At 35.7% G+C, this 132,985-nt stretch overlaps 13 protein-coding genes, 1 long non-coding RNA gene and 2 other non-coding genes across 25 annotated transcripts; 8 read left to right on the forward strand and 8 right to left on the reverse strand.

The window, feature by feature from the left end:
* The first annotated feature begins 3,242 nt into the window (after window positions 1-3,242).
* On the forward strand, window positions 3,243-6,232 carry LOC121238103. The gene is made up of 3 exons (XM_041134958.1): window positions 3,243-3,803; window positions 4,240-4,407; window positions 4,499-6,232. The coding sequence occupies exons 1-3, from the start codon at window positions 3,243-3,245 to the stop codon at window positions 6,230-6,232; spliced, it is 2,463 nt and encodes an 820-aa protein (XP_040990892.1).
* A 655-nt stretch (window positions 6,233-6,887) lies between these two features.
* Window positions 6,888-6,959, reverse strand: TRNAH-GUG. The gene has a single exon. It is a non-coding gene; the product is annotated as a tRNA-His (tRNA).
* Window positions 6,960-11,517: 4,558 nt separating this feature from the next.
* Window positions 11,518-18,511, forward strand: LOC121239758 (UDP-glucuronic acid decarboxylase 6-like). Of its 2 annotated transcripts, none has more exons than XM_041137069.1 (13): window positions 11,518-11,700; window positions 12,170-12,289; window positions 13,088-13,174; window positions 13,388-13,475; window positions 14,286-14,377; window positions 15,035-15,099; window positions 15,175-15,263; window positions 15,849-15,926; window positions 16,038-16,131; window positions 16,427-16,493; window positions 16,618-16,681; window positions 16,789-16,829; window positions 17,968-18,511. In XM_041137069.1, the coding sequence occupies exons 2-13, from the start codon at window positions 12,200-12,202 to the stop codon at window positions 18,151-18,153; spliced, it is 1,041 nt and encodes a 346-aa protein (XP_040993003.1). In that variant the 5' UTR covers window positions 11,518-11,700; window positions 12,170-12,199; the 3' UTR covers window positions 18,154-18,511. The 2 variants fall into 2 exon arrangements, with proteins under 2 accessions (XP_040993003.1, XP_040993004.1); XM_041137070.1 differs by lacking the exon at window positions 11,518-11,700 and adding an exon at window positions 11,807-12,009.
* Window positions 18,512-20,935: 2,424 nt separating this feature from the next.
* Window positions 20,936-23,335, reverse strand: LOC121239871. Of its 2 annotated transcripts, XM_041137224.1 has the most exons (3): window positions 23,048-23,309; window positions 22,907-22,949; window positions 20,936-21,105 (listed from the first exon to the last, which is right to left on the reverse strand). In XM_041137224.1, exons 1-3 carry the CDS (start codon window positions 23,253-23,255, stop codon window positions 21,102-21,104), a joined length of 255 nt encoding a protein of 84 aa, XP_040993158.1. In that variant the 5' UTR covers window positions 23,256-23,309; the 3' UTR covers window positions 20,936-21,101. The 2 variants fall into 2 exon arrangements, with proteins under 2 accessions (XP_040993158.1, XP_040993159.1); XM_041137225.1 differs by lacking the exon at window positions 20,936-21,105 and having other exon boundaries at window positions 22,903-22,949; window positions 23,048-23,335.
* Window positions 23,336-25,344: 2,009 nt separating this feature from the next.
* On the reverse strand, window positions 25,345-27,710 carry LOC121238421. 2 transcript variants are annotated; one of them, XR_005935124.1, is made up of 3 exons: window positions 27,516-27,710; window positions 25,726-26,056; window positions 25,345-25,625 (listed from the first exon to the last, which is right to left on the reverse strand). XR_005935124.1 is itself a non-coding variant. In XM_041135269.1 (3 exons), exons 2-3 carry the CDS (start codon window positions 26,029-26,031, stop codon window positions 25,477-25,479), a joined length of 459 nt encoding a protein of 152 aa, XP_040991203.1. In that variant the 5' UTR covers window positions 26,032-26,056; window positions 27,516-27,710; the 3' UTR covers window positions 25,345-25,476. The 2 variants fall into 2 exon arrangements, 1 of the variants encoding a protein (XP_040991203.1); XM_041135269.1 differs by having other exon boundaries at window positions 25,345-25,629.
* A 7,537-nt stretch (window positions 27,711-35,247) lies between these two features.
* On the forward strand, window positions 35,248-35,795 carry LOC121238866 (histone H4). The gene has a single exon (XM_041135931.1). The coding sequence runs from the start codon at window positions 35,334-35,336 to the stop codon at window positions 35,643-35,645; it is 312 nt and encodes a 103-aa protein (XP_040991865.1). The 5' UTR covers window positions 35,248-35,333; the 3' UTR covers window positions 35,646-35,795.
* A 2,373-nt stretch (window positions 35,796-38,168) lies between these two features.
* LOC121238865 (ACT domain-containing protein ACR9-like) lies at window positions 38,169-45,205 on the forward strand. Of its 3 annotated transcripts, none has more exons than XM_041135929.1 (6): window positions 38,169-38,653; window positions 39,550-39,768; window positions 39,859-39,964; window positions 41,835-42,186; window positions 44,169-44,420; window positions 44,781-45,205. In XM_041135929.1, the coding sequence occupies exons 1-6, from the start codon at window positions 38,500-38,502 to the stop codon at window positions 44,925-44,927; spliced, it is 1,230 nt and encodes a 409-aa protein (XP_040991863.1). In that variant the 5' UTR covers window positions 38,169-38,499; the 3' UTR covers window positions 44,928-45,205. The 3 variants fall into 3 exon arrangements, with proteins under 3 accessions (XP_040991863.1, XP_040991864.1, XP_040991862.1); XM_041135930.1 differs by having other exon boundaries at window positions 38,243-38,653; window positions 44,199-44,420; XM_041135928.1 differs by having other exon boundaries at window positions 38,246-38,653; window positions 44,136-44,420.
* A 1,510-nt stretch (window positions 45,206-46,715) lies between these two features.
* On the forward strand, window positions 46,716-60,116 carry LOC121239325. Of its 2 annotated transcripts, none has more exons than XM_041136546.1 (11): window positions 46,716-46,910; window positions 47,286-47,370; window positions 47,675-47,871; window positions 49,272-49,354; window positions 58,209-58,254; window positions 58,352-58,408; window positions 58,600-58,654; window positions 58,762-58,868; window positions 58,998-59,061; window positions 59,146-59,279; window positions 59,680-60,116. In XM_041136546.1, the coding sequence occupies exons 1-11, from the start codon at window positions 46,824-46,826 to the stop codon at window positions 59,818-59,820; spliced, it is 1,056 nt and encodes a 351-aa protein (XP_040992480.1). In that variant the 5' UTR covers window positions 46,716-46,823; the 3' UTR covers window positions 59,821-60,116. The 2 variants fall into 2 exon arrangements, with proteins under 2 accessions (XP_040992480.1, XP_040992481.1); XM_041136547.1 differs by having other exon boundaries at window positions 58,768-58,868.
* A 2,956-nt stretch (window positions 60,117-63,072) lies between these two features.
* LOC121239283 (THO complex subunit 4A-like) lies at window positions 63,073-66,983 on the reverse strand. The gene is made up of 5 exons (XM_041136493.1): window positions 66,694-66,983; window positions 66,384-66,512; window positions 65,061-65,129; window positions 64,795-64,976; window positions 63,073-63,579 (listed from the first exon to the last, which is right to left on the reverse strand). The coding sequence occupies exons 1-5, from the start codon at window positions 66,856-66,858 to the stop codon at window positions 63,399-63,401; spliced, it is 726 nt and encodes a 241-aa protein (XP_040992427.1). The 5' UTR covers window positions 66,859-66,983; the 3' UTR covers window positions 63,073-63,398.
* Window positions 66,984-67,043: 60 nt separating this feature from the next.
* Window positions 67,044-67,117, forward strand: TRNAV-AAC. Its single transcript has one exon. It is a non-coding gene; the product is annotated as a tRNA-Val (tRNA).
* A 1,430-nt stretch (window positions 67,118-68,547) lies between these two features.
* LOC121239734 lies at window positions 68,548-69,198 on the reverse strand. The gene has a single exon (XM_041137040.1). The coding sequence runs from the start codon at window positions 69,047-69,049 to the stop codon at window positions 68,699-68,701; it is 351 nt and encodes a 116-aa protein (XP_040992974.1). The 5' UTR covers window positions 69,050-69,198; the 3' UTR covers window positions 68,548-68,698.
* A 4,126-nt stretch (window positions 69,199-73,324) lies between these two features.
* LOC121239782 (histone H2B-like) lies at window positions 73,325-74,248 on the reverse strand. Its single transcript, XM_041137104.1, has one exon. The coding sequence runs from the start codon at window positions 73,948-73,950 to the stop codon at window positions 73,501-73,503; it is 450 nt and encodes a 149-aa protein (XP_040993038.1). The 5' UTR covers window positions 73,951-74,248; the 3' UTR covers window positions 73,325-73,500.
* A 15,909-nt stretch (window positions 74,249-90,157) lies between these two features.
* On the forward strand, window positions 90,158-91,312 carry LOC121239784 (probable histone H2A.4). The gene is made up of 2 exons (XM_041137107.1): window positions 90,158-90,493; window positions 90,901-91,312. Exons 1-2 carry the CDS (start codon window positions 90,296-90,298, stop codon window positions 91,138-91,140), a joined length of 438 nt encoding a protein of 145 aa, XP_040993041.1. The 5' UTR covers window positions 90,158-90,295; the 3' UTR covers window positions 91,141-91,312.
* A 4,802-nt stretch (window positions 91,313-96,114) lies between these two features.
* LOC121239786 (glycine-rich RNA-binding protein 2, mitochondrial-like) lies at window positions 96,115-99,173 on the forward strand. Of its 4 annotated transcripts, none has more exons than XR_005935363.1 (6): window positions 96,118-96,299; window positions 97,252-97,320; window positions 97,415-97,521; window positions 97,629-97,691; window positions 97,846-97,930; window positions 98,380-99,173. XR_005935363.1 is itself a non-coding variant. In XM_041137111.1 (6 exons), exons 2-5 carry the CDS (start codon window positions 96,959-96,961, stop codon window positions 97,674-97,676), a joined length of 264 nt encoding a protein of 87 aa, XP_040993045.1. In that variant the 5' UTR covers window positions 96,161-96,299; window positions 96,932-96,958; the 3' UTR covers window positions 97,677-97,691; window positions 97,846-99,173. The 4 variants fall into 4 exon arrangements, 3 of the variants coding, with proteins under 3 accessions (XP_040993044.1, XP_040993043.1, XP_040993045.1); XM_041137111.1 differs by adding an exon at window positions 96,932-96,997 and having other exon boundaries at window positions 96,161-96,299; window positions 97,251-97,320; window positions 97,846-99,173; XM_041137110.1 differs by having other exon boundaries at window positions 96,115-96,299; window positions 97,846-99,173.
* A 2,005-nt stretch (window positions 99,174-101,178) lies between these two features.
* Window positions 101,179-105,716, reverse strand: LOC121239785 (organelle RRM domain-containing protein 6, chloroplastic-like). The gene is made up of 4 exons (XM_041137108.1): window positions 105,590-105,716; window positions 105,423-105,491; window positions 105,203-105,309; window positions 101,179-101,636 (listed from the first exon to the last, which is right to left on the reverse strand). The coding sequence occupies exons 1-4, from the start codon at window positions 105,684-105,686 to the stop codon at window positions 101,568-101,570; spliced, it is 342 nt and encodes a 113-aa protein (XP_040993042.1). The 5' UTR covers window positions 105,687-105,716; the 3' UTR covers window positions 101,179-101,567.
* Window positions 105,717-116,233: 10,517 nt separating this feature from the next.
* Window positions 116,234-118,262, reverse strand: LOC121239787. The gene is made up of 3 exons (XR_005935364.1): window positions 117,992-118,262; window positions 117,815-117,876; window positions 116,234-116,886 (listed from the first exon to the last, which is right to left on the reverse strand). It is a non-coding gene; the product is annotated as an uncharacterized LOC121239787 (long non-coding RNA).
* Between the last annotated feature and the right edge of the window lie 14,723 nt (window positions 118,263-132,985).

Raw genomic sequence — 132,985 nt, forward strand, 5'->3', positions numbered from 1 at the left:
AAGTACTAAAGTACTGAAAGCGATATCATTGTTACTTCATTTTTACTGTGTTAAAAAAGTAACAATGTGATCCCAAGATGAAAGAAGATTATTTAGTATAGTTGTAACTTGCATTTTTTCAGTGAGATGATAACTAGCATCATGTAATTCTTTTGCAATTAATTCCATTTGAAGCACATGATCACCAATGTCATTATTCTCTTTCATGCAAGTCCGGTTATACTTATCCAATAATAATTGTATATAAGTATCTGACCTTAAACCATGTTGTACTTCAACTGCATCCATAATTTCTTTAGCAGTTTCATAGTCTTCAAATAGAGGAATAATGTGATCACTCATGCAATGCAAAATTAAAGTTTTTGTCCATGCATTGTGTTCTATCCATTTATCTTTATTTAAAACGCTGCTCCCACTTTCACTTTCATCATTTTCTACAATTTCTTCCCATGACTTTGGTGTTGTTAATGTATATAAGGTCTTTTCATGGGTTAGAATAAAAGTTATATGCCTTTTTCATGCCTGAAAATTTTTTTCATTCAGTTTTTCCATCCCTGAGAGATTAATACTTTTCTTCGGTGCCATAAATAATAAACCTTAAAAATTAATCAACAAGAAGAATGTAGAAATAATAAATGTGTACTATTTAAATACAATAGTTCAACTGTGAAAAAATTAAAACTATTACAAACTTAATAGTAATAATAACTGTTGGATTTAATCCAAGGTGGCAGTCTAGAAATTCTCCTATTATATTTTATATAAGCAGAATAATGAAAGTGACGCACCGATCGAATATATCCACAACCTTTCATTGATGTTTCACATTTTTCAAAGAATTTTTAGCAATAATTTCAACCAACAAGTGCTTTGTAATATTTTGGCTTGAAATTTAGAGCACAACAGCTTTTGAACGGGCCAAGTCGGGCTTAAAATGATCTCGAATTGCCCAATTGAGCAAATCTGTCACGAACCGGTTCAGGAAACCGAGTAAACCATTCAGCCAGTTCAAACCGGGTTCTGGAGAAAACCGGCGGTCGGCAGCTCGGTCAACGGCTTGACTCGGAGATCGACTTGCGGCTCGGCTTGAATGAGGCAAAACGGTGCCATTTGGAGATGACCGTTGTATCTCTTCAGTGTCGAAAACAACGTTGTCGTTTTTCTCCTTGGGCTGAACAACAATGTTGTTTAGTCCCTCCCGATTTTGAACTGAGTGATCGTTGGACAAAACGGTACTGTTTCGTCCTGGGTTGTCTTCAACCTTGCGTTGGGACGTTCCAAAAACAGTGAAGCTCGTGTCTTCACTTCCATTTGACCAGTTGGTGGCCAGCGACGAGGACTCCGACGTGTTCCCGAGGTCCACGAAGTCCGGCGGCGGTGAGGGGCTCCAGCGATAGGCCGAAACAGTGACAGTGTGTACAAATTGGCTATTTAATTCACTGTTTCTTTGTGTAAAATAATGCTAATAATTTCTTCAAAATAATAACAACTTACAAGATTTTAAAGATTTTCAGTGTACTCTAGACCCCCACCGTGATCTGAAAAAATTTCTCTCTCTGATTTTCAAGCAAGCGAAGATGATTATAATATACAAGTGTTGTTGTCAAACCAAGCACTTGTCTATTTATTGTCTTCACAATGCGCGAAAAAATTTCTTCTGTCTTGACCCTGGCTCTTGATACCACTCAAGAGAAATAAAGAACAAATGGAAGTGGAATTTTAACAAGATGGTGACACTCCCGTGAGGGTATTTGTCCCACAAGTTGGTAATGAACAAAGAGAATTAAGTGCTCTCATTTGTGCACCAATGACCCTTATTTATAGGCCATCATGCACCGGTTGGCAAAGGGCACATCCATTGGTTAACCAATGGTAACCCAAAGGTCACAACCTTAAGGAGTGACACATCTTATTGGAAAAATGGTACAACCATTGGTAAACCAATAGTAACCCAAAAGTCACAGCCTTAAGAAGTGACACAACATTTTGACTAAATCAAAAGGTTGTGTCTATTGACACTTCCTTAAATATCACCCCTCATGAGAACCATCACCATGTTAGAGGGTATCATTTTAGGGGTACAACGTTTGGTGATCACACCCCTTAAAATAACAAGTACTACTTGAACACTGATCTTGATCATCCTCGATTGTGAAACATACGTAATTAGCTATCTAGTGACGTGCTAGTTGATGAGTGGAAATCTACAGAATCCCCACTTTAAATTTGTTAATTGTTATCGATACCATGCGTGCATGTACAATACTTAATAGCTTTGTCGCTGAAAATGTTAGATCATCTTCGACAAATAATTTACACGGATTATAACGTGAATAAATGTTGTAGTATTCACTTTATATATGCATGCATCCATCTCTCTAGCTACTACTTGAGGTCCTTCATGCACGTCAGCTCGATCAAACAAGGAATTGAAAAAATATTTTTCTGCCTAGAATGTTAACTGAAAGCTAGCTGTGTGATAATCACCAAGTTATCTTATTTCTTTTCATGACCCCACTGGTTGTGCCGGTTTTGAAAATTGAAAAATTATTATCATCAGTCATTATTCACTATCCTGCACTCCACATCCTATGAAAAACACCCTCACACCCTATGAAAAAAAAAATTTATATGTGTAGTATAAAAGTTAGTCGTAACTGATGCATAGAATTCTTCTTAAAAATTAACCCTCCATCGAACTATACGCATTGCATGCTTTCTATTGTAGATCTTGATCAGTATATGCCTGTATGGTACGGCTGTTCTCCAAATATTGGTAGCAATTACACTAGTAAAGCCAAATCATTTTTGAGAAATTTATATTCAAATGGAGTAAAAAGATAAACATATCAATTAAAGAGTGGAGTATTGCTTGTATATTGATGTTTTTGAAAAAAAAAAGGGGAAGCTAAACAAAGAATATATACATACATATATATATATAATATGTAAATGAAAAAAGAAATGGGAAGTTAACGTCCTTACCAACATGATATATACTAGTTGCAAACCGAAAAAAAAAATACACGTACCAATACCATTCAACATGAGTGCGTCCCATTAGACTAGTTTTCAATCCAAGTACTGGTAATTAATTCCATTCCAATTGGTTTTCCCTCCTCTATAAAACCCCTAGTACCATAGCACTCAAAGTACCTAGCAATACATATGCACTCCTATCCTCTTTCTCAAACACACCAAATCCTACGTACAACTTAATTATAAGAGCATCTCTCCTCGCAATGCTTACCGTTCCCGACCAATATTTCATTAACAGAGCTCGAGCAGGGTGGCGTGCTTGCATTGCCTCAGCGTTCCGGACTGCTTTCGCCTGCATTATTGTGGGCTGCACCACCATGTACGGTCCTGCCTTCCTCCAACGCCAGATAGCCTTCCCAGCATTTTCCTATGTGACCGTAATCCTGATCATTAATACAACGTCTGATGCAACACTAGGCGATGCATTGCGTGGCTGCTGGCTCGCGCTCTTCGCCACGGTCCAGAGTGTTGGTCCGGCTATCTTGTGCTTGCGGGTGATAGAACCGGCCAGGTTCTCGAGCGTGACCACTGCTCTGGCGGTGGCGCTTGGCTCGTTTGTGGTGGCATTGCCCGAGTCCACTCACTTGGTAGCAAAGCGGATAGGATTGGGTCAGGTTGTGATTGTGTACGTAGTAGCTTTCATCAATGGCGCGCACACTGACCCCGTCATGCACCCTCTCCATGTGGCAGCAAGTACGGCTGTTGGAGTCTTGGCTTGTGTTCTTGCCTTGTTGCTTCCTTACCCACGGCTAGCCTATTCCGAGGTAATTAGCACCAATCTTAATAATATCATGATTAGGAATGAGGAATTACCATTCGAAGTCATTGATATATATATATATATGTGGTTAAAAATAAATAGAAATATTTTGTTCACAATAAGATGCCACAAGATAAAATTTATAAGATAACGTAGTTTGTTATAGTATATCAGATTGTAAAATTCTTTTTATTATAAAAAAAATCTAGTAAATCATATGATCCAGTCACATTAGTTTATAAACTTTATATATTTTGTAGAGATCCCTTTATGAATCTAACACTTCTCGTAAGTAAATATGTAAATAAAGGATCATAGACGTTCTTGATGATCATTTTACTTTAATTTGGCTGAATAGGCTACAGCTTGGAACGTCTATATAGAAGGTATATATACGCTTTATCTTAATTTTCATATATATATATATATGATATATGCAGGTGAAACAGAACAGCAAGCTACTCGCTGAGAAAGTTTCAGAGACGCTAAAGTTATTTGTGGGAGCATTCTGTGCGGAGGACAGCGCATCCGCGCTTGTATCGATCTCTCGAGCCAAGTCCTTGGCTGGAACAGGAACCGAACTTCTTTCAAGTATCAAAAGGCACCAAGTAGGCAACTTTAGCAGTGTTAATATGTCTTCTAATGTTATAAACATCCACTTGTACGTTGGCTAATTTTCTTCTATCTTCTTTGTAACAGGAAAGCATGCAGTGCGAGGGAGTTTCTGTAACAAAGCTTCAACACTGGCAGGCCTTAAAGGCAGGAGAGTGCAGATGGCAAGATATAATGACACCGTTTAGAGGGATGGAAATGGCTTTAACAAGAAACTCTTCATATCCAGCTAGAATAATGGATGGAGAGCTGAAAGATGGTTTGCTTCGATTTGAGGAGCTCTTGTGTCTTTTTATCAAAGAATCCAAGAGCTCTTTGCCTTGTGATCCACCTACTGTTCCCGAGTCCAATGCAGAAGATATAATGAAGTCCCTCCAAGCTGCCCTTCAAACCATTCCAACAGCCCACCAAGATTTACCCTCCTATTTCTTCTTATTTTGCATGAAACTCCTTCACTGCAATTTATTGGGCAAACCATCTGCTTCCAAACAAGGCAACACAGTTCAGAAAGATGAAAACTCTAGTACTGATGCATGTCACATGAATGGGATCTCCTTACATGGGGTCTGGAGCAATTTGCCCATGAAGGAAAGTTGGAATAGGCTAATGCCAGCATTCAAATGCTCACTTTCCCTGGGCCTTGCAGTCCTATTTGGGTTGCTCTATAACAAGGAAAATGGGTACTGGTCAGGACTCTCTGTAGCGATCGGTCTTGCATCAGCCAGGGAGGCAACATTCAAAGTTGCCAACGTTAAAGCTCAGGGGACTGTCTTGGGTAGCGTGTATGGAGTACTGGGTTGCTCACTTCTTGGAAAATTCTTGCCAATAATATTCTTGTCTCTTCTCCCTTGGTTCATTTTCACGAGCTTCCTACAGCGTAGCCGGATGTATGGCCAGGCCGGAGGAATTTCTGCAGTTATCGGGGCAGTAATCATCCTGGGCAGGAAGAATTTTGGTCCTCCAAGTCAATTTGCAATGGCAAGAATTACTGAAACCTTCATTGGATTGTCATGTTCAATAATGGTCGAACTACTCTTGCAGCCTACTAGAGCTTCAACCACAGCGAGAACTCAACTCTCTAAATGTCTTGGGACATTGCACGCCTGTATCGCCTCAGTAAGCCTTGGATGCAACATATCCGAATTGGAAGAGAACCAAAAGAGGCTTAAAATCCAAGTAAGTGAGCTTGGGAAGATCATTACGGAAGCTGATGTGGAACCCAATTTCTGGTTTTTACCTTTTCATAGTGCCTGCTACATTATGATATTCGAGTCTTTATCAAAAATGGGTGATATCCTGCTTTTTAGTGCTCATGCGGTGGAATTCCTTGAGCAAGCATCGCAAGGATCAGTTGCGGAATATTCCTGGAAAGAGCTTGTCAATAAGCTAGAAGATCATGTTGACCTTAAACTCTTCAAGGAAATGGTTTGCTCTTCAATAAAATGTTATGAACGACTCACTTCGATGAAATCCCTCACATTACTCGAAAAGGAGCTTGCTAAGAATTATAAGGTTTCTTGTGATCTCGAGTTGGGAAAATCAAGAAGAAATTATTACCCAAACATGATTATCATGGAATCAAGTTTAGATGAACATGTGATGGAGAAGAATATAATAATAGATTTATATCTCCAACATTCAAAAGAACTTCTGGACAAAATTCAGGTTGAAAGTAGTGATCACGACGATCTCAAGTACTACTCCCAAAGAGTTCTAAGCTTCACTGCCCTAGGATTTTGCATCAGCAGTTTAGTGAGAGAGTCCGCTGAGATAGGAAAGGAAATCAAAGAACTCGTTCAATGGGAAAATCCTTCTAGCTAGCTAGGCTACACATGGCTATGCAGGAAAATATCATGTAAGCTACATGCTTTATGCAAATCAACAGTGTAACAACTCCCATTAATATATGTACCATGACCCCTGCATGCAATGTTGCAGAAATTAAGGAACAACTAATTATTATAGGTGTCGTTTGGATTCGAAAAGTGTTTCATCTCATCTCATCTTATCATTACAATTTTTCTAAATGTCTATACAAAGTATATAATAAACAATTCAACTTATTCAAATTCTAAAATAATAATAATATTAAAAAATAATATTCTAACAATATTTTCTTCAACTTTCATTTTTTATCTAAAATCATTTCATCTCATCTCTGAATCTAAACCAGTACTATATGGTACAAGCTAATTACATTCGCTATTACATAATTGTAGATTTCAAGAAGGTAAAGCAAATCATGTAATGTACTATTGCACCTTCAAACTATTAAAAAAATTATAACATATTGAACGTTTCATTAAAATACAGACGTCAAGATAATGCTACGTAATTTATTTTCATTTATCTCAACGAGAAAAACCAAACATTCTAACACTAAACTTGAAAAACAATGGGCCCTATGCCGGAAGAAAAAAGATTGATAGGCCCAAAGCCCTCAAAACTGATATTATTTCAAATTTAAAAAGGTAAATGTGGCTGCTGGGATTCGAGCCCAGGTCTCCACGGCCACAACGTGGAATTCTTACCACTAAACTACAGCCACTGAGTGTTGATTAGACATTTTAATATTAGGCTATACCAAATTTCAATATTCCAACTCCTCATTATGAAATTATTATTTTTTTTAAATGTTTAAGTTGATAGAAAAATGTATATTATTATTTTTATTATATTTTAACACTTTTATTCAATGAGTAGGTCCAATATATAGAATATTTAATTAAATAGTATAGAGTGTAAAATCAAAATTCAAACTCAGGACTTTTACTTTGATGTTATGTAAAATCACTATTTATCTCAAAAGTTTAAGTTAATAAAAAAATATAAATTTAATTATTTGTAATATATTATTAATATTCTTAGATATTTTTCTAAGACTGTTCATTCGGATTTCGCCTCGGGAATCCAGATATACCCAGACCGAAATCCGGATTTCAAACCAAATTTTAAAAAATCTGGATTTCGGGTTCTGGATTAAACGGACCTTAACTTGAAAATCAAAATCCTCATATGGTTATTAGAACATGACCATACCAATTCGTATATAGCCAAAAGAATAACAGGAAGGTAAAAGGTATAATAGATCATGCAAATAAGCAGTATGTTCTCATGGTTATTCAAGTCTGCTCCAGATTAATCTGCCACGATAAATGGGTCTACTTCGCCAAGATCAGCAACTAGTGGTTCCAACTCTGATGTGTCCTCATCCTCTGCAGCGATGTAAGTAGGAAATGGAAGCATCGAAATGTCAGGTTTCTTGTAGAAAGCATCTTTTACAAACACAAAGTTCCCTTCGGCACCAGGGACCTGAAAAATATTGCAAACTTTACAAAATCCGATTGACAGACATGAATCCAGCATAAGAAAACATAGCCTATCACTCCAAAAATGGGTTGATCGCCAATCATAAGCACACAACATGCTGTTGCGGATGTGTGCTACCAAATTGAGCAATCCATCAAAGAGAATAAACCTCGGTTTTTAGTGGGAGGATGTATGATTGAGCTGAAGCTCATTGGTGCATCTGTGTGCAAGCATTGCTAAAGACCAGGTCAATCATCCTCCTTATCTATATAGATTTAATAACTGTCATCTGCTTCCCATCCATGCGCCCAGGCTAATATATCAAATAAGATAATATCAAATGATGTCTAAATATTATAGGAAACGACTTAAAGATTTATAAAGATAGAACATCAAGCTTTGTGAATTCTAATGTGTAAATCCGATATCCAAACTGGGTGTATCCGGATTTTGTAATTCGGATTCTGCTTCAGAATTGTTTCGGGTCGGAATCTGGAACTGGACCGGGCGGGGAAAAAAAAAAAAAAGAAGAGAGAGAGAGAGTCCGGATTAACGGTCCTACTTTTTCGTTTGTCATAAAAACGTAAAACAGGGAGGAGCTCAATCTATGATTTTTCAACAACCTAAAACTTGTGGCTCCCCACTAGTCATTTCCAAGGTTGTTGATATTCGTTCTTGCACATGAAACTCGTGTCGTCGTGCCTCATGTCACCATTCTACTGGACTCTTAGGTTTCAAGTTTTCTCATATCATTCCATCCACACCCATCACTAGTAATAATTGAAACAAAGTTATTAAGTTGGGATTAATAGAGTATAAGGCTTATGCAAACTAACAAGTCATACGAATTCACCAAATCAGTCAATTATAATCTCTCTTTCAGTTTCTTGGTTGCAACTTCCAAGTTCCAACTGCAATTTCATAGTCCACCATTTGAACCACGTGCAAGTTGTCGCTCTGGCCTCTTAATTTTACTTGATTAGAAAATGAAAAATGCTACGATTATAAAGAGGTCTCATAAATATAAATTTACAAATTGATATGATTTTATATGATGCATTGATTTACTTTATAATAAAAAATATTTTTAAAATCTAACGGACCCATCAACTTACATCAATTTATGAGTTTACCGTTGTGGATTCTCTTTGTGGCTAAATTATGTATTTTAATTCTTAAAGAATATGAATTCAATTTGTTAGGTCTATCGGTCATTTTTTATTCTTATCTCATCTAATCTTATCTCATCTCATTTCAACATGCAAACATCACTCAAATACAAATACTTTTTAATTTCAAATATTAACTTTTTCATCTAATCATTACCTAATTATTATAATTTTTCCAAACTTTCAAACAAAACACAAAAAATAATTCAACATTTTCAAATCACAAAAAGAACTAATGTTATAATAATATTTTAATTTTATAATATTTTTATTCAATTTTTACTCTCCCACTTCTTAAAATTCAATAAAATATCACTTATTAAAATTTAATAAAATATCTTAATTCAAACTATTTTACTACTATTTATAGATTATTTTATTATTATTTATAAATTTTTCATCTCATCTTATCATAACTAGGAATCTTGACATTGGTGATTAAAGAAACTTTTCCTTAATAATGATTTTTTTTTTGTTAAAAAAACCATCTATCTATCGGTAATATCGATAAAATTGGGTTGTTCTCACTTAAGTGATAAAAGACGAATAGTATTATATAAACTCTTAATTTTTCTCTATTAATTATAATTAGAATGGTCGAAACTAGGGTGTAACCGGCTCGGTTCGGTTTGATTTTGGACAAAATCTAGGACCGAACTGGTATGTATCGATTTTACATTTTTCAAAACCAATTACGCACCGGTTACCCTCCTAAACCAGTACTTCTGATTTTATCGATTTCTGGTCAGGTCCTGTCTGGTTTTCCAGTTTTTTTAAAATGAAATTTAGACTGTTTATCATTAAAAATCTGTTTATAAGAAAATAAAAAAATAAAAAACTGGTTTAATTGTTGAGCCTTCACAGTTTATTCAAATCCTCAACCCCAATTGATAAACATTAAACAGGACAGATGTTATTCAAGTAGAAAAATTACAAAACCCTATCAATTTAATTTCACAAACCCAATCACAAAACCCAATCAAAGTAAATTTTGGATTCAAAAAATCCTAATATCACAAATATTGTCTATCATAATTTCAAAGTAATTTCACAATCTCATTTACAAAACCCTAATATCACAAATAGAATAATAAGCACAATCACAAAAAATCCTAAATTTCGGATTCAAAAACCCTAATATCACAAAACCTAATCATAAAAGCCTAGTATGTACTTTAAAAATAAAATAAAAAATTACCATTGAGGGGGCACTAAGCAAACTCAGTAGAGAGACAAAGTGAGGTCGAGAGAGTTGAGACTCGAGAGAAGAGAGAGTGAGGGACAAGAGAGTTGAAAAATGAGAGAGTTGAGAGACAAGAGACTCGAGAGTGGGAAGGGGCGAGGCCGCAAGGCAGAGACTCAGACGAGAGAGTGAGCCGTGAGCGAACGAAAGAGAGAATGACGCAGAACGAGATAGGAAGGAAAATAAGACTTTAGGAATTAGGGTTTACTTATAGAGGAAACGGCGCCGTTTCCTATTGAGTTAATATTTTCAATGTGTTTTTTTATTTTAAATGGTAATTAAAACTTTTTTTGATGGTTTGTAAAATTGATTTAATATACTATAGTCTAATATATTAGACTATATAATAGTATTAATATTAGACTATTAGTATAGTTATATATTAGTATTAGTGATAGTGATTTAGTATAACTATAGTATATATTGAACTATTAGTATTAGTTAAATAGTTGTAGACTTATATATTAGTATAGCTATATAATATATTAGACTATATAATAGTATTAATATTAGACTATTAGTTTAGTTATATAAGTTATAAACTCTATATTAGTATTAGTTATAAACTTTTAGTGATTTAGTATAACTATATTAATTATAAGTATAACTATAGTCTATATTAGACTATTAGTATTAGTTATAAACTTATATATTAGTATAGTTATATATTAGTATTAGTTATAAATTTATATATTAGTATAGCTATATAAATTATTAGATTATATAATAGTATTAATATTAAACTATTATTATAGTTATATATTAGTATTAGTTATAAACTATATATTAGTATAGCTATATAATATATGATCAATTAAATTTTCATTTTTAAGATTAAACTTTTATTTTATAATAATATTATCTTATATATAATTATATTAATAGTATATGATCAGAAAAATTACAAATGTTCATATTTAAGATGAACATTTTATGTTAAAATTTATAAATTATAATATGAAATTATTTCATATATGATATATAATTATATATATTATATATAAAAATTCCACATATAATTATACATTATATATAAAACTTATATATATATAAAATATTTTGTATAATATTAATTTTGTATAAAACTTATATATAAAATATTTGTTTATATTTTTTTTTTATCAATCGGTCCGGTCCAGTCCGAAAAATCGTAAAACCGAAACCGGACTAGTTCTGACCAATTTTTACATTACAAGAATCGGTCTGGTCCAGTCTGATTTTTCGATTTAAATTTACGCCTTTAGTTGAAGCTCAATGACAGAATTTCTTCCTATTATTATTATTAATAATATAAATAATATTATTATTAGTACACCTGGCAGCACCCTAGATACGTAAAGCGTATAAAAAGTTAAAAACAACTCAAGCATGGAGAGGAGAATCACGTTGTGTCTTTTAGCTCAACAAGTTGAAAGGAACCTCCTTCCCCACTAACCAGTTGATACCAAGGCATATCTCCCAAAATTCCTTTAATCCTTGACCCTAATTATCCCTCTTTAATCCCCTCACTCTAATTTGCTAATCCCAAAGCCTTCCTGTAAAATCCCTCGATTATCTTCTCTGTTTAGGTAATTGACTTTGAAATTAATGCCGAAAATTGGAATTTTATTTTTTGGTTTTTCAGTTTGGTGGGATTTCTATTTATGTTATTGGTACAATGGTATCGAGTAGCTATCATACTTTTAAGGATTCCGTGAACTTGAAGCCTTTGGTTTGAATTTTTTTTAAGAAAAAATTAATTAATTCAGTATTTGATCGCGAAAGTTTCGATTTTTGAATTGGTTTTGTACTATAAATACCGGTCCCTGATCGTTGAGTGTTCGCGGATCGGAAGCGTGATTAGGGTTTGTGGTCCTCTTCTTTGAACCGACTATTAGGTCCGCGCCTCTGCATCTTTCGCTCATCTGATTCGGAATGATCTCGTTTAGTTTTGATAATTTTGTCCGAGCCTTTGTTTTGTCCCTTCATCTGTGAAAATTTTGAAAAATGTCGAGTATTTATTACTACCAAGTTTGATTGTCTGGGAAATTGTGGCAGGCATTGGGTTTTAGAGGAGATCTGAAAGAAATGGCAACGAACACTGCCAACGGTGAGCACCAAACAACAACCAAGCCACCTCCATTGCCGTCTCCACTGCGATTTTCCAAGTTTTTTCAGGTAAAAAATATTTTCATTTGTTTGAATAGCAGTTTTTGCGGTCCCGCAATTTCGTTATCATGGCTATTGATTATTATGCATGTCTTATGGCATTTATTATTATGTGATTACGATCCTGTATTTCTGCATCTGCGAGTGCTAGCTGCCTTTGTTTGTTGGCATTTATTAATTCCGACTTTTTTGTTGTCAACTACATCATACTATTTTTGTTCACTTATAACAACTGTGCATGATGCATTTGCTCTAACTAATAGTGATTTAATTTATTTTTCTTGCATCTTTGGGTTCTGTTTTCAGATTGCTTTTACCATTTTTTTGTACTATTGGATCTGCTGAAAAGCTTCATTACTATTGGATTTAGATATGTTTTCTTATTTTTCCGCTGCACACAGCATATTGTACAGATTAAGAAGGTCTATCGAATGGGTGCAGAATATGTACCAATACTTAGATCTTATGTTTGATCCCATCATGCATGCTCAAAATGAAACAAATCCTATAATTTCCAGGGGTTGTATGTTGAAACTCGTATAAAGGATTTCAAGGATCAGAGATCTTGTATTTTGAGAACAATACAGCTTTGCATCTATTAAAACTGACAGATCATGATTAATATGTAACTCTCTCTTTCAAATTATTAGATGGATTGTAAGATGCCCCTCTTTTATTTCAGTACATTGGAATAGAACATTTGTAATTGTGCTAATTTTCCAAAACTGCAATGCACTCTCTATTTTTGTTACAGTCATTTGGTTGATTGATTTACCATTCCATGATGACTTTCACCGTTAATGACAGTCAAATATGAGAATCTTGGTCACTGGAGGAGCTGGATTCATCGGCTCTCACTTAGTCGACAAATTGATGGAAAATGAAAAGAACGAGGTCTGCATTTTTTCTTATCATATATCGGCTCAGTTTTTGTGTTTATTCATGATTGAAAGATTTGATGTAAAAGGGATAGGTGCTCTTAGAATTAGCACCCTAGGTATGGAATATAGCCGTTCTACATATGCTGAGTCACTAATGCCAGCAAAATATATAGCTTCTGACTTCATGTGACCAGAATAAAACAATTTATATTCCATATATACTCAGGTAATTGTTGCTGATAACTACTTCACTGGATCAAAGGACAATCTTAAAAAATGGATTGGTCATCCGAGATTCGAGCTTATTCGTCATGGTATTTTCTCAACATTGATTTTTTAAGTGTTCATATTTCTAAGTCCTTGCATGAAAATGCCATTGTCTTAAACTTTTCCTTTGTTGTAGTAATTAGATCCAATGGAGCAATATATGCTGGGTTATGTTTGTTTAATGGTTTTAGTCTTTTAGACTTTCAGTTGCAATTAAAGTGCAATCGTTCCAGTGTACGCTTCTTCTTTAAAAGTGCTGTTTTTGTTAGGTTTGGCATCTCAGATCAAGCTTGTACATTGTGCCCTCCTTAATTGAAAATTCAGGATATGCTGAAATGAGGCATTGTTATGCCGTCAACAAGTTGACTAATATGCTTAGCATTTCTTTAACTTTTCATGCTGTGATTTTTCCATCACGTGCCTTTATTGTGAATGGATTGACAGAAAAAGATGCAATTCATAATAGAACGCTTGTAACCATTATCATTGCATGTTATAATTGATCATGCCAATACTACAGAAATCGGTTTCCACCTGAAATGGTTATCCCAGACAAGTTTTCGGGATTCTTTTTCTTTTTTTATCTTTTGACTCTATTTAGTTAGGTTTTATCAATTATATACTCCATGTGTACTTGGAAGCACCTTTTTGCTCATTTTTAAAATGATACTACTTATGAAGAAAAATGATTTTTTTGATAGGTAGAACATGGTAACGGATTGAACTTATCAAGAAAAATGATTGTCTTTGTTAAGTTTACAATGGACCACTTTTCTGTTCCCTGTTGTTTCTTTTGCAAATTTATAGGGTTAGTTTTGTTGAATATGAAATATACTGTGATTCTTTTTTTGTAATAGATGTTACCGAGCCATTGTTGATTGAGGTCGATCAGATTTACCATCTTGCATGCCCCGCATCTCCAATTTTCTACAAATACAATCCTGTGAAGGTGTGTATTACCTATGTTCGATTATTATATATATGAATGTGTTATATCAGCATTTTAGTAAGTATCTTCTCCTTTTCTTATTTATTGAACCTACTTACTTATCAAAGGCTTAATGTATATTAATCCTTCTTTTAATTTATTTGAATACTCTTTCATGTTTTTTTTGTCAACACCTGTCACCATCAGTTTAAAAGGGAAAAAAGGCCATCGGATTGAAATTCAGATCCCTGTTTAATAATTTGAGTACCATGAATGAAGGTGGGGGGATTTTGACCATCCTCAACAATCTAGATTGGCATATTGACTATCATGTATACCATCATTAACCATTCAGTTCCTTCCAAAGAGACAAATACCTTGCTGTTGTGGGGTCTATTCTGAATCTCATTTTTGTTAGTGCTGCATCAATGGGGCCAGAGTAATTTTTACACAAAAGACGCCACTAAAAATTGTATTCTTTCAACCAAGATTTTTCAGGAGACAGACAGCAGCAGTGGAGTGTAGACAAAGAAAACTGTTATTTTGTTGTACTCTCTTCTTAGATGTTTCACATTTGTTCATTTCAGACTTTCAACCAAAAAACTAAAAATCTTAAAATTTGAAGAACTGTGGATGTTGTCTAACCAACATTTTTTTTTTTTTTTTGTGCTTTAACAGACCATAAAGACAAACGTGATTGGCACCCTGAACATGCTAGGACTTGCCAAGCGAGTTGGTGCCAGGTTTGGGGACTTGAGGTTATATTTATTACTTTGACTGCTGTCATCAACTGTCAGTAATAATACACTGTTGAACAGGATTTTACTTACATCAACCTCAGAGGTATATGGAGATCCTCTTGTGCATCCCCAGCCAGAAAGCTACTGGGGAAATGTTAACCCAATTGGTAGGTATCCATCAAACTTAGCCTGTGATCCATTGCCTAATCTAATAAGATGATTATTGCTTGGCTGATTAAGATTTTATATCCAGTGGACATTTATTGTCACTGAAGAAAGTAGAAAGAATGCTCCATTGTCTTAGTACTCGCTAAATAGAATTGATTAATATACTCACACGTGTGTGTGTCCATGTATATGTAAATACATAGTCTGATATTTACCATTTGATTGGGGAGATTGGAGACACACTGAACTTATTTCTATTGCCTAATCTAATAAGATGATTATGGCTTGGCCGATTAAGATTTTAAATCCAGTGGAAATTTATTGTCACTGAAGAAAGTAGAAAGAATGCACCATTGTCTTGGTACTCACTAAATGGAATTGGTTAATATATGCACATGTGTGTGTGTGTGTCTATGTTTATGTAAATACGTAGTCTGATATTTACCATTTGATTGGAGAGATTAGGGACACTGAACTTATTTCCTTGATTAACAAGTTTCTATTCTTAACTTTTCTCAACTTTTTTCTGAATCTCATAAATTCATAATGACATCTCACCACCAAATGCATTTTCTGAATTGTAGGAGTTCGGAGCTGCTATGATGAGGGGAAGCGTGTAGCTGAGACCTTGATGTTTGATTATCACAGGCAGCATGGGATAGGTAAAAGTCCTCGTATAAGTAAAGCTTTTCCTCCTTTTCTTGCTAAATTAGAAGATTTTCCAATTATAATTTCTTTTGATGTATTTTATTTCACTTAATCTTTTACAACAGAAATTCGCATTGCTAGAATCTTCAACACATACGGGCCACGCATGAATATTGACGATGGGCGGGTGGTCAGCAATTTCATAGCCCAAGCAATTCGGTAAGTAGTGCTGTTTCATGGCTTTCTTCTTACCATGATAGTGACATCAGCTTGGTGTAGCATTGATACAGCTTACTGATCTCTTTTATGGAGGCCTTATAAAAGTCCAAAATGTGTTTGATGTGCCTTCTTGTCAACAAATATGGCAATTCCGAAAAGCTTTTTAGTTGTTACACTGCTTTCTATAACTTGGTTCATCGTACCTTGACTTGGTGGAATTGTTAAAATCTTTATTTCTTCACTCGTCTAGTTTTGTTTAGCCATTAACTTCAACTCCCTGTTTCATGCTTTGCAGTGATGAACCATTGACGGTCCAACTTCCAGGAACCCAAACTCGCAGTTTCTGTTATGTTTCTGACATGGTATGCAAGATGTATAATTTGCTTGAACTCTGCTTTGACTTATAGGGATCGGTTGAAAGGGCAATATTTTTGTTTAAAATGTTTCTCTATCCAAAAAGTATATATTTTTGCCTAAATGTTTCAGGTTGATGGCCTTATTCGTCTCATGGAAGGAGAGAACACTGGGCCAATCAACATTGGAAATCCAGGTGGTCTTACAAACTGTGGTTGTTGCATATGTAGAGACATTCAGGTCCCTAATGTTGTAGGTGATTATGTGCATATACTAACCTTGGTAGTTCTTGTACATCTTCAGATGAATTTACCATGCTTGAACTTGCCGAGACAGTAAAGGAGGTCAGTTTCTATTTGCCACTGGTTTTTTAACGCTATGTTACTCTGATATGTTATCGTTTAAGTTGGATTCTTTATTCAATATGATGCATTTGTTGAGACGTGACGTGGAAGTAGTTTGATGGCTGATTGTGTTGTGCAAGTTTTGGACTAGCAGAGTTTTTCCTCTCGAGTATGAAACTAAAAAGGGTTAAGGTCAAAGAAAGTACAGTCTGTCTGAATTTGTACTTGTGTGCAACATTAGCACTTAGGTGTAACCTATACTTTTAGCCTCATTTGTTTTTGCAAATGAGATGAGATGAATTGAAATGAAAGTTAAAAATTGAATAAAATATTATTAGAATATATTTTTTTAATATTATTTTTGTTTTGAGATTTGAAAAAGTTGAATTATTTATTTTATTTTGTTTGAGAATTTGGAAAAGTTGTAATGATCAGATGAGATGAGTTGAGAAGTTTTGTGAAAACAAATGAGGCCTAGAATATTGGTCAGCAGAGAGCTGATCAAAGAAGAAATTATTAAGGTTGCGTTTGGATGTTGAGATGAGTTGAGATGAGTTGAGTTTTTTATAAATAGTAGTGAGTTGAGATTGTTGAATGAGTTTGGTGGGGTCTACTTAAAATGAGTTTGTGTGTTTGGATGTTAAGAACTTAAGATGAGTTTAGATATATTTATGAAAAGTTATAAAATAATTGGGATCCACCACTGTTGACCTGACATTTTTGTTCCCCACGCGCTGTTCACGGAGATTCTATAAAAAAAATTTGTCCCCCGCACAAACCGAGAGAGAGATGGTAGCAAAAAGACCCAAAAAAAAAAAAAAAATCAGCTTTTGTCAGGAGAAATATTGTCTCACGCACAGAGATGTCAGGTTGGATCCATTCAACGGCAGAAATTTGAAAAGCTGTGGGCCCAACTTCTTTCATGTTTAAACTGCGTTAAGAAGAGATTCACTTGCGTTTGGATGTTGAATTCGGTCTAAAAATGAAGTGAACTGAACTGAGTTGTGCATCCAAACGAAGCCAAGTGCGTTGAACCAATTTTCATAGATTCGAAGATTGCTGTATGCAAAAATGCGATCAGGTGCCTCTGCAAAATTTAACGTATTTAAGCATTAATGCCGACCATATGCTTTTGCAGCTTATTAATCCTGAGGTAGAGATAAAGATGGTTGACAACACTCCTGATGATCCGCGACAAAGGAAACCTGACATAACAAAGGCTAAAGAATTGCTGGGGTGGGAGCCAAAAATCAAGTTGAGGGATGGCCTTCCCCTCATGGAGGAGGATTTCCGACACAGGCTTGGAGTGGCCAAAAAGAAATGAATCTGTTGGCTGAAATATAGAGAAAGGGGAGAGAACCTTTTGTCACAGGTTTTGCATCATACATGACAGTGCTTTAAGATGCATCATCCACGTTTCCTATCGGCTTTTTTTGTGCTGCCCTTTGTTCCTCTTTGCATTCTTGGTGTTCAGCATAGCAAATAAGTGCTGAATGAGTGTTGTCTTTTCCATACTATTTTTCTCCTTTTGGAAATTATGAATACTGAGTTTTCTCCTTTTGGAAATTCTGAATACTGAGAAACCATGGAAGTCCTTAAACATGGCATTGGCCACTCTTTTGTAGACAACAGAAGATTGTTCTTGGTTGAGTCAATTACACCATACTCCAATTTTGCCGCTACCACGAATAATGAAGGCATATGAGCTGTTGAATTCTGCTCCTAAAGTACTGTTTACCTTTGTGCTTGGTTAAGTTGGACTTGGATATTGTTGCCTTTAGCCCATTTACATAGGATGATGGTAAATAAGATGAGTTGAGAAATTTTTAAAATTTTTCAAAACTCTTCTTCTGTACATTATTTAAAAATATAACACTTTTTAATTTTAAGGTGTTGTTTGGATAATCAAATGAGATGATTTGTAAATATTAGTGAAATAGTTTATAAATAGCAGTGAAATAGTTCGAGTCAAAATATTTTATAGGGTTTAAAAAAAGAGTGCTACTAGGGTGCTGTCCAGCAGTGACCGCTGGGGTGCTCTCTAGGCAAAATTTCTTTTTTTATTATTTCCATTTTTCTTATTCATATTTTTTTAATATTTGTAAACACTTTTAAAAAATATAAAAAGAAAATCAATATACTAATAATCAATTCCTTAATCAGTAAGTAAAAAATAAATAAATAAATGCATGAGCGGTCAAAATAAGGTGACAAAATGGGGCAGCATATTAGCATTATTCTTTAGAAAATGAAAAAGAAAAAGTTGAATAAAAATATTATAAATTAAAATAATGTTAGAATATTATTTTTGTTTTGAGATTTGAAAAAGTTAAAATATTTTTTGTGCTTTATTTTATTATTACAACTTTTCTAAACTTCTAAATAAAACAAAAAAAATAGTTCATCTTTTTCAAATCTCAAAATAAAAATTATATTAAAAAATTATATTCTAACAATATTTTAAGTTTATAATATTTTTATTCAAATTTTTCTCTCATATTTTTCAAAATCTTATAAAACATCTTAACTCAAATCATTTTAGAGAACTTCCACAATAATAAGAAAAAAAAGTTAAAATTAAAGTATTCAAATGCCAAACTATATGGACAACTTTAAAACTTTAACCTTCATAGACAAAACCAGCACTATTAGGGCTCGTTTTACATTTGGAATATGATTTTGTGAACAGTAGTAAAATAATTTTTAAATAGTAATAAAATAATTTGAGTTAAAATATTTTATTAAATTTTAAAAAATAAGAGAAAATGTTGAATAAAAATATCATAATTTTTTTTTAAATATAATTTTTATTTTGAAATTTGAAAAAATTGTATTGATTTTTATAACTCATTTCGAGATTTGTAAAAATTAAATGAAAAAATTAAAGATTTTAAGATTTGTAAAATATTTTAAACTCCATTTGGATTGCAAGATGCCCTCTCTCATTTCATCTCATCTCATCTCAACATTCAACACTATAAATACAAATATTTTTCAATTTTCAAACCTTCAATTTATTTATTTAATCATTATCTAATTATTAAAACTTTCCCTATTAGCACGGAAGCCACGCTAGTACCAATGGATGTCGAGACATCGACTAAAAAACATTAAAAAAAAGAATAAAGTGGCATCATCCCTCCGAATTCCACCGAAGTACCAGAGTTCAAGCATTGTTGTCCCCAACTGCTTGCATAACACTTTGTCCCATATCTATCCCTCACCGCATCTCATCCCATACAAACACTATTTAAATACTTTAAATATAAATACTTTTTAATTTATTTTTCATACTTTTTCATCTAATCATTACAAATTTTTTAAACTTTCATATAAAATACAAAAAATAATTCAATTTTTTCAAATCTCTAAATAAAAAAATTATATTATAATAATATTTTAACTTTATAATATTTTTATTCAAACTTTTTTTCACATTTCTCAAAACCCAATAAAAATCTTAACTCAAACTATTTCACTATTATTTACAATCCATCTCATTATTATTCATAAATTTATTATCTCATATGACTATCAAAACGAGTCCTAAGAGACAACACTATATCTAAGTTTTCTTCTAATCCCAAGAAAACTAAAAGATGTAATTTTACATATCAAGAAAACAGTATGCATATTTGAACTTATTTATTTTTTTCCTAATTTATTCTTTTTATATTTTGCAATTAGCATCACTGCGAATTCTATCCTTTAACATCCACTAAAATTTTTTTTCCTAAAATTCTATCAGTTGGTGAAGAGAGAGAGGGGAGGAGGGAGAAAAAAGAAATAAAATAAGATTTAGAGAGTGAACAATACATCTTCAAATTTGTAGAGACACTATTCATAGCTGTGTAAATTTTTAGATATACAAAATCTAATGCAACCCAATTTAAGGTCATATTATACAAATATGTTCAAGCTAGATGTTGAGCTAGCCCATATAAAGAAAGAGCTAGGATGTTGAGGGCCTTGAGGCTCAAGCCACAAATAAATTGACATTACACACACACCCACCCAAATGAGACAACTGTGAATAGATTCTTTAATTGACCCCGACCAAAGGCCGAAGAGATCCAAACGAAATTGCTATCATAAATTAATAAATATTAAGCCATTCAAACATTTTCATTTTGATTTTAAAAAATAGTCAGTTCAAAAGTGTACAAAGGCACGCGACCAATCAACAGAAGTCGTCAATATTATTCATGTCAAAACAACAGCTGACGAGAAAATAAAGTCGAGTATCCCAGAACATCTCCTGGCATTCAGAAATCACCTACAAAATTTGAGTTGTGTTATTCACGACAGGGATTGTGAAATATTAACCTTCCAATGCCATTAAATTATTTTTCACACGCCATAAATAATTAATCCTATTTGAGCAATATAACTGGATCAAACACTTTCACAATAAACTCCCATGGAAAAAAAATAGATAAAACAGTGATAGACCAAAGCATATTTATCCCATATTACATATGCCACTAATCCAAGTCTTGCTTTATGCCACTCAGGGCTACTTATCTTAGATAGAGTCAAGAAACCATAGCACTGATCACAGCATTCGAAAAGCAATTAATAATGAGGGGAATTACGTTTTCACTGATAAACTACCATATGTTTTCAATCTGTACCAACTACTAAAAGTTTCAATTTGCACCATTTACTATTTTTTACGACTTATAAAAAAACTCTCTGTATTTTCCAATTTAGGCCCACAGTTTAGCTCTACTCACTATGATTGTGCACTTCGGATAAATTTTTGTTCATCTTACCAGTCAAATCTTAATTGAGGCTGCAAGTTGAAGAAGATAAGTAACTTAGGGTGCAAAGTGGAAAAAAGAAGTTATAACGTGCACCATATATTATCTATTTTTTACTTATAAAAAATTATCTATTCTTTCTAATTTACACTATCAGTTTAGATCAGACTGTTAAGACTGCGACGCATGGCCAATTTTTTGTTCATCTTAAAAGTTAAATCTTAACTGAGGGTCTCTACTGGATAACTTCAAGCCCTTCTACTGGGAAGTTAACAATTAACAAAGAAAAAAGAATGGGAAGTTAATAATTAAAGCTGGGAACTTAAGGGATAACACCAGACACTTATGAATTTGATGAGAACAAGTGGGGGGGGAAAAAAGGAGAAGAAGTAGCAAACAGATCCCTGAGAGCAGCCTCTTGATGCAAAGTTGCTCAAGGTGAGGTCCATATCTACAAGTTACTTTTCATGGAAGACACATCCAACTTTTTTTTTTTACAAGTAGAAAGACACATCCACCTACATCATGGATTGTGTCATAGGAAACCTCCCACTGAGATAATCACTCATGGGAACCTCCCACCAAGCTTCATATAACAGGTGCTAAAAGACCACCTAAGCTAACTTAAGTATCACAACCATACAAATATACAAGTATAAATAACTAAAGGATGTACCCTTAGCTGCCATTGTACCTCTCTTGTTAAAGGAAATAAGAGAGTTGACTAGGACTACTCAACAGCAGTATTAAAACCCGGGAAGTCCCAGAGCAGATGGCTCCAGGATAGTCAGTTAAATATGTTGTTGGCTCCTAAGAGACCCAAAAAATTGTAGTGGAACACGTCAACCACTTGAAGGTACTCGTGTTTGACAACAGAACTAAATACGCGCCAATGGCACAAAATACAGAGGGTCAAACTCATAAAAAACACAGGTGCTACCGATTTGTACGTAGCAAAAATAGCCTAGAATCATGTCAGCAAATCAAGACCACAGTAACGGTACAAGATCATTAGCTCTGGACAATTGCCCAAGTTCCCAGAGCAATTGTCTGGAGCCACCTACATCTTCCCATAAGCAGATTCCTAAGATACATCTTTTCATAAGCCTAACACTCACTAGTAAGCATTCTATAAAAAAAAACTAGTTCAGTCTATGTTTATAAAGATCTTTCATTTCCAATATGATAATCTAAGTTACTTTGTCCATGCGTGGCTCATTGAGATTAGGGTTTTCAGATTGTTGGACCAAACAGGAACAAAATAAACACGGGGATCGAAGATGAAAACCAGGGTTTGGGGATTGGAAAGGCTACCTCTTGTGCCTCTGAACGAAGGCAGAGTTCTTCGCGTCTTCCTCTGCGCATTATTAATGGACGGACGGAAAGCTTTGGTTAGATAATTAAAAATAAAATTAGGGATTTGGAATAGGAAACGAGAGACCGAAAGTGGATTACCCGAGAGACCGAGAGAGAACTTAGTGATGATGGTTCCCGTGGTGGCGAACCCCACCAGAAAAGGCCAGTTCCGATTCCACTCTCGCTTGAAGAACACCGGCCACGGATCGAACCTAGGCATTTTCTCTTCGTTTTTCCTTCTCCAAATTCTATTCTCTATCTCGTGGTTGGCTATGGTAATGGATTCCTTACTTCGCAGCGAGCCCATAGGCTACAAGTCGAAAAGCTCTTACAGCCACTTGAGACCGTTGGATTTGGCACATATGAAATCTAGCGGTCCGGGGCCGGAGGTTCCGACTTCGGAGTCGAGACAAATAAAACAAGGGAAGAATAGTTGTGATATAAAATAACGGGTCGGTCTTTTGGGCCTCAATTACAATTGGGTCAATGTAAATTGTCCCAATACTCGACTCAGATAAGAGTTTTATTATACAACCTAAACTCCCTATTGTTGAACACTAGTGCTACATACAACCGTCGGTTACAACCGTTAAGTAATCAGCAGATGTGGCATTATGCAACGTCATCCAATATTAAAAAATAAAAAAATAATAAAAAGACGAAACTGGAGGGAAGATTTCAAATTTTCATTTCACACAACTACCAATCTTGTTTGTGAAAAGGCTCATTTTCCTCACTGAATCAACCAATCTCATTTGCTCTCAAGTTCCGTTTCGTCACTACTACAGACGGTTTTCATTTCACACGTATAGAAAACTAAATCTACCAATCTCAAGCTCTGTTTCCTCACTGCTACAGAAAATCTTCGGGCAACTCTCTGCGTCGTCGTCGTCCCGCAGTGTTCGAAAGGTTTAACCCAAACTTTTGATTTTCTTTTTCTAGTTGATGACTTTGTTTGGTTGCCAAGAAAATGTGTAAACCTTTTTTTTTTCCTGTCATTGATTCTGGGTACTGAGTAATTCCTTGGGAGCAGAGGCTAGTGTTTTATTTATTTCTTTATTCCTTTCCTTTGGAATAAAATGGAAATCCATGTTGTCTAGCATCCGTGAACGTGAAGAACTGGTAGATCCGTGTTGTCTGGCATCTGTGTTTTTGTGACTTTGTATGAATGTGTGGGTGTGTGTGAAATTTCGAGAGAGATGGTTATAATGAATTGAACATATAATAGTACAATCATTGCTTGAAACCAAATGGGAAAATGGGGGATCATGTAAAATCCAAAACAAAGTGGATCCGGGTGCTCTGTTGAGAAACTCAACAACAATATTGGAACACAACATCTCAAGACTGGTAACAGAGATTTTCAAAACCCATATACTCTTGATTTTCCATCTTCTCAACCATATTCGCAATGCCCACCCCACTTGTGACATGCAATAGAAAAAATTATAGCACCTTAGTATGGACATATAAAAGAATAAGAAGCTGTAATGTCTTGCTATGTTACTTTTTTTTTTTTTTTTTTTTAAAAAAAGAAGAATAAGAAGTTGTAACTTCTATACATGCTTGAAATTTAATATGTGCAATTAGGCTGGTTTTGTTTAGAATTATGAAAATTTAATATGTGCAATTAGGCTTGTTGAGTTGCCGAGTTTGTGGTGGTTGCTTTTAGAATTTTGTTCTGCAAGTCAATCTCTCATTTGAGGCATCAAATAATTCATGTGTTGTTGAATTTCATATATAGATTTAGGGACTTTGTGGCACCCATGGCTGCATGGTTGCATAATTGATTGCTAGTCAATGGTTTGTTTTTGAAATTTAATAACATGGGTTGTTATACTGTTCTAGAATATATAGCTCTCATTCGGATTGTCAGCATGGGTTGTACGTTCACTAATATTTAAAATAGTTCAATAGTAATATAGATATCACATTAATATTTGAATATTATTTGCTACAGATTCAATTTGGGTTGAATGGATCACAATGAGATGCTTGCATAATGTTCTAAAGTCCAATGTGTATTGAATGTAATTCATGGAAACGCAAACAGAACACATTTTTGTTGTGTATTGGATGTATTGAATGTAGTGTTGGTATGGAAATATTCTGAATGTAGCATTGGTGTGGAAATATTCTAAATGTAGTATTGGCTTAAAGACCTTAAAGGTTTATTCTGAATGTGTGGAAATATTCTGAATCTTGAAACGCTCAAAGACCTTGCTCATGTTGTGGAAGGCAAATAATAATATGATGGGTAGTTTTATGCTTCAAGCAGCCATGATTCCTAGAGTTTCAAATTTTTGTTAGGCATTCCAAGAGTTCAACATGAGTCACATTGATTTTTGCACAGGTTCCTGATAATTGGTCCAAAAAGGAATATGAGTCACATTAATTTTTGCACATGTTCCTAATAATTTACAAAAAAAAAAAGGAACATGGGTCACATTGAATTTTGGACATGTTCCTGATAATTTACAAAAAAAGGAACATGAGTCACATTGATTTTTGTACATGTTTCTAATAATTTACAAAAAAAAAGAACATGACACAACAACTACAAAAGCCCAATACAGCCAGAGTAATGTGCGTGAACGCTTTATTTCAACTTGTTGGTCCAAAAGCACCATCTCTCTCTTCTCAATCTCATTCGCCCTCTTTTGAAGCAATTTATCATCTGTCTGCAAACAGAAAGATCAATAAAAATATTAGCTCATAAAAAGAGAGCAAATGCAAGAACTTAAAGCTCATAGTTGACATTGGTTATTAGACAATACCAAAATCTGGTTCAAGTCAAAAACTAGAGTAATGTGTCGCTTGGTAGCATCTTTTCCACTGTAGATCCTTTCCTTTTGGTTCATGTCAAATATTGGTGCAGAACCTTGCAAAGTAGCTTCCTTTCTACTGAAAGTTCTAGCCTTCTGGTTTAAGTCAAAGATTGGAGCAGGTTTCCGCAAGGTGGCTTCTGCTTTATTGTAAATCCTCTCCTTTCGGTTTAAAACAGGGGCTGGAACCGGGGGGTCATAATGCAGCTTCCTTTTTACTGTTATTCTTTCCTTTTGTAGCACCAGTATGTTGGACATCAAACTTCTGTGATAGCATTGAAAGCTGAAAAAGGAGTCCAATATAAATTTCAAAGTGCTTTATCCTGATCTAGAATGTTGCACTAGTGACCACTATTTCTTTTATTTAAAAAAAAATTAGGGAAAACTAAAAAAGAACCAAATACATGTCACTTTTTTGGTCACAGAAGAAAGACCTTATGTATTACATTGCCATCGAATTGATGTCTCTTTTAGAGGAAAGGAAGTGATGGTGATTTCATGCAATATTAATTGGTCCAGTTGCGATGCATGCAAATGCACCATATATGCCAACAAACATCATATATAGACCAACAAATACTGATACTAACTTATAAGTAATACTAACTTACATGCAAATGCTTGGCCTCATCGAAAACTTAGAGATCCCAAGACCCAATATTCATCATAGCTAGACCAAAATATTGTTAAAGCTACCATAAGTGTAGGCTTGTATATTAAGCAAGCATTGCCCACAACTATATATATATATATATATATATATATTAATATGATGATAAGAATCATGGGCTTCATGGTGCATAATATAATATAATACAATAAATAGGAAGGATAATTAATTGAGTCTGGATCGCTTGAATAACTAATGCATGTAATTGGTGGTTAACTTAAGATAGCTAGCAATTAGTAATTAAGATAGACAGCAGTATTCCTAATCATTTTCTTTTGGTGTTTTTTATTTATTTTTTTGGGGGAGGGGACATAGGCCTTGCTATTAACGAGAGCCATTTCAAAACCTCTAGTTAGGTTTGATGCAATGATGAAATTCAAAGAAACTGATACTAACTTACAAGTACTGATACTAACTTACATGCAAATGCTATTAATTGATAGCATATGCCTTGCTATGCTACATGATGAATTGCAAATGCTAACTTTTTTGGGGGGAGAGGACATAGGCCTTGCTACATGCAAATGCTATTAATTGCAAATGCTAACTTACAAGGAACTGATACTAACTTCAGAATGAAGAGTAAGATAGTTAGGTTTGATGCAATAATGAAATTCAAGGGAATAAAACATGATATTGATAAACGGGAACAGAAGAGTAAGACATAGTTCTATAAACTTTTCATCCACAGAACACAGTGATTGGTCTTGTTTTGTAAACTTCTACTGCATTCTGAAATTAACAATTCAACAGGATGCCCTTTTAATGTTTATTAATTGAGCTTAGCCGAAAATTCAATACATTCTAAAATTGATTGGTTTACTACAAATACATTCTGAGAAAACTAAAAATACACGAATCTGAAAATACCAGGATGAAAATATGAAGAAGCAAATCTCAAAGGAGATGGGTTCCTAGCAAATACCGACTTGAAAATATCAAATTAATGAAAAATACCAACAACATGAAAGTTTAAAGAGATGGGTTCCTACCACTTACAGAGATTACTGATTAGGGAGATGGGCATTAACAGAGAAGCAATTAGTAAGGGAGGGATGTCAATGGGTATTACCAGTTGCGAAAATTGAAATCGCTTTCGTCCCCTTCGTGTGTGTGCTTCCTTCCGTTTCGTGATGTTCTCCGTTGCTGGTTTCAGGAAGGGAGGGATGTCGATTGTATTAGGGTTAGGGAGAAGGGAACGCAACGAGAAGGGAGAAGGGAGAATTCGTTTCAGTCAAAACGGTGAGTTTTGACAAACTCTCCCACCTCCCTCATTTGCTTCGTTCAGTTCCAATTTCTCATAAATGAAACACACCGTTTCATTAAGATGAGTTGGCGTTTACCCACCGGTTACATGAGCCTGTTACGTTTAGCTTTTTTCTTTTCCCCCTACATCCCCCTCTTCCCAGCTTTCCCACCCCAGTTGTAAGTACGGCTTCGTCTCACGGCCAATAGTGTTGCTTCTCACCGCTCATCTTCCGAATGGCGCCATTTGTGGCCTCCGACAGTGGTCTGTTCCAGAAGGGTTTGTGTTTTTCTCTCTCTCTCTCCATTCTGTTTCCCTTCTCTGTTGTGGAAAGTGGTCTATGGTCTATATACTTTGTTGTGAAATTTTTCTGTTAAACTCAATGTGCCCAATATCAGTGCCCAAAAATTTGTAATATAAGTGGTGGTGATATTATCACACAACCAACGCCCAATATCAGTGGTGGTGATAAAATGCAAAACCGTAATATAAACAAAAAATTCATCTTAAAGTGCCCAATATCAATGGTGGTGATAAAATGCAAAATTGTAATACATTAGCTAGTTGATTATCTATCCAAATTAATGGTATCAATATGTAAACAATCGAAGCAAATTTGAAACATTTAGATGATATTTTAGTGGTCATTTTCACTTGTGTTGCACAGATGATAATTTAGATGTCATTTTGACTTGGTAAAGTAAATACATGCTTAAAAAAAATTAGATAAATAATGTATTTAATTATAATATGCAATTTGTATTAAAGTGAGATCCTTGATGCATATGAAAAATATTTTTTAATGAAAAATTGTCGAATAGGACTGATTATTTTGTTTGGGAAACTAAAATTTACAATTTTCGTGACAATATTAAAATTAAGGAAAACACTATAGATACAAAAGGATCCCACACACTGATAATATCAGTGTGCCACGTGTCTTTTTTTTCCCCATTTTTCCCCTTCTCCCCAACATCTATTTTTCTCTTTTTCTCATTTTTTCTTCCCTCTTCCCTTCTCCCCGTGCCTCTCCCCTCCTCTCCTTACCCTTACGAAGGCCTTTCTCCGCCACTACCGCCTCCCTCTTTGTTGATTATTGCAAAAAAGCCCCTTCCTCCGCCACTTTCTTCACTGTCAATCGACGATCATGACCCTTCCAGTGCTGCTGACGAGATTCTCTACCCAGTGCTGCCAACAAGATCCTCTACCTAATGCCACCACAGACATCTTTCTGGCATCAACCCAGTACCACCGTCGCCCACAACCCACTTTCTTCCCCCGCTGCCCATCCCTCTGTCTTCGACAATGCGAGGTATCTTTCTCTTGAATTAGGTGTGCTCAATTAGGTGCTCAGTTGGGGCTTTAGATTTCCACATTGAAATTAGGTGCTCAGTTGGTTGATTTGGTTTATTTGTGTATACAAAATGGAACTGGTTGCTAGATTGTGATTTTAGCATTCAGTTGGTTTGACTTCAGAATGTATTTCTTTCACCTGTGGATCACAAAAAAAAAAAAAATGGTTAGTGAAGTGTTAAAGGAAATGCTTGGACATGACAATGTATAAAACATTTATAGTTGCACAATTTTATGATACCTTATCTATATTGTTTATTTTTTAACTTTTTCTTTTATTATATTGTCTCCACTTTAGAGACTCACCGTTTGGATAGATGTCTACCCTTACTTTCAATACCAGCAGGATTACGAATCCCATGATTTTGTTCTTTTGTTTCACTTAGACCATCCTGGCACACAACTTACTCACTCATTGTACTGTTCTGACTCAACTCTACCTCCTTAAACTTGCGCATATGATCGTTACACAAATCAATAAACCATTGTGCAACTTGATTATTCTTGAGGTCTTCATAACTAATATGTATCATCGTGTACTTTCTTTTCAATTCCTTTCTCGCATGATTAAGAATATACTTGGATGGCAACTCCACGACTTTATTCCACATGGTGAGGACAATGAGTGCATGTCTACATAAAATTCCTCTGAACTCGAATAGTCTACAGGTGCACATCACTTCATATTCATCGTCATTAAAATATACCTAGTATTTCACCTCTTTTACAAAATCATCATAAATGCTCAAGCGGTCAACAACTTCATACGTTGATACTACGCCTTCATTTTTTTATGGAAGACAAACAATTCATAGTCCCCCTAAGATCTATTTGTACATTTTTGAACTTGGTACTCGAGTATAATTCTTGAAATTGCTTCTCAATTGCATGGACCGTAATGCAAAGGATCTTTCATTGGAATGAATCAAAATCAGTTATCTTCTCATTCTCGACCATCCTGGCCAAAGTATTATCATAGTCTCCAACAAACTTCTTCAATGGTGTGGTTGCATTTACATAGCTGTAAAAAAATGCATTCATACTCTTGCTACACTGGGTTATGGACATTCCGGCCCAAAATGTACATCTCACATATGCAGGTAACCATTGATATCGCTCATCATACAACTTACTCAACCAAGTACTGTCTGTTAAACCATTGCTCTGAACGATGTTGTGTCACATTTCTTCAAATTCTTGACAGCTCAAAAAGTCATATATACAATTTAATAAAGGGCCTTTAAAGTTGACATGTTGTGAATAAGATCCCAGTTTGTGAGGTAATTTGAATTAAATGTGCCATAAACAGAATCTGTGCTTGGCCCTCAGAAAAACTATTGTTATTGCTGCTTTCATTGCCCTATCTTGGTTGGTTATAATCGCATTAAGAGTCATTCCTAACATACACCTTGACCACGAGTCGAACAACCACACAAATGTACATGTATCCTCGTTTGATATAAGGCCACATCTAAAAAGTATCGATTGGTCGTGGTGGTTGACTCCTACAAAATGGGCAAATGACATTTTATATTTATTTGTCAAATACGTTGTGTCAAACGTTATGACATCTCCAAATGACTCATATGCTACCCTACTTCGGGCATTCGCCCAAAACACATTTCTCAACCTCTCTTCTTCATCTAGATCCATCGCATAGAAAAAAAACTATTATTTTTCTATTGTTGTCGTACCAAATACTTATGAAAGGGCTATGCATCTCCTTCTCCAAGCAACTCATTACAAACTTTTTTGATATGATTCATGCACTCTTTATCTCCAAAAGTGAGATTCTCATATATACCCATTTCAATAAGCATAATTTTGTAATTTTTAGCCGGGTGGATTCGACTTTATCCATCATTTCAATTATTTTTTCGACCAACTTGATTCAATGCACAAGTGAATCATCAACTATGACATTTAGTGCTGAAAGTGAAAAGAATGTTGGAGGTACACTTTTAACCCAATGAGTTAACATTCACTGTTTATAATAGAAATGATAATCTCAACCATACAATTTTCCTTTCAAAAACTTCATCTGATGTAAATATAGAGCCAGTTGCGGAGGGGATGAATGAAGTATCAGATGATGATGAACGAGTTGAGCCTCTAAAATCTAGTATGCAGTTTGTCACTAATAAAGAAGTTGTAGCCTATTACAAATGATATGTCAAACAAGAGGAGTTTGGTTTTATCACAAAAATGACGAAGAGAGAAGCAAATGAGAGTGCGAAGTATGTGATGATTGGTTGTGGACGCGGCGGCAAGTACTATCCTAGCCACAGTAATCTATCGAAGCCACGACCAACAAATAAAATGAATTGTAAGGTGAAAATAAATGCTCACTTGGTGAATAGGGTATGGGTGTTGACCATTATTGATCTGCTTCACAATTATAATACTGTCAATCCACAAAAGTCTAGATTTTTTAGGTATCACAAATGTTTAGATGAATACAGTTAGATGATGCTTGACTTGAATGACATAATAGGTATTTGGATGAATAGAAATTTCTAAGCACTAGTGACTAATGCAAGGGGTTTGAGAATTTAGAATTCCTAGAAAAATATTGTCGTAATTTTATTGGCAAAACTAGACACTTAAGGTTGGGTAAAAGAGGTGGTGAAACACTAAATTACTATTTTAAGAGAATGAGGGAAAATAATGATGACTTTGTGTCCGTCGTAAATGTGGATAATGAGTGCAAGGTAAGGAATGTGTTCTGATACGACGCACGAAGTTGAGCGATGTACGAGTATTTCGGAAATGTTATCACGTTCGATACGACATACCTAACAAATAGGTACGAGATGTCATTTGCTCCATTTGTTGGTCTCAACCGTCATGGACAATCCATATTGTTAAGGGCAAGCTTGATTTCAAGTGAGGACACAAGTTCTTTTGTGTGGTTGTTTGAAGCATGGTTGCTGTGAATGAATGGATGGACACCTAAATCCATCATAACATACCAATATAGGGCAATGAAGAGTGATATTGCCATTGTATTTCTAAATAGTAGTCATAGATATTGTCTATGACATATAATGAGGAAACTGTTCAAGAAATTGGGATCGCACTCGGAATTTAACACAGGATTGAAGACTTCCATTCATAGTGCACTCTATGATACACAGAGTTGCAAAGAATTTGAGGAGAAGCGAGGGCACCTACTTCATAAATAAAATCTTGCTGATAATGCATGGTTGCCAGGGTTGTATAATGAGAGGTCATTTTGGGTACCAATGTACTTGAAAAGTATATTTTGGACTGGTATGAGCACTACACAATAGTTTGTGCATTCCGGTACAACATTGAAATAATTTATTCATCAGTTTAAATATGCCCTGAGGAAGAAGGTGGAGGTGGAGACGACAACTGATTTCAATTCTTCCAATTAAACGATTTCATGCGCATCATCATGGCGCATTGAGAGGCAATTTCAAATAATGTACACGAATGCAAAGCTTAAAGAGGTCAAACAAGAGGGTTAGAGAATATTTTGTGTAATTATGCACTTTTCAACATGCAAGATTGCATTTCCACTTTCGATGTTTTTGAAAAAATATCCACATTCAATGATCATGTAAAAACCGTCAAGTACTTGGTTCATTATAACGAGGAGGAATTCGAAGTTAAATGTATGTGTGGGCTGTTTGAGATGAGTGAGATTATCTGTAGACATGCATTTAAATTTTTTCATATGAAGAACATTAAGGAGGTGATAGATAAATATGTCTTGAATCGATGGAGGAAAAACTTAAAGAGGAGATACATAGTTGTCAAGAGTAGCTATGATGACTTGCATGATAATGTGGATGCAGGATATGACCTTATGGTTAAAAGATGTTTGAAATTGGCGATGCACATATCCCAAGTGATGACCATGTCAATATATTCCTTCGCGTTTTGAATGACTTTGAGAGGGATTTTACATGATTACGGCTTGAGTCCGGTTTAACCATATATAAAATGTTAGAATTTAAATATAGGCCATTATGAATACTAAAGTATTAAACTATTAATATCATAAATATAATTATAATTAAATTGTTCTCTCTGCATAACAATTTTTGAAAATATTTAGTTCATAAATTTTTGGATAGAGTGGTATGCGTTCATTCCTAGATATCAAATAATTGTTTTCTTTTTCTTTTTCTTCTCTTTTTTTTTTTTGGTTGCTATGAAAGTGCTACTTGATGACCTTGTGTGCTATATATTTTAGTCAATGTGATAATTTTTAAAAAATAAAAGCCAGCCAATGAAACAAATAAGAAAAGAGTCCATAGCATTGTCAGGCTGGGGTGATGCCACTCATCATCTCACACTACACACTATATATATTTTAATTTTATTCCAGCTAAATTAATTAAGTTATTCTACTCATCATATATATACCACATACTTATTATGAGAAAAATGAGGAAAAAATTAAAAGATGTGTGGTGTGTTGCGTATGCCAAGTAAAATTATTCACAAGTAATGTGTTAACACACTACTTATTGTAGGATTCATTTAACTTAAAGATCAAACACTAATAATTTTTTAATAAGTTATTTTACTCTCAAATCGGTATCTAAAGCACACCATCCACGTCACTTAAATAATAAGATCTGATTTGTAATACTCAAATTCTAAAATTGATCTTTCAAATTAAATCATGTCATATAACCATTGTACAATGTGTGTTCTACATACCGACTTAATAATATAATTTTTCTTTTGAAAAGCTTTTACTTAGAATACTTTTATATCAGTGATGTGTTGTGTAAATAAAAAATAGAGCTTACTAATATAAATTTTCTGAAAACTAATATAAAATTTCAATAGCTATGATTTTATCTAGTAATTATGAAATCACAACTTGTCATTATATAAACAAATAAATGAAACTCATAGCTATTATGTTGACAAAGTGAACATATTTTTACGAACTTTTCAAAAGAAAAATAATTCTTAGTACTCAATAACACACGAAAATTTATTATATAAGTAAACAATTACAATCTATTTAAACACTTACAAATTTTTGTAATAGAAATAATAGAGGAAAACTATTTTTAAAATTTTGTGCCGGTATTGATTAGTTTATGAAGATCAACCCCCCTTCAACAGTTATGCGTTTTTTTATTTTATATTCCAAGTTATCAAAATTAACAACAGACATTATTACTAATCAGAATTTATAATGTACATATTATATTTGAGGTTTAGTTACGTTTAGATAATGAGGTATTTTCAAATATTCTGTGAATAATAGTATAAAAATAATAATAGAATATTGAATAGTAGTGAATAATAGGTAAAAAGTAATAATAAAATAATAAATAATAACGAAGTATTATGAGAATACAGTATCATACTAGGCCTTAATCATTATTTTTGAGAAGTTCTATATGTAACTAGTGAAATGATGTGAAAATATTGATGCTATAAGTTTTCACATTATTTACTGCAAAAAGATTTAATTTTTATATTTTTTTAGTGGCTATTATAGTCTTGCAAAGTTGCAATATCATAAATAATATTACTCTTTATTTATTTTTGCCAATATTAACCATTAATTTGAATTTTAAACGAAAATATTATTTGTTGACTTGAGGTATTACTATTCCTATATTTGGAAGTTTTGTAGCTCGGAGTGATTTTGGATTTGTTTGATTGAAAATTCATCTTATTTCATATCATAACTATAAATTTTTTAAATTTTTTCATAAAATATAGTAAATAATTTTATTTTTTTAAATTTTAAAGTAATAATAATATTACAAAATAATATTTTAATAATATTTTATTTTATTTTTAATTTTTATATAAAACTATTTTATTTATCTCATCTTATTACAGTATTTTAATTTTTAAGCGAAAAGACCAGCGCCAAATCATGTGCCCTAACTATAATTTCAAAATTTTGGAAGAACGATCGAAAATTTTGACGGCCTTTTGGCTCCGCTCCGCAAACCGCCAAAAGCAGACTAATTACCCGCTCACACGAAAAGCACAACCCGTGACACTCAACTCGCGACACTATCGTTCGTCGATTTATATCTTATCAACGGTTCAAATCATCTCTTTACAAGTCACGCAGATTGATAGTATCAACCGTCGATAGGCTTCAATATCCAACGATTCCCATTAATCCCCGCTCGAACTTCAAAAACGCCCAAACTGAAGACCCCCGCTATATAAATACCCCCAGATGCTCCGCCTTTCTTCATTCAATTGACTACCAAACTACCTGTGCGAGTTCAGTTTTCGTCCTGACTTCTTTTTCAACAACTTTCCGGGAAAATGTCGGGTCGTGGAAAGGGAGGTAAGGGCTTGGGTAAGGGAGGAGCGAAGAGGCATCGTAAGGTTCTCCGCGATAACATCCAGGGCATCACCAAGCCCGCGATTCGCCGTTTGGCTCGCAGGGGTGGTGTGAAGCGTATCAGTGGTCTGATCTACGAGGAGACCCGAGGGGTTCTCAAGATTTTCTTGGAGAATGTCATTCGCGATGCTGTGACGTACACTGAGCACGCTAGGAGGAAGACCGTGACAGCTATGGATGTGGTTTACGCCTTAAAGAGGCAGGGAAGGACCCTTTATGGGTTTGGTGGTTAGATTGTATACTTGGGGCTTTAAGATGGTTAGGTCTTAGTGGTGCTTGTAGATCTTGGCTATAGATCAGTTTCCATCGTTTTTTTGTGTTGTTTCCTGGTGTATGTGATTCGAACCTTAAATTGGAAGTATTTGTTTTCTGTTTTCTGGAAAGGTATTTATTTGGTTGTTGGCTCTTGGAAGTTATTGTTGTCAATCTGTTTTATATCTGGAAGCTGGGTAATTTAGGAGTCCGCAAACTTCAAGGTCTCCTTCAGGATTTTCTGATGTGGTAAAAACTCTATGTTATTCGTCGTGAATAATTTGTCTTTTCAATGGTGAGTGAGGTTTTCATGGGAGATCTCTCTTTATCTTGTTTTCTGTTTAGCCAATAGTGTTTAAAGTTTGCAAGTTTATCCTTCCCCATGAACTGTCACAAGATTGCTGCATTTTTGGTCCTCCAGATACCCTGCTTCTGGCGATGAGTTCTAATTGGTCTTTGTTGTTTTTAATTACCTTCCTTTACCTTGGAGATTTGTGCACGGATATTTGGAATTTCCTACGATTGTCGCCTATTCTTTGGCGGTGTCCGAAGTAGGGATGGAATTTTACACCGTTGATTTAATTGCTCTTATGGTTAACCAGCTTACATTTGAATTTTTTGTTCGGAGAATTATAAATCCACTGTATTTATTCTGTTAAAGAGGAGTTTTCATTTGATTTCTTCCTGCGCTGAGAAAAGCCGATGGCGTTTTGCTTTCGCGTTTCGTTCCTTGTTGCTAATTGTATATATTCTGGCTTGGGGTTTTAATTTCTTCTGTTTGTTTTCAGGATTTCCTTTTTGGGTCAGTTCGTTGTTCTCTGGACCCTAGACTTTGTATTGTGTTTTATGTGGTTACAGAGAACAAGCGAGTAATTTCGAACTGGATGATGTCCAAGAGGGGGTTTATACCCTCGAATAGCCTTTCGACAGGTAGCCATTAAAAAAAGATAAAAATAGAACCGGTTTAAGTAAATCCCATTTTCTCTCTCCTCAAGCCGCACCCTTCTGTCTCTCTCCATTCAAGCCATCGCAGCTTGAAACTCTCACGCCTATCGCATCCGTGCTCTCTCTCTCAAGCCGAACGACGTCTGCTTGGTTGTGAGAAGAGAAAAAGAAACAACAAATCATAACTTTGTGAAATGATTCGAACTACAGTAGAAGAGTTAAACGATAATTGGAAAACTGAGTAAAGGATCCATCAGATGGATGTGTTTGCCTCTTAGCAACTCTCAAGATCCCTGCTGCACGAGAAAGCATTAATCATCCTCAATCACCCAGAATGAGATATATAGGAAATGGGTTTGCAGAGACCAACCCAACAAACAAAACACAACATCAATCAATATATCATTTATGACTTTGGTCATGCTTCGACCTGAAATCACCCATTTGATCTACAAGATCTTGCAAATCCTCACCCCGGTTGGCTGGTTGTGCAACCAAATCCTCTATTTCTGCATCGATTTCTGATTGTTAATCCACCAAATCTTCTTCCTCTGCATTTCCAGCTATCAAATCTTCATTCAGTAGCTCCTCCCATATTGTCTCGGCCTATGGCTAGAGGGGAGAGAGAAACGGGAGAAATTGTATAGGATTATCTATGGTTGGTTCTATTCTAATCTTCTTAAAAATAGTGATGCGTCAAAAGGCAATTGGAGGGTATAAATATCCTCTTCATAGGGCTAGATGTTGAGTTGATCTATTTGTGAATAATAATAATAAAAATAGTAAATAATAATAAAAAATAAAAAAAATATTATTCATCATCTTCACATACTATATATTTTATTTATTTTTTTCTTATTAAATGTGTAATATATAGAATATAGATAATGAATATAAAAATTTAATCAGTTTAAAAAGTATAAAACTTAAAAGAATAAAAAATAAAAATAAAAATATATATAATGTATAGTATATAAAAATGATGTGAAGCTCAAATAATAATGAGATAATTTTAACATTTTATCAATGACCTTACTAACAAAAATATCCTTCCTCTTTTCTTAGGGTAAGTTTAGTTATCAAATTCATCTTAATTTATCGTTATAATTTTTTTAAATCTTAAAATAATAATAATATTAAAAAATAATATTATAATAATATTTTATCATTTCAACTCAATTAAAAAATTATCGATAGTCAATATCAATTAATTATTTATCTAGATATTTTATACATTCTACTGCAGCGCCGGTTTTTTTTTTTTGAAAAATTCATCCTCAGTTTTTGAATCAATAGTCAATGAGTAATGTTAGATACAAGTTCTAAATAGACAAGTTCTATACAAGTCTTTTATAAAACAATGAGTCTTATTAATAAATAATAATTTTTTTTACATTTTTTTAAAATAAAATTTATTTTTTTATAAAAATTTATATAAAATTTATCTATTTGAAACTTATATTAATCATTTCTCGTAATCAATATCTAGAGTCAGAATTAGTTATTATATGTTAAATTAGCCTCTATAAATACCGTCTTTTCTTTTTAAAAATTAGCAAAATTTTCGCTCAATGATTGCATCTCGAAGACACTGACGTGGATATTTCCACCGATTCTGACAACAACAACGAGAACATTCAACAAATTGCTTCACTGCCAGCCATTCGTCTCTCGCTCTCGAATAAAATAGAACAACCTCAGCCTATATATATATATATATATATAAAATAAAAAAACAGAACAACCTCAGCCATCGCCTCCACCACACCACACCCCCACCTTCACTCCGCATACACATCCACCGGAGACTGGACGTTCGTACACCGCGGGAGGCTTTAGCTCTGGCTTTACGATTCTGGCATTTACGGCAGTCATTCTTCGGTTGTCAGTATGGGAGTACCGAGCGACGACGTCGTTGTGATCGAGAAGGGAAATGGGAAGGGCGAGCCCTTCGTCATCACGATCAATTGCCCCGATAAAACCGGACTCGGATGCGATATTTGCAGAATAATCCTCGAATTCGGTCTCTACATAACTAAAGGAGGTACGGTATATACCATAGATTTAATCTTGATTATTATTTTGTTTTTTTATTTCTATGCAATAATGTCTTGAATATCCGACGCTTGACAGTTGACACTCAAATTCTTCGGAGTTAGTTTTTTTTTTTTATTATTATTATTGCTTTTAATTCATTGGCGAATCTTCGTGATTTCTTTGATTAATAATTTTTCTCTTAACTATTTCTGTTTCCTGGACCAGTAATTAACTCCAGTTTTTTTTTTTTTTGATAAGTAGTAATTAACTCCAGTTTTTCTCGTCTACTTTGTGAACAACCTCATTTATTTCTACCTACCACATTAATTTTCGCGGAGCGCTGACTTGTCTGATACTCTTAGGCATCGTTTGTTCGGATAACATCTTATCTCATATCATCATTATAATTTTTTCAACTTCTAATATAAAATAAAATAAACAATTCAACTTTTTCAAATTCTAAAATAAAAGTAATATTAAAAAATATATTCTAGCAATACTTTATTCAACTTCTTAACTTTAATCTCAACTCATCTCATCTCTGAAAACAAACAAACCCTTTAACCTTTTTATTTGATTCATCATCCGAATTTAAACGAAAACTTGTAATTTTGGTAGATTTTTGTTCGAGGTGGGTATAGAAAGTTGTTATCTATTCATTTATACATATTTTAGCTTATAACTGTTTAGAAATGTAATTATCTTTCCAGTTTCCTAAGTAATAAAAAAGAACTTTAGCTTTTGCCTTTGTTATGCAGTAACCTATAGGAAGATATTTGTAATGAATGTTGTGGTCGTTGAGTGAAAATTGTTGTAAATTTGATATGGTTATACCATGACTTTCAGTGAAATTCTTTTTCTGCCACACTATTTTGATTATCTTCCTCTACATTCTGGTTATAGATGTTTCCACTGATGGGAGGTGGTGCTACATTATATTATGGGTAGTTCCTCGTTCCAGCTCCCTCATCTTGCGATGGTCGAATATAAAAGACCGCCTCCAATCAATATGCCCATCATGTTTGGTGTCGTTTTACTTTGACCAACCATCTACACGCTCAATGTCCTCTGTGGTTTACCTATTGAAGTTTTTTTGTGTTGACCGGAATGGTCTGCTACATGGTACTAGCAATTCTCTCTAGTCCTTGTGTGTCCTTTGTTGCTTTATTTCTGTGTATTGTGGTTCTAATGCAGCTGTGAAAATCTCTTTAGATGTTACGCATATTCTCTGTGAGCTTGAGCTTAAAATTCAAAGAGTAAAAGTGATGACGACTCCAGATGGCAGAGTTCTTGACCTCTTCTTCATTACGGATAGCATGTGAGATTTTGTTTTGAAGTTTCTACTAAACTTTCTAACGCACTGAGCTTTTTGTTGATAAGTATTTTGACACACACAGATACTCCCCTGGTTAAGTAGTCATGCATTACAATAGGAACTTCCAATTCTCTGGAAAATATCATGTATATATATTGTATTTTCTTTTAAGTATATATATGTATATATTGTCAATTGATTCGATTGCTTTTGCAGCCTCATATAATTTCCTTGTTTTGGACCATTTAATAAGCGGTCCCCTTCTGGACATAGAAATAAATGTCATGTGATTTGTCATTTTCATTTGTCTTTTATATTATCACATCACTGACTTGCCTCACCTTGGATATTGTAGTTTTTTTTTTTGTGCTCACTTTTCTGATATGGTTCCCATATAACTAAAAATTGTTAATCAGGCACTCTTAGGGAAATGGTTGTGGAGGTATCACCAGGAAGGGGGTGCTTTTTGGAGGAATGTTGTTGACTCCAAATTTGGAAGTATTTGTTGTTGTGTTTTTTTTTTTTTTTTGGGGGGGGGGGGGGGGGGGATTTCAGATATGTGGTGGGTTGGGGATCTTGAATCTGATTTTTCCGTGATATTTGGTGTGGAGATGTTGCTCTAAAGATTGTTTTCCCTTCTCTTTTTAGGTTTGCATTGTATCAGGGTGCTTCTGTGGCAGACTATATGGACAACTCTAATGACTCTTTGTAGTGAAATGTGATGTTTATTAGAGCTGTTTGGGATTGGGAGATGGGAGATATCTCTGATTTTTCCAGCATGTTGTATGCCCTGAATATTGAGAGCTGGGGGGTGGGGGGAGATAGATTGCTTTGGATTCATCATGGGAATAGGAACTTTTCGGTCAGATCATTGTACAAGGTTACGTTGAACCAATCATCTAATGATTTTTGTTGGAAGTGCATTTGGAGAAGCAAAGTGCCCCTCAAGGTTGCTTTTTTTTGGTTGGTTGGCAGCTCATGGGAAAATTCTGACTGTAGATAATTTGAAAAAACGTGATATAGTTATAATGGATTGGTGCTTTATGTGCGAAAGGAATGGTGAATTGGTGGACCACTACCTTCTCCATTGTGAAGTGGTAAAAGTTCTATGGGATGAGATTTTTTATAGGCTTGGTATTGCTTGAGTGATGCCTAGGAGGGTGGTGGATCTATTGGCCTGTTGGAGAGGAATCCAGGGTAATCATCAAATTGAGGCTGTTTGGAAGGTGGTGCGGGTGCCATTATGTCTTATGTTGTGGTGTATATGAAATGAGAGGAACAATCGTTGTTTTGAAAATAGAGAATGTTCATTGGGAGGGATTAGAGATATTTTTTTCCCATACATCGTTACTTTGGGTATTGTCTACTGTATTGGATGAGATTAGTTTTCATGATTGCTGCTATTTCCAGCTCCTAGCTTGTAATTAGGTGTTTTCCATTTTTTACAACTAGGGCTCAGATCAGAATCCTGTTATGTCCATGGAAATTTCGATTGTTCTCGAAGGAATTCTGTTATTGAGCAACTGGAAATTGATAGATCAGATACATCAAAGAAACTAGGGCAGGGAGCAGAATTGACTGCACAAGATTACTTCCCTGACTTTGGTTGATTAAGTTTCTTAGTAATCATGAGATTCTTATTTATAAATGTTCCAGTCGGGCAGAGGAGCTATCTATTATGGTTAGAAAAAATCTATTTGCAAGCCTGTTTTTTCACACCACTGAAGTCGGTCCTACAATAATGAAAACGTATCGGCGTTTTAATTATTTTTTTAAACTATAATGGGCTCTCAACATTTGATGTGTTGACACACCAGACTTGTAAGCAAAGCTCTTATGGTCATTTTCTCATATCTGCCATAATTCTTTTCAGGGAGATTCTACACACAAAGACGCGACAAGATGAGACATTGGAACAATTGCATGCTGTCTTGGGTGAATCCTGTATCAGCAGTGAACTTCTGTTGGCAGGTCCCGAGTATGAATGCCATCAGGGGATTTCTTCTCTTTCTCCTGTAGTAGCCGAGGAGCTATTTAGATGCGAGTTATCAGATAAGGAAACCCGCTCTCAAGCTCTTAGTCCAGATATGGCAATATTGAAGAAGGCTAGTGTGACCATTGACAATTCATTGAGTCCAGTTCATACATTACTTCAAATACACTGCGCTGATCACAAGGGTCTATTATATGACATCATGAGAACTTTGAAAGACTGCAATATCCAGGTAGGGATTTCTAATCTTCACCATGAGTACTTTCACATTCAGCTTTTCTTAATTTGAATCTGTTTTGGGGTTTTATTGTCTTGGTCTCATATATTGTGGAATCCTAGCTGTCTTGTAATGGGGTTCTCCTCCCATGTTGTCACTTCTTCCAATTGACAGTATGGATTTTTCTGTACTCCAAGTTGAGTGATCGACAATTTGGGTTTGGGCCTAGTTTTCACTCAAAAGTTATTTTATCAATTTTAAAGTTGTTTGGAACAAAAAGTTAAGCTGCCTAGGAATAGGGGTCGGTTCAGTCCAGTCTGGTCTGCGGAGGGGTGGTTTGGACCGGACAGAAAATTTCGGTCCACCCTTTTTCCAGACCGAGACTGGACCTATTACCCCTATAGACTGAACCAGGCCATCAGCTATCTATCCGGTCGGTCCAATTCGGTCCGGGCTAGTGTAAAATGGGCCAAACATATAAAAAGCCCAAAATCACTTCTAATGTATATTTTCAGCCCATCTATACAAAAAAGCCCATAATGTTTACACTTTTGAATATAAACTATTTACCCCTATAAACATTTTTTATTCTATTTCTTTTCTTAACAAATAAATTAAATGATGAAAATTATATAAAATAATAAAATTAAAATTAAGTGACCTCTTTAATGTGGATTATCAAATTAAGTCATTAATAAAATTATTAATTACAATTATATTGATGGTGTTACTAACTTAGTACTCAATAGCCAATACTTAATAGTATGTGTATGAATTATGATTGTTAATGGAAATCTAAAGGGAGGGCATTGTGAAGACGGGAAACAAGGGGTTGGGGTCGGGCTTGGTGTATTTTGGGTTGTTTTTCACGGGCTTTTTGGGTCATTAGGGGCTTTCTAATATGGGTAAGGTGTTTTCTTGTATACATTTAGTGTACTTGGTTACTCCTATTGATATATATAATATTTTTACTTATAAAAAAATTATGATTGTTAATACATAATGACCTATATTAAAATTTTAATATTTCATATGTGGTTAATGAATAATTGTACATTGGATATTCATCAATGTAACTTAGGTATCTTACAAAAAATGTACCTAACTATTTTATTTTAGTGTAGATACTAGAGTATGTACCATTGCATATAAATATATAAGGTTTATCATGTATTCATAATTTCATATAATATATTAGTTAATATTTAATAGTATATTTAATGTTTTATATGGTCAATGATCATAGGTTAGATGAAAATTACGTAGTTAAGTTATACAACTCTTATATAAAAATGCTATATAAAAATAATTTAAAAATATATATATTTCGGTCGGTCTGGTCCAAGAAAACCACACTCTGGGATCAGACCGAAAACCGAAATTCTGGAAACTAGTGGATTGAAACCGACCACTAGTTTTATCAGTCCAGACCGGTTTTCTTGCACCCCTACCTACCATCTTAACTGGCTATTGCTTGATTGCTACCGTCCATTTTGCAAGATCATAGTTCTTGTACCTCGAAATAAGATCAGGTTACCTTGCTTGTTAATTAAGGTTAGCTACCATTCTAGTTATATGATGAGGCATTCATATAACACCTATAAACTACCATGGTTCCACACTTTTTCTTTCGAGTCAGCTGGCTGTCCCTCTATCTTATATATTCTTAGCCAAATAAACAATTATGTGCTAGTTCTGAAATTATATTTGATTTCTGAGAGGATGAGGTCCACTAGATGTTATCATGTTAGGGGACTTCTGTTGGGTTTCATTTCTTGCATCAATAAATATTAGTGGTAGATTAATCCCATTAATTGAAAGAGTTGAAATGTTGGGCTAGATTTATATCTTTCCTTTCTACGACCACCATATATGCATGCATGTCAATGTGTTCTGACAAGTATTAACATGTTTTTCTGCTTCCTTAAATCTGTGCTGTATTTGCGCTGTTTCTTATTATTTAGATAGCTTATGGTCGATTCTCACCAAATACAAAGGGCCATCGTGATTTGGACCTTTTTATTCAGCAAAATGATGGGAAAAAGATTGTGGATCCTGAGAAACAGAATGCATTGTGTTCTCATTTGAAAGAGGAAATGCTTCATCCATTGCGTGTCATTATTGCAAACCGAGGACCAGACACCGAATTGCTGGTTGCTAATCCAGTTGAGTTATCTGGAGAGGGAAGACCTCGAGTTTTCTATGATGTTACCCTTGCTCTAAAATTACTTGGGATCTGCATTTTCACGGTAAGAATACTTGCTATCACAATATGATTCAAAAAGCCATCAGCACACTGCAATTTCCATGATTTTCATCCTTAGGTGCTTAAATGGCACTGATCCGATGGATTGTGGTGCCAGATTGGAGTTTTGAGTTTTAAATCTCCATCAAGTAATGTGGCAATTGTCATTTGCGTCTTCCATGTATTGCTAATACCCTTCCCTTCTGTATATTGGTTTGAGATTGACTTTCCCCAACCTACGATAGGGTACTAGCTTTTTCACTCAATTAAGGCAGTGCGTATGGGATTTTTGTATCACTTCTCTATCATAAATTGCCAACTCAAATTTTGATATACTCGTAACACGTCCTGTCTTGGTTTATAGGCTGACATAGGAAGGCATTCAACATCAGGTCGTGAATGGGAGGTCTACAGATTTCTTTTGGATGAGAACTGCAAATTTCAGCTATCCAATATGATAGCTAGGAGTCAGATTGTAGACAGAGTTAGAAGAACATTGATGGGTTGGTGAGTATATTTTTTCCTTTTTACCAAGATTCTGAGTCGATCTCATCTTTGTGACCTCTCCCTCTCTCTCTCCCTCCCTCCCATGCATTTTGGATGAGAAGATCTATGACCCATATGAAGGATGCATTAATATTTCAATTTTTGTTTTTTCCCCATTCCCCGAGCATGTATGGTGCATCAGTTAGCGGTTATCTGATGCATAGAGCTTGTATTCCTTAATCCGCAAGTCAGACTGTATGTTGAGCACATTTCCTAATAATGGTGAATGCCTTTTATGCTTCATGGTCTAGGCTTGGTTAGCCATGCATTTTTCAGTAGTCAGATTGATCTTTCTTTCTTATACGAGGTACTGTTTGGCTTTAATGGGGTGTGGGTTTCAACCCATAATATGCAAAGTAAGGGTACATTTTGAAAAATGATAAGCACAACTTTTCATAATATTTTAGACAACAATGTTTTAAAAGGAGAGTTATTTTTGTAAACTACCTTATAAAAGTAATATCATTTTATCAAAATATCTATATTTTATAACATGTGTTGTGAAATATGTTGCGTAGGTATCACACAAAAATGCATCTTATAGAACGGGAAAGTGTTTTGTGTACCAGACTTGTCTTTAAAACATGCTTTTCTCAGCCGGTGCTACCTATATTTAGGTTTCGTTTAGATTCAGAGATGAGATGATTTGTGATAGTAATAAAATTTATGAGTTAAAATTTATAAATAGTAATGAGATTCTCTTAATCCAAACCGGTTTTTAGTGGTTCTGTCCTTTTCTGCCCTCTTATGGTTGGCTCACTTCCAAGGCTTTCACCCCTTTTTAATTAGACAAATTACAAACGTGCTGTGTTGAAGACGTTTTGGTTATAGATTTTGGAGGGAGGTTTACGTTATGTCATGCAGACGCGTAATAAATTCTTTAGCCGTGTCCGTGTTATTCGGGCCAACCATCAAAAGAAACATGTCCATGCTTTAAATGTTTCTTGTTTGAAATATCCTTTGCAATATCCCTTTAATCCAATTACAGTAGATCCACCCTTTTATAATTATGCTATGAGTATGATGTATTTGGTTTTTTTTTAATACTACTACTTATCTTGCCAAAAAAAAAAAAAAAAAATGTTTCTTGTCTGAAAAGTCTTAAGATGAATAAATGTGAATAAATGTGACAAAGATGTGACAACTTTAAATATTCTGTGATCCATGTTATTTCATTTTTACTCGTCTGATTAATACTACCAAACTAAATCAATCACATCTATTTACAATTATAACCCTTTTGGTCGTTATCAAGTGAATAATTAAATCGTTGTTTGAAAATAAAAGAAAAATTGTCCATTAGAGAAGGAAACAATGCAATCATGCCAACTAGCAGGATCTCTCTATCTCACCACCTAAACACAGGCCGTACAATGACGAGCACGTGTTCAGATATGTTATGCCACGGTGGGATCAGAGAGCAACAGTGACCTTTCTATCTATCCTTCTCTGGTGAAGTTATCACTTCTCCAATAATCATTATCCAAGCATCAGTGAGGTCGGCAAAAAATAAATCCTCCGTGGCAGTATTCCCCACCCACGAGCCTATCCAAAATCATCCACCACGTGTAAAAAATCCGAAATTCCCATCCACGTCACCCCCCAACCACCTACCACCACCACACCGCCAATTTCCGAAGCTCCACGCTTTTCCGTCCAAAACGCTGCGTTCCCTCTCCGCCACGCCACAACGAGGAAATTCGAATCCCCCTCATTTAAAGCGACTGGCCCCTCGGCATAATAGATACGCCATTATCAACTCAGGAGAATAACCGTTCATCGGTTGGTGTTGAGATCGTGTTTGGACCGGAATCGGGGGTTAGGGGTTTTTTATGGTTTGATTTTTTTTGGTCTTATCAGAATGCCACAACCTCAAGCCCCCGTAACGTCTCGGAGCTCCGCTTATCTTAGTGCTCTCACCTCAGAGATCGAGAAGAAGCTCCAACGGGTTGGTCCTCGTAGCTCTTGTTTTGAAATTCCGCTTATGATTTTCCGTTGGTTGCTGAGAAAATGTATGAAAGTAGAAAGGAAGTGGGAGTTTTGAACTAGGTTTTTTGTTTCTTTCGGAGCTGTCTTACCGTAATTGGATCATAATAAACGAATGCAGATGATTATACTTCTGCTTTAGATGATGAATTTGGCAATTTGCTTATAGTTGTTCTTCGTAGGGAAGCTTCTTTATTATGGACATACTTTCTATGAATGAATTAGTTTAGGTTAGTTTTCGGTATGCTTTTGCGGCAAGAAAATCGCATTAATGAAAGCGCAAATATTAACTATGTCTATTTGAAGAGTTAGTTCATCGGTGCTTAATCTGTGGCAGGCGCGAACTTCTCCTTCGCAGAGACCCAAGTTGTTGCAAGAGTTATTTGCTGACATTGCCTTAGAGGTTGATGACCGAGCGAAAGGTAAGTCAGCGTTGTCATATTATCTCTTTTTTGATGCAATGCTTTCTTAGACTAAGGAAAAAAAAAATTGAAAACCTAATCTGGCGACTCGAGTACAATTGCAAATCATGCTAATTGACCGTTGATATAAGATTAGAGATTGATTTCATTACAGTCTATGGCATGGCTTATGGAATATTGATCCATTACAACTAGCTTGAATCTTGTAATTTATTTCTAATTTATAGTGAATTGCGCCAACTGTAGGTGTTTTAAACAACTATTATGTGTGGTTCTCATTTTTATCAGCTGAAATTGAAAACAGATATAATTCTCACCAGAGAAGAAGATGTGATTTCTCCTGCAGAGGATGGTACTCATGGTCCGTTATGCTTTTTTGACGTTCTTGCGGATTATTATGTTCGGCTGCCTGAGATTGCAAAGCCCATCCTTGAATTAATTGTCCAGCTATGGAGCCAGTCTTTTGCATCCCATATTTTTACACTTTTGTTCCACAAATGGGTACGTTGGCAAATAGATAGATCGTGTCATATTCTTGTAAATATTAGTAACCTTGTCTGATACTTCCAAGTCCTACAGTTGACTGGGTAGCATTTTCAAAATTTGCACACAAATTAATTCTTACAATTCCCCTCTAGTCCAGTTTCTAGGGTAATTTCAAGGGATTATTTTTTGGGAAAAAAGGGAAGGAAAGAAAGGGAATACTGAAGGTTAGCTTTTGGCCAAAGTAGCAGATTAGAAAATGAACAAATAATTTTTTTTGGTATGAAGGGAGCTTTTATAGCTTCAGTTTTCATTTTATTGCAAAGGAGAAGGAGATCAATTATTAAGCTACAGAAAGAACATCTGCAGCTTACCCACTACACAAGAATCCAAGATGCTGACTCTTCTGGTGATGGATAACCACTTACAGGTTTATGATTTTAAACTTATTCTTGAAAAAGAAGATTAGAAGGGCCCAGTTTCTATGGACTTTTGTTCTGCAAAATTGATGAGCGATTGTTTCTTTTCATTGTTTATTTTATTTTAAAATCCGTAATATGTGCTTACGTTACTTATCTAAGTTATCTTATGTGACACCCTATATGATAAGGATAATGGTAGGTGGTGTATGAGATCCCACATTGCTTGGGAAGAAGAAGTTCTTGCTTTTTATAAGGTTACAATGGGGCTCCAATTGTATCATTGATTAATCCTTTTGGAGTATAGGCCATGTGGTTGGGCCTTCCATTGGGGCATTACAAATGGTATTAGAGTCTATCACAACCAGAAATGTGGGATTTGAGCCGTGCTACCTACGACAGACTGGCCCGGCGAGGACGTTGAGAATTTAAGGGGAGGCAGATTGTGATACCTTATATAATAAGGATAAGGGTAGGTGGTGTATGAGTTTATGAGATCTCACATTGCTTAGGAATGAGAAGTTCTTGCTCTTTATAAGGTTCTAATGAGGCTCCAATTGTATAATTGACTAGTCATTTTGGAATATATGCCATGTGGTTTGGGCTTTTCATTGAGGCGTCACATCTTACTGTTGTCTAGAGCTTGGATTTAGTTAATAAATTATGGTTTTTTTTTTTTTTTTGGGTGTGTTTTTCTTTTTTTCCTTTTTTTTTTTTTGGGGGGGGGGGGGGGTTCAAAGGTTTCAGTACTCTTATGAAACGCATTTTAAATGAATTTATCCGGTTACCTTTGAGTTCTTTTAGTGTCCTGGGGGTTGATGTATGTGCCCATGTAATTCAGCATGTATCGCCCCGTTGGAGCTTCTTTTGTGGTGTTATGTATGTATGGGCTCCAAAAAATCTGATTATTTCATTTATGGCTTGTGATGAATACTTATGTTCTCTTTACACTGTTGTTCCCATGATGTTAAGCTGTACATATTTGTCTTTCTTATGTAGTTGTTTGAAGTTCAACTCGACAATTCTGAAGTCCTCCTCCGCTACTCATCGGCTCTTGTTCAAGGTGCCACAAATATTTTCTGGTATGAACAATGGAAAATAATTTTTCTTTATAAGTAAGAGATAAATATTATTGATATGAATGAAATAGACATAGTCCATGTACACAGGAAGTATACAAAAGAACACCTAAATACATTCTAAGAGCGATAAATTAAAAAAAAGAAATTATGAACATTGTCCCTATTTAATACAATAGCAGAAAACCAAAGCATTAAAATGTGAAGAAAAAAATTCTTAAGCTCTGCCATTGTGTGTTTCTTTTCTTCAAAGTAGCGTGCATTCATTTCCGTCTAAATACACCACACGATGCACAAAGGAATCATCTTCCACACTGCTGCCACTTGATGACAGCCTTGCATCCCTCCAACAACCCAACAAATCCATCACCCTCAAAGGCAAAACCCAAGCAACATCAACCTTTTGAAAGATCTCATCCTACAACACCCTTGTTACCTCACAATGTAGTAAGAGATGATCCACAGATTCTCCATTCTTTTTACACATAACATCAATCTATCACTACACATCCTCTCTTCCTCAGATTGTCGGTGGTCAAGATCTTTCCAAGAGCGGTGTTCCATACAAAAAAGACTACTTTAGAAGGCACACGTGACTTCCAAATATTCTTCCAGGGGAATGGAGTATGATCTTGTGTTGTCAAAATGTTATAATACGTCTTAACTGTACATTTCTTGTGATTATTAGACCTCCACTTCAATCTATCACGATGTACCATAGGAGTCCCCGTGGAATATAGTAGGCTGAAAAAGTATGAAACAATACATAATTTCCAATCATGAAAATCCATATTAAAAAGAATATTTCACTGATGAGAACCATGAGAAAATAACCACATATCCGCCATCGAAGCCTCCCTATTAACTGCAATACAATAGAGAGCCGGAAAAACCCTTTCAAATGCGTGATCTCCACACCACACGTCCCGCCAAAAACTTATTTGAATTCCCTCTCCGGCTACAAAGCGAATTTTTTTTTCAAAGTATATGGCCACCCCTTCCTTATAAACTTCCACAAACCCATACCATACCCCCCCTCTCACTTTGTTGGAGCACCAACCACTCAAAGCAGTACCATATCTAGCGTTGATAATTTTCTTCCACAATGATCTCCCCTTCGAGTGATATCTCCATAGCTATTTCTCCAATAAAGCTTTATTAAAAGTTCTCAAGTTACACACTCGAAACTCCCCATACACAACTGGGGCACATACTGTCTTCCATCTAACCAAATGAAATTTCTTCTCCTTCCCCATGCCCCCCATAAGAACGCCTTAAAGAGTTTCTCAATCCTATTCACCACCCCTGCAAGTATAGGAAACAAAGATAAAAAATATGTGGGGAGGTTAGTGAGAGTACTCTTGATAAGAGTGAAGCGGCCCCCTTTCAATAAATACACTTGTTTCCAACCAGCCAACCTTTTTCTCTATCTTCCCCACCACTCCATCTCATATAGCTCTAGCCTTGAAAGTTGCTTCCAACGGAAGGCTAAGATATTTCATTGGTAAAGTGGACACCTCACAATCCAAGATGCTTGATAAACTGAGGATATTTGAGATCGCACCCACCGAAACCATCTCGAACTCGCCAAGATTCACTTTAAGCCCCGACACTGCTTCAAAGCAAAGTAACAGTGCTCGTAGAGTTTGGATCTGGCTATTATCCTCTTCACAAAAGACTAAAGTATTATCTGCAAAAAGAATGTGTGAGATGATAATAGGGCCACCAGAGCCATTGCCCACCTAAAAACCAAATAAAAAACCTCCACCAATAGTAGCCTGCACCATCTAACTTAAAGCCTCCATAACTATAACTAATAAAAGAGGAGATAGATGATCTCCCTAATGCAAATTTCAGGAACTATAAAAAAAAACCAGCAGGTGTACCGTTAACTAGAATTGAGAACCGGGTGGTTGAAATACAATGACGCGTCCAGAAAATCCACCTATCCCCAAAGCCACACCTCTCAAGCAGGTATAAGAGGATTTCTTAGTTCACATGATCTTGGGCCTTCTTCATATCAAGCTTGCAAAGAATACCTGAACCTCTCTTCCGTAGTTTATGGTCCAAGCACTCTTTTGCAATGAGCATCGAATTAAGAATTTCTCTCTCACAAATAAATGCGTTCTGGGGCTTGGAAATAATATGTTCCAACACAAGGTTTAGCCGGTTGGCAAAAACCTTTGAAATAATCTTGTATACGCCACTAACCAGGCTTATTGGGCGAAAGTCCTCAATAGTCGAAGCCCCATGTTTCTTGGGAATGAGAGCAATGAAAGTCGCATTAAGGGATTTTTTAAACTTTTGAAAAGAGTGGAATTCATTAAAGACCTGCATAACATCACCTTTCACAATGTCCCAACAAGTTTGAAAGAAACCCATTGAAAAATCATCCGGACCCGACGCTTTATCCTTAGCCATACCAGAGATGACCTTGTAGATCTCTTCAACAAAAGGTCTCTTCAAAACACTCACACTCTGAGAGTCAATTGCCTCAAAGGACAAGGCATCAAGCTTCAGTCTCCAAGAAGCCGATTCTGTGAGAAGAATCTCATAATAATGTACAATATGGTTTTCTAGCTTGGGAGGAGAAGATAGCACCTGAGAACTTGAATGTAGCAACTCAATAGCGTTGTTGCGCCGATGTGAATTAGCCACTTTGTGAAAGAACTTCGTACACTTATCACATTCTTTCAACCTAAGGGCCCTGGATTTTTGACGCCATAAAGTCTCCTCCGACGACAAAACCCTCTCCAAATTTGTCATAACCGTGCCCTTCCTGAATAACACCTCCTCTAGATATCTCCCAATAATTCCTTGCCCTCTAACTCCTGCAATTCCTCCAATAGTGTAGACTTTTGATTGTCAATGTGGCAAAAAACTTCCAAGTTCCACTTCTTTGAGTCTTGTTTCAGTGCCTTCAGCTTACTTGCAATAATAAAACTTGGAGTGCCAATAAATTGATACGATGACCACCAAGCACGCACCATCTCTACAAACCCATCCGCTGTTAGTCACATGTTTTCAAACTTAAAGTACCGGCGACCCTTGTGAATGCCCCCACAATCTAGTAGACTAGGAAAATGATCTAAGCTAACTCGAGCTAACCGTTTCTGACTTACTTCCAGATAGTGGGTTTCCCACGAATGAGAGACAAGGAATCTATCGAATTTCGACCAAACCCTACCGTTTGACCAAGTGTACTCGCCCCTTACCAGGGGGAGATTCGTAAGGTCCAGATAAAAAATGAACTCGGAGAACTCTTCCATGGCCATAGTATTCCGATAATGCTCTGATCGCTCGCTAGGAAAGCGAGTAATGTTAAAATCACCCCCTATACACCACAGCACATTCCATAAGGAGTATAGGCCCGCCAACTCCTCCCACAACCCTCTCCTATCCCTATCCACATTAGGACTATAGGAGCCTACAAATGCCCATTCCCATCCGTCAATAACGTTTTTGAATAAAGTTGCAACCGAGAAATCTCCAATACACTCCTCAATCGCCTCAACCACTCTTTTATCCCATATTAGTAACACTTCGCCTGAGGCTCCCAAAGAGGCCAAATAAGACCAACCCACATACGAGCTCCAAAAACTCCGCACCATTCTTCTATCAATGAATCGCAACTTTGTTTCTTGAAAACACACCACATTACCCTTCCAGATCTGCAATAATGATTTGATACGAAGGCATTTATTGCGATCATTGAGCTCCCGCACATTCCAAGATAAAATATTAGGCTTTATATGAACATAGATTGCCCCTCCCTTTCAATCTATCTCTTCCGCCACTCCCTTCCTTCACATCATAATTGATGGAACATGTTAGCCTTTTAAGTTCCTTATCTCGCTTTGTGGTTAACTTCGAACAGCTATCTTCAATTGCCATGAGAAGGGCTGCAAATTTTTCTTCGTAACCTCCAAAAGAAACCCCAATAACAGCTTGTAACTCCTCCATCTTCTTGAAAACCCAATTTGACGAACAACTCCCATATTTAGAACTGGGAGGGAGTGTACACAGAGGAGTTAGAACGACCCTCTCCCCACCAGCACAATCATTATCAAACAGAGCCAATTCCGAGCCACACACTAAATTTGGTTCACCTTTAGGTGCCACCAAAGTTTCAGAAAGTCTCAGTTTTTCGAAAGGGTTGCAATTCCCAAACTTATTCTTGTCAAAACCCCCCATCTCTAGGCTTGGAGTGCCTAATGGAGACCCCATAAACGAAAGGCCACGCTACGACGAGTCTGACTGCACAAGAGAAATAGCGGGGCCTTCGACCACCTTGCACGACTGAGTCTGTGCAAGCTCCAGCAACAACCCACACAACGGCGACGGGAAATCAACACTTGAAGGCCCATCCTTTACTGGCTCCTCTACCAACTCGCCATCCTCAATATCCTCCCATCAAAGTGACTGTACCGGCTCACCGTGGTGGTCAACGGCGATCAACGAATCTTTCTGTGCCGGTGTGGAGTCCAGCAAGTCGCTTATTGATGCTACAGGAGGATGACTCAAAGCCTAAACCAAAATATCGGCGGGCTCCTAGTTCGTTGCCCTCCCGACCTTCTTTGGGCCTAAAGCCTGGCCCAACCCAGCCTACACCACGTTACCCTTCCCTGCTCTAGAGCCCATCTCCCAGTCCAAGCCCAAGTTCGAATACCTCTGGTCCAAAACTGGAGGCCTTCCCCTCCCTTCATTAGAGCCCGAATCATGGCCCAGACCCGTCTGCATTACTTCCTTCCCCTTAACGCACCATTTAAGGCAGAGAATTTCTTCCAATAAAAACCTTACTTTTTCCTCCATATCAACTAACACCTGCATCATTTTTTCCTCATTTGGCCCCAACATCTCGCTGTCATCTCCCCTGCTCCTCTGGACAACCTCTGAGATGGACACGCCTGGCAACGCTGCATTTGCGGCTCGAGGCAGTGCCCTCTACGCTTGGAGCACCTCACTATACGACCATGGGCCGTCTATTGTCGACAATGGAGCACCTCCGTCGCCTCCATCCACCTTCGACTTGCCTGCCTGGGTAGGCCACAGAAGATCACGAGCCACTCTATTGCTCACACTCGAAACAGGGGAAGGAGAAGTGAGCTCCTTCAAGGTGTCTCTGGTTCCTCCACTCCTTCCCCTTCCTCCCTTCCAGCACCACTATCAGGCCTCTCCTCTTTTCGTGTCCAAACTCCGAAAGAGAGAAGAACTTGCCATTGTGATTGCAGCCCCTCTGCACCACTAGCACGTGGTTTCCTTTTCTACAAGTTCTAAGGAACTCACAAGAATCCAATGATGCTACACATTCCCTCACCATAGAACCTAACCACCCCAAAGCTTCATGATCTAAGGAAATGTATTTAACCACACAGTGACTACTCTATGCTATTCTCCACCACCTTTCGTTTTCCTTTCTGAACGCAAATAACTTCTGATCAATAAAAACCTCTCTGCGCAGCCCCATCGAGGCCAACCAACACCGCAACCCAAATTGAAATAACACGCTAATCTCCACAGGGAATTATTGCCATTAACAAACCACCACCAACGGAGCAAAAGTGTACGGAGAGAATATTTTAGGAGAGAGAAAAAAAAATGCTACATAACAATGGAAAATATAAGTCGATTATAAGTAGTTGATTGGTTATTATCAAGCTGGTTACAAATAACTTTTGGATTTGCACTCTGGTTTTTTTAACCTGTTAGTGCATTTTGTAGATCATGCTGGTGTTTTCAACCTGTTAGTGCATTTTGTAAATCATGCTTTGCCCGATTTGGATACATAGTTCAGATGAGATGAGATGAGATATTTTAAATAGTAGTGAGATTTTCTTAGTGAAGATGGAGATGAGATAGTTTTGACTTTTTGGGATTTGAAAAAGGTGGGGGTCTCATGGTATTTATAGAGTACCCTAAATCCTTGAGATTTTGCACTGTTCATGTACTGTCCATGCACTGTTGTACTGTTCATTTACTGTTTTACACTGTTCACTGTCTGTTTTACACTGTTTATTTAAGTGGATATTTTCAAAACTTAGAGATGAAATACAATGTTTGGATAGGCAAAACTCTGGGACCGTACAACCCAAATGAGATACAGATGAGATGCTTTGGTCATCCAAACCGGGCCTTAAGGAAACACATTTGAAATTTAGTTTTGCTATTTGACTTCTGAGGTTATGGAACAAAGAATATTTTGGTGTTCTCAATTGTTAAATTACTAGTTATCCAAACAGATTATGATATGGAAAGGGTGAGTTCAATCATTTAATCTGTAATATAACACCCCTCATGTATGGGTTAGACTTCATGTAATATGTGGATCCAACACGGTTCAATTTTTTTTATGAGTAATATAAAATTTATTGAAACTAGTAAATAGGCATAGTCCAAGTACACGGGAAATATACAAACAACAAAAACCTAATTACAAGTTAGGAACTAGAAAGTGATACAAGAAAATCATGTAAGCTGGCTCCATTAAAAACACTGGCAGAAGGCCAAAGAAATAAAGTATGGAAGAAGAAACTTTTAAGCTCATCCGGAGAACATTCCCTATCTTCAATGCTTCGAACATTACCTTTATGATACATGAAGGAATCATTCTCCATACATCCGCAGTATGGGAATTGCCTCAAATCCTTTGCCAACAAGCGAACAAATCTACCACCCTCTTAGGCATCACCCATGCAATTCCAGTCTTGTTAAAAATCTCCACCCATAACATCCTTGCCATCTTACGGTGAAGTAAAAGATGATCCACCTCATGGTGCAAACTTGAGACCATTGCTCTAATATCATTTAACCAATTGTCCCAAATGTTAATTTGATAGAAAGAGTTGAATTTAATTATTTAATTCATATCATAACAAAAATTATTTCAAATTATTTGTGTTTGTTTGCTCTCCTCTGTTTCTTCATTATGCAGGTATTACTTGTTCTATGACATCAACATCAATGTTTTGTCCATTAAAAATGTTTTGTTCTATGCACGTTAATAAAATCTTGCCAGTGACCCATAGTGTAGAGTGGAGTGTATTTACTTTCGTTATATGCTTGGGAAGACAGTGGGCTTAGCTTCACATCCAACTTCAGGCATTTTTATCAGTTGTGTTTCTGTATATCAAGAAGTCATGCTTTGTAGCGAAAACTTATATTTTGTACTGCAGTTCTGTTATCCTTGTTCATCTCTGACCTGTAACCCATGGTCTTGAACCCTCTCTCTGCTCTGAAAATATCCTTCAGAGCAAAAAAGGATAACAGTAAATTTACTTTAATACAAGTACCTCTATAGTCATTAACTTGTAGCACACTATCGTAAATGGTGTATAAGGTCATTCTCCAGTTAATTTGATTGTAGTCGAGATTTAGGATGGTTATAAATGGATGGATAAATCTTCTTGCAACCCCCCATGCAGAGGCCCCTGTGCACGCTGCAGCAATGGCATTCTGCTATGTGGGTGGTATTAAAAAAGTTGAAAAAAGCCTGCTGTCTCTTGCTTTTTTCCCCATCCTGATTCACACAAGACTTTTTGCGATTTCCCCAACCTAGTGACTCTGCTTCAAGAAACTGCCCAACTTTTTTTTTCCCTTTCCTCGTCCTCATGACCTGCTACAGCAATCTAAGAGTCATTTCTAAAGAGATGATCAAAATTAGTCGTATCTGCAGTGAATTTCAGATTCGTTCCAAACCAAATTGATAGGTCCCAGTCAGAGATTACAAACAAGAATATGTATTTTACTGAACCACCTCCCTCGGATGGAAGTCAAAAGATAGAAAAGAGATCATTCTCCACTTGGGGTGTGGAGGAACCCACGGTACAATTAGTTTGCAATTACTAGACAATTGACCAGTTTTCTAGACACCCAAATTACTTATACTACAACCCCACATAACTGCCGCACAACTGCTATACACCTATTTAATTGCCACGTATATACAGTCACACAGATGCTAATAGTTAATATAATAACTGCTATTCTACAAAATAACTGCTGTACACAATCTTAGACATGCAAATAACTGTCCCCCCATTACACAATAACTTCTATTCTCCACGTCCACACATATCCGGAAGCTTTGGGGTCTATCACAAATCTAAAGACAAACAGTTGTTTTCAGATTCTCAGTTTCGTCCCACAGAGCTGAAATTAGTCATATGTAATAGTAAGAAGCCACATGGTGAGACCTAGCAGTCTGCACTCATTTTCCTTTTGTTCTGATTTTCTCTTCTCCCTCGCCAAATCTTTAGACTTCAAGTTAAGCACAGATGGGTGTTACCCCAGATTCTCATAAATTCATCAAGGAAGTAGTGTCACCATTGAAGCCTGACAAAGTAAAACTACTTGCATGATAATAGAGAGAATGTATTCAAGCAAAAGAAAAAGATAATTTTAGACTGACAGTTTGGTGTGAAAGATGCTGTGGAAGTGAGCGAAAATGGTCAATCTTTGTCTGAAAAATGGAGAGGGGTGGCTGAATTGGTCTGAAAATGACGGCTTACTTCTTTTCTCTTAAATTTTTCTTTTTTAATTCAAACTTATTGCTGACGGCAGGGTGTGCCCGAGCTTGTACGCCCGGGGCCTGCATGTAGCAGAACTGTGAATGGATTTGGAGACTTTGTACATGGGCCCTAAAAGTTTATTATTAGTATTCTTATTATTATTGGTGTTATCAATGCTATTATGCTCGTCGCCATTGTTGATTCTTTTATTCTTCTCTTTTGGAGGTGACCATGTGACAATGTTCATCATAGTTGACAGTACTCTTTGCATATTTTTGACACTCCCCCTTTCAGATCAACAATAAGATTTAAACAACTTGTTGCAATAACCATTTTATGATTATTTACAGGATTGACATCCAAACCAATACTTGGCGCTTTCAATCCCTCTTTCGTGTAAGAGTCCTTCCAAGGATGAAATGTTACATTCTAACATCTATTGGATGAACAATGTGATGATTTTTTTTTTTCCTTTTTTCATCCTTGAATTCAGTATCTTCTTGAGGAAGTTGCACTGGAGCCCAAACGATTGAATAAAATTCCCGTGCAGGTCAGTCATCGATGCTGTCCTTTCTGATCTTACATGCTGATACTTAATCAAAAGATCGTCATGCTGATAATTTTTCATTTTCTGTCGGTGAGCTTTAATCAGACAAGATAAAATACAGATTGTGGAACCATTATCCTATCACTATCTGTAGCATGTGTTTCCTTAATGTTTGTCCATCCATCTTATCTCAGGCCCAGAGAGATCTGTGTCTTTTACTGTCAAGGTTCATAATTTTCTACAATTCAGGTAGGCTTTACCATGCAGGAAATTTATCTTTAACAAATCAGTGCATACTTCTTTATAACATTGCTTGATCTGTGCAGTTGACGAGCCTCTTTTTGTTTTTGGGTAAGTTACAGTTGACAAGCTTGAAAGCTTCTTAAAGCAATTTCCTGTTTTTCCAAATGCCCTCTTGGTTGGTGGTGCTGCAGACATCTTTGTTATTGAACTTACAGATCAGGTTAATCTGATAGATCATCTTTACTGCATATATCTCTCAAAAAATTTTAGAAAATAACTGTATATTAGAAAAAGAACTTCATGCTCATATCATCATTTTAATCTAGTGTTAGATTATTCTTTTTGTCAGCTTCAAAAGTTGAAGGTGGAACCAGTACTGCTCCATTACCTTTCACACATTGGGGTTCTCCAGGGTATTTTTTCAACCATCTACGAGATCCAAGATATTTTGCATTTGACATATTTTGGCAATTTTTATGATCAATTAATCTTTGCAGGCTTGGAACTAAGAATGACCACAAGTACAAGGTTCAAGACTTGTTTATATAGCTTCACATCGCCCGGTGGTCCAATGTATACTACAAGATCTGTTCGTCATGCTGCCTGGAATGCACTAGATTTGCTTTTTCCGGTGAGTTATATTTTTCCTAAATTAACTAGCCCAATGGTTCAGAAACTTCAAAATTGCAAAGCTATTAGTGAAAAAACTTGTATTTGCATAAAGCTCATGATGAGTTCCTTATAATTGTAAGTAAATCTTTTTTATCCACAATAATATACTGCTTAAAGATGATTTGACTTAATTAAAGAGCGTTAGCGGGTGGGAGGGGGGAGGAGGATTATAAATTACCAAGCAGAATCTATCTGTGTGGGTTGTCACTTCACATTTAGTAAGACTAATATATAGGAAAAAGGAATTTAGTCGCAAACTTGAAGATGTCAGTCAGCACATTTTATCGACCTTCCCCTATCATGCTTATATATTTTGTCTAAGGATTGTTCTGAAATAACATTTTAACATTGTGGTACAGGTTGGGCGCTACCCTCGGCATCTTATAAGCCTATTTTTTTCGACTGCTATATCCATGGTATTGGCCCTCTTCTTGTTGGAACTTTGTGATCTCTTGCATAAAGGCGATACTGTATTCTCTGTTAAGGATGATCTTTTCTAGTTGGGAGAAGGTGAAAAGGCCGAAAGAATAATACTTGGGACAGCCAGAGGCAGAGTCTCGTGTAAAGTCAAAAACTTAAGAATCACTTGAAAGTTTACAAATGTGTAGCACTTAGCATATCAAATTAGTTTGTGTATCATATGTGCCCGCTTTTGTTTTCCTCATTAACCTCTCACATTTTAATACCTCTCACATTTTAATTCATTGAGGGGTATTCAACTATTCAATCATACGGATGTTTCTTTTTGTATCTTCGTACCCGGATCCTATTGAAAGTTCGTAGTGTGTTTTTGGAACATCAGGGCTCATTCTTTTGCTTTGCTGTTTTGGAACATCACAAAGCATTTCTCTTTATTTATTATTTGAGTAAAGCTATAGAGCAGTCTACTGTAGCGCATCAGCCGTAGCCCACCTGAGCTGGCTTCTTTTTTTTTTTTTTTTTTTTTTTTCCTCTGTATGCTAGTTTTTTTTTCCTCTACACACCGAGTAGCTTACTGTACCACATCACCGAGCAGGTCTGTAGCACATCAACCGTTCTACACGTAAGGTGTGTTGCGGCTACAATCAACAGTAGGCTGATGTAAAGATTTATTCTTATTATTTTCTCCTTTTTCTCTGTTAAATGTTTTCTGACCGTGCCTTGGTAATAATTGCTCGGTAATGTAATACCTTTGATTGAACAAGCGAGAAATGAAACAATAGTGGAAGCAGGAAGTAATAATAATGGAGCACCTAAACCAGATTGTAATTCGTATTGTGGACCAATCATTTCTATAAAATCAATGTTGTTTTTCCTCATGGTTTGGCCAGGCTGTGAAAGGTTTAAGCATATCTAGATGTTATAAGAAACTCCATGAACGTTAGGTTGTGTTTATATGTCCATTACATGAATCGAGCGTGATATACTGATGGCATCTCACACTCGGAGCTGGTTATGGTGGTGATGGCAATAGGAGAGATGTCGTTTTGGTTGAAAATTAGGGCTGTATACGAAACCGGCAAACTGATCGGGACCAACCCAGACCGGCCTCTGGAACTCAGAACTGGCAGAAATCGACAATGAACCAGTCGACCGGCGGTGGAATTTTAACAAAATTGACGTCAGCCGATTCAGTCTCGATTTGAATCAGGAAAAAACTGATGAACCAGCCAACATCAACAACCCCTTCTGTTTTATATATGTGACATTCTAAAACGATATCGTTTCACTTAAATAAGCGAAACGGCACTGTTTTTCTTCTTGTATTTAAAAAAAACAACTAAATGAGAACGGCGCCGTTTCATCCTGAAGCTTATTCAAAAGAATGTGTCCTCTTCTCTTCTCATTCGAGCTGTCAGCCCTCATTTCATCCTCGATCTCTAGCTTCAACCTTGCGCAGCTCTCCTCTCCAGCGGCTACGGTAGCGGCCTAGCCTTCATGACGTACACGTCCCCCCAACAAATGACGCATTCCACTCCCACATACCCACTAGTCTTTTTAGTTTTCACTCCAAAACAATTTTTTTTAGGTCTAATGTAGTTAATAGTTTCACTCTAGAAAGTGGCATTATGATTTGTAGTTTGTGATATCCTATTTTGTCTAGTGTTATTTTATTTTTTTTCTTGATTCTGTTGTGGGATTGAATGGCTATTTCAGGATTGTTGGATATTTTTAAATTTGGTGGTGGGATTGCAAGAACTAATTTCCAACAAACTGCCAAACCAACTGTTAGTCGATTGGCGACCAAAACGGACGGTTTTACCTCTTACACGGCCGATTTTCGGCTGGTTTTCTTCTCTGAAATACCAATTTCAATCGGTTTCAATTTTTGTAAGAACCAAACCGGGGGGGTTGGTTTTTCACCCCTAATGAAATCATCATATCATGAAAATCTCTCTAGTTCGAAACATAAGCGATATTGCCATTTCTTCCTCACAGCAATATTGCCGTTACCCAACATGAAACGACACTCGAATAAGTTGAATTAAATACAAAGTGAGATGTTTTCACCTTGGTCCAACATGACAAAACAAACCAACAGGAACCTCATTTACCGAAAGAAAAACAAGGCACTCTTAAATCAGAAATCAGAATTGAACAGGATTTTCCATTCAAAAAAAAAAAAAAAAAAGAAGAATTGAACAAATTTGTCCAATAACTGAACTCAGTCAAACCGAAGAACCATTTACCATTTTTCAAATGTGGAACGCTGTCTAGTGACAGAACACAAGCAAGCAAACGTGGCACAAACTTTGCGAACTCATGGTGCAAATATAGCTGGCAATCCTAAAATTTCCGAGGTACCATATGATTCTAAACACAACTCTGCAGTAATTACATGGTCTCAAACATATTCTGCAGTAACTAGAAGGTACAGACGAAGCCGTGAGTATCAAGCATCAACAGCGAAGCAATAGACCTTGCTCACACGTGAGGCTGGAGCCATCAATTAATCCCTAAAGCAATTTCAAAAGCTGCAAGTCCCTGGGTTCACAGATGTCATTCCCTCTCATAAAACCAGCCATCAATTGGCCAACAGGAACAAGAAACTAGATTTGTACAATGCTCTAATATGCACAAATTGATCAGAGGCGATTGATTCCCTTCACCATCATGCCGCAAATTATTACTCTTTTTCAGATAAAGTAGAAACAGAAATGACTCTGAATCCCAAGTCAATTTGAACAGAGCTTATTACTTCAAAACTGTTTAATTCCCAGAGTTTGGCAAAGTTATCTTCAACGAAGAAGGCATATACAAAAACTCCTTGCACAGACAAAGAAGCCTTAATGATTCTGAACATCAGTGCTGTTCACTCATGCAATTCTTAAAAGTTCACCCAGGTTCCCTACATATGTCGAACCTGCTGCTTATGTATTGACACCCATGTCTCCCGCCAACACGGCATCAAGTTGAACAGAAGCAACTGGATTCCACATGATCCACTATGATAAATTAAAGATCCATACTAATAAACACGGGAACTAACACTTCACTGAGCCAAAATATAAAGGACACATAACTCTACCACACAAAAACCTCCACATCTAAATCAACTTCATCATATGAACATAGATAAAACTATAACAGTTATAAGAGAGCAGGGAAAATATAGAGATCTACCTCAATTTGAAGTCGGTTTTATGATGCAGTCACAGTTGCAGCTGTGGGTGATTTCAGCAAGGCTCAATTCTCCCACATTGCAGCCACAGTTTTCTTTGCATATGAAGTAACCAGAGAGAAAATAGCTCTCGCTTCCAAACTCCGATTCGTTGAATGAAGAAAAGGAAGGGACTAAATATGCTAACAAACCAAAAGTATCAGTTCAGATTACATTCTGACAGTTGTCTGTCAACCCAAATAATTTATATTAAGTCAAGGGAACAACTGACATTAAACGCCCACACTCCTTAGAACAAAGATCTAACAGTTCTCTCTATGGTAGTTTTTCCTCTTCTCTCTAAGCAGGATTTTGGTAGACAAACAAATAGAAGAGGTTGCATCACCAAACAGGAAATTTCCACAGAAGACTGTTCTTGTTTTGATAAGTATTTCCACAGAAGTGTAAAAACCAATCAATAAAACATGACAAACGCCTTCAATTATTCTGCTTTGCTTCCTCATGATACTTCTCCAAATCAGCATCAAGATCTTCTTGAGATACCTTTTCACCACGGCCTCTTCCCCGTCCACGTCCACGTCCACGACCCCTTCCAAAACCACGGCCACCTCCATCACCACTTGGCCGTCCAAGTGCTGCACCAGCCCTACCTTGCCCACTGCTCATTAACCAAATTCAACACATTAATCAGGGCAGCAATGTCATATCATTTCCATCAGCAGCACAACACATACTTCTGATAAGTTTAATTTTTTATTTTAGTAGCGCAACACATATACTAGCATCAGACATTCAACATTGTTTCAGGGTGGATTAACCATTATAAATAAAGTTAAAAAAGGGGGTGAGGGGAGATAACAACTTGTGAAGGCCACAGAAAATATTAATAACTAGTCGACTGTGGGAATAACTACAGTAGAATAGTTAAGAGGTGAGGAAGTAAATGGGTAAAGAACTAGTCAATAGTTACAGTAAAATAATCATTTTTCTTCATTGGAAAAGTAATACTAAAATGGTAGAAGAGTTAGCATTGGAATGTCAGACAAGTAATGAGAAATCAATAACCACTATCAAGATGAAAAGCCTTTATTTTCCTCCATTGGATTAATAATCACGAATGGAAAGAGAACTTTTGTCTTCAAACCCTTTCTTAATCTTAATGTCAAAAAATCGAGTGGGTTTATTGTGGTAATAAAGACAATACAATAGGTCTTTTTTGCATGTGACGGGTTAGGATATGTCAATAATATAAAATAAAGAAATGATGAGGTAGCTAAATAGAATACACAGAAGATGCTTAAAAATTAAGTGTAATAGATTGCTTTACAGTTTATGAACAACAGTTTAACATAATCACCTCTAAACTTCTTACATTTCCCATCAAGTTGGTACATAAGCAAAATGCACACTGTCACTACAAATACATTGTGCACACCAAAAACAGAATCAAAATCATGCATACATAAAAAATTAAGTGATACGACTGAAAAGTTAACTGTCATAATCATTCCTCAGCACTGTCAGCCGGATAGTCCTATTTTCAATCCAATTAACTGTGAGAACAATGCATCCTTTATGCAGAAAGAAAATTTAAGCTACAACAAACCACCATGGCTGGAACTCTAACTGAGAGTGCCTAATAGTTGTTTTTTCCTTCTAAGTAGGATGGAACGAAGGATAAGAAAGCATAATTGAAGTACTAGGGGAAATGCTAAAGACGTATAAAAAACAATAAATATCACAAACAAGCAGCTAGGCCACAATTATAGCAAACATGATAATCATGATACCAGATATACCATCCAAAGCATAACAAACAAGAGCACAAAATATGAGAACAAAAGTAGACAAATGTGTTTCAGATCGTGCATACCCTCTTGGGATCGCATTTGGAATTCCAAAAGTGCCATTAGTTGCTGGAGGTGCACCAGGTGTTGCAATGTTTGTTCCCACGATCTCTAACTTCATTGGTTTCCCGTCAAGCTGCACATTGTTGTATCTCTTGACAGCAGCAACAGCATCTGCTCGTCTGGAGAAGACTACTTCGGCTGTTCCCTAAGAAAAAGAGTTTTTCTAAACTACAGCAGGACGGAAAGAATTCATCAGAATGACATACTTATGCCAGACTTGACCAGATACCTTTGATCTCCCACTCCGGTCATAATGGATTGAATAACGTTTGAGGTCACCAACTTCGGCAAACAGTTCCTGCACATAATTGATTAAGATTAAAAACAGAATGTAATTCTGATAACCTCATATTTATACAGGGAAAAAATATAGCATTTATTATAAGAATGCATCTCCAGATTCTACAAAAACAGACATACAAGTACCACAAAGAATTAATATTCAGATGAGATCAAAATAATTTCATAGGTAGCCAAACAATACACAGAAAGTTGAAACATGAACTCAGAAAAAAAAAGATTAAAACAATCACAAAAAATTGCTCTTATATCAGGAAACATGAGTTTTTTAGGACGTCATACAAATAAAATTTGCATCCAGTCCACATCCTTGCAAGCAAAATTATGTTAGTAAAGGTATTGATCTCTAACATGTATAATGTGCAACAGAATGGGGCTTAAACAATCTAAACAAAAAAAATGAAGTTTCCAGCCAATCCTTCTAAAATATAACTGCATGGTCTAATGTAGTGTATTAAAGGAATGGTTGAAGCTTTGAAGATAGGGAACGTTCTCTGGATGAGCTTAGAAGTTTCTTTTTCCATACTTTATTTCTTTGGGCTTTCTGCCAGTGTTTTTAATCCAGCCAATCCTTCTAAATTACATGAACTTTTTGTATCACTTTCTAGCTCCTAAGTTATAACTAGGTGTTCTCGTATGTATACTTCCTGGGTACTTAGGCTATGCCTATTTACCTGTTTCAATAAAATTTCATATTACTTATAAAAAATTTATAAAAGCATGGGATACCCATCCCCATCCTCTCCCTATGTTTCCAAAAAAATAGACGGCATTACAAGTAAGCTTTCCAAAGAAACCAAACTTAGACTAAAACCTATGATTGTAGGCAATAATCACCATCCAATGAGAAAAATGTTAAACATTAGAACAGCGCCATCATCAAACTACAGTTAAGAATATACTATCAACTAGGTCTTTTTAAGGAAAAAAAAAAAAAAGTAAGATTATACTATCAACTATTAAGCACAGGATAAACAAAAGTCTCATGGAGCGAATCTCAAGTAACAAAGATACAAGTTGTTGGACCAAAAATTTCTTTGAAAAATAATAACAGATGGAGCAGATCGGATTTTATACAAGCCTTGCGACACTTTTGAAATTGGAAAAATGAAGCCCTATACTACAGGGAGGAAAAAAGCGTAATTTACCGATTTTCTAGACTAAACAAATCGAGGAGGCAAGGCTAAGAAAGATTCAAAATTAAAGCACATGCACGATAAATTTACCACCAAAAATAAATTAGAAAAAGTACCTTAATGTCTTCATTCGAAACACCGTAATCAAGATTGGATATGTATAGCTTGGTTCCGGTCTCAATAGCAGAGGCCCGCCCCAAATTCTCTTCCATATACAAATCGTGCTGCCATGTCGTCTCCGGCGCCTATTTTCACAACAACCAGACGGAACAACATTGAGAACGAGTCGAAACAAATAGGATAATTAAAAAATGATTATATTTTACGAAAAAGTGAAGGACTTACGAGAAAGCACTAACGAACGAAAGGGAGAGACGAAATTATAGAAAATAGAGATACAGAGAACAGATCGGAAACCTAAATCACCTTAGGGGGTGCATAAGGAGCCGTACGGTTCGCGGCGCGGTTGGGGAAGCGGCGAGCGGGTCCGGGTCCGGTACCGGAGGCTCGGTTACGGCTCCTGGCTCCGGATCCGGACTGCTTGTTGGTCTTGATGATGTCGTCGAGGGCCATGTCCAAAGCGGCCGACATTTTTGTAGAGAGAGATGCAGAAACCCTAACGAGCTAGAGAGAGAAGAGAGAAGGGGCCGATAGATTGGGGAGGAGGAGCTATGAGTCAAAGGACACAGAATCGAGACGACTCAAGAGGTTTGGTTTTACTACGATTAGGTTAACATTTTAAAGAAAGTAAATATTTGAGCAAACTCGAACAAGGTGGTGTCGTGGTGTAGTTGGTTATCACGTCAGTCTAACACACTGAAGGTCTCCGGTTCGAGCCCGGGCGACGCCATTCTATCCTTTTAATTTATTTTTTTTATTCACAACCGATGTGCCAACAAACAAGAGAAGAACTTTTATTGACCAGGCTCTGTTTAGATTGAGAAGTAATCTTAATTTATCTTATTTTATTTTATTATTATAATTTTTTTAAATTTTTACACAAATATAATAAACAATTTAATTCGAATCTGAGTGACGCCATTTTATCTTTTTAATTTCTATTTTTATTCACAACCAATGTGCCAACAAACAAGAGAAGTGCTACAGCCTTTTATTGACTAAGTCCCATTTAGATTGATAAATGATTTCAATTCATCTCATCTCATTATTATAATTTTTTTAAATTTTCACACAAAATATAATAAACAATTCAACTTTTAAATCTAAAAATAATAATAATATTAAAAAATAATATTTTATTTAACTTATCTCATCTCGTCTTTCAATTTAAACTGCTACTAACTTTTACTACTTCAATTTAATGACTTGGAATTGTAGTGTACATTTATTTATTTTTTCATTTTGGATTCATCGATACATTAAAGTAAATGGGGAATATAATAAGGGTAGGATCGATATATCCGAAGAAAAATTATCTTGCACTCGACACCATGCATTCAAAGGAAATCAAAAAGGACACAAATCGAAGGTTTGGGACTAATGTCCTATACATGAGACAAATCTTGAAAATTAAAGCCAAAAATTTCAACGATGTCGCATGAAAAACCACAACAGAATGTGAGATTGACATGAGCATCGATCTATTGGCGACAATCCACAGTAAAATTGCTTTTTCTAAACATTTTCTAAACAAAAAAAGGCTCATCATTTTCATATTAATCTCAATAAGACTTCGTTTGGTTCCTTAACTCCTCTCTACTCATCTCAACTCATCATTACAACTTTTTCAAATTTTAATACAAAATATAATAAACAATTCAACTTTTTCAAATCTCAAAATAATAATAATATTAAAAAATAATATTCTAATAATATTTTATCATCTCAACTCAACTTACTTCAACATCCAAACACAATCTTAAAGTGAGTTTTCATGTTTAGAGTGGCTTTAATTTCAGGGCACACTCTTGATTCCTCCCCTGCCCAATTGCTCCAAAACCACGATGTTCTGATCAGACAAACTTGGCTAGAATTTAGGGAAGAGATAACAAAAATTTGACAAACTCCACTCTTTCAAAAGTTTTTGTACGTAATGTTTATGTGCGAGTAATGATAGGGTCCAATGCAAACGTGTGTCCTGGCACAATACAAGATGAACAAAGATCTCTACATCTGGCTATGTCACATCCTCACAACAACATGACATATGCCGGATCCCTTGCCCTCAAACCAGACAATTGTTACGGCCTTATCCCTGAAATACACTTGCCATTTTCAACTCCCACAAAGCCTTATAACTGCAAAATTTTCTAAACATGCAGATCAGCTCGAATATATAGAAATAAAAATAACATGATGTTCCATGTCTTTTTTTTTTTTATTCCTCAGAAACGGGATATTAATAATGAATGAACAAGGACATCGATCCGTCTCTATGTAAGTCTCTTTCGTATCATTTTCATCAACCTCTCTAACTCTCCCACAAACCCAAAGACCGAACCATGCAGGCCGAACAAGCCACAACAAGAGCTGCAAACACTGTCGGAAGGAAAAAATCCAACTTGGACCTCCTAACCAAGTGAGCCGGAAAGCACATCACCTCCATCGGATTATCCAAAGGAATCCTCACGAACCCGTCCTCATGACACGATTTTGAGAACGAGGAAGACGGAGATATGGCCGACACAAAAGCGATCTCCGGCGCGAACGATGCCACGGCCACGGTTAACGTCAAGAGGACCGTCCACGTTGCCGCGCATAGCAGCAGCGGCCACCGCGACGTGACTTGGTGAAAGAGAGTGTGAAAGAAAACGAGAAGCATGATGATGGGGTTTTCGAATTAGGTGGCTTTATCTTGTGGAAACAGTATTGGGAGGAGAACGTGAAATGAACCAGTTTTTATGAATCTGGTTTTTGCAGTTTTTGTGGGACACAACAGAGAGATTTGAGAAGCATGGAAGCACGTTTATATAAGTAACTTCTAATGGAGAGAACTGAGATAGAATACGAGAATGCCCTTGTTATTTAAAATATATTAATGGAGAAATACTAGCACAATGATTTGGAACCAAGGACTTTAATAATTATAGAAACTCACGTTCTTCCATCTGGCTGGATTGACACGATACGAGGGACCAAAGATCAGAGAAAAATAAATGATGAGGATTTATAGTTTTAGGTGAAGGGTGATGCTTTGGTGGCTAATATGACGAGGTCTGTGGTCGACCTGATGATTGATCCACCAGGCTGCATGATATATACGTGACGAGTTCGGTAGAGGGGGGAAGTTTATTGTGAAGTCTTATTAATAGCATGGCTTTATTGTTTTTTTTTTCCTTTTTTCTTTTCTCAGCAATTTAATTAACATGGATAATGCAATTACAAGTAACGGTTTTTTCCCCTTTGTGAGAACACGAGTAAGACTATTACTACAAGCAGAGCTCTACACTAGGAAAATTTTCAGCCATTTGTAAGTAAAGAACAAACTGCACCACTTGTTGTTACAATGATTTATTAAAAGGCAGCCAGTTTAATATTGAAGAATTTTATGCATCAGTTACTATTCACTTTCTCACCTTATACTTATATGATGTGGGGTAATAAATAGTGACTGATAAGAAGAATTTTTCTATATGATAACTGAGTTTTGCGACAACGAATATGCCTATATATACATACAAATAAATAAACATTCTGTGAATTCCAAGTTCTTGAATTGATGGTCATCTTTATATTTGAAAAGAGCGTTACTCATTTCGGGAGAGAGAGAGAGAAGCTGAAGATTCACCGGAGCAGATTGTATTACTTCAAGAACCTCCTCCAAAAATAAGAAAAAAGTCATAAAATCGTGACTGCTGCCAATCCAATTTCATTGAAAACCAAACTTGAAAATTGTGTAATTCCATATATCGAGTACCTCACCAGAAGTTGTGTTACTCGTCCAATGATTCATGTACACCTACCACCGGGAAAAGACTGGTTGAAAGAGATGAATTGAGATGGTTTTAGATGAGTTGAATAAAATATTATAATATTATTATTGTTTTGAAATTTGAAAAGTTTAATTGTTTATTATATTTTATGTGAAAATTTAAGAAAATTATGATGATGAGATGAAATAAATTAATATGAATTGATGTGAGTTTCAAATCTAAACGAGACCTCATGAAACGAAGTGAAGTGTTCGTCCATATGATATCAAGAAGGAGCCTTTATAGACATTGTGAGGTCCATGATTCAATTTGGTAGATCTGGAATTCGATTCAAGAATGTCAAGGGAAGAAACTCGAGAGAGAGCCAAAGAGTGCACTCTTGCACGAAGATATTAAACTTCACCCAAAAAATAAAGAGAGATGCTAGGTACAGTCCCTGTAAGGAGGCCCGTGCACTCCATTGTTTGTCTTTTAGTCCATATCAGCATATGTCAATGACCAAACTGCTCAAAATAGTAAATGCCATACGATTTACCCAGAAACCGAATATGGAAAGGAGCCATTCAATTTCATTTTGCTGCTCACCCAACCCACGTGACCTCCTGTGCGTTGTACCGTTCGAAATCCGCATCGTCCTCAGTTCTTCCACCACCACCACCAGTAACGTAGACCCAACCTAGCCCAAATATGAATGTTCTCAACTGGCCAATGCTTAACATAGACCCAACTCAGCCCAAATCTAAATGTTCTCAAACGGCCAATGCTTAACATAGACTCCTGTATAGCATTCTACTCAGATATCTAGTTAATGAAATCTAAAAGAATTTAAGATAAAGTTTTAGAAAAAAAAAACCATTTTAAGAGAGAGGCAAGAGATAACCAAACTCAGGTATCTTTGTGTGGTATTTGAACCAAATTCCAGAGTGGATTTTGCTAAGTTTTCTTTGAGTATGAACTATGGAATTGACATCTCACTCACAGAAGCTAGTGGAAAATGCTCAAAGAGAAAAAAAATGCTCGAGTTAGTTCTTTGATTACCTTCATTTCCAAACATTAAAATTGAAAAATGCTTGTTTACAGGAAGAAGAATTCCGGAAGATATGTTGATCCAGAGCCAAAAAAGAATTACTGAAAAAACTGTAGTTGGTCGTTTTGCTCCAACAACATCAAAGAAATATTTCCGCAAAGTAAAACAATCAAAAATTCCTTTAAAAGTGAGAAGATAATTTCCACAACTAGTAATACAAATAGGATGGTTCCTTCAAAATCAGTGCTACTTAACAAATGCAAGCTTGAGAAGAGGATTTATACAAAATCTTCCAAAATCACTAATATTTCAAGATCATTTAAAGATTCACAATTTACATAGCACAACCACTTTTTAAAAACTGCAAATTGTGTTATATAACTCAAGGTTGGCAGATTTGATAGGGGCGAACAAAAGCTGAAAATCCAAAGAGGATTAGGGACCTTGCTACTCATCTTTATAATTAAAAAAATTCAGCCACATCATGAGAAATATCCATTACATTCTGTAAACCATTTGGGCTCGCAAGACATTCAGTAATTTTTACTATCTAACTGAAGACAACACACATATACACTTTGTAAACGACTATGGCCAGCACACATTTACACTCTGGCAGAGTTAGCGGCCACAAGGATCCGGACTCCATCTCATTGTAGTATGAGTTGTCTTCAAAATGCATCGGCTATCCAGAGGAAAACCACCATCGACCATCCAGAATGCATCGTCATCCTCAAGAGGAAAACTCAGTCTCGAGAGGAAAGGGGAGTTCAGTTGCTCAAGAGAAGGGGGGAAGGAAAGGATGAAAGGGGAAAGGGTTTCTGCGTGAGACGACGTCGTCTTTGCCTTAAATGAAAGGGTTCATTTCTGCCACGCTGGGGCTTGCTCTTGCAGACCTCTATTTGGGACAGTATCAAGAATTTCTCAAGAATAAAGGATAACCAAAGAATTAGTTCAGTAGGAAGAGAAGCAAAATCATAAAAAGTAAGGAAAAAGTATACGCAACAATCGAGAATTCAGACAACTATATCCATCAATCCTACTAGGCTTCCTTCAAAGAGAATGTATTTCATTACAGTTCTGCTAGGATACCAGATTTCGTTTCAGACCCACAAGATACAAATCATCCTAAATTGAAGTCCCAACAAGAAAAACATACCATAGTCCACAAAAATGCACATTTTAGGCCATATATCGGATTGAAAATAAAAAAACATACGTAAATTGCATCAAACTTTGTCACTAGAACTGAACACACACAGCCAGGAGCATCAAGCATATATTATGTCTATATTGCATAACACCGCAAACCCCCCTGATTTAAAGGAGGCTTGAATGAGTGCATTTGTCTTCACACCAATGGGGGAGCGTTGACTTCGATGTTCAATGAAGGAATCAAACTTCCAAGCATTGCAGATTCTTTTCTTCCATCCCCCTCCTATACCAGAAAGGAGGCTTAACCAAACCAACAAACCATTCATTAATAGTACAAAAAACATGCTTCATATCATATCATGTTCTTTGCTCCAAAGGCATGAGAGATGTAGAATCAATTAATAAAACAATATCGCATTGAACAATCTGAAATATGAACACCTAGGAACCCAAATTCGGTTGCATTCCATTAGTAGAATAAAACCTAATCCAACTACAATCAAAGACTTTCGCAAGCCAATTTAACGCCATTTTGGGATATTCGAATGATCATCAATTCATCATTCTTAGAAACCCCAACGCGAACATCGAAACATTGTTAGCCGAAAGATTACAAAATCCAAAATCAAACAAAAAGGTTTCACAACGACTAAAATCAAGAGAAGGGTATAGACAATAAATAACTCGTGCGACCTAACTACTTCGCGTGAAACAAACACATTACTGGGACAGCGTCCAACAAACAAGCAGATACGGATAAAGCTTATTAACACAGACGGGTTCAAACTCAAAAAACAGATGAAATAGCACCTGCTCAGTATCATTTTTCTCAAAAGATCTTTTACACATACATGAAGAAACAGAGAGTGAAGACCAATAGAACGTCAACGAATCTAACTTCTCTCTGAAATTACCCCAAAGAAGAGAACTTTTATCTTGGCATGAACTACAAAAAGCAAAACTAATGAAAGAAACAGATAAATTACGTCAAAAGATTTTCCATTCCATCTTAAAGCATATAGGTACTTACATTAAACGTGCATCTACTACTTCAAATCAAAAGACAAAATAAGGATACTGATATAGAGATAACACAAACCCTAACCCTAGTTTTCTTCCCCAATTTCTTCACAGACCCTAGGCCTGCAAGCGTACAATTTAAGAGCTGGTGAACTTGGTGACGGCCTTTGTCCCCTCGGAAACGGCGTGCTTAGCCAACTCACCAGGCAACACGAGGCGCACAGCGGTCTGGATTTCCCGGGAGGTGATGGTAGGCTTCTTGTTGTACCTCGCGAGCCGTGAAGCCTCCTGAGCGAGCTTCTCGAAGATGTCGTTGATGAAGCTGTTCATGATCCCCATGGCCTTGCTGGAGATCCCAATATCAGGGTGGACCTGCTTCAACACCTTGAAGATGTAGATCTTGTATGTCTCCACGCTCTTCTTGGTCCGCTTCTTCTTCTTGTCGCCAGCAACGGCTCCGCCTTCCTTCGGGAGCTTCTTTCCGGCCTTGGGCTTCTTCTCTGCAGGAGCCTTCTCCGCCACAGCGGATTTCTTCTCCTCGGCAGGCTTCTTCTCGGCTGGCTTCTTCTCGGCAGCTTTGGGGGCCATCGGACTTTTCTTTTTCTCGGGAAACAAACGCAAACAGAGATGCGAAAGGGAGAGAGGGTTCGAGTCAGTTTAGAATCTATAGATATATCCTTGAGATGGAAATGAAATGTAGTTGGTATTTCGTATTTATAAACATGTGAGGTCGGTTTTGATTGGAGAATGGGCGAAGCCACAGATCACTGACATGGCAGAATGTAGGATGTTGATCTGGAGGAGTTTTAAGTTTAAATCGACGGCAGAAATGAGATACTTGAGCCGGTCTTTGGTTTATTCCGACGAAATTTATTGGAGGAAAAGGAACGGTGGAGATAGATGATATTACATTGGATTAGACAAAATAATAATATAATATTATTTTTAATTTATTTTTTTTATATTATACAATTACATTTATAGTTAATTAATAATTTAATTTGATTGTTTTTCAACTTAAATATATTGTGGTTCAAAATTGAAAAATAATAATTTAACACTACGTTTAGATGTTGAATTGAGTTGAATTAAGATGATAAAATATTGTTAGAATATTATTTTTTAATATTATTATTATTTGAGTTTTGCTATATACAAACAAATTTGCGTAATTCATATTCTAAATTTAAATTAGTATTATTTTCAATAAAATCTATTTTTTGACCAATTATATTGAATGAGTGCGAGTATTAGTGCACAGAATTGCTTACAATTAGATTTTTTCTTATTATTTTGATATTTGAAAAAGTTGAATTATTTATTATATTTTATATTGGGATTTGAAAAAGTTGTAATGATGAGTTGAGATGAATTGAAATGAGTTAGAGATGAACTTAAATATACTGTAATTCAAAGTTGAAGATTTTAGTGTATACTGAATCCAATGCAATAATTTTAAACATAAATTCATCAAATTTTGAAAATGGCACTCGTTTGATGATTCAAATATCAATGCTCTAATCAAGCAACTAACGAAAAAGTTTAAAATCGATCAAAAGATAAAACAATCCATCATGAAAATAAAATATAGTTTGTTAATAAGTTGAGCACATCATCTATATCATTTAAATAATAAGATTTTATTTATAAGATTTAAAATTTATCTTTTAAATCAAATTATATTATATTAATACTGTATTTACACCTGAATTGACAAAAGAACATATTTCATTCATAATGAATAAGTCATATTCAAAGAATCTCCTTCCAAAGCACCAAAACCAGACAATAAATACCTAAATATAAGATCATTTGTAAACCCCTTAATGCAACCATAGGTTCTATATCGTCCACTTCAAGCTCACTTGTTTCCCTTTTACACGGAGCTAATAAAACTTCACATTTATTGCCTCTTTAAATGAGTCCAATTCCTGCAGTTCCTGATGGCAATCCTCCAAACATTTAGAACTAGATTATAGCTTGAAAAATAAAAAAAAATAAAAATATTTCAGAATTATAAGATATTTTTTACAACTCTTTTACAGCTCTATAATAAATTAATGATAATTTTATAAGATTAAAATTTATTTTTAATGAAATTGCATACTTGCATTGGGAAATAAATTATAAAATAATTATAAGAGAATTGTATGTATATGAATATTATCTGTATGGTTTACATCTCTACTCTTCCTTTCTTTTTGTTTTAAATGATGTCCACGTAAGCTAGATTGTAAACCAATTAGAAGAGTATCATTGTCCACATATATTTCCTGTTAAAGATGACTAGATTCTCTTTTGTCCATATTTAATGGTTGCAAGCTAATTAGGACGAAGGAGAGAGGGATTTTATTATGTATAAATTGAGGATGACAAACATTCAGATGAAGGGAATCCTTAACTCCAATTAGAATAAATTGTCTAACCTTTGTTTGTTTGGGACATTGGCAATGTTGTTGTAAATAATTTGAGACGTGCTACGTGCAGGGATCCAAACGCAGAGACATGACACGCGAAGTCCAAAACAAAGTTGCCATTCATAATCATGTTTTGGCCTTCATGTCCTGCTTCTATGTTTGGGTCCGTACTCCGTGTCCACAAGCATAAGAAAAATGATAAGTGTGCTAGCATTGGATTATGTATATGTATATACATTTATATATTTGTATAATATGACTTTAAAATATTGGACTGTACTAGATTATGTATATCTAAAAATTTGCATAGTTATAAACAGTATTTTTATAAATTTGAAAATCTGTCCACTCTCTAAATCTTATTTTATTAATTTTTTATTTCCTCCCCTCTCTCTCTTCACACCAACTGATAGAATTTTAGGAAAAAAATTCTAGTAGGTGCTAAATGATAAAATTTGCAATGGTGCTAATTGCAAATATAAAAAAAATTAGGAAAAAAATAATAATAATAAAATAATAATATGCATAATCCAATATGAGAGTTTTTCTTGATATGTAAAATCAATCTTTAAAATATGTGATTTTATATATGCATATAGAGAAATTAATGCTAGTACTCTTAGTAATTAATTTGGATGGGTTTAAAATATTAAAAATAATAATATTTTAATGAATATTTATACAAAAGTTGTGATGTTGGTGAGATTTAGATAGTTAGTTGAGATAAAAATTGAATAAAATATTGTTATAATATTATTTTTTTAAGATTATTATTGTTTTGAGATTTAAAAAAATTGAATTCTTTATTATATATTATGTGGAAATTTGATAAAATTATAATAATTAGATGAGATGAGTTGAGTTGAGAGCAACTCTGAATCCAAACGGAGTTGTAGTTGCCTACCTATAATATTATTTCTCAACAGTTTTCCGGTGGTTGAGATGGCCATAGTTGACATATAAAATTACTTCAAGCGTATCCATTAATTAAGTATGGTTAAAAAATGACCATACGATTAATAAGAATTTAAATCATAACAGTGTTGCTTGGAAAGGGAAGGCACGACAATGTTAGGTTTCGGCTAATTAACCCTAAATCAAACTATACGTAGTTTTCATAAGACAGTCATAATGTGACATGATACAATATCATTGATTAATAAATGATTCAATGAGGGTTAAATTACACACATTCAAGCTCCGTCTAGATTGAGAGTTGAGATGAAATGAATTGAGATAGTTTTAGATGAGTTGAATAAAATTTTGTTAAAATATTATTTTTTAATATTATTATTGTTTTGAGATTTAAAAAAGTTAAACTGTTTATTATATTTTTGTGAAAATTTAGAAGAGTTATAATGATGAGTTGAGATCATTTCTCAATCCAAACGGGATCTAGACCTTTGAAAAATCGTGACCATCAAGGTTATACCCTATTACACCATCACAAGAACAAACGAGGGAAAGTTTAAACTAGTTTCATATCTATTCAATAACAAGTTTAAATGAGTTACAAACCAACAATGCCAGCAATTTAGCTCTCATTTAGTTACACAAATGAAATGAGATGAGATAAGATGAAAATTAAAAGTTGTACGAAACATTGTTAAAATATAATTTTTTAATATAATTTTTATTTTAGAATTTGAAAATTTTGAATTATTTATTATATTTTGTATGAAAATTTAAAAAAATTGTAACGATTATATGAGATGAGATGAGATAATTTGTATTGTCAAACCATCCTTAAACATCATTGTATCGTAAATGACCTCCTACGAGCCTACAGAGGTGAAAAATCTATTCAGCATTTAGAGTCTCGAAACAAACCAGAAAGTGTTTTTTCTAATCCAAGATGATACACCTTAGCTTCTAGATATAACAACAAGAAGAAGACACTCATTGCTTCAGTTCCACACAAGAAAGAAACCATAAGATATTGATTGGAATCACTGTAAGGCAAAACTTGAACAACAAACCAATATCATAGCTCATTCAGCGAGTTATGATCTATATAGGTGTCGTTTAGATTCGAAGATGAGTTGAGATGGTTGTGAATAGTAGTGAGATTTGTGAGTTAAAGTTGATGAATAGTAATGAATAGTAGTGAAATGAGTTGAGATGAATTGAGATGAGTTGCGAATACAAACCGGGCCATAGTCTAATATACTCATGACTTAACACAATATGAATATAACCGGTGAACATAAGTTTTCATTCCTATTTTTCACAATCTTTTTATACAATTATAGTTTAAAATGAAAGTGATTTTGTAAAACAATGATATTTTCGCAAGTTATTTTATAAAAACATCTTTCATTTAAAATATGTTTATGAAAAGAGTTGTGTGTTTACCATTTTTTGCAATAAAATATGAAGAGGGTGTTGTATTTTAGTACTTTTTTTCATGTTGATGCATTTTTGTCATACTCATCTTCTTCAAACAAGTTAACAAAATCCAAATCTCCTTATTTTGAGATAAAAGAAAATAAGTATGATTAAATTGAGAATATAATATAAATAATTAAATTTATTTATTTCCATCAATTTATATTTTTAGAATAAGTAATAATTTTACAAGATGTTAAAGCTACGAGAAGAGTTAAATTTAATTTTTTATTTCATATTGTTAACATGAGTTACGATAGCATTTTGTCACTTGGGATTAGGACAACAAACAAATTAAGTTTGAGTGAGTAGTAAGCTTGAGCCTTGAGCTTTTTAGATAGTTATATTTTATGTTCAAATAGCATATGTGATATCTTGTATTGACTTAGATAATGTATGAGATTCCACATTATTTGAGAATGAAAAGTTCTTACTCTTTATAAATTTATAATAGTGACTAAAGCTTTTGAAATATAAGCCAAAATGTGATTTGGACCTCCTTTAAGGCATTACAATTTGTATTAGAGCCCGATCATGATATAATTATAGGACATGATTTTGAAGTATTAGGTTTTGATGTTTAATTATAATAAATAATAATGATTGTTTAGAGGAGTATTTTGACTCTTTAGAAATACGATCTTAAATTTTTGAAAAAGTCTATTTGCAACCGGCCAAGGAAACTGTGGGGGCACTGCGTCCCACATGGCTGGTTGCAAATAGATATTTTTCTTTACATTTTTATCTCTTGCATTTTCTTTGCTTTTTGTTCTAGTTTTTGTTTTTGATGAAGTGGTTTACGAAGATCAGGATATGTTATCTGAAATGGTGGTGAAATGTGTATACTACGGAGACAGTGTTTGACGGAAGCAAGCTTGGAATTGAGCCTTACTTCGTTGAGGTGTTGCCCAATGGAGATTCAGCTACCCACGACAACGACTACCGGCGTAAATTCAGCTACCCACGACGACGTCACTCTCTCAATTTGATCTAGGTGTTCATCTCCTTCTAAGTCTGTCCCCCATTAATAGAGGTAATGGAGGTAAACCTGGGTGTTGAACAGCAAGATGAAGGAGATGATGATAAACTTAGAAGGAGATGAAGTTACCTCCTGGTTGTTGAACAATAAGATGAAGGAGATGAATAAAGAATTATGTATTTCCCTTCATGTTTTTTATTAAGAATATATCGGTTGACCACATCAACCGGTTCCCCAGAAGTTACTCGTGCTAGTGGTATATAGAAGAAATGTAAATTTTCATTTAGTTGCTAGTTTCTATTAGATGATATTTTTCGTTATATTAAGGTTAGTCAGGGCATGTTTACAAAATATAAGAATAATTATTTATTATTTGTTGAGAGTTAAAGGGTGCCCCACTTTTCTCGTGTTGAATTTAAATCTAATGCAAAAGAAGGTTGTCGTTGAGGAATTGTTAAAGAGTTATGGAACAAATGAGATTGATCGAGTAGCAGATAAGTTATATTCCATAATCTCTCAGGCCACCAATAGAACAGAGAAATGAGAAGATTGTACTTTTGCATAATTCAAGAGCCATAATCCACCTACCTTAATGGGGTACCTGCCCCAATTGCAGCGAAAAAATTGATATCAGAGCTAATCTTAACTAAAATTATAAGATTTGAACTGTGCCACCTACGATGAACTAGTTCAACGGGGACGTTATAAATTTAAAAAGGAAGATTGTGATACTCCATATTGACTGATAAGTGATAAAAATAAGTTGTGAATGATATCCTACGTTACTTGAGAATATGAATTTATTGCTTTAATGATTCAAATGAGACTCAAATTGTATCATTAATTAATCTTTTTTGAAATATAGGCCTAGAAGTGGCTTGGGCCTCGCTTGGGGTGTTACAACTTACTTGGCTTTCAAGTGAGTTCGAGTTTGTCTAAGGTGCGGTTTGTATCGTGAGAAGAGAAGATATGATTTTAGATTAAAGTTGAAAATTAAATAAAATATTATTAGAATATTATTTTTAATATTATTATTGTTTTAAAATTTGAAAAAGTTGAACCGTTTATTATATTTTGTGTGAAAATTTAGAAAAATTATAATAATGAGATGAGATGAGATGAGATGAAACACGCTCTAAATCCAAATGAGCGAGAGATGCTTAATTTTATATCTTACAATTTTATCAAAGATTTTGACAAACAAACTTTGTAATTTCCTATATATATCATTTTTAATAGTTTATGTGTATATATATCTCATTATACTTAAAAATTATCTATCACCCAATGAACAGTAATGAACAGTACTCTTATTTTACGTTTTTCTTCTTCGTCCCTCTCTACATCCCACAACAATATTCTTCACAAATCACCATAATAAATCACAAAATCACAGCAAGCACAGACCAAATTCACAGAAAATCATCTCAAAATCACCGTAAAATGATCACAAACTCACCGTAAATCATCCTAATTCTACAAAATCACAAAATGTACAAATTTATAAAATCACAAAATGGGAGAGGTAGAGGCTCAGCTGGGCATGAAAGAGTAAGGGAGGTGCCGTGGAAGGCTGGTGGTGGCGTCGTGGGCTGTAGGCTGCGGATCTAGGCCATTGTGGTGGTGCGGTAGCGTGGGCTTGGCTAACGGCGGCGCTACGGGGAGAAACTCGTGCGTGTATAGGCATTTTGTGGTTGGGCTAGGGAGGAGCTACGGGTGGTGAGTTCTATGGAAGTGGTCCACAGTGTGAGGAGAACTCGGTGGTGGTGCCTAGTGGAGCTGGGGCTGAGCCGCGGTGGCATAAGGGTGGAAAACCCGTGGGTTGAGACCCATTTCGGGTTGCTCGCGTGCGGCTAAGGTAGGAGCTGCCAAGGGGCTTCGATGGTGGGGTTTGGTCGTCGGTGTGATATTCTGTATTTACGTGTATTTTGACTAAGTAAATTATTACATTTATTAAGATTATGAGCTTTCTTATTTTAAATTTTAGATGATTTATATGATATTATTTTGAGATTTTTAATTGTTAATTCAATGTGTTTTCTTTTTATTAATTATTATTCATTATTTAAATTGCTCTTTATTTTAAATTACTTTATTGTTGGATTTAATTTTTTTATTTTTATTTAATCACTACGTTTAAATTATTTTATTTAACTATTGTTTTGAATTAATCTTTTTGGTATGATTATTTTTATGATCCAAGATGTGAGGATTGAACATCATTTCTTTCCCTCACTTTTCTTTTTTTTTTCATCTCTCTCTCTCTCTCTCTCTCTCTCTCTCTCTCTCTCTCTCCTCGTCCGTGCATCGTCCTCCACCCAGTGGCGTCGTGCACCGTCATGGCCTTCACCGCCCCTCCTAACCTCTTCTCCACTAGCCGACAACCACCCCCCTCCGTTTCCAGCCCTTCTTGCGCCGCCGTGAGCCCCTATGCACGGCTTCAAGCCGCGGAACTCCTTGAGCTTACACGCCGCCGTCACGTCGCCATTGGCCACCACCTCTTCACCACATCACCGGCTACTCCCAGCTACCTAACCCACCCATCCTCAGCTCTGATCCGCCAACGGTGAAGTCCATCCAACTCCATTTTTATTTTTGGATTTTTTGGACTTCAACCGCCCTCTACGCCGCCACTCACGATCAACCACCATCACCATTAGATTCACCAACATCCCTAATTCATTCCCTAGCAATCTCAAATCTTCGTTTGTCTCTGTTTAAAATCTAGCATTTTGATACCCATGGCCATAGTGCATTTTACACTGTTACATTATTGTGTCGTCACTTCTAGCACCTCTGTGATCATTCGAAAATTATATTATAGCACTATAAGTATTTTTCCAAAAAACTTTCGTGATTTAAATGTATTTTTACACTAACTCATTTTTATTGTGATTTGGTTAGTTGTGCCGGACTGAGTCCGATGAGTAAGGGGGTCGGTTGGATTGGAGGATGGAGTTGTTTGTGTTATTGGACTATGTTGCGATTTGCTGGTTGTTGAATATTTGTGTTGTCATATATAATGCATTTACACGCATGTTCATGTTTGTAACTGAAAACTGGATTTTCGCATAATTGCATACATGTTCTTGTATATACTTGAAATACTGGGTTTTCATGTGAGAAATGATTTTGAGTATGTTTAAAATGATTGGATTGACTGGTTTGAGAAAAAAGGAAAAATAGACTGTAGGAATGGTGGTATAGTCCCGTCCGTGATTCCCACCTACGGTGCACGCGATAGGGATGGTGGTATAGTCCCGCCTGTGATTCCTGCCTATGGTGTATGCGGTAGGGATGATGGTAGAGTCCCCCTTGTGATTCCCGCCTACAGTGCTCTGATAAGTACCTATTGTGTGAAAAAGAATTGTAAGGATGGTGGTAAGCAGGGATGGTTGTATAGTCCCGCCTGTGATTCCCACCTATGGTGCATACAATAGGGATGGTGGTCGAGTCCCGCTTGTGATTCCTGCCTACAATGTCTGATAAATGATTATATTAATGGTTTATGATTTAATGGATACAAGCACATCTTCTAGAAAAATGACAGATATTATTCATGGTGTGTTTATGGTCAAATGAAATTTTTGACGTGTGTTGATAAATAATCATTTTCGAGAAAAATGAGGTTTTGGGGCCTGTTTGTTGGTTACATTAATGCATTTTTATCTCATGGGTTGTTTGGATTATTACTTATCTGCGGTACCGTTTTATGGTATCGTAGATTTTGATGCAGATGAGGACGACGAGTCTTAGGCATTGGCTCCGCCGGAGGAGTGATCTGGGATTACTCTCGTGTATCGAGATTTATTTTCCCAACTGTTATGTATTTGCTATTTGTAATATATTTTGGAATAATTGTATAACTCTTTTTAAACATTTTACTTATGTAAATTTGTATTAAAAATTTTGGTACTTAGTTGACTTACTTAAATTATCCGCTGCGTTGTTCATTGTTCACGGTTGCATGTACACATACTTGACACTATCGTTGGGATGTGTGACCGTGTTGTCATCATCCCGACGTCACGATTCTTGCATTTCCGTACGTGAGAGTTAGGGGCGTCACAGTCGGTGTGAGGGGAAGCCGGTGACGTGGTCGGTGACGCAACACAATGGCGCACGACTACTTGAGGGAGGAGATCGGGTGAGAGAAAGGGAAGATGTGGCTGCTAAAGCGGAAGGAGAGAGAGGGAGAAGGAAAAATGAGGGAAAAATGAAAGTTTTGGGGATTTAATCCCACCCTTCATCATAAGTCTTTAAATTTAATCCAATGGTAGAAATTTAAACATTGATTTATACTAATTTAAAATATATAATTAAAATATAAATATCATATCATAAATAAACTATCAAATTTAATTTATAAAATACTAATATTTCATCATTAAATAAATGATAAAATTTTGTTAAATATTTTTAAGAAAATAAAACTATATAAATAATTAGAGTTTTAACATAATTTAAATATGATAATATTCTTAATTAACTAAATTAGGCAAACGTCTCATGGACATTACCCTATTACTAGTATACATATAAACATCAATGATTATAATCATAAGGATTCAAACATATGTACAATATTAGGGACTGATCTCCTCTCTTCTTTTTAAATACTAAAGATATTATCCTTTTAAAGTTAAAATTATACTAAAAAAAGTTATGAATATCAAGTTCTTATAGTTTATATGAATCGAACTAAGTTTTGTATGAATTGTAGCAATTAATAATCAATTTTAATTTTATCTTCGTAAATAACTCATTTAATAAACAAATCAAGTTGAGTGTGAGTTTAGCCAATATGATTTTGAGTAACTTATTGAACAGTCCAATTTATTTACAGGCGTACTTGAGTCCAGTTTAAGAAATTGAAAATCTATGTAGTAAAGCCTTAGAGCACTCACAATGGCTCTTGTAAAATACGGTTTTTTGTATAATATAAAGAAAATTGGTCAAAAGCAGCTTCCAATGGATTTTGTATTTTCTTCTTTATTTTACATTTTACAACAATAATTCTCTACATGTAGAGAATACTATTCACACCTCTAAAACATTTTTAATTATTTTATCTCTCATTTGATAGTTGTTTGGTGTTATGAGGTTGGAGATTAGAGAAGATTAAAGGTGGAAGCTTGAGATGCGGCAGAAGCAACATACCAGATGAAAGAAAGAGACTAATGCAAAGTGAAAAGAAATAGAGCTCGCAATGCATTAGCAGTGGCTGGAAAACGACGTAGCTTAATATTCAATAAACGGTGTAGTTTTGGGTTTATGCTTTAGCAATTAAACGGTGTAGTTTTGTATATAGAGATATTGTAAATATCAAAAGATATAAAGATATTATAAATTTAATAATAGTTAGAAAAAATATTTGAAATGAATAAAAAATATTAAAAAATGAATATTTAAATGATATAGAAAATAAATAAATAAACTGATGTATGACCTATTGTAAAACTTAATATGTAAAATAGAAAAAGTGAGTTTTGATGATGTATTTTGAAGGATGGGATAGATGAACCATTGGGAGTGCTCCTAACTCGAGTCCAAATGTGTCGGCATGAGCCTGAAAAATAAGAACCATCACCACCGCCTGACCAGCGCGTATGGCTCACGTGTCGCACAGGCTACGCTCAGGGTTAAGGCATCGTCATAAATATGCGTGTCCAACGGTTTATATGATTTTGAATTTTTAAAACACTGTCAACCCCACTTCTTTCTTGACAGTTTGTGAGACCCACACGCTGGCATAGTGGTTGTGCTTAGAGCATATTTAATAAAGAGTAATACTATATACAGTCGTGAAATGGGCAAATCATGTACAGTCGCGTTGAAAAAGAGTGAGATCTACTATTAAAAAATTAATTTCTTTTCATGTGAGTCCCATATTTATTCACTTTTTTCAAAGCGACTGTACGGCGTTTGCACACTCACAACTGCAAGTATAATTTCTCATTTAATAAATTGGTCAAAATAACAAGATTGGTTAAAATTTGTATAACTTATGTAAAAAATATTTTACATTGAATGGATAAATCTAAAATAATTTAGATTCTTGCTACAGTAATTAGTTAAAAATAGAGAACTATAATTGATTCACAAAATATTAAAATATTAATTTCTCACTCCAAACAAATATTCAAATATTAGTTTCTCACTCCAAGCAAAAATACTATTTGGTTTGTAATTAAGAAATTTAGATAAAACTTTACATGAGTTTAATCAAATATTTTTTATTATTAACATTGAATGACTTTTAAAAATATGATTTTTTAATATTAATTTAATTAGAATATAATTATTATTAATATTTAATTGGTAGAGCTATAAAATGTGATAAAAATAAATTTAATAAAAAAATTATTAAATTAATAATATTTTATTATATAGAGAGTGAATGGATAATTTAATATAGAGATTAAATTTAAATAGAATAGATAAATATAAAAAAATGTTTTATTAGTTAAATTTTAAAAATCAATTTAATCAAGTCAATAAAAATGCTCTTACTCAGTGCCTCTGGCGATCTTGTTTTTCTAACTATGTTTATACTTTATCCAAACGAGAACATTGAAGTAGTGGAATTGGAGGCCTCCTACGAAATACATCAAAACATTCGACTATAGCTTCTTTTTGTGGTTGTGATTTGAAGTCGCAACTAACGGATATCTACTTGTTGGATCAACATAAATTACCTTTGGTGGTCTTTTCCGTCTGAGTCAATGAATATGGGCCCAAACTTGTAATTTATTTTCATTTCATTTTTATTTTATCAATTATTTATTTAAGTACCGTAGTTATCGTAACGGGATTTTTCTATTGGGCGCTCCACATCTCTTGCTATATTTTGTTTTTGACTTTAATGCATTATTGATTAAAAGAAATATATTTGTAAATAAACTGGTAGGGTATTATGTAGGTTGTACAAAAAACCTATAAATCGACCTAAATCGACACTGACCGGCCGCCGGAGCTCAGAACCGGCCAAAACTGATAGAGAACTAATCAGCATGCGACAACAAATAGGAAAAATCGATATCGGCCGATTCAGCATCGGTTCGAATCTGGAAACTATTTTTTTTTATATATTCTGTACTCAAAACGATGTCGTTCTGCTTAAGTTTAAGTAGAACGGCGTTGTTTTAAGCTTGTAATTGTGCTTTAAACATAACTTAAACCATGACGTCGTTTAATTCATAACGTATTAAAAAAAAAATTAAGTAGAATGACGCCATTTGGTTTAAACCAAACGGCATCGTTTCGAAATAACTTCATCTTCTTCCTCGCATCGTCTTCCTAGTTATTTGCAACACTCTCTCTCTCTCTCTCTCTCTCCTCTCTACAATACTCTCTCTCTATTCTCTCATAGGAAGTTCGGTTCGAGAACCGACCATGAACTGCCAGAGAAATGAAGCAATGATTTCGACTTTTTCTCCCTGTCGACCGGTTTTCGCCGATTTTCTCTCTCAAAAATTAACTTTCGAACAGTGTTAATTTTGTCGAAAAACCGAATCGAATGAGTCGATTTTCACCCCAGTATTATGCATTGATATAAATAAGTGTTATACTGATAAAAAGATATCGTAAAAATAAATTTATAAATTAATTTAAGTGTTATACTTTAAATCTATTTTATAATAAAAATAATTTTAAAATATAACATTTTATATTAAATTAAATGAATTTATCAGCTTATTTTTAATAAAATCTAAAGCGGGACCACTGAATTGGGGTTGCAGATTGCAAAAGAAGTCCCAAAACTCAGAAGTAGGCTGCTAAGCCCCTGTTTTGATTTAGAGATGATTTAATATCATCTTATTATTATAATTTTTTTAAATTTTTATATAAAATATAATAAATAATTTAATTTTTTAAAATTTTTAAATAATAATAATATTAAAAAATAATATTTTATTTAATTAATCTAAAACTACGTTACCTTATTTTATTATTCAAACCAGCGCTTATTCAATAAAATCTGAAATGCTTCAAGTGATAAGGTGGATCCATTCGAGAGGTGAATTGAAACGATTAGACGTTGGAGAGTGCGTAGATCGCATTTAATTTTGTTGGTGGGAGTAAATGATGGTGGCCATTTAGAGCATTTTTATTGGATTAATTAAAATTAAAAAAATATATTTTATGAATATAAGAGAAATTTAATTTTTGACTATTTTGTTTATATAAATTTCTACATTAAAATAGTTATTTTTTTATTATATAATAATAAAATAATATAAGATAAATTTAATTTTAATTATTCACATTAAATTTCTATATTAGATTATTCATTTATTCATTATATAATAATGAATAACTAATAATTTCAAAAATATTTAATTTTTTTAATTATTAATTTATTTTATTTTATTATATTTTACTATTCTACCTATTATATATTAATTAATAATCATATTCTTATTAAATTAATATATCACTAACTCAAATTAATATATCAATTGTGATAAAATATGTGATAGAAAGAAATAGAGAGATAAATAATTAATAAAATATGTATTTGATGTATGTACAGTAACTTTCAAATTTAGAAAAAATTTTGAAAGTTACTGTAACTAAATTCCAAATATTTAGAATTTGGTTAATCCAATGTGAGCATATTTTACTCTTTAATAGTTAAATACTCATTGAATTTAACTTTTAACTAATCCAATGAAAGTGCTCTTAGTGCACTGATATTGGACTAGCTAAATGTCCTTTAGATAAAACTTTGAACTACTTAGTACTGTTTATATAATAAATTTAGATGAGATGAGATTAGTTGATATGAAAGTTAAAAATTGAATAAAATATTGTTAGAATATTATTTTTTATATTATTATTATTTTAAGATTTGAAAAAATTGAATTATTTATTATATTTTGTGTGAGAATTTAAAAAAATTATAATGATTAGAAGAAATGAGTTAAAATAAGTTAAGTTCCCTCTTGTATCCAAACTAGCCATAAAAAATAATTTTCTAAAATCACGATATTCCATTAATTATTCTTGTGAAGACAAAATAGAGAAAAAGAAACAAAACCGCTTTGGAAGGTCGGTCTGCTACTGACCCATAAACAACATCCAATTAAATTTTAACACGTCACTTATTTCACATTAAGCCAATGGAGTGCATCACACTAGATTATTCATATGTATGACCCCATACCACTCACGTTCCATGTTCTCAGTCCTTTTGTCTTCTCTTAGTGCCGTTGCCAAGCATCTCCACCGCCGATCATCTCCGTCGTCGATCTCTCTCATTTCTGTTGATCATCTCCATCTCCTCTCCAAAATAATCCACAATCAAACTAAAATCCATTCAAAATCAAAGTGAAACCTATCTCTGCTTGGTTGCCAAGAAAACTCAGGAAAAAAATAACAGAAACATCGAAACATAGTACCTTAATATAATACAACTTTGCTTTCAAAGAAAATAAAGAAAGAAGAATACAATAAATTGATCAAATCACGCACATTTCAGTGGCGCCCCTATTACTTTCAACATTTTCTCAACAACCAAACAAAACTGAAGCTAACACAAACCGATTCAAACTCCAAAAAGAAAAAAATAAAATTAACCTCTGATTTCCAAAATAAGTCAAGGGATAGAAAAGAAAATATTAGCCAAAATCAATAAAATTAAAAAATCCAAGCAAAGAATTGGAACAATAAGTAGCTCCTCATCTTCTACATGCTCGATTCCACACGGACACAGCTTAGTGCCACTGACCACCACCCAGCTCAACCTTGAGCTCCTTCCCTTTGGTAAGTTCTGCCGCTAGCCTCTCCCTCTCTCAATGTGCTTTCTCTCTCATCTCTCTCTCTCTCTTCTCACTCACGGCATGCTCACTTTCTCTCTTACTGTTCCTTCTCACTCTTTATCTCCCACTCTCTCGATCCTCTCTCTCTCTCTCTTAGCTTCACCGCTGCCTGGAGTTGCAGTTGCACAGTGCACTTATTTCCTTAGTGGCATTTGTTTCTCATGTGGTAAGCCTCCATTTCATTATTTGCCTTCCTCGTGTGACGACGGAGAGAGGGGGCAAAGAAAGTGGGGAGATGAAAATTTGTATTTGGGTTATGAGAGAGAGTGAGGGGATAAGGGATCCATTGTGTGCGTGTGGTTTTTGGAGGGCTGTTTTTTGAACTTAGACAGACGGACCGTTTTGAAGATTAAGGCCCCGTTTGGTTGTAGAACTGTATTGAGATTAAATCAGTTCAGTCTAATTTAAAGTTGAGTCTAACATCCAAACACCAATTTGCATTCAAAACCCACCTTAATTCATTTCAACTCATCTCATCTCATCATTATAACTTTTCAAAATTCTCCACACAAAATATATTAAATAATTTAACTTTTTCAAATTCCAAAACAATTTTTTCAAATTTCCATACAAAATATAATAAATAATTCAACTTTTATTCTACTATTCATAAACCATCTCAACTTATCTCTGAATCTAAACCACTCCTAAATTCATCTCAAGTAAAAACCTCTTTACACATGAGACCTACAACATTTATCAATTCAACATCTCTTTATACGTGGGACTCACAACATTTTTCAATTTCTTATAAATATATCTAAACTCATCTTAACATCCAAACATATTTAAACTTATATTAAGTAAGTTTTACAAAACTTACTCCACTATTTCAATTCATTATTATTTATGAATAATTCAACTCATTTCAATTCAATTTAGATATATCTAAAGTTCTAAACGCATCATCAAAAAGAAAGTATCAACTTGGTGAAAATTGAAGCGGGAAACTGAAAATATTTACGGAAGAAATTTCATTTTTAAAAAATCGAACTCGCTCCCCATTGGTCTATTTCAAAACACACGGATGGAACGAACAAAACTCCACTACACACGCTCCCCCAAGCCCACAGCCGTCGATAAGGCCGGAATCCCACGGTCAGGACCCTCACACTTTCTAATCCACTCAACGCCCAGTCGCACATGGTTCGCACTTCGCACGTCTATTATATATTAAAAAACCGTGCACTACCCCCTCATCTTACTCCACCTTGTCCCCATTTCTGCTAATCTGCCCTAAGCCAAGAAATTCGTTCGTTCAAGTCTGATCTTGTTGCAGTCGACGTGCTCGGTCGGCCGTCCGGCGTCTTTTTTGATAGGGTTCGATGGAGAAGAAGGGTGCGGGAGGAAGAAGAGGCGGTGGTGGCCCCAAAAAGAAGCCGGTTTCCCGGTCCGTCAAAGCCGGTTTGCAGTTCCCGGTCGGGAGGATTGGTCGATACTTGAAGAAAGGAAGGTACTCGCAGCGTGTTGGGACAGGTGCTCCTGTTTACATGGCTGCCGTGCTCGAATACCTAGCTGCCGAGGTACGATAATCTCTCCCTCTCTCTCTCTCTCTGCGTGTGACTATAGTTTATGCTTTATTTTGGGTTTTACCTGGTGCCGTTCCTGTATCTCTTAGATCTTTCGCGTTGCTTTATCAAATGTTGTTTGTTTTGTGGGTTGTGTTCAGTTTGGTAGTTGCACTTCTGGTTTTTTTACTGGATGTATTTCCTTTTCAACTTATTACTTCATTTCATAATTTTTCTGAGGAATTAAAAACTTAAAAATTACGCTGTTTTGATGCGTTTCTTTGTAATTCCGGGGACTACTAGATCTAGACGCACAAGTGTTTGTGTTTGCATTCTTTTCTCATTGCTATCAATCTACTACGGATTGCTTTCTGCTTTTCCCTGTCTGGATTTTGAAATGATCGAATTTAACGTGCTTAAAGGTCTTGGAGTTGGCTGGAAATGCGGCTCGTGATAACAAGAAGAACAGAATAATCCCAAGGCATGTTTTGCTGGCCGTTAGGAATGATGAGGAGCTTGGAAAGTTACTTGCTGGTGTTACCATTGCTCATGGCGGTGTCCTTCCCAACATCAATCCTGTTCTCTTGCCTAAGAAGAACGACAAGGCTCCCAAAGAGCCCAAGTCTCCCTCCAAGGCCACCAAGTCCCCAAAGAAGGCGTAGCTTTACTCTAGTCAAATTAGACGCTTCTTTTTCCATTTGTATGTAATATGGATTAGATCCAATCATGTTCTCTGTTGCTTGTGCAGTTGAAAACTGATTTCTAAAGCACTTTCGATGTCTCTGCTAGTCTTTCCTCTTGCAATTAATGGATGGATGAAACTACTTGTTTCCATTGCTGACATTTAGTCGCTCATTACTTTTCTTCTCGAACATTTGTTATGACAATTTGGATGCTTTAAGGGTAATGGAGATGCGATTTCCTGTGTCAATTATTCTTTGATATGTTGTCCATATGTCAATCGGGCTACAAGTTTAAGAGAAGAACAATCTTTTCCTTTTAAAGCAATCTTTGTTTCCACATGCTTGGCTCTTTCTCATGTCCCTTTTTAGCATTAATTCTGTCCCTTTCCCTCTTTATTGCATTCGGCATCCGTACTTTGACTTGTAGATATTTGACCAGTCGTTCACTCTGTCGGATGACGGCTGCGTGTCTTTCAATCTTGTTCCACTTCTGAAAGCCAGATTGATGAGAAATTTGATTGTTTGTTGTCTGACTCGTAGGATGAATCGGCTATGCGAGACTAATGATGTAAAGGGCACATATCTCTTATTGATTTTTTTCCCGAATTCCAGCTACAAATATCAGCTACCAATTCTCTCATTTCATACACTATTTTGCCTATTTTCTAAGGGAAAATAATATCCACAGTAGACTTGATGCAATCGCCAAGAACCTGTGTGTGAAAAATGAAATGATACGTTTTGCACGAATGATTCATTCAGCTTATTTCCTCTATTTCCATCATCTGTTCAAACTTCAAATCCATCTCACTCTCTTCCATCAATTCCTCATTCTCATTGTCAAATAATTTTCAAAGTGTAGTCAAGACCCAAGATGGGTTTAGAGCTTGAGAGCCATCTCTCTCTCTCCTCTGTGTAGCCTGAGTGCCATCTTGATCCTGCGAAGGTACCCTCTCTCTCTCTCTCTCTAAAGTTGATTCCGTTTGTTCTTGATTGAATGAGTCAAAGTTAATTCATGATTTTAGTTTAAATTGCAACCTTTTATCAGTTGTGGATGTGAGAATCTCTTAAGTGCAATGATATTACATGACAATCCTTTGAAATACATGATATTACACACTTGTGGAAGTCATCAATGGTGTTTTCACTAGTTTAAATTAAAAGCTTCCGCTTTAGCTCCGTTGCAATGTGCTAGACATGCAACTTTCCCAAACATGATGCCTTCAACTTTGATCTTTTCTAAAAGCTGGCAGTAGTCAAGCATAGAGTCATCAAGCCATCTCCAAGGGCTTACAAATCAAATCACAAGTTCAAAAGAGAAAGTGTGGCTTTGAAAATAAATGCTCAGACTTAGATGTAGACGCAGATGCAGAGGAAAAGTGGAGGTAAATCTGAAAAATCTAATGACAGTGGGGTGGGTGGTAGAGTGCAGTGCAGTTCAGTTGAGGAACAGGTCACAGAACACAAACTTGAATGGGTTTGAGAAATGAGTTGTAAAAATCAGTGTTTTGTAATTCTTCTACGGGTAGGGAATGATGAATACCTCTTCGTGTTTGTGAGTTTCATCTTCCAGTTCAGTTCGTGGGCAATTGTAATCTTCTTCTTCTTCTTCTTCTTCTTTTTTTTTTTTTTTTTTTTTTTTTTTTTTTTTTTTTTTTTTTAATTTTTCCTTCTTCTTCTTCTTTAGTTGTACTTGACGTAGCATGATAAGTCATTCGTGCGTAGTCGCTACGCAAACTTCTCTATCCGTAAAAGAACTATTTTCTTAGTATAATAAAATGTGTTCCCAAACAAAACTGATTATTCATAAATATATTTGTACCTTTCAAACTATGAGAAGTTTTGCATTTTGCAATTCAAGGTTTCAAAATTGGCCTTTATGCGGCCAAGTCTGTCTCCTGTCACATTTGAGCTCCGCGCTCGTACCGTACATGGTTGAGTACATCTCCCGCTATATGAGCTCTGCGCTCGCACCATACGCGGTCGAGTACATCTCCAGCTACATGAGCTCTACGCTTGCACTTTATGTGGCCTAGTTTGTCTCTCGCCATGTTTGAGCTCTGTGCTCGCACCATACGCGGTCGAGTACATCTCCCGCTACATGAGCTTTATGCTTACACTTTATGCGGTCGAGTTCGTTTCCCGCCACATTCGAGCTATATGCTCGCACTTTACGAGTTCGTCTCTTGTCACGTTAGAGCTCCGCGCTCGCACCATACGCGGTCGAGGACATTTCCAACTACATGAGCTCTACGCTCGCACTTTACGTAGTCGAGTCTGTCTCTCGCCACATTCGAGCTCTACGCTCGCACTTTAAGCGGTCGAGTCCTCCCCTGACACATTCTCTGTGCTCACATCATATGCAGTCGAGTACGTCTCCCGCTACATGAGCTCCGCACTCATAGCATACGTGGTCAAGTATATCTCTCGCCACATTCAAGATCCGCGCTCACACCATACGCAGTCGAGTACATCTCCTGCCATATTCGAGCTTCGCTCTCGTAGCATACGCATACTCATTAATGCTGGATATCAATTCACAAACTCGTTCACTTTTAAACATGCTCGCTTAGGTCAGAAATCCTCATAAAGGCTCTCTTAAAAAAAAAAAAACTTTTATAATTTCCAATCCACAAATGTGCTAAAAATTTGAGGGGTTCTGTTGAGGGATAAAATGCATAAGCCCATAATTGGGTCCAACCTACCAGGTAGGGGTGCAAATCGGTCTGTCCAGTCCTTTCCGGCAATGGACCGAACATTTTTGGTCTATCATTTTTCTGGACCGAACACCCATAGGGATTGGACCGGACTAGTAGCTATCGGTCCGGTCTGGTCTGGTTGGTCCATTCGATCCGGCCTATTTTTTTTTCTTTTCTTAAATCAATTAATAAAAAAATTGATTTAAAATACTAAATTAAACTGAGTAACTTATTAATATGGATTATGTAACAAATTCAATAAAAAATATTTTATATGATCAATGATAATAAATTAGATGAAAATTACATTATTAATTTATATAATTATTATATAATTAACTAATTGATATTATATATTAGTTAATTTATAGAATATTAACAAATGTTAATAACATTTAAAATTTTATATTGTTAATAGTGATAGGTTAGATAAAGATATATATAAAATATTGTTAATTTATAGAATATTAATAAGTATTAATAACATATTTAAAATTTATATTGTTAATTGTACAATTATTATATATATAATATATATAAAATATTTTTTTATTTTCATTTTTCATTCGGTCTGGTCCGAAAAAATCCTGGATCGTGGACCGGACCGAAACTTTTTGGTCCTCTAAAACGTAGACCGAGACCGACCGGTCTCAATCTCGGTCAGGTCCGATCCGGACAGAAACGGTTGGTCTGATCGGACCGTTAATCACCCATACTACCAGGCCACCATAAAAAAGATAAAAGATTAAGGAGAGTAAGTTAGACACGCTAAGGGGACAAGTCATATCATGATAGGGAGTTTCAGAGCATACTAGAGAGAGAGTAGGCCAAGAAAGGAAGCTGACACACACAACAAAGGGATACATATATAAAGCATACAACCAAATGAAAAGAAGAAGAAAATTAACGATTGCAGACACCAACTCAACTCGCCCTCAATCATATCTTCTTCTTCAAGCAGCCTCTCAAGGAAGACAGCGCTCCCAACAAGAAGAGCTTCAGCTTTCTCTATACAGTGATATATGAGGATCTATGAGTGACTGTAAACATATATATTATAGTAGAGACTCCCCTCCCCAAACCCCCTGGACGTAGGCCTGTTGCCGAACCACGTAAATTTTAGTATTCATCTCTTTTTAATTCCCTGTACTTATTCATTGCCATGGACGTACGAACAACCACAGCACAGCTGCACCAGAACATTGCCAGAGGCTCTAAATAACACACATTGAAGCACTGTCAGCGTAGAGTTGCCTAGGCCCGTGAAACATGACATCAAAAGTGTCTAATCGGATTAACTTGTTTGACTGAAGCCTATTTATAAAAAACCCAAACTGGTTTATCTTATGTCGTGTTAGTCTCAAATTTACGAGTCGTGTCATGTATTATCATTCCTATTAATCATATATGTTGATGTAACATATTTTAAATAATTATTTATTTAAGTGATTAACACGTTAACTTTTTTTTTTGATAGTAAATACACATCCCAATAATCAAATCAGACAATGCAAACCCACAAATACAATTTAGTACAAACTCCTTATCTACATCCTTAGAGCATTGGTATTTGACTCATCAAATGAGTGTTATTTTCAAAATTTAATGAATTTGTGTTTAAAATCATCGCATTGGATTCAACATACACTAAAATATTCAACTTTGAGCTACAGTATATTTGTGTTCATTTTCAAATTTGAAGACTAATTGTTCACACTCTATAACCGATATTTTATTTACTTAGATTATTATTTTCCAATTTTAAGCCACAATATATTTAAGTTGGAAAACAATAATTTAAGTATCAAATTAAATTATTAATTAGTATATAGTTAGTGTAATTGTAAAATATGAAAAAAATAAATTAAAAATATTATTATTAAAAAAATAATATTATATTATTATTTTGACAAATCTAATAGTTAATCTAATGTTAGGTTATGGTTAAGGAGATTTTGAATTTATGAAAAATAGATATTTTTTTAATCAAATTTTAGAGATAATTTTGATAAAACCAGTACCAATACTCTTAGTACAACGTGATAAAGTATCATTTGCAAACACGCGTGCAACTTGATTATAGTCCCTCCTAACATAATAGATCTGCCAAACAGTAAAACGCATAACACGTTAACTATTTAAAAGGAGATACATTAATAAATATAATTAAATATGAGAAAATTTGGAAGGAAGATGAGCTTCATCTGGTTTTGCTATTAGCCTATTTGTACTAAACTGTGGTTTAATACATTTTATTATAATTAAAGAGTTCGCCCTTCTTTCGTCTAGTCGCTAAAAGACGCTATCATACGCCCAAAGCCGGCGCACGGCAAGAAGAAATGCAATGCGCGAGAGATGGCGTTCGTTTTTCCCGTACGTTTCCCTTAGCCAGATGGTTGTGTGCCCCTCGCCACTCTTCCACCAATCTCTTCGTCGGAGGTCCTTTCCTCTTACTTTCATTTCAACATTCGATTTCCTTTTCATTTGCGTTTCCCACCATTTATCTTCACACGCAAGTGCTTGAGTTCAGCCATTTTATCTAGCTTTTTCTTTCTTTTTTTTTGTTGCCCGGTTTTCTCGGTAACCAAACACAGGCTTTCTGCCCTTCTCAGTCGAAATCTTATTTTCGGATGGGCAGTTTTTATCTTCAAAATCTTTCTTTGGCATTTTGTATTTTTTTTCTCTTTTTATTTTACAATTAGTCGGCAATCATGTTGAAGTATTGATTTGTACTCGACTTTTCTTTTAGAAAAGAAAATTCAGTATCAAAATCTTATTTCTAGTTGCAAAACTCTTATAGGTGGAGTTCGTTATTAATTATTAGCTCTCAAATTGAATTCTAGCGGATTTCTTTTCTTCCTTCTCTCTTTGGCTAGCAAGTTGGAATCAATTTTTGCTTCCAGAAGCAAGTATGCTTATTCTATATTGCGAATTAAGCAACATTCCTCATTAATTCATTGTTCGTGCTGTTTTTTTTTTTTTTCCATAAGTAAGAGGTATCTTTGTTCCTGCTGTATGTACCAATTAAGTTTTCAAAATTCCTCACTCCATGGTCTAAATGTTGATTTCAGTGATAATCTGATGCAAGTGACGCCCAAATGGGGCATTCAGTCTACATTGAAGATGGAATCTGTAATAGGTTTTAAAGCTGTTGCTGGTGTGATAAGCTGATCTTAAATTTTTACTCAGCACACTAATCTTTTAATATTCCCGAGCAATATTCTTTATATATTATTATCAGTAGGCACGTTCCAGGAAATGCACCTTCAAAACATATTGGTTCTCTAAAATGTGCTTCGGATTTGTGGGGCCTTTGTTCTCTAGTCTTCTGAGAATTATCATTACTTATTGCAGCCGGTTTTGTTAGCATAATGTGTATTTGGACTTGTAGGGCTTTCCTATGACACCAATGAAGCCGTTCTAAAGGATGCTTTTGGACAACATGGTGAGATAATTGAAGGTAATATTGTTGGATCATAAAGGTTGTATATTATCTTTTTAGGTCTAAACGAACTCAGACTTCCTGAAGGAAATTTAGCTGTCGTATTTAGCAGCTAAAGTTATATGTGATCATGTGAGTGGGAGATCGAAAGGGTATGGGTTTGTGCGGTTCACTTCTGAAACTGCAGCCACCACAGCTCTAAATGAAATGGATGGTCAGGTAAATCCACCCCCCCCATCACGATATAATTCATTTTATTGTCTTACAATTAGCCTAAATTGAAAATAATGTAATTGGTGAAAGCTGTGTTTTATGATCCCCTTCAGTCATTAGATGGCAGAAATATTCGAGTGCACTACGCACACCGGGGATGAATGCATAAATTTCAGGTACTTCTTGGTTATATTCTTCAGTTTATTTAGTTCACTTTCACCTATAAAAAAAAAAGTTCACTTTCATCCATAAAGGAATTTGGTGTTAGGACTAAGTTGTGTGTGCTTGGACACTCTACTTAATTAGTTCCTCCAATATTTCTTGCCACAGGCATTCACTTGATGAAGTTGTAAACAATGGTCCCTGAAGAATAGGTCATCTTTTATGCCTTTGAATTGGAAAAATTGAGTCAAAGGTTACTGTTTCTTTCTAAATATCAATCAGCTCTCATTATTTGTTTTGCCACTTCTCACCATCTCATGTTTTTGAAGTTTCACTTCTCAACATCTCATCTAGGAGTCACACCTGTCAGAAAATGTGATTCACCTACTCAATGTTGTATTTCATTCTAATTGAAGTATGTTTTTTTTTTTTTTTTGCGTACCTCCAAGTGTTGGCCACACTTCTATGGCCATTTTTTTTAATGTTATTAGGGTGAGATCTTGGGAGTTAATGATGTATCATGTTCTTCACACATTTCCACACCTGCCATGCATTATGTGTTCACCTTGGTGATAATGTTCGATGTAAGAGAATCTTATGATTGTTGTCATCATTTTTGTTGGCTCTGGTCATTGGAAAGGAGATAGGAGCGTATTATCGTAAATGTCATTTGGTTTACCTTATGCGTGTATCTATATGTAGGTAAGCAGTTAGCATTCCGCCATCTCATGGTTGCATCTCCAAGGCTCGATCTGTGTCAACAGGAAATGATAAACCGGATGCTATTAAAGGTTGCGTTGATAGATTTTTCAGTGTTGCATGCTGTTGAGACCTCAGCATGTTACAAAGTCTTGACCAAGCTGTTTCCAAAAGGCAGTATACTTTCAGAAAAAAAGGATGATGATTTTCTTTCATTTCTTGAGGATTGTATAGTTGGGTCAAGTTTCCTGTTCCCCCATTTCCCGTACCTTTTCTAATAATTCCTAAAGATTGCATCGGAAACAATTTTTGAAAGAGTATTCAACTCAAGGGATGAATTAAAAAAAAATTAGTAGAAAGAAAGGAAAGGGCAAAAAAACTTTTTATCAGAAAGTTAGAAAGGGTTCGGACATCAAGCAGGAATGATTTGGAAGTTGCAGAATGATTTATTATAGTAGTTTTTTCTCCTCTAAAGTCAAACAAATCCAAATTCTTTTTTAGGTGAGGGTTTGAGCGAAGCTCAAGGTTTCTTTGGGGCTTTAAGATTTATAGAAGTACTGCATGCTTTTCTGAGGTTAGCATTTTCCATTTCTACCATATTTATTGTAGAGTCACTTTTTGCTTATTTGAGCAGGGAGAGTGGAGGTGCAGGCAAATTAGAGTGGTGCTAGGAGCAAGTGGGTCTACATGTAGTTAATTGATGTATTCCTTCTGAAATTAAGCGATATTTTTGTTATGATCATTTATTTGTTAAGCATATGAATTTTATTGTCTTAATATAGTTGGAGGTTTATGGATGTGCTTATATGTTTAGATCCAGTTGTTTATGTTTATTTTCTTTTGAAATCCATTCTTGAAATTCGGATGAATTATATGGGATCTTCCCTCCATTTCTAGATTGAGTTCTTGAAACTATTTTTCTGTGTACAAGCTAAGTAAGGCAAATACAAAAGACTTTATTTTATTTTTTATAAATACAAATAAAAATATTATAAGTTATCTTAATAATAAATAAAAAAAAAAGCCTAAGTAGTTAGGTGTAAGTTATATGTTTGATGAGTCGATGACTGATTGAGTTATTTTACAGTGATTTATCAATTTAAGTATGATACTTTATTTGATAATTCATGAAGTTGTAGGGAAGGGAGGGAGATGAGAGAAATTTTTTATTTATAAAGAAATATTACGAAAATAATTTTACAAACTAATGTGATTTATAGTAAGTTAAATTATTGTAAAGTAAATATGAAGTTTTAACAATCCATTAAATCAAGTATTATGACCGATATTAATAAAATCTAAGATGACAGTTAAATTTATTTTTATATTTTTCTCGATCCATAACGGTTCAATAATGCTTGCTGGTGTTACCATTGCTCATGGTGGTGTCCTTCCTAACACCAACCCTGTTCTGTTGCCAAAGAAAAATGACGGGGTTTCCAAAGGGAAAATTCTATTTGGAAGTCGGTGTGTAAAGTATAACATTCGTTTTATTGACATGGCAATATTTGATATATTTGATTTACTAGGAAGATTTAAATTAAAATTTCTTACAAATCAAGTAGTGTCATGTCATTAAAATAGACGGCGCGCTTTGCATCCTGACTTTCAAATAGAATAACTCATTTCTTTTACAATTACCGAATGAAATCACTTATTTTGTTATGTTGATGTTATTTTTTCCTCTTGCATTTGTTAACGATAATATTTTGCTTTAATAGCAAGGAAGCTGTGTTTTTCTTTGTGTTATTTATTCTTTGGGCGGAGATAATACTTTTATCTTAAATTTTATCATTTCTAATTACGCATTTTAAATGACTATCTGTTGTTAAATATCTGACATATGAGACTACTTCAAATGTACCACATGAATTGTGTGATTGAAGATGAAAAAATCTAGAATGAAAGAAAAATATTTCTTATTCTTCGAAGTGGTATTCGTATGTTATCAAGGCTTGCAAGTTGAAGAAGTAAAGAACGTGTTTTTCATTTGAAAAGTAATCCTTTACCCACATGCTTGATTCCTTCTTTCATTTCTTTTTGGATAAATTCTCTCCCTTTTTATCTTTATTATTGTGTTTGGAATCCGAACTTTTGTTGTTATCTTGTAGATATATCTCTAAACGGTCCAAATTTTGGAAGAGAAAACAATCCGATGAAAAGTTAGCAATTTAATCAGTTTTGTATAGAAAAACTTTTGAGGGTGCAGTACATGAGATCGAGATTTATTCAGCAGGAGTGGGTTTAAAGGACCTTATTTTGGAGGGGTTTACCGATATTAAAAAAAAAAAAAATGGAAGAGGATTTGTTATGGTTTGTAGTGACTTAATTTAATGCCGACTTGTATGTGGCAAAAAATTGACAGCGAATTTCTAGTATTGTGTGGTGGGGCTTGGACAAGTTCAAAAGGAAGAGACCACTGAGAATGCAGGGATTCTCGTGTTCCTAGAATAAACTCCATTGAGTAGGAAATGTTAAGCTTCATCTAAAGGTTAATGAGACCATTTTTTGCATGGCTCTAGAAAGAAAATTTTGGGTTGAGGATTTTATCATTTGTTTCTGTGGTCAAGGCGATGAGGGCAATGAAGGAAAACTTGTTGCTTATTTCAGCAGGGATGGTGAGGTGGAGGCAAATTGACTGGAGTTGATGAATCTTGATCAAGTTCTTAATTGCTTTATTCCCCATGAAATTAACTGAGGTTTGTGTTTTAGCCACTATTACTGCTTCTCTTTTTATCGTTAGCTTTCTCTTTAATCAAGTACGAAGTAAAGCTTTAAAAAATTAGAAAAAAAACAAAAATAAAAAAACAAAAAGGCATCAAGTAGAGCCAATCTTATAATAGAGGAACGATAAGATGGCACAGAGGAACTTCTTTCCTACCTCCAATCAATTACATTTTTGCCCAGTTTTTTCTAGTGTTTACCACCTAATGCCCATATAATCTTCCCAGAATCCGATCTCCCTTTAAACAACACAGGATCATGCAAGAGTAAAAAAGGTACCTCGCCTCAACTCAGTTTACCACCTATGACTACAAATGCACCATGTCTATATACCATCTGATTTGTGTTTTTGGGGAGCCTGCGGCTTGGAATCCGAACTATTCTATTGAGGCACATTCTTTTTTTAACCATTTGACACCGAATCTTCCTTTCGATCCCTACATGGAACACCAAAGTGAGCCTTATTATCAAGAGGTAGCATCTTCATCTCTCCTTGCCTGTGCAACTTCAACGAAAATCAGCCGCCCATCAACTATCTGTGCAGTTATGAACAACGAAAGTCAATAAATAAGAAGGCTGCTGATTTGAAAATATTAGCTATATAATCAACCACAAAACACAACAATGCTAATGCCATCATTGGATTGTTTGACAGCATATGTGGGAAAGAGGGTTGAACCTCCAACTCATTGCCATATAGAATGCTAAATACAAAGGAAATGTGAAAACTATACTCCAAATTTCACCCGTTTTTCCTTTTGGCTAGATAGGAAAACATAACAGGGGAAAAAGCTGTTTCAGTTCAATATTATTCTCGTTAAAAAATCAGGAAGGCTCTTTCTATCAAGCATATTCAAAGAGAAGTGCATGGAAAAAAAAAAAAAAACTTCTCATGACAAACCGATTGATGATTTGGCAAGGAACAAAATAATACCGCCCAAGAGTTAAAAGCATGAGAGCTAACACGTGTATTGTACAGAAGATTAAACGGTCTTTTTTTTCCCCCTTCTACTACTATTTTTTTTGGGGAAAGAAAGAAAAGGGGGGGGGGGGGGGGGGGGGGGGGGGGGGGGGCATAGATCTGACAGGAAAAAAGGACATTACATTTACACCCCTACATACGTCCTTGTGGAGAATTTAAGGAGAATTCTCTGCTATTGGCATGATGTTCCTGTATTAAACATGTTATGATTACAAATATCTATTTTTCACTTTACAATTACATAATGCAAGAGTTAATAGTTTCTTCTTTAGCCTAGGAGCCAGCCTCCATGAACTCTTCTCTCTTGCCGATTTATTTTATTTAGGAAATGCCAGAACACTAATCTCCTTTCTGCAACTCTCACGATTTACAAATTCTCAGGGTAATTCATGATGTTGATCTATCAAATACTGCAAGATTAGCCCCTATAGCTATGCCCCTGGCACTTGTAAATAGTATTCCTCTGCGGAAAGTGAGGGTAATTAATAAAATTGGGGCATAAGTTCTCTTCCTTAAAAGGGAAAAAAAAAAAAAAAAAAAAAAACTATGCCCTTGGCACTGCCCCCTCAGCCCAGGATAGTCCATCCCAGTTTCTCCCCTGGATGCATGATATTGCACTTGCAGCATCACTTTCATTAAGGAAAATGGCCTCTGCCTTCTGCTAATTAACTGCAAAGCTGGCACACGGTTACCATGCCCTAGAGGTTTCATCAGAGATTTTGTAGATTATAACAAAGACAGGAACATAAGTAGCCAGGTAAATCAAGGGTTCGTTTCCCACTTTTCCACTGAGGCTGTTGTCCAATAGCCAGTATTAGCAGAAGAATGGAAAACCGCTACCTTAAAACAGTAGGTTGCAGAAAATTAACCTTTCTCAGTCAAATTTCTCAGGCAACCTTGTGATTTTCCATTTAGCTACTGGCACCTATGCAGTATCTGATTTATTGGGCTTCCAATGTGAGCTTGATTTTGTCTTTCCCCTTCCGATGGTATAAATTCAACTCTTTAACTTTTTGGATGATGGCATAAAAATTACATATGAAACGTGGGAAAATAATTCATATAGAGAAATCTCATTACTAACAAGATAAATTGGAGGGCATCTTTTACCCTCTTCTTAAAATGTACTGAAACTGGAATGGTATATGCTTTCTTCGAAACATATCCCAGTTACTGCACTCTGCGGTAGGAGAAAATTACAGATACAACCAGATATGAACCTTTAACACTCCTCACAAACATGAATAACTTCCAGTATCTAACTCAGATATTGAACAGCCGTGAGAGAAAAACCCCTCCATATAACTGAAATTCTTAGGTATTACACTAGAACAAAGTGCACAATCAATTAGTCCAGTCATTACATATATACTTCTATGAATGTAAAATTTGATTTCATGATGGCACCTTAAGAATTTCAACTTCTTAAGAATCTAACAATTGATCTTTTAAAGCTTCATCTTCCCCTAAAACGAACCATAAGAACACTACTTACCTGAGAAATTGCCCCAAAAAAGACATACGATTAATCTTTTTTGTTTTTTAAAGGCAATCACGTTTCCCAATTGTTTTAAAAAGTCAATTTACTGATACCTGTTAATTTAAACAGAGAACTTGTCCCAAAAAAGTCGGACATGTTAGGGATAAGGTATATGCAGATGACTTCCTTTCCGTTTTTCGTGTGGCATGTGATCAAGAGGCTTCAGTGGCGGATCTCATGGTGCATTCAGGGGATCAACTCCATTGGAATGTCACCTTTAGTAGATCAGCTCAAGATTGGGAACTAAACAGCTTTGAGGCATTTTTCAGTCGAGTGTACTCATCGAGGATGTCTGGATTGCGAGAAGATAAGCAGTGGTGGAATCTGGCAGGTAAGGGTGTTTTTTCGGTTTGCTCCTTCTATAAGTCTCTTACTTTGCTTCCAAACACGCATTTTCCTTGGAGAGGATTGTGGAGGAATAAGGCACCTCCAAAAGCATTAGTTTTCACTTGGACAGCGGCTCTAGGTAAGATTCTAACCACTGAGAATCTGAGGAAGCGTCGGGTTATTATTCCAGAATGGTGTTGTATGTGCAAGAAAGCTGGCGAGACAGTGGATCATCTTTTGCTACATTGTGAGACAGCTAGAGCACTGTGGAGCGATGTGTTCATTTGAATAGGGTTAAAGTGGGTGATGCCTACTACAATGGTAGAGTTATTGGCTAGCTGGGTAATGCCGGGTGGTACTCCACAAATCAAAGCTGTGTGGAAGATGGTCCCTATTTGTATTATGTGGTTCATATGGCGGGAGCATAATGAGCGGACAATTGAAAATAAGGAGTGGACAATAGAGGATCTTAGAATTTTTTTTTTCCGTACCTTACTTCTTTGGGCTATTGCTGTAGATTTTAATGGCCTAAATGTCAAAGATTTAAATTTCGTACCGTACCGGCCGGTACGGCCGAAATTTTTCGTTTCGGCCGTCCGGCCGGTACAGGTACTATACCTGTTCCGTACCGGCCAAAATACCGGCCGTACCGGCCAGTACCGGTCATACCGGCCTCAATTTCGGCCTGTACCGGCCTATATTTCGGCCGGTACCGGCCGATATTTCGGCCTGTGTTTTTTTTTTTTTTTTTTTTCGTTTTTTCAAATTACAAACTTATTTTTTAACCCTCAATTCAGACTAGACTATTTATAATTTATATATATATATGTATTTGTATATAATTTATTTATATATAGATTATTATTTTAGAATATAATTTTTATATATATTGATATATATAATTTATTTATAGATCGACTATCCCGAAACGTTATCCCGAAACGCTATCCCGAAACGGTACCGGTACCGAAATATTTCGTTCCAGTGCCTTGACCGGTACGCTGTCCGGTACGGTATTCAAAACATTGCTAAATGTACATGATTTTCTTTTTTCTTTCTTAGCAACTGGATAGATCTTATCTCTTGTATACCACCTTGTGTACCTGGGCTTTGCCTATTCTTATTTATACTACTGTTTACTTATAAAAAAAAAAAAAAAAAGGTATATGCAGATGACAGTTCGAGTAAATTTATAGTGAATTCATCAATTTAAGCTAATTCAAGGAGTTTAGAGAGAGAGAGAGAGATAATACCTTGCCATTCATGGCCTTCAAAGCATTCTGAGCCTCAACCTCTGAATCGAATGTTACAAAACCAAACCCTTTGGGTCTTTGGGTTCTTGGGTCCTTAACTAGCCTCGCTAAAGAAACAAATTAAACAATCCCAAAATAAAAACCTGTCGATAAATTTCCACCTAAAAACAAATAAGAAGAAACAAAATCAGACCAAAAGTCGATAATAAAGAAAGCATACCTTCTGTAACTTCCCCAAATGGCGAAAACAATGTCTTCAGTTTTTCATTTGTGGTGAAAAAGGATAATCCTAAGCAGAAAAAGGAAGAATAAAAAACCATGGCTCTGAATAAAACCCATTCAGGAGAGAGAGAGAGAGAGAGAGAGAGAGAGAGAGAGAGAGAGTACTGCTAACGAAGAGCTGCGGCTTCAATCTCTTAGCCATCTCAGTTCTAAATGGGTGTTCTTTCTGCAAGTGTTTATGATGAAGACAAGTACTTCGCATCTCAGTTTTAGTGCAAATCAATCTCAAGAATTAGGGACGCTTTTATATTTATAAATATATATTCAATAAAAATTATATGGCTGTGATATTAAGAAACGAATAAAACATATGCAATCTTTTCATAATTTCTTACAAAATTATATTTTAAAATTAGATTTTTTTTTTTGGATCGGTAAAATTAGACTATTTTTTTAAAAAATAATTTTATATTTATAAATAATTTTATTAAAATATCCGTTGTTTAAAACATAATTGTATAGAAGATTATAAAAAAATATGAATAATTCTACTTAACATCCCACACACCAGTCACCACACAGCACAACTCTTTTAATTTATTTTTTCTTTTTCTCATGACAAGTATGTTGCATATAGATGATAAGGAGAACAATTCAATTAGTTTAACTGAATATATCTATTATTTTTTTTAAAAATTAATATAAAAAATAAAAAATTTAAAATATACATAATGTGTAGTGTTAAATGATGAATATCATAAGCAAAAAAATATATTCATTATTTTCCTAAAAAAATAGCTTAGTAGCCACATTAAATGCTTGAGCTGATTTTAGAACATTAGTATGGATGGGCTATTCCATCAGTCAAGCTTTGCCTAATATCACACATTTTTCATTTTGCCTATTTCACTCAAAACTTAATATCATATTGAATTATCTATCTAAACTCTATATAATAAAAAAATATTATTAATTTTATAATTTTTATCTAATTTATTTTTATCATATCCAAAGGAGAGCAAAATGTGGATTCCCATAACCAACCTGTGAAAAAGCCTACTTCTTGTGCCAGAAAATTTCAACTTCCACAATATCTCAGTTTCAAAGAAGAGGAAGACAACATGCAGCCACGAGGAAGAAAATAAAATACAATATGAGACAAAATGAAAAGAAGACTGTAAACATTCATTGGAGAAAAATAAAGATGTTGGTCATTTACATAAAGCGCATATTGCCCAAGGGTGCATCACACTCTAGTTCAAAACTACTTCATTCAATGTTCTCAATGTGAGTAACCGAGCTAAGTGATTCATTTGGGTTCGAAAAGTGTTTCATCTCTTCTTATAATTATAATATTTTCAAATTTTTACATAAAATATAATATATAATTTAATTTTTTCAAATTCTAAAATAATAATAATATTAAAAAATAATATTCTAACAATATTTTTTTTTTCAACTTTCATTTTTTGTTTAAAATCATCTAATCTCATTTGTGAATCCAAATCAGTCCTAAACTCACTTGCAAGAAGCAAGATGCTCCCTGAGTTGCGCTTCAGATGCTCCCTGATTAGCTCTTCATATGAATAATCATTCAGAACAAGAATTGCAATCCGGATTAAAGTAAATAATGAAAATGACGTAGAAAGCAGAGTAATTGGACTTTCTCCAAGCAGAAGGGCACGAAAGAAGTTGTCATACTTGAGAACTTGATAGATTAACAAGGAAGATCACAATGGGAAAAACTGAATTTATGATTCTAAATTTCTACCCATATATACAATTAGAAAAATTTTAAATATAAGCTTCACACTCCTGCACACCATTTAAAAATATGTGATTTTATTCTTACATAAAATATGAGAATAAAAAAATAAAATCACATATTTTTAAGTGGTGTGCAGAGTGTGGAATTTCTGTATAGCATGACTTAATAAACTACCATTGTCAAGATTAAAAATGAGAGGACAATCGAGCTAGAATGTTTACTCTATGTGTAGTGATAGGGTTACTACCCTATTACTATCTATTTACTACTTATATGTATTTAAATTTTTTATATTTTTTTATCATTTTCTTTTAAGTATTTTCTTAGCATCCCTAATCATTAAGAAAAAATTAAAAAAATATATAATTTTACTTATAGTCACTTCCTTAACCATTAAGTAAAATAAAAGATTTTAAAAAACATTAAATATAAAAATAGTAGTAAATGAGTAGTAAGATGATGGTAACTATATCATTTTCCTTACTCTATTCCCATCACAAAGTCTAGGGGTCTAGACCTAAAATTTACAATTGATCATCCAAAGCCAGGAGGAAGCTACATCATAGTTTCCTTAGAAATTGTCCAAATAAAAAAAAATATAGCTCAAGGTTTTCAAAGCACAAAATAAATACCAGTGGGATCTAACATCTGATATCACTAACATGCATATGCAATCATAAAAAATATAGTAATACATAAAAAATGTGTTAACTAAGGTATCAGAGACAAAATTGAGCTCCCAACAACCAAAGAGAACCTCTAGGAAAGCAATATTCAACAATGAACATCCACATCAAGGGGCGGCTGCAGGCTTTCTTGCTAAAATTGGAGCTAATGTCTGAACAAGGGGTGGTTGCATGCTAAGGAACCAACAATGTAGAATCAAGCAGGGGCTTTCATGCACCAACCACACAGCAAAATCAAAAAATCCAGAAACCACACACCAAAATTAAACAATACATTGACCCACGCAACAACCACACACCAAAATCAAACAATCCAGAAACCAGGGCCATTGAAGTAATCGGAACCATACAACAAGAACGCTTTACAACCCTATCCCTTACAAAATAAGCCATATGTCAATGCCACTGGATTCAAATACATATTACACAATCAATTCACATGAATACTAAGCTTGCAACCCGAGCTTAAAATACTGGGTCTGTGCCCGACTCAACCTGAATATCTCTACTTAAGACGCCAACCCGACCCGGCCTGGCCCTTCAAAAAAAAAAAAAAGAAAAAAGAAAGAAAGAAAAAGAAAATACTCCCCTCTTTCTTCTTCATCGGCATATGGACCTTTACCCATTCTGATCAAAGCTTCAATTTCCAAATCTTATCAACAATTTCCATCATGTAGATCACTTCCTACCTCATTTACATTTTCTTGGAAACCAAATAACAACTAAAAACCTGATCCAAAGCACTACATTTATTTGCTTTGCTCTCATCAATGGGGTGTTATCAACCCTCTGTTTATTGAAATGTTAGAAGCGAAACTTCAAGCGGGCGAAGCTCCAACTGCAGGTAGGGTCAAAGTTCGCTTGGCCCGTGCTTCTCTAGAAATCGACGACAGTTTTTTCCTGCACGATAATCTTTTTTTTTAAACCAAACCTTTTTATAAGCAACAATTCGATTATGTCCTTTGGAAATCCACGACATTAGGCTATAATTCATGCACGCAAACACCACAAGACACATCGGCGAAGATTCTCGCGTTGAAAAAAGGGAAAACCCTAATTTTACATCAAAAGAGAGGGAATTGGAATACCGAAAAGGGAAAGAGGGGGGGGGGATCAGATGGGGAGATCAACGACATCATTTTGGGAGTCCTGGTGGTGGAGGGTGAGAGGGCGGTCCATTGAGACGTCATCTTCGTTATCGTCGGGGTCGGTGGTGGTGACATTGAGGGAAGAGAAGCACTCGAGGGAGGACAAGAAGGTAGAAACCACCGTGGAGTCCACCCAGCTCGCCACTTGGTCCAGCGTTTCTCTTGATATGATGCTGTTGCTATTTTCCTCCATCTTCTCTTTCTTTTTCCTCTTTTGTGTCTAACTCCAAATTGCCCTGCACGATAATTCTGATCAGAGACCACATGCTATGCTTGGAGAATCATGTCTTTCGCAGTGCAATGACAACCATGAATGATGAGTTGGCTAGGGTTTGAGGAGAGAACTCGATTCAAAATTGAATTTGTGACCGGTTTCTTCAGTTTTGATCAATATAATACGTAGCCAACCCGTTATTCCACTAGACCTGATGAACACAACTTTTGTCGGGTGGGCCAATAAATGGGTCTTGTGAACTGATCGGCCCAGGGCCTTTTATGCACATGCCTAATGAATACTACTAAAATAGTCAAATCTCACGAAACCCATTACGCTAAAACACATTTGACACTAATAGATAAATTAACCAAAAAATTAAGAGGAGTAACAATTAGGATCAAAAGCTGGGATTCTTAAAATCGAGAGAAAACGAAAACCGAGACCTTTGTTTCAAAGGGTTTCTTCATGCAATATCAAATCTCTATATTGACCAAATGATGAGAAAAAATAAGAGACTTTGAATTATGATGCATAAGACTAGAGTATAATTTAAGCTATAACATATACCCACTTGTGAATTGCTCAAAGAAGAAGAAAGAATAAATTAAATGCAAAGCCAAAAAATAAAAAGAATAAATTAAATGTGAGAGAAAGGGAGAAGTAAAAGAGGGATCTGGAAGAGTATGGGAGAGGGTTCTCGTGATTTTAATTTTTAGAAAACTAAAGGAAAACAAAACATAAGCCATTTTAATTGTTGGGTTCGTCCACTTAAACTGGAATGGCATTGTCAAGCACGTGCCCTAAAACACTCTTGTTATGGTCTTGCATGTAAATGTAAAGGAAATCAAAGTGGATAGAAGAGAGTCATAATTGCATTCACTGTAATAGGGCATTTTCTAGGAACACCCAACCTCCATGAAAAAGCCAGCAAGTTCTTACAATTTTTCAGATGAAAAACATAGCACACTTGTCCCTCCTTTTTCTAGATTCCTTCTTCAGAAAATAACTAACTTAGCCAATCAATGGCTTACAAGTGTAAAGCTAATGACTGTAACACAGGGTATAAAAGTAAATTGACAACATGAAAATAACAAACATCTCCTTTATTTTCTCATTACAAATGCCTCTTCAATGACTTTCAAAACGCAGTGTTTCCATCTTCATTCCTGGGCCTGGCCATCACTTGATCAATTCGGGCCCATTCTTCTCTTCATTAGACCTCAACCCATGAGCCTCATAACAACCCACCCCACTTGAAGAACCTGGCCCACCAGGTGGGGGTATTCCTCCTGAAGTTTCCTTAAGCTCTCCCATGAGTTATCTTCCACAGAGGTCCCGAGCCACTTCACCAAAACTTCTATGCGAGGGCAGTTTCCATGGTGACTCACATGGTGGTCTAGCACCGCTTCCAGCTCAGGCTTCACTTCTCCAAGATTGTTGATAGGAGGTAGCGATGGCAGTGGGCAGATTTGCGCACCCAACTTGCACTTGAGGCAAGACACGTGGGAGACCGGATGGATCCTTAACTTCGGTGGCAGCTCCAAACGGTAAGCCACTGTTCCTAGGCATTGTGCCACCTGAAAGGGGTCGTAAAACCTGGGGGACAGTTTGTGATTGTGCCTTGCCGCCACTGATTTCTGGCGGTAGGGTTGCAATCTGAGGTAAACCCACTGCCTAACTTCGAATCCCCTTTCAGTTCTGTGCAAGTTTGTGTATTTTTTCATTTGTTGCTGAGCAAAGTTGAGATTTTCCTTGAGTGTATGCTTGATCTGTTCTCGGGATTTGAGTAGCTTGTCAACTGAGTCATTAGAAGTGGTCCCCGAGACATAGGTTGTGAGCTTAGGGGGTTGATACCCATATAAGGCCTTGAAAGGCGACATCTTTGTAGAGGTGTGGTATGAAGTATTATACCACCACTTTGCAAGAGTCAGCCACTGCATCCACTGTTTAGGTTTGGTCCCCACATAACACCTGAGATACCCCTCCACTACCTTGTTCAAGCCTTGGTTTGACCATCACTCTGTGGATGGTAAGCCGAGTTGTAGTTTAGTGATATTCCCTGTAATGCAAACATGGTTTTCCAGAATGCACATAGAAAAATAGGATCCTTGTTTGAGGTGATGGCTCTTGAAAATCCATGTAGCTTAAATACCTCTTTGAAAAATACCAGAGCTACATCAGTGGCTGTATAAGGATATGACAGGCTCATGAAATAATCGTATTTTGTGAGCCTGTCAATAATCACCAAGATGACATTGGTTCCTTTAGATGAGGGAAGGCTTTCCACAAAGTCCATAGAATCTCCTGCCAAGCTTGTTCAGGAATGGCTAGGGCCTGTAAGAGACCTGTAGGATAGATATTTTCTGTTTTGTTGATCTGGCACACCTCACAGAACTTGACCAAGTTCTTGATATCTTTCTTCATTCCATGCAAAAAAAAAAAAAAAAAAAAATCTCTCTTGGCTCGTTCGTAGGTCTTAAGAAACCCTGAGTGTCCATCAGTTGGATTCCGTGCATAAACTGTAAAGCCTTCTCTTTAAACTCAAAATTAGGGGTTATAACAAACCTCCCATTCTTAAGCAGCAGCCCCTGCTGCATTGTTACCCTTTAGGAACTTGTTGATGATCCTGAACTTTCTGCATTAACTCCAATAATTCAGGTGCAGAGTTGTAACTTTGTTTTAGTTCCTCAATCCATTCAGCCTTGGGAAATGAAATGATGGCCAATAACCCATCTTCTACAATAGAAGTCTCAAGCCTTCTAGAGAGGGCATCTGCCACTTTTTTCTCATTTCCATTTTTGAACTCAATTTTAAAATCACAGCCTATTAGCTTAGTAACGCATTTTTCTTGGGCTGTGGTTCCCACTTTCTGCTCTAGCAAAAACTGTAAGGCTTGTTGGTCAGTGTTGACCACAGAAGCCTGGCCCAACAAATATGGCTTCCACTTTTGCACTGTTGTGGCTAGTGCCAACAACTTCTTTTCATAAGTGGAGAGTGCCAATGCCTTACCCTTCAAGGCTTTACTGAAAAAACAGATTGGTTGCCCCTTTTACATGAGCACTACCTCTATGCCAGATCCACTAGCATCACACTCAATTGTGAATGCCTGGTAAAGTCTGGAAGCTTGAGAACTGGTGGTTGTGAAACTGCAGTTTTAAGCTGTTGAAGAGCCATAATAGCCTCGAGGGACCAAGAAAATGCATCTTTCCAGAGAAGAGTAGTGAGGGGTGCAGCTATAAGGCCATAGTTCTTAATGAACTTTTTGTAATACTCCGTCAATCGCAATAACCCTCGTAGTGCCTTTATATTAGTAGGGTTTGGACATTCTAACATAGAAGCCACTTTATTGGGGTTTGCCTTAACACTCTCCCCTAACACCACATGCCCCAAATACTCCACTTCAGGCACCCCAAAGGTGCACTTAGACAACTTAGTAAAGAGTTGGTTTGCTGAAAAAAATTCTAGCACTTGTTTAAGATGGCTTAAGTGATCCTTTAAATAATGGCTATAAACCAATATATCATCGGAAAACACCAAAACAAACCTTTTTAAAAAAGGTTTAAACAACTTATTCATTAAAGCCTTGGAACGTAGTTGGTGCATTGGTGAACCCAAATGACATCACCAAAAACTCATAATTAGGGGTGTAGCCGGTCCAGTTTGAGACAAAATTTGGGACAGAACTGGTATGAATCGGTTTTGCATTTTCAAGAACCAATTCCACACTGGTTACCCCCTAAACTGGTACTTTCAGTTTTACCGGTTCTAGTCCAGTTCGGTCCAGTTTTAATATACTATATACTATATTATATAGTATATATAATAATATATTATAGTATATAATACTGTAGTGATAATATATTGTAGTATATTATAATATATAATATAGTAATATATTATAGTATATTATAATATATAGTGATATAGTATTAGTATAACTATTAATACAATAGACTATAACGATATAAGATTTTAAAATTTAATATTATATTAATTAGTAATTTTTCATATAATACAAAACTATTATATATATAATTATATATTATATATAAAAATTATATACAATATAACAAATTATAATATATATGAACCGGTCTGGTTCGGTTTTAAAAAAAGAAAAATCGAAACCAGACCGATTTTGACAGGTTTTTAGAAAAATAAAACCGGTATCGGACTGAACCAAACTTGGTACAAGACCAAACCCACCGGTCCGGTCTGGTCTTGTTTATCGGTTCATCGGATTTTTTTTACACCCCTACTCATAATGGCTTTCGTGGGTGCGAAAGGCCACTTTAGGAACATCCTCAGGGGTCACCCTGATTTGGTGGTACCCAGATCTCAAATCCAGTTTTGAGAAATAATCGTGCCATGCAACTCATCCAAAAGTTCATTGATGACTGGGATGGAAAATTTATCTCTAATGGTCTCGTGGTTGAGGGCCCTATAGTCAACACATAGGCGCCAACTGCCATTTGCCTTGCGTACCAAGAGAACGATTGAGGAAAAAGGGCTAGAGCTAGGTCTAATCATCCCAGATTTTAAAAAATTTGTCACAATCTTTTCTATTTTAGTTGTTTGGTAGAAAGGGTATCGATAAGGTCTGGTTGAGATGGGAGTTGTACCATCTTTTAAAATGATTTTATGGTCTTGGGTTCTCACTGGAGGAAACCCAACAGGTTTCTCAAAAATTCCCCCAAACTGTTGCAACAATACATGAATCTCCCGATTTATAGGCTTAGGAGGTTTGCTATCCAGTTGTGGTAAAACTTCCATGGCCTTTAGTTGAATGAATACCCCTTTAGAACCCTTACTAGGAGTAAGTTTCACTCTACTGCCCACCTTAATGGAGGACCTACCCAGTTGTAAACCCAACAATTTAACCTGTTTCCCCTTCCACTGAAAGTTCATGATGAGCTTGGAAAAGTTCCAATTAATGCAACCCAATGTTTCTGACCACTGGATGCCTAACACAACATCACAACCTCCAAGAGTTAACAAATAAAATGGAACAGTGAAATGATTACCTTGCAATTTAATGGAGGTGTTAGGGCAGAGTCCTGCACTGGTAACTGAATCGCCATTTGCTACTTTAACATTCAACTGCTTTGTAGGATCCACCTCCAATTTTGCCCTTCTAGCAATCGAGGGATCCATGAAGTTATGGGTTCTTCCTGAATCCACTAGGATTACCACCTTTTTCCCACCAATGGAACCACATAATCTTATTGTTTTCAAAAATGGAGCTCCTGTGGTGGCATTTAAGGAGATCTCCATCTGTTTTTCAGTTTTGTCTCCAAGTGTAGTGTCATACATTTCATGTGAGTCGAAGTAGACTTCCTCTTCCCTTTCCTTCATATCCTTTTCCCAACCTTGAAGTAAATAAACTTTAGGGGACATGCACACATGTAAGGGGTTCCATTTGTCATCACAGTGATAACAAAGACCATGTTTCCTCTTTTCATCCATTTGAGTGGATGAAATCTGTCTAGTGGGTTTAAACACCTTCTGCCCTTGCCCTTGCATTGGAGGAAAACTCAGGTGAGTTCCTGGAGTCGAACTTGAGCTAGAGGGACCAGTTTTCTCAAACCATCCTTTCACTGATCGCTTAGAACTAGTCAAGTCCTGAATTTTTGCTAGCCCAAAGGCCACAATAAGATTCAGTGGGGTGAACATCTGTACTAGAAGACGGATTTCATCTTTTAACCTACTAAGAAAGCAACTGAGTTTGTGAGCTTCGGGGAGATTTCGAAGCTTATTAGAAAAGGCCTCAAATTGCACTTTGTAATGGGACACAATAAGTAACCTGTTTGAGGCGAGTGAGGGCCTCCATAGGATCATCATAAGCTGATGGTCCAAAGTGAAATAACAGGATCCTAGTGAAGGTTTCCCAGTTATTGAATTGGCTTGTTTCTGCTGCATCTTGATACCAATTTAAGACATCACCCTCTATGTGATATGAAGCCATTAAAAATTTCTGAGCAGGTGGGGTTTGATAATATTCAAAATAATGGTTAGCTTTAAATACCTAAGCAGCTTGGTTTTTACCATCACAGTAAGGGAAGTCAAGCTTAATACCTCTGTGTATATCTCTGCGAAATTCATTGTTTTCTCTTTCATGGTGTAGGTTGTGGTCACAGTGGGCCACTTAGACAGTAGAGTTGGTCACTAAGGTTCGGACCTTCTCAGTTAACTGGGTCAGATCTTCACACGTGGCATGGATCCTTTCATCTTGTGCATCTTGCCTCTGCACAATTTCCTGGTGTTTGGAGCATGTATTGTCGGCCATGAGGGTTGGTGGTTGTATGTTGTAAATGTATGGTGGGTTTGTATGGGTTGGTGTTTGGTTTGAGGTGGGATGGAAAATTTGTGGTTATTTTATGGGTACAGGATCGGAGACTTGATACCACTTGTTATGGTCTTGCATGTAAATGTAAATGTAAATGTAAAGGAAATCAAAGTAGATAGAAGAGTTATAATTTCATTCATTGTAATAGGGCATTTTCAAGGAACACCTAACCTCCATAAACAAACCAGCAAGTTCTTACAATTTCCGAGATGAAAAACATAGCACACACGTCCCTCCATTTTCTAGATTCCTTCTCCAGAAAATAACTAACTCAGCTAATCAATGGCTTACAAGTGTAAAGCTAACAACTGTAAAGCAGGGTATAAAATTAAATTGACAACATAAAAATAACAAACATCTCCTTTATTTTCTCATTACGGACGCCTCCTCAATGACTTTCAAAACGCAGCATTTCCATCTTCATTCTTGGGCCTAGCCATCACTTGATCAATTCTGACCCATTCTTATCTCCATTAGACCTCAGCCCACGGGCCTCATAACAACTCCATCCTTTCGACATGGTCAAGAGCCAGATTCTTGCACAAATAAAGAACACATCAAGAGAATCAAGAACATGAATTTCACCCAAGAACATGAAACCAAAGAGAGAGGGAGAGAAAACCATACTTGTGAGCAGTGCCAGGGATGAGGAGCTACGTAGCCACACCCAATCATATTTATAGATTGGACGATGCTACGTTGCTCATGTGGTGGATGATCTTAAATTGTCTAATTGAATATAATCCAATTTAAGGCCGCATTACTTAAATGAAAGATTAATGTGAAAACATATGATACTTCTAAATATGTATGTATAGAGACTTCTTTTGGGTTTTATGATACTTAAACCATTTAAAAAAATAGATATCGAAGCCAAGCATCCAAGTGCAATTTTCCATTATCGGTAAAAATCAAAACCAAAGACTAAAACAAAAGAAAAATGAAATTTATTCCCAAACAAGTTTGTGATTACATGTCATTAGAACTTGGAGAAGGTTGGACCAGCTTGCTCCAGTATAAAATTTACTTTTGCACCAAATAATATTATGAAATATTCTCAGTCACACTTGCCATGCGATAAATTTTTAATGATTGCCATTTAAATGGTTGATAAACGAAACCACTTAAAATTGGATTATATTAAATGTGATTGAGGATAATAAAATTTAAAATAAAGTATAATGTCACGCTTTGTTCTCGAGATGATGATCAGGGTAATCTTCCCACTTATATGTTGACAGGTGCCCTCGTCATTGGGTCCTCTAGATGGTCTCCATTCCAAAACAGGAGTTTGTTCCTGCATGCTCACGAAACTCTTGGATCAGACCACATGTATAACAATTCTTTTTTATTTTTTTTCTAAGCAATCAAATATATCATTCAAATAAGGAAAATGATATACATGAATAGGAGGGTGGGGTTAAAAAAAAAAAACTCCATTACAACAACCACAATGTAGAAGTGGAAATCGATTTCCACCCATACCCTACAAGGAGGGCGCTATCTTAAATGATATTTTTTTACAGTTTGCACAGTTGTGCGAACTATGAAGCTACCACTGAAAGCGGTGGAAGCTGAAAGTACACTGCAATTTATTGTCTTGAGATGTTTCCTGAAGAGAACTGTATTTCCTTTCTCAAAATTATCTGTTAGGGAAAGTAAAAATGATAGTAGGAAGACTGGCATTAAATGGGCTGGACTGTGGTGGGCCATGTTTCTTCACATGCGCCTATGATTGTGAGATGGGGTGGGATAGATTTATAAGATCTTTAGGTGGAGAATCTACTGGTGCGGCGCGTGTATCCAACATGCACATTATGATGCTTGATGACCAAATGCGGAACAAGTCGCACGTGAGTGTCACGTGCCAAGATTTTCGTCGTGGTTCCACTTTGTCCTTGTAGATCAGTGGATTCGGAGTTGCGTGGTGTGACGGGTGTCGATGGTCGGTTGTCGGAGTGCAATAGATCTGACTAAAACCAAACTGGTGGAAAGGAGAGATAAAAAATACTAGCATAAAAACATATACACATTCTGGTATTGGAAAAGAAACGGAGAGGTCCTCTCTAGTGGAAACACTCAAAAAGGATGAATAACTTTTCTAGAGAGAAGGGAGAGCCTCTCTTTTTAGAGACGAAACAGAAAAGATAGATATCACACGTAGAACTATTCAATCCAATAGAAACAATGCGTTGTCATATTAATTATGCTTAATTAGAACTTACAAATTCATTCGAATTCTTCCTTCTCTGATTACAATGCTGCGTGCTTCTGCCTCTACTTGAACCTGATAAACATAAATAATCACAGCTTAATTAGTGTATTCAAAATATTATGAAATTGAAAGATTAATGTGAAAACATGATATCATATTCTCGAAACTAAAATAAACAGAGATTTACATATTTTCGGCCCAAAATTCTGTTGCATTTGGTACAATTGACATCCGCCACTGTTATATTCCTATGAACTCGCCGATAATGTATTGGATCGTCAATCAGTACGTTCACACTACATATCAAACATGCATTTCATAATCTTTAATTTCAAGATACAATATCATAAAAATAATTATTTATAAATTAACGTGATTTGATAGAATATGTTAGATCTATCTTATAATAAAAAAACTTAACATGCTATACACAAATTAAACTACGTTAGTTTTTAAATCGATTTCTTGCAATTCCCTTATTTGCACAAAACAATTTCCTTTTTCTTTTGTTCTAATGACAACATTTTGTGTATGGACTCTAAAGTTCATGTTTTGATAGTTAAAAACCATGAAAAATTTCTCATCTCACTTTGTACAAATTTTTTCTTTCTTATCAACCACAATTCACGACCCTACACCCCACACTTTATGAGAATTCCTCTTTTTCTCATCTTATTTTACAAAAGAGGAATTCTCATCAGCTACTATTCACTCCCATACCCCACACTTACATCTTTTTTTTTTTTAATAGGATATCGAGGTGTTTTTCATAGGATGTGGAATGTTTTTCATATGGTGAAGGGTAGTGAATAATGACTAATGTATATAATTTTTCTTTGCAAATATATAAACATAACGATTCATTTAATTTACTCAAAATCTTAAAAATACAAAAAATTCAAATTTTTAAGATCATATTCATAATAATAAATAATAAATAATTGAAACAGTGCCCACTGAAATTTTTTTAAAATCAAATCCTTTTTTCCCTATATACTTGATTGGAAAGAAAGAGGGCAAAGTGAATGATAACATGCATGTGTCTAAAAAACACGAAAGGTGATTTCAAAGTAAAGCCTGTGTGAAGATGAACAAATAGCAATTATGTGGCGATAAAAAAAAAACAAAGAGTAATTGTAGCAGTTCTGGATGAAGTTTGAAGAATATCTTACGCTTTATCGAAGGTGCCGGAGGCGAAAGTCTGCAAAATGCATTTCCAACAATAAAAGTAACACAGAAACATTAATGTCATCTTCAATATATAATTAATGGCCAAAAGTAACATAATATTTTGAGCAAATGATTAAAAAAATTCATTTCTCATTTGATGTACTCAAGTAGATCGATGATGAAAAGATATTTGTTAAAATATTTACAAATACTATTTTACTCTGATCTTAATATTCAATAGTTTAAGAAGAAACTCGTGTATTTTGTAGTTCTTTTTGGGTTTTTTTTTCCTTTTCCTTTTCCTTCTCTATATTGGCACTTAACATTTCTCATTGATAAGTACCAATTAATGGCAGTACGCGTAGCTCAAGTCTCCAAGAACCCATGCAGTGGCGCTGCATGTCCAAGACTCTCAAGTTCGTGATCATCTTGAATGCATTTGTTATAAACCAAAAGGCAGGTTGCAAGAACAATCAAATTCAACGCAAATAATCCAACATATGGTTCAAGACTTCATGAAAGTCTGATTTCCAAAGAATTTTTTCCTGAAGAATTGAGAGAGAGAGAGAGAGAGAGAGAGAGTTGTTACCTTTATTACTAAGTATTTTTTTAACGCAATGTGGGTATGGCATAAACGGCACAAGTACAACTTCTCATCAGGAGTTTGGTCATATTCAATAAGAAAGAGCCTCCCCATTTCGAACCTAATGAGTTGCTTTGAGCTCTGAAACTTCAAGTGTTCTGAAAAGTACTTCACGAAAATGTTGAAGCTGCAAACGGAAATGGGAAAAAAACAAGAAAATTAAGGAAAAGAAATTCATACTTGTACGCTGAAAACGTTGAAGCCAGAAATACAGAGGAAAAAAATAACTCAAGATTTTGGTTGTTTGAGAACTATATATACCAGTCTATATTATTCAGAAGTGGTCTAGCACGATCATGTAGAATTGCTCTTTCAAGAACAGAGCTGATCAGAGATTATTTTCAAGAAAACAGGGTGAAGAATTAAGATATAGAATGAGTACGTGATCCATTCCAGAACCCTGCGGTTTTGTTGTATCATGCAGAACAGGGCAAGAAGTTGGGCCAGATTCAGAATAAGAACGGATCCTTTTCTTATAAGTAATCTTCATCTAGATCTCTCTCTCTCTCTCTCTCTCTCTCTATATATATATATATGGACAAAATATCCAAGCCCAAGACTAGACCCAGCCCACCAGGCCACTACTAGGAGACAAGAGAAAAAGCAGGAAGGTAAGGAAGAAGAGTGTGTTAGGAGGCAACGGGGCAATGTCAGGAAAAAGTGAAAAAGAGAGGTGGTTAGACATGCAAAGCGAAGTCCCTCACCACTACTGAGGACTGCATTTGTTTTCTATACACCGCCATGGATGTACGTATTGACACCGTACGGCCTTGCCAGACCATTGCCAGGGGCACCAGACCACACTTATCAAGGCCCGAATCGGCATAGCGGGCCAGGAATGACTCTTTCTCCTATTCCAGCCTGTTGTGTATTTTTTACACATCGACAATTGACGCCTTCTATGAGATCTGATTTACTCTCTACACCGGAGGTGGGAGAATGATGATTTTTTGGCACGCTAAATAATTACTGGATGAGTAGATAACATCCTTACATATAAGTGTTCTTAGTTTTTCAATTTTTACGTTTATGAAAAACACTGCTGCAGAGAGTGAGCAAGTAAATCTTTTCTCGCCTAGGCGGGAACCCAAGCTCCTTGCCACTGCACTCAGTACACTGTGGATGCACTATGAAAAAAGGAGAATACATGGCGAGTACTATTTATGCAAAAGGCACTCTGCTTAGGCACATATACTTCTCGAATCATTAGCATCATGCACTGCACACGTTAAGGGTAATGTGCACATGGTACAGTGCACAGGGGGAGTGCACAATACCATACATGTCCCCACCACTGTATATAAAGAGAGACGAGAACGTGAGCGAATGTGCACTAAGACGCGCTCAGGTGCACTGTACACATGCACTACATGTGCCACAAACGGAACTGTGCCCTTAAGTGCACAGCGCTGTGCACGTATCGGCCATGCATGGCAACACAACGGGTGTACGTCTTGTGCACTCAAGATCCACCTCGGGCTCACGCCATGGACCCACCAGAAGGAACTCCCAACCACCACGAAGGCCGCTAGCATTCTCTCCCGCGACCGTGGTGGTCACCGGCGATGACACCATTGTCATGTTCTATCATCCGAAAGATGGTCTCGACCTAGAAACCCATGCGCGGTGACTCCCATCCGTGGAGGGAAGTGCACATGGTGCCATCAACTGTCTATAGACTCACAAGCCCCCTAGTGGCCACCACCACGCCGATGTCTTCTGTCGGTGGCATAGTGGTTCTTGGCCCTAAAAAAAGCCGGTGGGTCCCTCCCCACTGCTCACGCCTCCTCACCCACGGGATGAGTGACACGGTCTCGCCTCCTCAGTCACATACTGGGCACTCCCTCTTCAGCCAGGCACCTTGCTCAATCACCCAACGACTAGCACCCCTCTTCGGTTAGGGACCGAGTGTCTCACCACACACCTCTCGGCCATGCAGTTGGCCGACGACTCCTCGGCCACGTGAGGTACAGCTTAGTCACCCAGTGGAGAGCACCTCCCAGCTGGACACCCATTGCGAGCAACCAGTCCCTCGGCCCGAGATCGTGCTCGACCACGTAATGGCAGACACCCACTCTCCTTGACCATCACATGCACGGTCACGTGATCCTTGGTCATGTATGACCACATGCACCTTGCTCAGGCACACAGTGGATGGTGGGCACTAACGACGACCACAAGCTCGGGCATGAAGCCCCTCGCCTCAACTACACAAGCAACAGATTACAAGCTACAAAGCCCTCGCTTGAAAAATGTAGCTAGTCAGCCGCGTTCAGCACAATGAAATTTACTCATTAAAATATAGGAAGGAAGAAGAAGAAAAGAAGAAGGAAGAAGAGACAAATGACGACTAGCTGTGGGCAATTTCAGTCAACATGGCCCCACTCGAGCATCGCTCGGACGTCCCAATATGGCTTCATCAGAACAAATTTCCTGGCACTAACGTGCATACGGACACGTCGAACCTCAGTCACTGCTAAAACATAGCAACCCATAAGCCTCAATCGACACACCTCCAACCTTCGTTGCACTCTGGTAGGACAAATCAGATTCGCCACCTCACTTTGTGATTTGGATTGTTTACACTAACCGAATTGACCTTTTTTGAAATGGACAAGCATCTCCTTCAGCAGAGCTAGGTCCTTTGACTCGCCACGACACAACGGTCGGACACATGTCCCTTGACTTGCTGACTGTCACACCAGCCAAGCTGGATCCCTTGACTCGCTACAATGCATTGGTTGGGCTAGAGCCCCAGGACTCGCCTACACGGCTTGTAGGACACAAGTCCCTTAACTTGTTGGGTCTGACTGGCTGACCATTGTGTTGCCAAGCTGGGTCCCTTGACTCGCCATGATGCATTGGTCGAGCTAGAGTCTCAGGGCTCACCCACACGACATGTCAGATACAAGTCCATTGACTTGTTGACCTTTGTGCCACCAAGCTGAGTCCCTAGACTCACCGTGAAGTTTAGGCCAGGCACTAGTCCCAGGACTTGCTCAGACGGCTATTCAGACACAAGTCCTTTGACTTGCCGACTTTCGAGCTTATAAGACTCCCTAGACTCGCGCTGAGTGTCACACTCGAGCCATAACTGCTGCCAATGGGTTACCTCTTGGAATGAGCCTTTGGAGTTAACGAGCCTCCGAGCTCCACAACCATCTTGCACGGGTTACCTTTGGGAATGAGTCGACAGGCTCGACAACTGCCTAAGGTGGACCCAGGGGGTCGATGGGCACTTTGACCACTTTGCATGGGTTACTTCATATAAACTCCAATACTAACAATAAATCAAAAATAAAAACATCAGACGAACATACACTTTTAAATAACGACAGACATACATATAGACGCACCATCGGACTACGTATCTTATACGGTTGAGCACATCTTGCATCTTACGCAATCGAGTACACTCCCGCCACATCCGAGCTCCGTGCTCACATCTCACGCAATCGAGTACACCTCCCGCCACATCTGAACTCCATGCTAGAATCTTATGCGGTCGAGTACACTCTCGCCACATCCGAGCTTCGCGCTCGCATCTTACGCGGTTGAGTACACTCTTGCCATATCTGAGCTCTGCGCTAGCATTTTACGCGGTTGAGTACACCTCTTGCCACGTCCGAGCTCCGTGCTCGCATCTTATGCGATCAAGTACACCTTCTTCCACGTCCGAGCTTCGCGCTCGCATCTTACGCTGTCGAGTACACCTCCCGCTGTGTTCGAGCTCTGCGCTTGCATCTTACGCTGTCGAGTACACCTCCTGCCACGTTCGAGCTTTGTACTCACATCTTACGTGGTTGAGTACACCTCCCACCTAATCTTGAGTTCAGAAATCTTTATCGCTTAATGCGAGTGAAACAGAAACTAGGGACCAACTCCCGAAATTTATTCTTTTACAGGTTTTAATGGCCCATCTCCATCGTATATTTTATCTTGAAGATTCTCAAGGCCTTCTTTCAGAGCGAGTCGACCTTAAGAATCGCGGGCAACTGTAAGGGACAAAATATCTAGGCCCAAGACAAGACCTAGCCCACTAGGCTACCACTAGAAGACAAGAGGAAAAACAGGAAGGTAAGGGAGAAGAGTGTGTCAGGAGGCAAGGGGCACAATGTCAAGAGACAAGGGGCAGTGCTAGGAGAAAGTGGGAAAGATAGAGGGTAGTCAGACATGCAAAGCGGATGTCTCTCACCACTACTAAGGCGCACGTGAGAAGAGGGTTAGATAAAAGGCAAGCAGCCAGATGATTTCGACTTAGACCTCTTCTTCGACCTCTCGAAGGGGAGCTCCAGCAAGGGGGTCTTCTCCAGCAAATATACTCAAGATCTTCATTGTACAGTGAGAAATGAGAGGCTATGAGAGACTGTAAATAAGTATATTATAATAGATTTCTCCTCTTTAAACTCTCATGGACGTACGTATTATGCCGAAATACATAAATCTCTATGTCTTAATCTCTTTACTGTCTCTGCATTTGTTTTCTATACACTGCTATGGATGTACGCACCAACGTATCATATCGGACCATTGCCGGGGGCACCAGACCACGTGAGAAGAGGGTTAGATAAAAAGCAAGCGGCCAGATGACTTCGACTTAGACCTCTTCTTCAACCTCTCAAAGGGGAGCTCCATCAAGGGGGTCTTTTCCAGCAAATATATTTAAGATCTTTATTGTACAGTGAGAAATGAGAGGCTATGAGAGACTGTAAATAAGATTATTATAATAGATTTCTCCTCTTTAAACTCTCATGGACGTAGGTATTATGCTGAAATACATAAATCTCTATGTCTTAATCTCTTTACTTTCTCTGCATTTGTTTTCTATACACCGCTATGGATGTACGCACCAACGTATCACGCCGGACTATTGCCGGGGGCACCAGACCACATAGTTTGTGGCCCAAACTAGCGTAGTGGGTTGAGAATGAATTTTTTTTCCCATTCTAGCCTATTGTGCGATTTTTTATGCATCAACACAAACCATAATATTTGCTCCTGTGAAGCCACATCAATATCGCATTTCCCTTAAAATTATTATCATTTAAAATTAAAATATTTTTGAATTCTAGATTTGAAACCTTTTATTATTTGCTAATTCAATTTAATTTGCTGAAAACAAGTCCCTTTAATTATGTGTCCAATAAATAAATATATATATATATATATATATATATATATATATATATATATAAAGACCATTCGATTCTCTGATTAAATAATAAAAGTGATCAAAGCTAAATTAATTTACTTTGATTCAGTTTCATTTGAACTTGGAGGAGGAAGAAAAAAAAGCTCACGTGCATAAAAAAAAAGGCTCCTGCGCGAATAAATATTCATAATGCATTCAACTATGACCCCAAAAATACTCAAAACAACAAGAAATTAAGTTGGATTCACGAACATCATGTACCGGCTGCTTTGTAGGAATTAAGTACTGAGAGAAATAATTAATCTTAATCACCAAACAAAGAATAAGAAAGAGAGAGAGAAGAAGCAAGTGCAGTAATCTCATGTTCAATGAATTTTAAACGATGCCTACATGTATAGAATCATAGGATCATGTTCTTGAACTCTCTAATTTGATAGCTATCATGATGTTCTCTGATCATGTTTTTAAATTGCAGCAACCAGCTGCTGCCGTTCATTCCAAAACAAGAGCTCTTTCCTGCTCAAAAAACAATCTTGGATCAGACCAAACAGCTAACTAGGAGTTAATTATAAATGCAGTGTCATTATTATGATCGATGTTGAGAACTACTTACATAAAAATGAAAATTCTGCCTTGTACATTCACTATCGCGTCTGGTCGTTTAACATAAATCTGGAAATAAAGAATCAGTTAGGAGATGTTGATCTGTACTCGCATCAAGAATTAAAAATTAAGCATTCTAAAGAAAAATGAAAATAATATATATTAGAGATTTACGAATTTATAGCCTAGGTGCATGTTGCATCTGATACAAAAGACCTCCGCCACTACTTTATTTGCATTCCTCGATTGATGGGCTGGATCGTCGTCAACCACCAAGTTGACACTGCATGCATGCATGCATGTATATAAAAGAAAAAATCTTATAGATCGAGGTAGTCAGTTGTTCAAAATTCAATGTGCTAATTAAGAATTCTAAAGAAAAAATAAACCATCACTTTTTTTAAAAGTTTATCAAAAATTTAAGTTGACAAAAAGAGATAGATTTGATTATTTGTGGGGATCAACAAACATTAGTTACACAAAATAAAGTTAGAATAATATCCTACGCTGCGAGAAAGATGCCCAAGGGATTGGAGAAAATCTGCAAAATGCATTGCAAACAGTTGTGAGACAGAAAAATGTTAACTGCACTTAAAAAAAAGGTAAAAAAATATACAAAAAATTTAATTCTTCACATGTTAGTTGATATGCTAAATATTATGAAATTTGAAATTAAAAAAAAAATTAATAAAATGAGTTTTGTATGTAACATTATAAATAAAATTATAAGTACGTGTGTGCCCGTACAAAGATCTACTTTTAGCGAAATGGAATGGGGAAAAAGAGAAACAAGTGTCTTGGGAAAAAAGTCATGACAAAGACAAAACTATTGAAGGGAAATGAAAGTAATAGCAATAAGAATAATGTTAGGTACAATTATAGGATATGTAAGTGTTACACACTCATTTTAAAAAAGAGTGAGATCTAATATTAAAAAATTAATTTTTGATGTAAGTCCAATATTTATTCAATTTTTTTAATAGAAATACACGACTCTGCACATTCTGTGATGACCAACTGCAAATATCATTTTTCTAGCAATAATGAGGACATGAACATCAGTTCTTTACAAGGAGAACAACTGATACCAAGAAGTGTGACCATTTTTTGTAAGCTAATGAGAACTGGATTATATCTGATATATGCAGTACTTAATTAACAGAATTGTAAGGTATGCGGTCCCCAAAAGGACCTAAATTGAACACCATTACCGATTATATCTTATACATGCTAACGAAAATAAATTGAAGCACATAATTAATATCCCTGGCAGTATCTCCTTCTTTGGGCATTCTTTGAATGAAAAGTTAATTAATTTAAATATTTTTGTATGTACACAGAAAGAGAACTAATTGATTTATAAACATCATAAAGAAAGCAGAACAAAAACAAAACAAGAAGATCAGTAAATTCTCTGTACGTAGCAGGGCAAGACGATCACAGAAACTATATATACAGAAACTCTCTCTCTCTCTCTCTCTCTATATATATATAGTATAGCTAGAGTTCGATCTCCAAGTACTTGGAAATTAAACTGCATGTTGTTAGTAAAGTACATAAAGAAAGCGAGATTTATCGAAGGGGGGCGGTGGATCTTTTACACTGTTTGTGTGGAGGATGAATGCCTGGGTGGATGGAAATGCAACGAACAGCAAAGTTTGTAATTTCGAAATAATAGTTGCGGAAATAATAGTAATTTCATCAAAGTTTATCAACCAAAAAATGCGGGCTGTATCTCCAAAACACATCCCAAGAACACCAGAAGATTCAAAACACGTTTCCTACTTCCTTATATAATTTCCAAGTTCCAACAACGTCTCTTTTTTACGTATAAAACTACCCAAGAAAACCCAAAAGATTTGGAAAGGTATTCAAATAGTGCAACGGCTAGGCTTCAAGGTAACATGACAGACACGTACGTACTGGATCGCACACATACAAAGAAGAGCATGCAAGAGAGCGAGAAAGAGAACAGCTGGGTCAGTTGTACCGTGCAAATGAAGTCGTCCTTCAATGCAATGTGGGTACGGCATGAACGGCACAAGTAGATCGTCTTGCCAGGAGCTTGATCGAATTCAATGAGAAAGAGCCTCCCCATTCCGAACTTGGTTGCTCAAGCAGCTCTGAAACTTCAAATGTTCTAAAATTAAAGTACTTCAAGAAAATGTTGCAGCTGCAAAATATTTTTTTTTTAAAAAAAAAAAAATAAAAGTGTTGAACATTAAATTAATTTAGTAACGCGGAGAAGGAAAATAAAGAAACCGGAAAGACACGGCTGAAAGAGAATACATGATTATGGTTGAGAGAAATACCAGTCTATGAAATTTAGCAGTGGGTATAGAGAGAGATTCAGGAGGAGAAGAAGAAGAAGAAGATGATGATGATATGATATATAGCGTTGTGTATCAATCAAGAGCAGTTGCCAAGAAGTACGTCGTCGTTCATCAACTGTTTCAGTTAAATGCCAACGTGGCAGAAACTAAGAGCTTTGTTCGTGGGTTGGCTAAAGTGCGCACCCAATTGCTGTTCTGCTCCTCACAGCTAATTTCTCAAAGTAAATTACTAATTATTCATGCATACACAGCCTTCTACTCCAAACAATTGCAATCATAATGTTAACAGTGAGTATTTATTAGAAATATATATATATACACTTTAGCGTCCATGAAGGAATTTTATAACACTAAATTTATAAATTGACTTGATTTTTTATAATCCGTTAAATTTACTTTTAGATTTAATAGATCAAATAAAATTATTCAATCTATAAATTTATTTTTATAAAATCTATTTGTGATTGAGATATCACTTCTCTTACCGTTTTATTTGATGTAACGGTATTATATGTTTATATTTTTAACAAGGAATTGAAACGGGAGTAGGTAATCTGAAATTAATCGCCTTCTTCTTCAAACAAGTTTTAACTTCGTTATCAAAATCTGTGTGTTAATTATTTCTTTTTGTCTAATTTATTAATGATTGATTGTCTGATAAATTTAGAAAACACTTATAATTCCGTACCCCTCTAGATGTAATTGGAATCAAAATCATTGATTCTCATTATGAATTAGCTCAAAATTAGTTAAAAAAAAACTGATTACAAGAGCTTAATTTAATAATCTATCTTCAACATATTGATTTTGAAACATGAGCTTTACTTCTTATATATATTTCTCTTAGAAATTTGGTTGTCTAAACATTTCTGATCTCTCTCTCTCTCTCTCTCTCTCTCTCTCTATATATATATATATATATATATATATATCCAAAACATGATATTTGCTCCTATTTATAAGTGCCACATCATCGCATTCTCCTTGGGTACGTAAAAATATTATCATTTAAACTGAAAAATAATTTTGAATTCTGAAGGCGTTTAAAACCATTTATTAGTTGCTAATTTTATTTTATTTTGTCAAAACAAGTCCCTTAATTATAATGTATCCAATATTTTTTTTTTTTTAAAAAAAAAAGAGCATTCGATTCTCTGATTAAGCATTCGTGAATGCTTATTGATTATTTTCATTTGAATTTGGAGGAAGAAAAAAAGCTCACATAAAAAAGGCTCCTGCACTAATAATTATTCAATAAGCATTCACGAATTTCACACTAACTGAAAATTAGTTCGACAACAGTACTTCATGTACCAGCTTTGTAGGAGCTGTAGTTACAAGGGAGTGACCACACCAAATGGTGCACCCCAGTGAATATACAACCTCCCCATGGTGACCGTTCCCATGCGTGGTGTTAGTTGAAGAAATGTCATGAGTCAACCATTTGACTCAATCCAAGGGTTGTGCCTTTTGTCAGCCGCTACATGTGGTCTATTGATAAGGACCAAATGTGCATCATTTGCACATTTTCAAATCCTTTGTCCAACACCAACCCGTGATACAAACACAGTAACGAGATCCTCACCATTTTAATCCAAACACCAATAGTGGTATCAAGAGCCTTGTCAATGACAGAGGGGCTCTATTCTTGTATCAATAGGCAAGTGGTTTGGCAACCACACTCACATATTATAACCATTTATGGAGGATTTTAGATCCAACACAAAAACTCTTCCAAATTATAGTGGAAGGGTTGGAGAACATTGAAAATTTACAAAACTTGTTTACCAGTTCCGCTATTTTGAGGAAATGTATTGGAAGATTTTCACCTAGAGAGGAAAACAAGTACTGTTCAAAACAAAGGTGAATAAAAACTCACCAGAAAATTTTCCAACTGGTCGTCGGGTTCGAGAGTGTCGATCAGGGACACATCATCAGTTCCATCATCATTGTCCAAAACGTCAGAAAAGGGAGAGGAATCAAGAATTTCATAATCGAGCTCTAAAGGGTGAGTGGTTGAAAACGACACTTTTGGTTGAAAAGTGTTGGTTCGACCAACGGTCATCACAATTCAAATTAGTTTTCCTTAAATGACATTATCATTCAGCCAGTTCAGAAGAGTATTGATCAAAACGACAACATCTAGTTACGCCTGTTAGGGGTGTAGCCGTTTCAGTTTGGTCCTGTTTTGGATATATTTTAAAACCGAACCAATATATGCCGGTTTTGAGATTTGAAGAACCGATACTGCACCTGTTATATCCCTAAACCAGTACTTCCGGTTTGAACCAGTTCTGGTTTGGATCGGTCCCATTTTTTCGATTTTAGTAAAGTATTAGAGGATTATAAAGTTACTATAACTATACTATAATGATATAGTGATATATAGTGGATTACTAATAGTATTAGTATTGGTATTAGTGTATATATATATATATATAATAATATCATATAATGATATAGTATTTGATTTTGTATATTAGTGATAATATGCTAGTAATAATATGTTAGTATCTAACTTATTTATATATGATTATATTTGTTAGTGATAATATGATGGTTACATACTCTTTTTATATATGAGTGTATATGATCAAATGAATAGAAATGCATTCATAAAAAAGAATATATATTATAATTTATTATGCTATAAAATGTATTTATCCTTAATATATATAGTTTATTTAATAATATATGATCAAATGTTTATGTTTAAGATTAAAATTTTATATTATATCAAATTTTATATTAATTTTATGTTATTAGATTATTATTATACATGAATAATATGATTTTAAAATTTAATGTTATATTAATTAACAATTTAGCATATAATATAAAACTATATATATGATATATAAAAATTATATAAAAAATATATAAAAATCATATATAATATAAAAAATCATATAAAAAATATTTTATGTAATATAAAAAAATATAGATATATATATGAATCAGTCCGGTTAGGTTCGGTTTGGTGTTAAAAAAAGAAAAAAAAAAGAAAAAGAAAAAATCAGACCGATTTTGACCGATTTTGAGAAAAATGAAACCGGTATAGGATTTGTTTTTCACCCCTAGTGCTTGTCAATATTGCTTCTGCTGCATATGAATTCGCTTCATGTAAGATTGAAGATGATGTCGAGGCTACATGGAAGATGCAGCAGGACAATGTTTTGAATGAAGCATTAAATGGTGTCATTCCTTTTGGAACCAAGTGGCATCCAACGACCTGCAAATGAATACTTATACTAGCCCATTTAACTGAGGCCTGTGAGCTTCTAAGGTATTGGATCCAAGCCCAAGACTAGAAGTAACAACAGGGCTTCTAACCTGCGAGCCAAGATTTGACCTGCCTGTGATTTGAATCCTAAAGTGGTGCTCCAAGCAGATAAGCGAGCTGCACATCGAACAGCTGATCATGTCGTCGACAGTGCAAAGAACTGATTCATTATGCCTGATTCCGAATCAAACCTTTCAACCTGGTTTTCTGACCTAGTTCAGACAACATTTGGTTTTTTTTTTTTTTTACCGTTTTGAGTCGTTTCAAGCCCAATTTGATCAATTCAAAAGATGTTACATCCCCCATTTTGTTTTTTTTTTTTTTTTTTTTAATAACCAAACATTCATTCATTCATAAAAGCTCAATACAAATTGTTTTGATCAATCCAAAGAGGATGATCAACAAAAATAGGAACATGCTCCCACCACATAGAAATATTGTCAACATTCTAAGTATAACGAGCTAATCTATGTGCTACCTCATGCCCCATACGATGCACATGTTGGATTTCAACCTCCTGAAAATGGTGTAGCAGACTCTTTACTTCCTTAATAAGATTACCATCTGTATTTTGTGAATTTTAATAGAACATATGTTGCTTAAAATAATTTTCAAGAATTTCTTGAAAGGGGAGAAAGTTCGAGGGGAATTCATGGCAACATCCGATCAAGGCACCACTTCCAATATTCTTCTTATTTGAAATATAATAGGAGAATTTCTCGACAACCACCTCGAATCAAGTTCAAGGGTTATTATTATGGATTTATTAGTTAATTTGTAATTGTTTAATTTTTACAGTATGAACTATGATATTTCTATATTTGTAATAGTACACATCTATTATTAATACATTTTATTGTTGATATTAAGGTTTCACTATTTATGGCACCAAAAGAAAGTATTGATTTCTCGGGATTGAAAAATTATATGGAAGAAATGTCCGAGCCTGGAAAACGAACATAACTTTTCTTCTAATCTATTAAAAGACCTTATATACAATAACAACATCAAAGCCATATGAAAATAGGGAAATTAGTCAAAGTGAAAGTGGTGTAAGAAGAGAGACAACTATGAAACTGTATGAATGATGAAATCATTTCTCTTTTCGAAAACTATAAAACTGTTAAAAAAGTCATGGATGTAGTTGAAGGCATGTATGGATTAAGATTTGAAACTTACGTACAATTATTATTGGATAAGTATAATAGGACTTGCATGCAAGAGAATGGAAGTGTGAGTGGCCATGTACTCCAAATAGAATATATTACAAAAGAATTATTTGATGTTGGTCATACTCTTACTAATAAAATGCAAGTTACAACCATCTTAATAGTGGAAAGAAAATAAGGACTTCACTCCCAGTACTTTTGGTACTTAAGAAAGAAATGATCAAAAGAAGAAAGAGAGAGAATGGATTGTCCAACCTGATGATGGCTCAAGACACATATTTTCCACAGAATAAGATGAAACAAAAATAGCTCAAGAAAAGGAAATGTTAAAAAAGAGGTAAAGTAAATCATTTGGAAACTATTTTAAATTTAAAAAGAATGAGCATTACAAATAATAGTGTCCTAATAAGGAAAAAATGTAAAAGAGTAAGGAGATTGTGATGACAATTTAAAAAGTAATGCTCGTGGAACCAACATCAAATTCTTGATGGATTGACTTTGTAGCAATAAGACATATTTCAAGAAATAAAGAACTGTTTTTCAAACTAAAAGAGAAACAAGCAGGTGAAAACAAAGTATATATGGGTAATAACACATTGCGATGTCTTGGTGCAAAGTACTTACAAATTTTATGTAAACAGTTCCATTAATTTACTTAATGATATATTGTATGTACTTAGTATTCTTTGGTATTTAATATTTGGGCTTGTACTAGATAAAAAAGACTTTATAGTTGAGTTTAAGTCTAGAACCGTTATTATTAGTAAGGATGATGTATCAGTGAAATGTGTGAAAATGCACAATATGTACTATTGAATATTGATATTA

Source organism: Juglans microcarpa x Juglans regia, chromosome 7D (genome assembly GCF_004785595.1).
Source record: "Juglans microcarpa x Juglans regia isolate MS1-56 chromosome 7D, Jm3101_v1.0, whole genome shotgun sequence".
Classification (NCBI taxonomy): domain Eukaryota; kingdom Viridiplantae; phylum Streptophyta; class Magnoliopsida; order Fagales; family Juglandaceae; genus Juglans; species Juglans microcarpa x Juglans regia.

Excerpts from the sequence above, each read along its gene's own strand:
- LOC121239871 (XM_041137224.1), bottom strand. The coding sequence starts at position 23,255 with ATGGGCTCGCTGCGAAGTAAGGAATCCATTACCATAGCCAACCACGAG. Across the intron at positions 22,950-23,047 it reads GTTCTCTCTCGGTCTCTCGG|AGGAAGACGCGAAGAACTCT; the intron begins GTAATCCACTTT and ends AATAATGCGCAG.
- LOC121239782 (XM_041137104.1), bottom strand. The coding sequence starts at position 73,950 with ATGGCCCCCAAAGCTGCCGAGAAGAAGCCAGCCGAGAAGAAGCCTGCC.
- LOC121238103 (XM_041134958.1), top strand. The coding sequence starts at position 3,243 with ATGCTTACCGTTCCCGACCAATATTTCATTAACAGAGCTCGAGCAGGG. Across the intron at positions 3,804-4,239 it reads CACGGCTAGCCTATTCCGAG|GTGAAACAGAACAGCAAGCT; the intron begins GTAATTAGCACC and ends TGATATATGCAG. Across the intron at positions 4,408-4,498 it reads CAAGTATCAAAAGGCACCAA|GAAAGCATGCAGTGCGAGGG; the intron begins GTAGGCAACTTT and ends TCTTTGTAACAG.
- LOC121239785 (XM_041137108.1), bottom strand. The coding sequence starts at position 105,686 with ATGCGAAGTACTTGTCTTCATCATAAACACTTGCAGAAAGAACACCCA. Across the intron at positions 105,310-105,422 it reads ATTTGGGGAAGTTACAGAAG|CGAGGCTAGTTAAGGACCCA; the intron begins GTATGCTTTCTT and ends TTGTTTCTTTAG. Across the intron at positions 101,637-105,202 it reads TGAAGGCCATGAATGGCAAG|ATAGTTGATGGGCGGCTGAT; the intron begins GTATTATCTCTC and ends ATAACTGCACAG.
- LOC121239758 (XM_041137069.1), top strand. The coding sequence starts at position 12,200 with ATGGCAACGAACACTGCCAACGGTGAGCACCAAACAACAACCAAGCCA. Across the intron at positions 16,494-16,617 it reads TCTGTTATGTTTCTGACATG|GTTGATGGCCTTATTCGTCT; the intron begins GTATGCAAGATG and ends TAAATGTTTCAG. Across the intron at positions 16,682-16,788 it reads AATCAACATTGGAAATCCAG|ATGAATTTACCATGCTTGAA; the intron begins GTGGTCTTACAA and ends GTACATCTTCAG.
- LOC121238866 (XM_041135931.1), top strand. The coding sequence starts at position 35,334 with ATGTCGGGTCGTGGAAAGGGAGGTAAGGGCTTGGGTAAGGGAGGAGCG.
- LOC121239734 (XM_041137040.1), bottom strand. The coding sequence starts at position 69,049 with ATGCTTCTCGTTTTCTTTCACACTCTCTTTCACCAAGTCACGTCGCGG.
- LOC121238421 (XM_041135269.1), bottom strand. The coding sequence starts at position 26,031 with ATGTCCAACATACTGGTGCTACAAAAGGAAAGAATAACAGTAAAAAGG. Across the intron at positions 25,630-25,725 it reads TTGACTTGAACCAGATTTTG|ACAGATGATAAATTGCTTCA; the intron begins GTATTGTCTAAT and ends TTCTGTTTGCAG.
- LOC121238865 (XM_041135928.1), top strand. The coding sequence starts at position 38,500 with ATGGGAGTACCGAGCGACGACGTCGTTGTGATCGAGAAGGGAAATGGG. Across the intron at positions 39,769-39,858 it reads CCGGAATGGTCTGCTACATG|ATGTTACGCATATTCTCTGT; the intron begins GTACTAGCAATT and ends AAATCTCTTTAG. Across the intron at positions 39,965-41,834 it reads TTCTTCATTACGGATAGCAT|GGAGATTCTACACACAAAGA; the intron begins GTGAGATTTTGT and ends AATTCTTTTCAG.
- LOC121239784 (XM_041137107.1), top strand. The coding sequence starts at position 90,296 with ATGGAGAAGAAGGGTGCGGGAGGAAGAAGAGGCGGTGGTGGCCCCAAA. Across the intron at positions 90,494-90,900 it reads TCGAATACCTAGCTGCCGAG|GTCTTGGAGTTGGCTGGAAA; the intron begins GTACGATAATCT and ends ACGTGCTTAAAG.
- LOC121239283 (XM_041136493.1), bottom strand. The coding sequence starts at position 66,858 with ATGTCGGCCGCTTTGGACATGGCCCTCGACGACATCATCAAGACCAAC. Across the intron at positions 66,513-66,693 it reads CTCCTTATGCACCCCCTAAG|GCGCCGGAGACGACATGGCA; the intron begins GTGATTTAGGTT and ends TTGTGAAAATAG. Across the intron at positions 63,580-64,794 it reads CCAAATGCGATCCCAAGAGG|TGGGCAAGGTAGGGCTGGTG; the intron begins GTATGCACGATC and ends GTTAATGAGCAG.
- LOC121239786 (XM_041137109.1), top strand. The coding sequence starts at position 96,200 with ATGCAATGCGCGAGAGATGGCGTTCGTTTTTCCCGTACGTTTCCCTTA. Across the intron at positions 96,300-97,251 it reads CACCAATCTCTTCGTCGGAG|GGCTTTCCTATGACACCAAT; the intron begins GTCCTTTCCTCT and ends TTGGACTTGTAG. Across the intron at positions 97,321-97,411 it reads ACATGGTGAGATAATTGAAG|CAGCTAAAGTTATATGTGAT; the intron begins GTAATATTGTTG and ends TGTCGTATTTAG.
- LOC121239325 (XM_041136546.1), top strand. The coding sequence starts at position 46,824 with ATGCCACAACCTCAAGCCCCCGTAACGTCTCGGAGCTCCGCTTATCTT. Across the intron at positions 47,872-49,271 it reads CACTTTTGTTCCACAAATGG|TTGTTTGAAGTTCAACTCGA; the intron begins GTACGTTGGCAA and ends TTTCTTATGTAG. Across the intron at positions 49,355-58,208 it reads GGTGCCACAAATATTTTCTG|GATTGACATCCAAACCAATA; the intron begins GTATGAACAATG and ends GATTATTTACAG.